We start from the raw sequence: 128743 nt of genomic DNA, 5'->3' as shown, positions 1-128743 counted from the left end.
TCTGCCATTTCTTTAGATATGTGTTCATGTGTTTTCCTGTGTTAAATAGAGAAAATCTTATCAAAAGTAACCTTCTTAGTGACACACAATATGGTTTCCGTTCTGCCAGATCTACAGCAGATGTGCTTGCAGTTATATCTCATAGGATTAGCGAATCTCTTGAGGGAGGCAAACTTTTCAGAGCAATTGATAGGGTATGGCATAAAAGTTTACTTCACAAGATCTCTAGCTATGGTATAGCTGGAAATATCTTCTCAATTATTAAATTATTTCTCTCTAATAGGTTCATAAGAGTAGTAGTTGATGGGCAGAAAACAGAAGCTCACAGTATTAATGCTGGAGTCCTTTAGAGATCCATCCTGGGCCCAACTCTCTTCCTGATCAAGACAAGCTCCTGGGCTTAACCTTTACTCCTGATCTGAAATGGAACACATACATTAAATCCGTTGCCAAGGCCCTGGAAAAATGGTGGGATCCTACTATCGATCCAGTAGATATCTCACTGCTGATGCAATTCTCTATCTATATAAGAGCCAGGTACGTCCAAGCATAGAGTACTGTTGCCACATCTGGACCGGAGCTGCTAGAAAGGACTTATCCTGCCTTGATAGAGTTCAAAATAGACTTTGTAGCCTCGTAGGAGATGTCCTTTTCTCTTCCCTGCAACCTCTTTCTCACAGAAGAGATGTTGTGAGTTTGTCTTTGCTTTATCGTTATTTTCATGGCAAGTACTCTACTGGCCTTCAATCTATAGTCCTCCCTCGCCAAACTTTCACAAGAAACACTCGTTTAGCTGTAAACACTATCAATAATTCCCCCACTCATTATCTGTACCTAAACCTAAACGTAGATTCCATAAACAAAGCTTCTCCCTTAGAACTGCACACCTGTGGAACTCTCTTCCGTTTTCCTGCTTTCCAGTTGATTACAATATGGATGTCTTCAAGTCCAACATAAACAAGTTCCTTATGAGCCGTTCCAGTTAAAAAATTTACCAAATTTCCATTACTAACGATTGCTATATTGTCTAATTGACTACTGTACACTCTTTAACTCTTATCCTCGAGTGGCCTCTGGGCCTTGATAAGTGGTAATGCCTATGTAAAAAAAAAAAAAAAAGTCTCCACCCCACCTTGATTAACAATCCTATTTTAGCTTTCTTTTGTGTGCCTTGATGAACAACTTTCTCCTCATTGTCTTTCCACCAACTCTACTTCTTCTAATCTTTGTTCTGCTGATCAACTTGTTTCTCATGATTTTTTTTTGTTTTGTTTTTTGTTTATAGTTTTTCAGTTAAAAAACAAAAAAAAAAAAAAACTTTTTAACGCTTTGGAGAGGGAGACATTGTATTTCCCTTCGTGGTGGTCCAAATCTTAAAATATCTCAAAACAAATACCATTTCCCATAAACTTTTGAGAGTCATTTTCAAAAGACTTTCTGGTGGGTAGCTGCATAAGTCCTCAGATGAAGAATAGAGTTTCTTCTCCCATGCAGGCGAAAAAGTATGTGCAGGAATTCTAAAAGATCCAGTATTTTTATGGATTGATTCCGGTTTCTGATTGGTTGCTAGCAGAGTGTGGTTCTATTTGATTGTGCAGTTTTCATCATCAATGTCTATAAGTAAAACCTTCCAATGTAGGGGTTTAATCAAACCCTCTTTAGTACATGAGAAATATTGCAACCTAAACACATTGTAAGCCTAACCCAGAAAAGTAATCATAAATAATAAAAAAATAACGATTTATTGAGTTTTAAAATCGGACAACTAAAACCCACCTGCTTTACCATAACAGCAGGGAGGCTAAATGGGATAACAACACAAACTAACAATCTGGGTATGCTAAGTTCGAATCCATCCCACAAAAACACTTTTACTTAGGAATGTTGGCAACCTTCACATGGTTCCTCTAATAAATACCCGATGTCTTTATATTATTTTTTATTGGAATCCTATGAGATGAGTAATTTGTGTATTTATTTATTTGTGGACTGTTATCCTCATCTTCGTAGTTGTTTTTTCACCATCTTTCTCCAGTTGGTTAACTGCAACGGGACAGGAATGCTGAACCTTGTAACTGTATCCCTAGTAATTATTGCCTTCCATAGTTAATGTCTCATTATGTTTTTCGCCAACTTTGGCTTGCTTCGGGATCGGGACCCGTGGCTTAGTGGATAGAGGTGTTGAGTCTTTACGGTTTCAGGTGAGCATTGTCTAAAGATAGCAGTTTCAATCCTACCCAAAGCAGTAATTACTGGGGCTACAGTTACAAGACTCAACATTCTTAAAGAGTAATGATACTATGATTGTCTTCAAACTGGAAAAATTATGAATGCAATAGTTAAACTACCACTGAAAATTTTTGCAGTTCATAAACTTACCTTGATTGTTATCCATAGTGCTTGAAAAAAAAAAATATGTTTATGACAACAAACAAAATCCTCCACTGGGACAAATACCGGCATACTGAATGTAAACAATAGACAGCTGCAATCTGGAGGTATCTGGCATCTACCCAGATACTGAGCTAATACGTACAAGGTGTCTTTGAATCAATTCCCACTTTATGTTGTTATATTCATTTATTTACGACTGAACAAATTTAGGGGTAGTCTATTCATCTGCACACATCTCCATGCACTATCCGGATTTAATGTTTCTCTGAGCTCATCAGACCTAAGCCTATTTTTAAGAGTCACATTACACATCTATTCTCGTATTTATTTACACAAAGCACGTGTCCTTAACCGTCACTGGCGAATTTAGTCCTAATTCATGCAATCACATTAGAACATGCACCAGTGGTACCATCCAGGTACCAAAGCCTTTGAACCGCCTTAATGGCTTCAACATCCACATATACTTTCTCCACATCTGAATTATCATCCGTACAACAATCGTCTTATATATAAACCTCCCAGCACAATCACGTTGACACACGAGTTCCTGTTAGATCACCGAAGTTAAGAAATGTTGAACCTGGTCAGTTCCAGATGGGTGACTAATTTTGGAATACCTTGTGCTGTATGCAAGAGTTGTAAAAACCTAACATCGTCATCTACCTTCATGAGGATATGCATGCGACTAGGGACTGCTTGTGAATATCATACTCCCATGAAACTTCTTCTTTCGGAGGAAGCCGGTTAAACCAACTTTAGAGTTACTGACGCATTTTCATTTATATCCAAGTCTTGCAAGAACGAAAAAAAAAAAAAAAAAAAAAAAAAAAAAATTCGAGTGCACCAACTCCCTTTCCACAGAGCAGAACATTTCAACATTACAACTACCGATCATCACTTTGGTCTAAAGAACTATTCAACATGCTTGAAGAGGCACAACAGGCAGCATTCATAGTAACTGAATCTCCAGAACTCCTGCCGCTGTTGAAGAGTGATGGTTGTTTTGAATTTCTCCTTCCTACCAAATTGTTTTCTTGTAGTGAAGCACTTTCATTATATGCACATTCCCAATGACATTTTAAGTCATTACATTTTGCAAGTATCTTTGTCTGCTTCATGTAGTCGATATTGCTTGTAGCAGATGGTGTGCATCATGAATTAGTCTTTAGTCACATGAGAATTCATTGATAGTGAAGGCAATTTATTTATCTCCCTTGCATAGCAGGAAGATGTGACATAAGTGTTGGAAAGTGAGATTGAAGAACGAATGCCTTAGAGCAGGGGTCTCCAAACTACGATCCACGAGCCAGACCCGGACCATTAAAGTCTTTAATCTGGCCCGTGGAGCTTTATGGAAAACGTAAATATATTCAGAAAAAATTAAAAAGTGGAAATGTGTGAAAATAGTGTGGTGTTTTTTTTGTTGGGTTCATAAAATGATTAAAAGAATGAGGTTTTGGAGAACCAGTTTCACTAAAAAACAAAGCTAATGAGCAAAAGCATATAAAACATGTTGTTGTAATCTTTTTTTTGGGGGGGGGGGGGTTGCATAGCTCTAAAAAGTCAGCAATATTCCCTCTACCTCCTTCGAACTCTTTGGAGACCCCTGCCCAAGAGAAAGGGCACTATCATCTGAAAAAAAAAAAAAAAAAAAAACCCTGAGCACCCTATAGGTTTTACCAAGTTAAGGCACCTCAAACAATTAACAATAAATTAACCCCTTCTCAAAGCCTGGGAGGGTGGACCTCCTAAATCTGCACAGGACCAGCAACATACCTCAGTCACCAAAGAAAAAGTCATCTCAACAATAGCCGAGACTGTTAAGACCGTTTGCTTTGGTGCCGAGGCCAAAATGTTTTCATCACACATGACCAAGGTCAAATAGAGAAAAATAAAAACATTCATGAAAAATAAAAAATACAAAGAGAAAGAAAGCAAAAGAAAAAGAGGCAAAAGAGGTTTTCCCCAATAATAAGGCAATGTTTTTATTGTGACAAATGACTACAACGTTGGAATGTACCAACAAAACTGCAAAATAATTACAAATTTACTGAAAAATACTCAGTTTTGACAAATTTGCTGGGAAGATGAGTGAGAAAAAGCCAGCAAAACATGGGTGAATCACGATGGACACAAATAAATGAGGATTATCAATGGAGAAAGCTGCTGTGGAAAAACCCACAAAGCTTAATTTACATGGAAGGAGGGGGTGGGTAATAAGAAATGTGGTGGTCAGTTAAGTAATAAATTATTTTTTTTTTTTTAAATCTTGGATGATTTTACTTTTTTTTCTCTTTCTGATTGAAGTTTTTTTTTTTATAAATATTTGCCACATAAAATGCTGCATCAGTCAGAAAGATCTGTCAATTTTCTGGCATATCAACCCTTTTTGGGTCTTTAAAACTTATTGTCAATGATTAATTGTATATGATCAGTTGAACACAAGTCAGTTTTACTTATGAATAAGAGGGGGGGCGGTAAATTCTAGTTTAATATCTAATAGGAATTTAACTTCATTTATTTTCTGGTCAATAATGAAATGGTAAACAAAAACAGCTAAATAGCTAGACTAAAAGCTATGGAAGATAAAAAATATTAGCAAGGCATGTGGAAATTTTGCCAATCCATAGCTTTTTAATAAAATATAGGAAAATTATAATTTACTACACCTATAATATATCGTGTGAATGTGAATTCCTCAACTATCTGTAGGCATTCATAGGCATCACTTAATCCCCACCTGTCTGCATACAGACAAACTAGATGGGTAACTGCTGCTGGACACCAAGCATGACTTTTTTTTTTTTTTTAGTTTACATACATATTAACACTGAAGATAGATAAGTATCAATATATAAAGTTTAGTGCGCATGCATATGCATATATATATATATATATATATATTAGTCCAGTGGTTAGAACTGCCGACTATTAATGCAATGGTTGCAGATTCAATCCACGGCTAGAGAAGATACTAGTCTAGCCTCACTGATGAGTTGTGATACAACAAAACAGTAGTGTATGTGGATGACTATATATTAAGCCCTCCTGTTTGAGTTGAGCACCGTCATAAATGTGTCACACCTGCTGCTTATTTTGCGATTAAGGGAGGTTCATAAAAGCGATGGACGAATGTTTATTTAATAGACATTTGATAAGACGTTTACGAGCACCAATCCATGGTCCAGTGGTTAGAACTGCTGACTATCAACACAGGAAAGGTGCTAGTCTAGCCACACTGATGCGTTGTGATACAACGAAACGATACTGTATGTGGATGACTATATAATATATACACACACACACACACACACACGCTAAAAAGCAAGATTTTTGTTTTCATTTTCCCCCTAAAGCTTAACAACATAGAATAATGATAAAGTTTTTATCTCGCTACAAAAAGTTGAGAGCAAATGAGGAATCTACAATAATCAAACCACAACTAGAATGAATCATATGTTCACAGAAGAGGAAAACAAAGTCCCCATTTCTGTAACAAAGTGGAACTGATGGCCTGACAGGACACTAGTCTCTCGCCAGTTATGTCACTAGCAAAACTAGTATCCACAAATGGTGACTCATTTAAGTATTAACCAGACACAATGTTGCTTAACTTTGGTGATCCAACTAGCATCAGTGTTTGACATGATTTAACCATAAGACAAGGAGAAAAAAAAAAAAAAGAAAAAAGGTGTTTCAATTATTTTCTTTTCATAAAAAGAAAAAAAATGTTGTCCCGTCCCTCTCAGCTCGTGTGTACTGTTCATTGATACCCCTCCCACTTTTTCGTTTTTATTATATGCCTTTTTAGGAGGGGTTGTTGTTGCTGTTAGATGTTGTTGAAGACAACATCTAGCAGAAACTGATTGTCTTTGTCAAGAGAAATATTCAGTACTTGTTCAGAATAGGATCCATGATTGTTTGATAATTTGAAGTCAGACAATAAAGAAATGCTAAAAATTTAACATACTACTCGCAGAATACAGGGATGAATTTCACAGCTATGTTGGAATCAAATGTAGAATTTTAATAAAAAAGAATAAGACTTTGTCCATAAAAGCATGCATAAAAGACGATTAGTGCCAAATTGCACGTTAATAAATGCAAAGGAAATGATAAATATGTACTTGAAGGTGTCTAACAAAAAACTGCCCAATTTCCAGGTCAGTTATCAGTTTTACCTTCAAAATCTCCCAAATTAAATTTTACTCAACTCATATGTGATCTTAAAAAAGAAAAAAAGTGTTGTAAAGAGAATAAGAGATCTCATCACATTCCTCAATTGCAAATGGCATTGAATATTTTATGAAGAATCCTGACAACATTAAGTTGAGTAAACATTAGAATAAATAAAAATATTTAATCATGATAAAAAGAAAATTTGACAAGCGGTTTGAACAGCATGAAGTTTTCAGAGTGTGTAAACCAGTTGACCAGGGGAATCGCTAATATCTCACAAAATTATGCCAATTAAATACATTGATATCAATTATTTAAAAAATTACGTTTTTCCTGTAACCACCATATTTGATTGCTGTAAATCAATTAACCGTTAAAAAAAAAAAAAAAAAATTTTTTTAATGAATAAAAATTAAAATTATTTACTTTTTCAGTGTTTGTTTTTCATGGTCGTAAATTTTGTGTAAACAATTTATAAAATTACCAAACAATGACAAATTCTATTTCATACAAGTGCCAAATATTTAAGTATAAAATCAGAAAGAGCCAGGATATATTTTGGTGGCTTTCCATAAATAGAAACGGGGAGGAGGGGATAAATACAAGAATTAAATAAAGATTTTATATATATATATATATATATATATATATATATATATATATATATATATATATATAAATAAAAGGTAAGTTTTTTTAATTGTTTTAGAATGTCAAACGCAATTAAAGATATACAATGTTTTAAGGGGAGCCAATGCACCTCAAGTACGATGACAGTCCATATATGAAATGCTTGATATATATATATATATATATATATATATATATTGATGAATTTGTGTGTATGAAAAGCTTTTTGTGGGAGTAAAATCTCCCAATCACAACCAGCTTCATAAAAAGATGCATGCAATGCAAATCAATATTAATAGAGAAAAGAAAAGGTGGCATCAAATACTTTCAAAATGATTTGAAAAGTTTCACCATTTTAGTCAAACTTTTCAGAAATAATAATTATAAAGAATGCACCACCTTCCAGAGCAAGCTATTACCACCTTTTTTAATAATAAATTTACACATGGCTGAGCCCCACAACAAAGGAACTTCCCCAACCCAGAAAATAGAAATGAAAAAAAAAAAAAAAAAAATTTTTAAAATGCAGAATCACTTGTTGTTTCTCAAAGGAAAAAGCAATTACTACAAATCATGCAAAAAAAAAACAAAAAAAAAAAAAAGTTTATGAAGATTTGCTGCTTTCTTTGAATCCTCTAATCCAAATTATCAGATTTAATTTTAAAATGGAAAAATATGTTCATAGATATCTAAACTAAAAGTGCTTCTAATGAGAGGAATAAAAAAAAAAAAAAAAAAAAATTTTAAATTAAAAAAATGCCTTTAAGACTTCTTCAGTCTTGCATTGTAGAAAAGTGATTGAGATTTGAAGTCACAAATATAGGCCTCCTTTTAAGAAACAATGGATAACTGCTGTACAAATAAAACGATACAAAAACATGACTAGAATTAATAATTACCAACATTTTTGAAAGATGAATAAAAAAACAAACACAGATGAAGGGATTTCTGTGAAGAGTTTCGTTCCCTTTTCCATTAACATACATAAATTGGAATACACCAACCATCTTCGAAAGGAAAAGAAGACTTTGCAATCATGAATTGATTAAACATGTAGTCAGAAAATTTTAAGATGAAATATAAAGAAATGGACTTCACAAAAGATAAACTTTATGTCAATTTTACAACAGTGATGTGCTCCAAAATTAACTACTTTCATAAAAAACAAAAAAAAATCCAATAATTTAAACTGCAAGATGACAGTGATAAAGTGGAAACCTTAACGTGGTCCCTACTGTAAGTACCTGATCCTATTGGGGAAACCAACACCAAGAAAACAGAATCAAGCAATTTTAAAAGAAATTTGTAACTTGATGATTTCATATTGTGTTTTTTGCCAGAAATGATGTTTGAATTAACATTTCAAATGCTTGCAAAATCACTTTCATAGTTTGCATGGCCACAAATTAATCATTGCACTGCCATTTTGTTTTATGTAAATAACAGATTAAAAAGACTATGAATGTTACATGAAAGTGATTTGGAAGCCCTTAAAATGCTTAGGTTGCAATTTCATGCTTGAATTAAAATTTAAAAATAAAATTTCATTCCCCCCACCACCAAAAAAAAAAAATTTTTTTCAAAACATTTCACGATTGAAAAATTGAACACATTTAACTTTTTGTTTTAATTATTAATGTGCAAGTACTACTGTTCAAAAAAAAAAAAAAAAAAAAAAAAAAAAAAACTATTTTTTTTTTTTTTTCGTGTATTGAATAAAAAATTGGTGAAGCATTACAAAAGGGAATAGGGGTAGGATGGAGATTTGAAGGGCGGGGGGGGGGGGGGGGTTCAGGATGGGATGTCCAGCTGGTCAACAGTAAGAAGTGTGAAAAAGAAATAAAAGTTCTAGCTGAAACACAGTATAGTATGAAGATAAATTAACCCATTTGGTCCCACTATCCTATAAATAAAACACCAAATATTTTTTTTTAAATCTATTAGATAATATATAAAAGTTATGTTTGCTGCATATTTTAAAGAAAGGATAAAATTCATCTATATCCATCAACTTTTCTCCCAAGAATCGTTGGAATCCTTTATCTTGTGAAATTTCCTAAAATTTTATTTGTTCGATGATATATGAAATATATAAGAGTCTTTCCATTAACATATCGTCAACAATGCAATGTAACTCTTTGTGTGAACTTTGCTCCTTATGATAATGTCTAAATTTTATATTGCATGTACAGGCTCTTGATTTTGAAAATATATCACATGTATCCAGTGTTCTATTTATAGGAGAGTTAATATATTGCTTTCTAAATAAAATAAACAAGGTTTTCCTCTCAATGTGTATTCTAACCCATTTTTAGTAATTAAACAAAGTTTCAACTCAATAGTCGAAAAGTTAGATACCCTGGGACTTAAAGGGTTAATCAAGACTAGACAATCAGCTAATAGGAGTGGGACATCAACATTACTCTGACAGAGCACCGGGATTTATAAAAACATTCAATTTTCTTTTTCCAGAATTCTTTTTTGTTTTTCAATTAAAGAAGCAAGAAAAAAAATATACCTTTTTTTCTTACTTCAATACTTTAAAAAAATAAAATATGATATCGTTTGTATTTTGATATATTCATATATTTTTGTTGCTTTTTTTTTTTTTTTTTTTTGTTCATGCTCTTGTCCATGAATATTTATTTACCTGGATGCAAAATAATCCAGCCTTTTTTTAGATTTTGATAGAAATTTTGTATGTAAAAAGCTGCCCCCCCCTCCCCATCTTTTATTCCTTGATGTTGATTAATTGGAGACAGGCGGTGAAAGAAGGTTCAGATGGTCACACCAAACTGTAGTCGGCAGAAAATGCCTTGTATGGTACACATTAAGTGGAGTGATTATTTAGCAGTTTATATTCAAGAAAATAGAAAGGTTTCTTTTCTTTCAAATGGCAGATGAACAAAGAGAAATCAAAGAATTACACATTAAGTTTTAAATAACATAAAAATGAAACATCATAAATACTAAGTAATTTTACAAATGTCTTCCAAGTAAAATATTTTAGGCTTCCTTAAAACAAACCATGGAGAAAAATAGAACATCCTATATATTTGAATTAGTCTAATTTTTTTGTTCATTTGATTTTAGAACTATAACAAACTTTTGTTGAAAATCAAAGAATTACCACATACAATATTTTTCTTAAAAGTTTAAGAAAATGAATTTAAAGATTAAAATTGTGAATTTTGTTGTAATACATACATTATTACGATATGAATAGACAATTTAAAGAGTTTATTACTAATGAGTACTCATGCCAAAAGCTGGATTATAAATAAAAAAAAAGGACAGGTTTTCATGGCAATAGTAAAGAAACCCCAAATCCCTTCTTTTGTTTTTAAATTGATTTAACTAGAGGTAGTTTCTGGTCAGAGCACCATATCAGCTAGAGAAGGGTAAATTACATGAAAGAATAACTATTTTCTACAAAATATTTCAGAAGTTAACAAGGAGGATAAAGAATTAAAAATGTTTTGTCAAATTTTAAAAGAAATCGGCAAGAAATATTAGAAGAGAATTTCTTTTATTTTTTTTTATTTTTTGATAAAAATTATAGCTTTGTAAAAGTAAATGTAAAATTCTAAATTGTTGGCAAATCAAATATAATTCAAGTCAGTTGGCAAAAGTTTCAGCTTGTAACTAAAAACAGGGATAAAAAAGAGCAGAAATGTCTTCTGATGCAACTAATACTTTTTTTTTTTTTTTAAATATGTGTTGGTGTTTATGGGAGAAAAAAAGTTGACAGACAACTATCTAAAAAAAAATTAATAATGAAGGGAGAGCAGATACAATAATCATTTTGTCTAAACAAACAAACAAAATAATCATTTTGTCTAAACAAACAATCATTTTGTCTAAACAAACAAACAAAATAATCATTTTGTCTAAACTAACAAATAAAATGTATCAAAGATTTCAAACTATGAGATTTTATATCTTAAAGACCACAGAATTAATTTTGTCCATATTTTTTTTCTTTGTTGGTATTTTTATTGCATGCAATTCATCTTATTTCTTTGGCCCAACAAATAGAGAAGCACACTATATCACAAACGTTTTCAATCCCTGTAGATAGTTGTCAGAATTGATCTTTTTTTTTTGTTTGTATTGTTTTTTGGAGGGGGTAGGACAATATAAAAAGGGACTTTTAATAGAAATTATTTCTTTTTCAAAATTTATTAGCTAACAAGCTGTAAGTTATTTTTTTTTGTACTTTCTAAATTTAATCCCCCCTCCCCTCGACAGTCAGTTTCATTCATAAAAGAATATTGTAGATCCACTTTGATATTGCAAGCCATTAGTATTAGTACATTTCTTCAGGTGAACCTGTTATCATAAAAACATTTCCATTTCTTTGTAAATAGATTTATTACATGTAGAAACACGTTTTGTTTTAGATTCTGAAATGTCCTTGAAGAGAGAAAGGGCTAAATAAAAATATCTTTACTAGAGAAAATATTCAATGCTGAAAAAGATCTGATTGAATAATACCATACACATAATAGCAAGTTTGAAACATTTCTTTCTTTTTTTTTTTTTTTTTTTTTAAAGAAGAAAGGGAGGTAATTAACTACACTGGATTTTTTTTTAACAAAGTTTAGCTTGTTTTTTGTTAAGAAAATCCTTATAATTAATAAATTGTTTTTTTTTTTTTTTTTTGCTGTGAAAAACTGGTCATACGAAGGTTGTCTGATACTTGAGTATTGATGGTAGGAAGAAGAAAAACAATATTATTAAATATTGTCAAAATGCAATCAGATTACAGATTGGAAAAATAGAATTTTAGACAATATTTGAACCATTTAAAGGGGGGGGGGAGAAAACAAGCATACATATGCAAAAGCCTACACATACATCAAACACTAATAGCATGAGTAAGTAGAGGTGACAATGTCTCCATAATGGGATGTGTGAACAGTGAAGTTGGGGAAGAGGGGGGGGGGATAATTTTGTGCTTTTATTCATGTGCTAAACAAAATTTAAATATGTATACATTAGACATAATTCTATACTTTGAATGGTTAAAATTTACATAGAGAAAAGAGGAAGGTTTGATTGTTTGTTCTCAATAAAAATGCATATGGTTGCACTAAATAACCTTTACAGTAATCAGATAGAGTCTTATTTTGTTACAAAAAAAATGTGGGTTTACAAATTATATAAGACCACCATTCCCTCAAAAAACACAAATTTTATTTCTGATTTTAATAAAAATTAAACCACTTAAATTCTACAACATTATGTTGATTTTGAAAATGAATAAGTTTTAATTTATTTCATTAATCCCTTACAGAGACTTAAATTTAACAAATAGGCAAATTGCAATTGTGGAAATTCTATTTTCACTCAATTTGCCTCATAATGGTAATAAGATAAAAATCATTTAAGCATTGTCCTATCCTGATGTGGCATGCACTCTAGGTAGGTTCGGCTGGTTTCCTTTGAATGAGGAAGTTTCTAGAGAATACCAAATTCATAAGCGGTTTCTTGTTCAGGCAAGATAATGTGAATATTTGGTTTTTCAAGATATTGCTGTCCACCCATATATAATGCCTGATATTCCCAAATAATCACCAATTTGGTAGTGACCATGACTAATATCACTTAAATTCAGTGATCCAATGAAGATCAGTATTAATATGACCATGATATATATATTAGTGATGGGACAACGCTAATATTTTTCTCGATTTTGATACAATTTCCGATTCAGATATATTTCATTATAAAGTTGTTATTTTTCCTGATTACCGTAAAAACACATTAAATGTGCATATATTTTCTCAGGCGTAAAAATACACTTGTGAGGATGATCTATAGGTTTTACTTTAACTGGTCGTTTAAAATCAATAAATATTTATTATTTCATTATTAGTACCAAGACAGATTTTGTTTTAAACAAAATCAAATAAAAAAAACACAAAAGAATCGTTTTTGGCATTGGTAAAAAGGTAGAAATGTTTCTGATTCTAATATTCTGAAAAGTTCCAATTTTTCCGATTCAGATTGTTTCAAAACTAATAAGCCTCAAGGGGTGTTTGAACTGCTGCATATTAAAGGATTCAAGTATTATGAACTCCCTTCATATGTAATTTTTTTTAAACCTATCCAAACAAAATAAAATGTGATAAAAATTTGTCCCAATGCCCCAGGCTTCTTTACTTGTAAATAAATAAAAATAAAAGAGACAGAAAAGAATGTGCTTACCGTCTCCATTATGTTTGATTTTTTTTTTTTTTACTTGGAGGGGGGGGTGCAGCCAACACATGCCTTGTTCAGATCAGGATTTATCACAATAGTTCTGATTGTTCAAAACATGCAAATAGAAAAATATCCAATTTTCCTTTTTATCATAGTTTTTGTTTTTGAAAGGTCACAGCGATGCAAGGTCAGTGCCTAAAAACAAAAATTACTGTATTTCCACCAACATAAGGTGCATTTACAAAAAAAAAAAAAAAAAAATCTTAAAAAAGCAGCTTGCATATCTAGACACATAGGATGTTTGCACAAAACGGTGGAAGTCCGAAAGTTTGGCTAAACTTGTGCGAATGATGAACTTATCTGTCAATCTTACTAATTTATATGGTGGAGAAATACAGTAACAGGATTTTTGTTCTTTAACTTTTTGGCAGTTAAAGAAGAAAAGACAAAATTAAAACACTGATATGTTATGATTCAAGTTGGTTGGAAAATAACCCTGGAAACTTGTATAATATTAATTCAATGAAAAAGACAGGATGTATGTAGAGAATGAATCAATAAATAGTTTTTAATTGTTTTAAAGCAATTTAAAAATAAAACAAAAAAGCCTTAAATAAAGTATAAAATAGGTTATGCCCTCCTTTAATTTATAAATAAATATATATAACAAATAAATGACAAAAGTCTACATTCCAAATTTCAAGATGTTGACCATCTTACCATTTATTACTTTAAGTAAGTTAACATGCACAATTCTTGACAGCACCTGTTTCAATACAAAAATGGCGTGATAAAATAATAAATGTAATTGCATGCCCATATGCCTTTATTTTCTTTTAAAATTGATAAGTGCTTTTTATTCTGATTAGTTAAGGGCAATTCATTGACTGATATAATAATTAAATCAATAATTTTCCGCTACAAAACAGTTGCCATCAAGAATTGTGTATTATGTCAACTTACTTAAAGGAATCCAATTTGAAATTTAGAATATAGATTTTTGTCATTTATTTGTTATATGCTCTGTCATTACATTGAGCTTCATGAATTAAAAGGATTGGTATAAATAAAAAGTGAAATATAATTGAAGAAACATATTTCCACACTATATATATATATATATATATATATATATATATATATATAAACTGAGATACAATCATTTGTAAGAAAGGAGAAAACAAAACCTCCTTACCTGCACCTCAAATATTAAAATATTGAATGACTGATAGGTTCAATTGTATAATGGTTACATGGTCAAAAATATTGTTTTTATATGGATTATGAAAAAAAAAAAAAAAAAATTGATTTTTACCATTGAACTTTAATTCAAAATTGAAATTACATTTTAAATAACATTTAAAACACTTCAAAATCACTTTCAAAACAAACATTTTATTTTTACATAAAAGTGGAGGTGCCAATGATTAATGATTCCAAAATGATTTTGAAGCCTTTAAAATGCCGATTAGAACATAATTTCTTGATAATTAAAAACATTGTTTGTTATTTTTTTAATTAAAAAAAAAAACAAAAAAAAAACAGTATTTTCCAAGTGCAGCCATATTGTAAAATTGAACCGATTGATGTCTTTAAAATGTTAAATAAAGTGAAGAGGTAAGAAGAATAAAAGTGTTGTCCAAAACAAAAATGTTTATTTCTTCCCTCTCCCTCGACCGCGGCCCCGACCACGGCTTCGATTTCGGCCTTTCGATGTTTGTTCTTTCTCCTTCTCTTCTTCTCCTTCACTCGGAGAACCAGAACTCTGCTTTTCTGACTTATCAACAATTTGCTGTTGCGGCTGCTTTTCCTCCTCCAACTGTTCTTTCTGTGGTTGATCATCCTCCCCCTCCTCTTCTTCCTCTGAGTCTTCTCGACTGACGTCATCCATTGTAGATTTCTCTATAGTAGAACTGCTATTCTTCTGCGCCAACAGCATCTCATCATCCTCATCCTTCCTTTCCTCATGATCAGACTCTTCATCAACATCATTTTGACTGTCTTCATCTTCATCAGGTACCAATGTCTTATCCAAATCCTCTTCTATATTAGCTGGCATAGTCTCGCTGGATTGCATTGCATACATCTCGTCATCATCATTGTCATCATCGTCAGCTTCACAGTTTTCTTCTTCTAAACGATTGTCTTTATTCACTTCCATGTCATCTTCCTCAAATTCTTGGGTTTCATCTTCTTTTACTTCGGATTCACTTTCACCAGCTTCAGCATTCTTCTTTGCTTCGATTTTTTCTCTGATTATTTTCTGAAAATAATAAAATATAACAATTATAATAAAATTAATTATATCCAATCTTTTGAGTTTATTTTTATTTTTTACAATTTTGTTATAATTATTATTGTAAAAAGAGAATCCAGGTAGATTGTACAAAACGTACTCAAACAAAAATACACAAAAATTTAAGCAAAATTCATCCAGTATTTTTGTTCTTATAAATCAAATTTGTACGATAAATGATTTCTAGCCAGTTTTATGAAATAAAATTTGCTTGAATTAAAATTTGAATTATGATTCTTGGCCATTGACCTTAATGCAAGCAGAAAATGGTAGATGAGAAATTTTGCCATTAAAATGCGTTTTTCTTGTGAAAAGAAAATTTGATGAATTTGTATAATTTTTGGTGTTCTGTCTTTTTAAAACCTAACACATAAATACATAAAACTTTGTGCCATTTTATTTTTTTTTACTGGCAGTTTTTAATATTGAGGTAAAATTGCTAAATTATTTTGAAAATGCAAAGATATATATTAAAATGGTTGATGTCTTACCTCAAACTTTTCAAAATGAGCTTTTGATTGGCAATGAGTATTCTTTGCAGCATTTTCATTATTATAAAATTTGTGACATAATTTACAGAAATAACCTGATACTGGAATTATATAATTCTGACCTGCAAAGAAACAAAAGGAGTTATTTCGAATTCAATAGATGAAAAGAAAAGCTATGAAGCTCTTTTAATAAATTAGAATTGCTCATTATAAACTACCAGGCTAACCCAACATTGCCAGGGGCCTAGATAAAAAAATAGTTAAAAACGTATATAACATCTTTCTTTTAAAACTTCTGCTCTATAGCTTTCCCTGCAACTGCTCCTCACCATCTTATCTCTCATTGGTAACTGGTTCAACATGAAAGAAGAAATAAAATCACCAATCATCGATAGACTACTTGACCCAATTTCAGTTAATAATTTTTTTCAGACCAGGTATTTAAACAAAAATTAATCAAAAATTATAAAATAAACAAAATATGAATATAAAGTAATTTAAATGTGTATTCAATTTTTTTCTTCCATTTTAAAATGAAAGAAAAAAAAATCCAATTTAACTTAAACTCTTCAACTTTGAGAAATCAAAAAACTTTTTTTTGGGGGGGGGGAAGATGAGATAATAAGATTTTTTTTTTTTTTTTACATTCTTAGATCTTCTAGTCGACTGAGATAATAAGCATTTAATTAAATTTATTATGAATTCAGGATTTAATAGTTGAAATGCCAGATGAGAGAAAAATTGATCTTAATAAACATTTTATTTATTAAAATGTAATCCAAATTTTTTGTTTTTCAAATAAGAAAATATTCTTCTTCAGGAAATACAATTTTTTTTCTCTTTTTTCTTAAGTGTTATGGTGGAGATAACACCTAGCACGTCCTGAAGAGTTGGAAGTTGAATGATATTTTAATGTCAAGTAAAAGTGTGAACATTTGGTCAAACGCATAGGTTGGTTGGTTGTTTTTTTTTTACTGCATATCAACCCTTTTCGGGCTATTTAATGCCGAATCCAAAGATTTTGAAGAAATTTTTTTTTAATAGAATATATTTGTTGTTTTCACGTCAGTTTCTATTTAACCCATAGTTGGGACCTTAACAGGTACTACCACTCCGGGTCAGAGTGGACCTGGGAGCAATGGTAATTAAAGGGTGGCTCCACACTCCCCAAAGCCCACAAGCTGGGGCCTCACCACTGGATATAGTTTAAGATCATATCCAGAACCCGCATTGAGGGGCTTTTACCCTCTGCAGGGGAGCAGTCGGCATATTCTAATGCCCCACCAACAGGGCCTCAAACGCATAGGTAAATAATAATAGAAAATCCACCGTTTGAGAAGCACTCGATATAAAGAATTTAAAGTTTAACGGTTGAAAGACCGGACGAGTGCAAAATTGATTTTAATAAACATTTCTATTTATTAAAATAAAATAAAATTTGTTTTTAATTTTCGAATGAATTTCTTCTTCAGGAAATAATTTTTTTTTGTTTTCTTCTTACACGTCATTTTTCGAGAAGGACGTCTTTTGAAAGAAAAAAACAAACAAGCTCAGAAGCAAACATATTTTCATTAATTTGATATGCTAAAAAAAACGTACACAACCTCAATGTCTTGACAATATTTGGCAATTAATTTCACAAAATAATTAATTATTGTGGGGGGGGGGGCGGTTTTGCCTGGTCATAAAATATGCTAAATATAATATTTTAATTAATCCAGGTTTTGTATATATTATTATAGAGTTGTGATTTCAAAAGTAAAAATTAAAGTTTTTGGGTACCATCAGCTAGAATTGAAACCAAAAACAAAACTAGCATTCAAAGTTGGTAGTGTTACCACCGTACCAACGTGGCACACATGAACTGATCAAAATAAACTAAGATGAATGTACAAAATGTATAACGATTTTTTTCAATTTTGACCTCTTAAAAACTATTTTAACAGGCTAAAAACTCATAAAAGAAAGATCCATAAAAAATCCAATCATTTGAGGCCTCTAGCGCTGCTCTGTGATTTTTTGTTTTGGTAGAGATAGAGTTTGAAAATATGGAGTCACACAGACATAGTGAGTTTTATAAATTAGACTAGCAGGGGTACCTGGTGTTGCCCGGGTGTTTGGAGGTGTAAAAGAAAAAAAAATAGTTTTGGTAGGTAGGCTCGAACACAAACCCTCGAGGTTAATACGCTGATGACTTACCACCACACTATGCTGACAGAGAACTGAAAACGTGTGAAATAAAACAATTAAAAAGTCAAAAAATTAAAATGTGATGTGACAGGGGCATGAATTAAATGAGGTCAACCATCACGCCATAGGGAATGAAACGCACTTAACTTTGGCTGCAAGCCAGTTTCTGCGTATGTTGTTTGTTTCCCCCAAGATGTTTGGGAAAACCAGCTCCCCATTTGAAGGGGTGTGTCATAATGAATAGCAATTGTCTGATATAACAAATTTTGGCCGCATCTCAACGTCCCGAGCATGAGTGCCAGGAAGGCTTATTTTGCTACGGTTCAGTTTCGTTTATATATGACAAAGCCAAAGAAACACGCGGAGACTAAAAAATATTGCGAAATTAGCTTGTAAAAGTCACCCAAATAAAAGATACACCACTACCCCCTTTCGTAAATTGTACATATTATAATCTAGGTAGCATATAAAAAGTTATAAGAATGAGCGAACAATCCAAGAACCACCCCGAAAAAGCCTTTGGCAGATATACAGAAAAAAATGCACACACACAGACACACATTTTCGCTCATATATATATATAGATTATGATGATAGATACTAATTAATGGAGATATTAATATTATTATTAAATCTAAAATTCATAACATTACTTTTATATATTACATAAACGTTTAAAATAAAATAAAATTATAATAGAAAGTCATATTGATTGAAAGCAAAATAAAACCCTGTAACAAATTGTGAAGAGTCATATTCTTATTCTTAAAAAATATTTTTGAGTAAAACTTCAAATTAAAACAAGATCATTTTTGTAATTTTTTTTGTTCCCTTTTTCATATACATTGTTTCTGTGTATTCGGTTAGACTTATGCATCGCCAAAGTTGATCTCTATCTGTTACAAAAAGTTTAAAATGTAAGTTTCAGAATAGAGGCTACATCAGGTTTTTATTTTTAAAAAGAACATTTTCTTAATTTTCATGTACGAAAAAATTGTTCATTTCACTATTCTTTCATTATGAAACGGATACTTATTTTATAGCCAGTGCAGCTGAAATCTGTAATTTAAAATATTTATGTAAAAATTATGGATTTCAGTTAAACCGACCATAAAGCGTACATTTTACATTAGGAAGATGCATGAAAATAATTTTTTTTTTTTCTTTTTTTTGATAAATGTACTTAAAACCTGATAAACTGTTTCTCACTATTTTACACTATTTCACCATTCTTTCTAGAAGAGCAAAGCCCTTTGAGATAATGTAATTCTTTTTAATATGATGTATTCCCTCATTAAGCTCATGAGGAATCTATTACGTATGTAGAATTGTATTGATGAGAGGTACACCTCCCATCTTAAAACATTTGGAATACTTATTGATGACAATTCTTGGTTTTTTTTAAATGTATTTATTTTATTTGCTAATATTTCAAGTTCTTCAGATGTGGAATTCTCTATCATGCAATCATTTTCATTGGTATTCTCATACAATTTTCATAAAGATTTGCATAGTGTATGAGAACGTTTCTTTTTATTTGAATTCTTTGTTCTTTTAGTTTCCTGAATACCAGATATCTTTTCGGGTTTTGTATCCAACTTTCTTAATGAAGCAAAATATATTTCTTGCAATGGTAAATTCTTTAAAAAAATTAAATGAATAAAATTAGTTTACCATATGCTTTGTTCTCTTCATATTCAGGAACTTCTGTATATTCTTCAGTTTTCTGTCCTTTTCTCTGAAAAAAAAAATAATTCAATAAAAAAAGTAGAAATTATTAAAAAGAATATGTATAAACTTTTTTCTAAAACAACTTGAAAGATGTTTTTTTTAAATATGCTGTTTTTTTTTATTATTATTACATTTTTACCCCAAACAAGGCACATTGCCACTTTGTTGTAGGGGAATACTATCAGGGGCAACAACTACTGGGGTACTATGTAGGGATTTGGGCAGCAAGCTGTCGGTTCACGTTACACTTGAACCTCTGCATATCAGTATACAGTTGGGGAAGCAGGGACCTGGAATGGAATTCCAAAGTCTAGCGGTTCTGGGGAAGAAACTACTGGAGTAGAAAGATCTTTTACATCTAGGGATCTCTACTGCGTGGGGGTGGGATTTAGCTGCCTATCGTGTTTGTCGAGGGTGTTTACGTCGTGGGGGGGGGGCACAAGTGCTTGCACTTCGTCAGAGCATTCACCATTAAAATACTTGTAGAACAGGCAGAGGGATACAATATTTCGTTGATGGAACAGAGGCTGAAGCTTAGATGCCAGTTCAGGGCCTGTCAGATTGGCGACTCTCCTTTGAACCTTGTCTAGGAGTGAGGGACTAGTAGCAGATGCACCAGCCCAAATATGACAGCAATACTCCATACATAGGCGAATGATGGCCTTATAGAGATACAGGATACTTTCAGGTGTTAGTAGTTTTCTAGCATGATAGAGAGAACCTACCTTTTTCGCAGCGGCCCTGGCAATGTTTTCAATGTAATTGTTCCAACTCATGTTTCCTGTGAACCAAGGAGTTTGAAAGATGTACTCTCAGATAAAGAGTTGTTCGCCATTGCTTTTGGTGGTAGAGAAGGTTTCTTGTAATTATTGAAGGAAACAAGTTCAGTCTTGGCGGCATTGAACGTGACCATCCATTTTTGTCCCCATTCCACTACAGTTTGGAGGTCATCCTCTAGTGTTTCTGCCATTTCTTTAGATACGTGTTCATTTGTTTTCCTGTCATGCCTGTTATAAAGTGTGGTGTCATCAGCATATATGCCCATCTCAGAGGCAGTTTTGTCGGGGAGGTCATTTATGAATATTAGGGACAATAGAGGGCCAAGGATAGAACCATGGGGCACTCCCGCATTTATATCATATTGTTTAGATGTACGACCATCGAGGACAATCTGGATTTTTCTCTTATCTAAGAAGGATTTAATTATGTTAAGTATTCTACCAGTGATACTGTATGATCTAATTTTCCTGAGGAGACCCTCATGCCATACCCTGTCAAAAGCCTTAGATATATCTAGAGCTACTGCTCTGCCCTCCCCCACTTTGTCCAGTGAATGGTATATACATTCAGAGATTACAGTTAGAATGTCTGCTGTGGAACGGGTTTGTCTAAATCCATATTGTTGGTCAGTCAGAAGTTTAGCATCTGTAAGGTGATGGACTAGAGCATGGTTAATTAAGGTCTCAAATATTTAGGCATAAAGTGGGAGGAGGCTAATGGGGCGATAATTTAATGGGTCAGTTCTTTCGCCAAAATTCTTGAATACTGGTACCACAGAAGCAGTTTTCCAACAACCCGGAAAGCAAGATTCATTAAAGCATTTGTTGTAGAGTTTGGAGAGAACTGAAGCTATTTCGGCTGAGCACTTTTTTAATAGCACAGCTGGGATGAGATCGGGTCTACATGTTTTTGAAGTGTCAAGGTTTTTTATGATAGCATGCACCTGAGCAGGGGTGATTTTCAGATCGTCTAGCATGGCGTCTGTCTGCCAAGGAAAGTCAGGTAGGGGGTAGTTGAAAGGGTCCAGTGTGAAGTTTGAGGCAAACCGACTGGCAAGCATGTTAGCCTTCTCGGTTGCTAAGCAAACAACCTTGTGATTGTTGGTTAGTGGGGGAATTGTTGATTGCCCATTATTTACTACACTGTTGTAGATTTTCCAGAAGTCACGATTTCCTAATTTTTGTGCTTCGATGCGTTTTTTAGTGGTTTCAGTAAATTCTCCCTTAGCTGTTGCTATTTCTTTCTTAACGTTACTTCTAGCTTCTATATACTTCTGTCTGTTTGAACTGGATTTTCTTGTTGAGAATTATGACGCAAGCCAATTTGATTTGGAGAACTCAGTGTCGACTGTTTAGCATTCCCTTCATTTTGGGAGGAATCAGAACAGACCAGATCAAATACTACACTTTGATTGGAGCAAACGTTGCTGCTGCTGTTAAGCAATATGATGTGTAAGGTTATTGATTCTGTCAAGTGTACTTTGATAAAATTTGGTAAATTTGAAGGGAGGCGCCAAAAGAGGGTAGTGATGGTTGTGATGATCAGTAAAGCCATGGATAACATACTTCACAATCTCTTTTCTAACTCTCTGCAGATTTTATCCACAACTCTCCTTTTTATTTTAATTAAAAATCTTCTTTTAAAAAAGACTAAAAAATGCAATTTAAAAAACTACATCAAATTTGATGACAATTTTGTATTGCAATTCGTACACAAAAAGAAATATATTTTGTAAAATAACAATTTCTTCTCACGTGTGCTTTATAAAAATGCATTGACAGAAGCCATTTTAAGTTTCAGCATGAAAAAAACTAAAAACCAACCTATGAAACAGCCATTTTGAATTTCAATTTCCCTGGATTATTATATTAATGGCAAATTGCACCCAAAATAAACATGGACAGCAACCATTCCAATTACCAGATTGAATGAACAAGTTAAATCTTCAATATGTTATCTTAAATTCCATATTTGCTTGTATTAAAATGATTCTTTGCTAGATATTAATATTGACATTAAGTATCAACCTTCCCATATTTGCACGTTATAATATTTGTTCATTCACCTTTCATGTAAGCGAGATGTGAATAAAATCTTTTGTGTTTGTTTATTCACAAATATATTTTTCAATTATTCCTTGGATGCAATTATTTTTGCCAATTCTCAAATTTTGTCTTATTCAATTGTAATATCACAAGTGTAAAAACGTTTTACCTTTTACATATCTGAAGAAGGTATAAATTGCACAACATAATACGAACCGAATAAAACATTTAAAATAAAATTATTTATGTAAATAAAAATATATAAATTAGATAAACATTAGTCTATGCGGATCAAGCAACATTTTCTAATGTTTATATAATTTTATTATTTATAAAACTTCTATAAAAGTTTTGAAAATATCTATAGCAATTAAGCTACACAGAATTTTAATTGCCATATATATTTTCAAAAAAAAAAAGCACTGTCCAAGTAAATACTGAAGATATTTACATAAAAATAATAGATATCAATAATTTATGCCAACATATTTTTAAATAGGCAAAATTAATTTGGCAATTTTAAAAATAAATCGTTCACAAATTGTTTCAATTTTCAATGCAAGAGGTGTTTGTAATTTGAAAGAGCAACAAGTTTGCGCATCTTTCCAATACTGAACCCACCTCTTTATGTCGAGCAGAGCTCAAATGATGGACATATTTCCGAGGGGACTTGAATATTTGGTCACATAGCGAGCATCTCGGCCAATCCTTGCGATCATTAATCTGTTGAAACCAAAATGAAAGTTAATTTAGGTAGAAAATTATTTTCTTCAAGTCCAGATTACCTTGTAACCATTGCAGCTTACACGACAAACTACATTTAAAATATCTGTCAACAAAAAAAAAAAAAAAAAAAAAAGAAGCCTTTTGTACAAGATGAACTCAAATTCTATTGCCAGCATCAATCAAACAATTACAGATTTTCAATGGTTACTTATTTATTTACAAATTTTTTTTGTTAATTATGTAAATATTAACTGTCTTTTAATAATTAAAAAAGATAAATAAAAATTTACTGCTTGTGTTGTTCGTCTGCATGACAGGTATCTTGGATTTGTATTCATTGTTCCATTTTTATGGCATACTTTGGTTTGAGAGAGGTTTACCGTTTCTGTGTTCCTCTTAGTCTCCATTTTTTAAAATTACATCATCTCCAAGACGGAAGGTCGCAGAGCGTCGGGAGGTGGGTCAAAACTTTTCATTTTTGGGAATCGCTCTTTTATAAAATAGCGAAGTCAAAATTAAAAAAAAAATTGGAACTTGGCAGGCGTGTCAACTTAAAGTGCTCTTGTACACATACATTATAGTTGGTTCATTTGTAACCTCTTATCCATCCATCTTAGAACTGTTTATATACCCCCTAAATAATAATATCTACGATTTGCGAACGCACGTCGTATCCAGATTTATTTTGATCAACTTTTATAAAATTTGTGCTATTTTGCTGTCGCGTATTTGTTTGGCTTTTTAGTATAAATAAAGTGAAACTAATATCAAAATGAACACAGCTCCTCAGCCTTCCCACCGGGGACATCCAGAAAGTAAATCAGCTTTGATCAATGCGGTGAAAACTGTCATATCAGACAATTGCTTTTCATTTGGACACCCCCATTTTTTATGGAGAGCTGATTTTCCCCTCAACCCAACATCTTGGAGAAACAAAATTAAAAAACTGCCAAACTTAACTGTAGGATTGATGTTTGACCTCATTAAATTTATGCACCTGACAATAATTCACTTTTTAATCATTAAACTCCATCAATTCTCATTCCCTACCTTTGTAGCGTCGAGATAAGTCATCACGCTTTTTTTTTCGCTTTTGTCTCAAGGATTTGGCTCCGAGCCTACCTCCCTCCCCCAAATTTTTTTTTTTTTTTTTTTTTTTCCAAACACCCAGTCAACGCCGGGCAACCCCGCTAAGAAGTTTTAGTATCGTTCGTTTTGTATCACATTTTATTTTTTTATTTTTTTTCCATCACGTTCGCTGTTTTTTGTTTTTTTTTTCCGATGTTTTTTTTAATAATATTTAAACAAGGTTATTACTTTGCTTAACCACCCCAACCCCATCCATACACCTTTAAACACCTGGGCAACCCCACTAGCATAATCTATAATATAAACCTCACCTATGTTTATATGTATGTATGTATGTATGTATGTTTATATGTCTGCCTAAAACTTCTGATAGAGGTGACGGATTTTCATGAAATTGGTATCGTTTTGAAATTCGACCCTTCGGATGACAAATATCGAAAACTAGGCTAAAAACATTAATTCCTTCACTCTCAACTGGGCACTTTTCTACAGGGAAGGGTCACTTTTTTCGCCAATATTTTTGAAAGTCATCTCCTCTTTTCGATTGACTAGCCTTAATTTAAACCTACATCACTTCTGGTTTGGTGATGGGCGCAACAGCAAAGACGTCACGTTATCTTTTCACATTCTTTTCCTCCTTTGCAGTACGGGTTCGAGCCTGCCTGCCAACAACCACTTTTTTTTTTTCTTGTTTGCGCAACACACACCTCCAAACACCCGGGCTAGTAAATACACAATTGACTCTATAGTAATAAATATGAAATTTGCATTAATTAAATCATATTTAAGCATATTTTACAATCAGGCAATGCTAGTATATAAAAATATATATTCTGGCAAAAGATTTCAAAATATTTTATGAAAAAAAATAATAAAATAAAAATAATAAAATCTCAAATTATCAAACATTACTTTGATCATGAAACCCATCACATTATCTACACGTCACTATTTATGTATATGGTGATAGTAACATATTTAAATACATGAAAAGGTTGATTTGCATTGTTCAGTATATGTATGCAAATTTACAAAACTAATTTATAATAGAATTTATTAGCAAAGCCTAAGATAGATATAAATATACAGCACAATCACGTTGACACACCGGTTCTCACCAAATCACCGAAGTTAAGCAACGATAAGCCTGGCCAGTACCAAATGAGTGACTATTTGGGAAAGCTAGGCGCTGTATGTACTGTGCCAAGTCATAGAAATTTCAAGGCCGATATCTGGGAGTGTGTTTAACACACGGTGGCAAAGATCAAGAAGCTTTCTATTCTAATAGTTTCTTTCCTTGAACAGCTAAATTTTGGAATTCCCTTCCTGCTACCCTGACTGTACTAATATACAGAAGTTTAAATGTAATGTAAACCACATCAAGACGTGATATGCCTTGTTAGGGGCGAATGTGAAAAAAAAAAAATTTTTTTAAGTAAATCAAACAAAAGTCCACTTTAACAAAACATCTGACTAAATTTCATCTTTTTTATATAACGTAGTTAAAATGTCTTTAGAACACAAAAATCAATGCAAACAGAAGAAGCCAATTATTTTCATATCTATATTTTCTTTTCATGTTCACAAGAGTTGCAATAGATATCAGTCACTTACTTGTTGGTTGGAGCTGCCTTTGTTGTTGCCATAAACTTCAAGGACACGTAACTGAAATTATTGGGTGGGGAAAAACATCAATAAGTTTTATTTTTATTTAGGCAAAGCAGTTTGAAGTTTTTTAAAATACATTTTTGTTTGGTTAAAAAACACAAGTTACAAGATTCTTTTATTAGTTTCTCAGTTTATTTAATATATATATATATATATATATATATATATATATATATATATATATATATATATATAGGTTGACCAAAAAAAAAAAAAAAGCTAAATGGAGGCCATCTAGAACATGTGCTGTAGAATGGAGAAAAAAATGCCAAAAACCCTAGTGTTTTGATGTGATGTTTTGAATATAATAAACTAGTTATGACCAAAGTTTCATTTCATTCGGACAAAACACTAAGAAAAGGGGCCTAATTAGTGTTGGGGCCCGTTTTTTTTTGGTCACCGTGTGTGTGTGTGTGTGTGTGTGTGTGTATCACATCATGTATATATATATATCTTATGTGGATTGTGTATGTGTATATATATATATATATATATATATATATGCATACACACACACTATCCACATAATAGACACTTCATGATGCAGAGGGTCATAAGTCATGTATGCTGTTTTACTGGATGGCATTACCAAATGATGATGTGATCCATTTAAAATGGATGAAAGAATCTTCCTGATTTCTTCCACGTGTTTCAGTGGATGATGTCATCTATTTGAAATGCCATTAAGCAAGGTAACAAGCCAACAAAATAATAGGTAAACAAGATAATCCACAGAATTTTATACTGGACATATCTGTAACCTATTGTGTTACAACTACTATTGCTATTTATTCTATTTGCATAAGTATAAATGTCTTTACTTCTATATCAGACTTATTATTATTATTATTATACAAGCAAAGAAATTCATTTTGTTCATCTAATTTACACAGTGATCTGAGTAGCTAATGGCAAAAGTATCTAAAATTGAGATGAATTTTCAAACCCAGTTGTCTCAACTGCTCTATATACATGTGAGAAATTTAATATAAGATGATCTCCCATCCCTCATTACTGCACCATTCTAGCTTGTTATGACAGTTAACCCAAAAAATCTTGCAAAATAAATTCTGTGCATTTTTTAGTGGCAAGTGGTCATGCTGAAGAGTAATACAGAAAAAAAAAAAAAAAAAAAAAAATAGACTACTATTAATCCTAAATTCAAATGATAAACTTCCCTATAAAAAAATACCCACCTTAACACCATGTCAGAATAATATCTATTTTATGCTACTGTAATTTTAATAAATGATTAATAGTAAATTTTTCAAAATTCAATACGTAATTATCAAATTTACATTGAGGTTAGAAACACACACACAAAACATGAACTTGTCTAAATTTTATTAATACTGTCGTTGACATTTTCTAAAAATGGTCGTTTAATTATAAAACCTTTTGGTCACCTTCTAAAACCGCAGATAAACTGTCGTGTTAAACTAAAATTAGCAATATACATGAAAAAAAATTTAAATTGCATAAAAATATCTTAATGATGGCATGAATAGAAAGAGTTTGATGATCTAAGAATCTGTACAATTTAAATCTGACTAAAATCAAGTTATTTTTGTGCTTCACGCATTTGCATATTTTTTTCCTCTTTAAGACCATATGTGTTTTGTTACATTTTTTACACCAATTTTTCAGTAAAAATGTTATATCTATGTTAAAACACAAGATTAAGCAAGGACATTTGCCATATAAGTGTATTTTTGTGCAAGGAATCCGAATATAGCACTGAAAATCTCCAAAAATAAATGGTTTCCAAATAATCTGTAGTAAATGTACATAAATATGTTGCAATATCATAAAAATTCTATGTATCCATTAAAAAAAAAAGTTGAATTGCAATGCATTTTATGTACAAGAAACTGAAATCTATTACTATGACTGTTTAAAAATGAATATATTGCAAGATTTTTTTGGTATTAGTGTAGATTAACAACTACTAAATTACTACCACCTGCCTCCACAAAATATGTGATTCTTCCTTTTTTTTTTAGGCATTTACATATGAACACACTGAAAAACTTGGCAGAAATAAAAACAAAAATATAAACTTAATATACAAATATGATTAAAATTAACCTTAAATTTTAGGGCCATTCTAATGTTTTAGAGCAGTTAACTATTTTTTCTATAAGAAATAATTTTGTGTTTTTTGTTTATTAAGACAATCGTGTGGTTTTAAGAATCTTTGTAGGAGAATGAGGCTTGCCACTCAGACTTCGAATTAGGGAAAATTTTTCCAATTTTGGAGGATGAGTTTTTGGGGTTTTTTTTAAAAGATAGTTGAGGGGTAGAGGCTTGCCATTCGGACTTAGGGTTAGTGGTAGCATTATGGAAGGGGTTTTATTTTGAAGTGGGTGCCTTTCGGACTTAGGATTAAAGGAGATTTTTTTCAGGTGGGACTTATCCCTCAGATTTAAGATTAATGATAAGACAGATTCAAGGGAGGAACTTTTAAGGGGTGGGCTTGTAACTCTAATCTAGATTTAGTGGTAGTGTGATTTTTTTTTTTATATATACTAACTTTTCAAAATGAAAAAATTTTAAAAGAATCTGGAGTACTAATTACTAGGGCTATGACAACAGCATATTCTTTTTTTTGTTTTGATTCTCAGGTATATATCCATTGATATCTAATATTTTTTTTTTGTTGCGTGATGTGGTTCTTGGTTGATTAATTGTGTCGGTATCAGAGATATACTCAAGAGTCAAAACAATGAAAAAAATATGCTGTTATTATAGCCCTACTAATTACTAAGGCAAGAATGGCCAGGAAATTGGGGATCATTATACTCTAAATTATTTTTGTTGTCATTTTATTTTTTTTTTTCCATAAGCTATTTTAGGGTATTCTCACATAATCGCCTAAAAGAGTAGGATCTTATTTAGCATTTTTTATTATTTTAATTGGAAGCTAAAAAATTATGTATTACTACAAATTCAAAATTTAAGTATATTTGAAAACCAGTATTTCTTGAAGGAACTTTTATAAAAGAATCACATATCACATTAATTTTAAACAAAGTTTGTCCTTATTCTTTGCAAAATAAATTTGTAAACATAATTTACAAAACTCATCATTTTAAAATTAAGCAACTGATAGTGACTGCTGCTGTTTCAACGGATGATTAGCTTATAATTATAGATGCTACTATTAGGTTAAGAACGTTCTTGCAAAATTTTAAATTTTGATTTCAAATGATGTATTTTCAAATAAGTTTTCGTCATAATACCTTTACTTTATATATTATTTTAAATAGCGTTTTTCACTCTATCTAATCGTTTAAATTACAATTGTTTTAAAACAATTGTCTTCTTTTCAGAACGTTGAATACAAGATGGAAAAAAAGCAAATTCATACAATTTTCTTATTTTAATTCAAGCTAGACCAAAAAGCTGCTGAAACAGCTTGCAATGTCAATGAAGCATTTGGCCCTGGAACCACTACTGAACATACAGCACAATGGTGGTTAAAGAAATTTTGTGGTGGTGGCGACGAGAGTCTTGAAGATGATGAGTGTAGTGGTTGGCCATCAGATGTTGACAACGATCAATTAAGAGCCTTAGTTGAAGCCAATCCATGCACAACTGTTAAAGAACTTACTTTTGAATTAGACGTAAAGTATACAATGATTTCCAACCACTTGAGAGAGATTGGAAAGACAAACACTTGATAAATGGGTGCCTTATAAATTGAACAACAACTAAAAGAAGTGCTGTTATGAAGTGTCATCTTCCCTTCTTTTACACAACAAGAAGGACTTGTTTCTCAACCGGGTTGTGACTTGTGTTGAAAAGTGGATTCTTTACAACAACTGGCAATGCTCAACTCAGCGGTTAGACGCTGACGAAGCTCTTATGACACTTCATAAAGCCACAGTTGCACCAAAGAAGATTATGCTGACTGTTTGGTAATCTGCGACTGGTCTCATCCATTACCATTTTGAATGCAGGTGAAACCATTACGGCAGAGAAGTACGGTCAACAAATGGATGAAATGCATCAGAAAATTCTACAACAACACCCAGTATAATCAACAGAAAAGGCCTAATTCTCTTCCACAACAATGCCCAACCGCACGTTGCTAAACCGCCCCTGCAGAAGTTGAATGAATGTGGCTACAAAACTGCCTCATCTACCACTCTCCGGATCTCTCGGTCCTGGATATGACCTTAAACTATATCCGATGGTCAGGCCCCAGCTTGCTGGTTTTGGGGAGAGTGGAGCCACCCTTTAATTGTCATTGCTCCCAGGTCCACTCTGACCCAGAGTGGTAGTACCTGTTAGGACCCCAACTATGGGTTAAATAGAAACTGACTTGAAATTAAAAAAAATATATATATATATATTGTATCAAAAATTCTTAAAAATCACTGGATTCGGCATGAAATAATCTGAAAAGGGTTGATATGCTGTAAAACAAAAACAATCAACCAACCAACTAGATCTCTCATCCACCGACTACCACTTTTTACAGCACTTTCTGCATGAAAAAACCTAAGTGATATTAAAAACGCCTTCAACGACTTCATTGCCACCAAAACGCAAGATTTTTACATCACTGGCATAAATACACTTGTTTTGCATTAGCAAAAGTGTTTATTCTGATGGTGCTTATTTTAATCAATAAATTTTTGTTTGAGCCAAGATATGTTCATCTGAATTTAAAAGTTAAAACCACAAGAACTTTGTCAACCTGATATTTAATTTCGCTGAAAAAAGTTTTAAAATTTTGGAAGGAGCCAAATTAAAAATTGTTGGTAATAAAAGAGAATTCAACATAGAATTATCATTTTAATGCATAAAAATAATAACAGCAGTATTTTACTTATTAGTTGGGGTACAAAAAATATTTAGACAAAAATGTTTGAGACACTTCATGTTGAGTTTTATTTAAAAAAAAAAAAAAAAATGGACCAGTTTATTTTATATCCTGGCAATAATTGATATTGATGTTTTTTTCTGATTATTTCCCAAATTTCATGGTGAAATTCCTCATAGGGTAGTGCTTCCAAGCGATTAAGCACAGTGAGAGTAAAATCTGATGCAAAATGACCATTTCATAGCACTAACATTCTTATCATTGCTTTCCTAAGAACTTTTCAAATATATCATGTAGATAATTATTAAAGCACATGAGAGGATATTCATTTCCAAACAAAATGGTGGTCTTTTGAGGACTTAAAGTGTTTGAGTTTTTAAAATATGAGTATTTCAGTAGAACGACCTTGAAGTCTTGAAATATTTAAACAGTTTTTATGAGAATTACTACTAAAATTGCTGTAAAAAGTCTGTTTGCATTGATGAATTCACTGCAATCTTACCTGGTGTTCTCTCGTTTGTCTGTGCTTGTTATAAGGGATGCTGAGGTTCAACTCACAAACACTACAATAATGCTTTTTCATGCTGAAAACAATAAAAAAATACATAAAAACGTTAAAAAATTTCACCTGAATGCGAAGAGTCAGCTCCAATTTAGGACATGTGAGCAGGGGCAGCTTGTAAAGTAATGGAGCCCTATATATATATATATATATATTTGAAATATGGTAAACAGCCGATGATCCCCATTTTCTAATTAAAAATTTAATTTAAGGTTTCTTTTTTTTTCCATGGTTATATAGTTGAATTGACTTGAAATGAATTTTTTTGTAGTAGGTCGCCTTACACAAGTGATAAGTCTGTGATATGTTGTACTTAATATCCCTTGGAATTTAAACTGCATTATTTTATTTTTTTATATACAAAAATTAATCAAAACTTCTTTAGACTATACACACACACACGTATCATCTACTTTGGGTTCTTTTACCATATTTGCGATTATCTCCTTTGTAAGATTCAGCCATATTGTTTTGGAATAAATGCCACACAATGATAAAACAGATTCTACATTCATAGATTTCTGAATTGTGTATTATGAGATCTGTTCATTCATGTCCTAAGAAATGTTGCATATTAAACTATGTTGTGTGCCTGTATTGGCATTGTTTTTATTTGATTTCTTTTCAAGAACTTTTCTGTTTCACGGATCTTTAATTATATGACAGTTGTGTATTTGAAATAAATATTCCAAAGCATTCATTAACAAGGAAAAAATATAGACTATTTTTAAATACTATTAAAATGCAAATATGTATACATTAAGCTTTATTTTACCATATAATAAAATATAATTTTATATTGTTCTTTGCAAGTTGATAAAATTTATTTAGATAAGTTTTCAAAAGAGTGTCATTGTTTTTAAATAATTATTTTATAAATGTATATAGATTACATATTTCAATAGTAATTTTTAGAAAATTACTGGCAACACTTATTCAAATACAGTACTGACAAAAATAATTTGATTTCCAATTGTACATAAAACCATATTACAGAGAATTGTTACAAAGATTCTAAGAACTTTCATAAAGCAAACAAAATGTCTCACCCTAAACAAGAAAAAGTTGACAGAGCAGATATAATGATAGACCAGCTTGTCTCTGTGACAGCAAATATCATTTATTATGCCACTATGGAGATCTCTTAAATTAATCAATAATCTTGTTTCAAATTTTAATTTAAAAAATAAAAAATAACATACATATTCAGACATGTATAATCTGACAGAATATACAAATGAAATTTTCTTGATTTCATCAGATTGATTTTAAAAGTGTCCTTTGTAAATTCATTCTTTTGCCATTATTTTTAAATCCATCCAGTTTGTTTTAAACATTTTGCACATTATTGCTATTTTTTATTTAAATAGGGAATTTACTCTATTAGAAAATAATCTCATATAATTTAGTTTTTTAAAATTAAGTCACACATTGTTCTCTCTAGTAGTTAAGCGTAAAGCTGAAGGGGAGGGGGGTTTCGGAATCTCAAAATAGCACAATTCCATTTTACTTACGGTTCTGCACCACGCTTTTCAATGTTGCGCAAATGTTCTTCAGCTTTCAGCCGGACAAACAACTGCGTAGCTTTTTGTTGGTGAAGATTGGCAAGGTCATCCATACGAGAACGATGTTTTGTGCCTCTCATATGATTTTTAAAATTCTGTCAAAGAAAATCATAAAAATAAATGAGTTTAACTACTAATGAGATGATTTAGATGTCTTTTTTTTGTTATAAAATCCCAACAAAACACAAAAACTCTTGGACAAATTGATGAAATTCCTTACAAAAAAAAATACAGGTTTTGTAATTGCTATTATATGCAGAAAACTAAAATTTATTAAACTAAAAAAATATGTACAAACAAATTAAAATGAAAAAATTTGAAGAAAATGAAAATGTTCAGTTGACATTGAAGAATTCCACACAATGAAAATAAACACTTGATTATTTTATATTTAATTTCAACTTGAATACATTTTCATTCTTATTAAAAGAACAGCTAACTTTTCATTGGCTAAGTAGAATTAAAAATCAAAGTGAAAATACAAGATGAAAAATCAGTTTTGATAATTATTTTACAATTAGATGTAAATACCTCCCCTTTATGCTCGCTACTTTCTGAAGACTAACCCAATCTCAAGACCATTTCTGTAAATACAGCAATCGCAAACTTCATAAATGGTTATTATCATTTATTGGAAGAAAAAAAAAAGTCACAAATGATGAAGCAAATTATAACAGAATAATCAGAGAGATGCTTTCATATAATCAGAATTTCTCTGTGATCACCACCTTTGGCATCAACAGCCATGTTCAGTCTTTTCAAGGTTTTACGAAATGAACCATATGGCCTCCTTGGAGGACAAGAAATATTAGGATGAGAAACTCATATAAAAGTTTATATATATATATATATATATATATATATATATATATATATATATCTATATATATATATATATATATATATATATATATAAATGGAGTATTTTATAAATTATAATTGTTATATAAAATAAACTTTAGGAAATTAAGGATTGCTGCATTTACGGAAATAGTCTAGGGCTTGAATTACAATTTACAAAGAAACAGAGAGGGGAGATATTTACATCTAATTGTAAAATAATTGTCAGGACTGTTTTGTCTTATACTTTCGGGGAGATGACAGTGGCTAAGTGGTTAATGACACAAACTGCCAACCTGGGTGTGCCAAGCTCGAATCCAGTTTGTTTCACAGAAACATTTTCACTTAGGATGGTAGCAATTTTTACATGGTCCCTCTTGTGAGAACCCAATGTCTTTCGAGAAAAAATTCAAACTAGAAAGATATCATAAAATAACAGTTCCATAATTATAATTTATTTTCTTTTGCACTTTCATGTTTTTATTTGTGGAGTGATTAATACACAGTTTGCTTAATATTAAAGTAACTTCCACTTCATTTCATTTTTCTTTTTTCTTTTTTATCCAAATATTAGTCTTTGATTTACAACAGAAGGTTATGTCTTCATTCCAAAGCATTATATAAACTACTTTGACAAGTGTATTAGGCTATGGCAGAGGAATTGATAGAGTGGAGGGGATAAGAACTTGAGATGACATGAAGGGGCTATAAAAATTACACATCAAGGGGCCTACAACTTTTAATAGATCACCATGTTATCTAGAAGACCTAAAGTCTCTACAAAGATGAGAACAAAAACATATCTCAACATCCAAGGCCATGAGAGATCCCAGATTGATGAGTGAAGCGACATATTACAAATATAAGTTGTACAAGCATAAGCAAGTGCAATTATAGACCAAAGGGTGCATGTCAATTTCTATAGAAATGAAAATATTGGCATTTTCATAAAAATCAACCACAGGGAAATGCTCCTACTAAATGGAGACCATTTTTTTTTTTTTTTAAATAGAAAAAAACAAAGGAAAAGAAAACAAAATCCTTGAAATCAAAGAGAAAAGTATAAGAGTTGAGACTGCATTTTGATGGCAAGATTTTAAAGCTAATTCATAGAAACAATGGTCATCAATCGCACAGATAAATTATTAATAGAGTAACATGGAAATATTCTTTTAAAAAGTTTTAGTCACCTGATCAACAAACTTCTTTTCATAAATAAAATGAAAGATAAAATGCTTTAGAGTTTCAAATTTTTTATTATTATTATTATTGAATAAAATATTTTATTGAAGCATCTTTGAAAATCTATACTATTAATATATCCTTGGTCTCTCTTTGTCCAGGGATGCAATTGAAAACAAAGCCCTATACCAAGATCAAACACATTTTTGACCAATCATTCCATGAGTAATCCAATGGTATTAATATTGTAGTATTTTACAATAATATTGTGGGTTCTAGGTTTGCTTAAAACGCGCATATATTTTACTTCAATTAATGACTAGCATTACCTATTCAGCTTTGCCTAGGAATAATCAATTTTATTTTTACTATTTATTTTTAATTCATTTATTCATTAAAAATAAATTATTTTTATATCGTTAGTAGCCAAGAGAATTAGAAAAGGTGATATATTCCAACAATATCTATTGTACAAAAATGATAGTGTCTTGGTTAATTAAAACGAAGTAAATGAAAACTTAACATGTTACTAATAAATTATGTCAAAATTAGAGATGCTAAAACCTACTGAACCAGTGTTATGATGTGTGTTTAATGCCAAATTATTTCTTGTGGATAACTATTCTCACTTGCACTCAATTTTCGTCCATCTCACTTAATATAATCTCCATAACTAGACAGAAATATCATATAGAATTTAAGTTCAAATAAGAATATGTACATCTTATCTAATTAGTACACAAATGACCAAATTGACATAATAAAAAAAAATAAATGACAGAGAATATCATACACCAAAAATCATATAAATTAATCTAGTTATTTTATTTTTAAATAAGAAAAACAAATTTTACAGCTGAACTAACATTGATGATACTATGACATCATCTTGAAAACAGGCTGAAGGACTAAAGAAAACAACTTAAAATAGTTCAAACTTGCAAGATTTTAGGAAGCCATTCTTAACATAGGGAGGGGGCATTAGAAAAACTTAAATTTGCTTAAAAAAATTATTTCTTTATAAAAATAAAACTACTTGATAAATTTACATGATTTTGGTGTACAATATTTCCTTTCCATCACGAGTACATACACCATACAAATATTTCTTTATTTGCTTTTTTGTACAGGGGAAGAATTTTGGACAAGCACTCAAAGTATTCCTTGATTGTGATTGGCCAGGTTCTCAGATGTCTATCAATACACTTACATCGCCCAGACAGAGAAGTACAGAGAATTACGTTGCGAATTCCCTCTTTGAACAAATAACTATGATCGAACCATCAAAGATCTCATTACAACAACTGCTGCAGAAACTTCAGATTGAAGTATTAGCAAAGAACAGCAGTTGAGACATGGTAGGCACGCAGGATGCAGCAGTGGAGGTAATCATTATCATAGACTTCCAACTTTCATTAATCGACCACCTAAATTTCTGGTAGGGTCGATTAAGTCGGACTGACCTGACACCCAGTTGTATTAGTCACAACTCATCTAAACGGGGGCTTAAGTGAAAGCTTCAAGAGGCATCTGAACCAGAAATTGGCCATTACTTTTAACCCTTCCATTCCTGTATCTATTGGATAATAAAGAAGTGTCACAATATGATAGAAGTGTCACCAGAAGATGTGGAAGTGTTACAATAGCATAGAAATAAGGAGTCTTTCCTCAAATAAATCCTAGAGATACTTCTTAATATGACAGACATCATATACAATTATATGAAATCCAGGTATAAATTGTATTCCATAACATTCTCCTATATATAATGTAAAATAGGATTTTCCTCTATTTCAATGATCTGTATAACTTTGTCAACAAAAGCTACATATACAATTTTGCTTTGTTTGATCTTTAGTTCAATTATTGATATAGGTTTTCAGAAATTATAGGTTTGTTTTATTTGAATACAGTGATTTTTATATTTTATCCAGTCAACCATTTTCTCATTTAATTATTGATTTCAACATGGAAGTAAGAATAATTAAACCCATATATCTTCTTTCTTAGGACCCAGAACACTATAACAGAAATCTTCTTCTATTAAATAAATCTCAAACATCTGTGTGTGTGTGTGTGTGTGTGTGTGTGTGTGTGTGTGTGTGTGTGTGTTCATATGTCTGCTAAAAATTTTCATCTGAATTGTACAGGCACGAACACGGCATCATTAGTGAGAGATCTCTTGGACAAAAAATATTTTTTTAAAATTTGAAAAAAAAAAAAAAAAAAAAAAAAAATCGTTAATTATTTTGTGTAGAAATGTTGTTTTGTTTGAAGGTGGGATCAGATAAAAACTTTGCTTTCAACACGGTTCGCAAACCCTGCATGTGCTAACCATCATTATGTTCTTCCGTTTTAAAAAGCTAAATTTGTGATGTTATAACATCTGTGTCCTCCTTGGCTGATCAATAATGCTGTCTCTTGCTAACTTGAGTTATGCAAGTTCACGCCCGGCACACATCGATTTTTTTTTTTTTTTTTGCTTACAAAATAATAATAATTAATAATTAGATGGGAGGCCATTTTTTTTTTTTTTTTTACAAAGGCATCACCTCATTATCAAGGCCCAGAGGCCACTCAAGGATAAGGGTTAAAGAGTGTACAGTAGAAATTGGTCAATATAGTAATCATTAGTAATGAAAATTTGGTAAATTTAATAACTTATATGGAACGGCTCATCAAGAACTTATTTACTTTAGACTTGAACACAACCATATTGTAGTCAGCCGGAAAGCAGGAAAACGGAAGACAATTCCACAGGCGTGCAGTTCTAAGAAAGAAGCTTTGTTCATGGAATCTACGTTTAGGTTTAGGCACAGATAAAGAGTGGGGGAAATTATTGATAGTGTTTACAGCTAGACGAGTGTTTCTTGTGAAAGTTTGGTGAGGGGGGGGACCATAGATTGAAGCTCAGTTGAACACTTTCCATGAAAATAACGATACATCAGAGACAAACTCGCAACATCTCTTCTGTGAAATAGAGGTTGCAAGGAGGAGAAAAGGACATCTCCTACGAGGCTACGAAGTCTATTTTGAACTCTATCAAGGCAGGACAAGTCCTTTCTAGCAGCTCCTGCCCAGATGTGGCAACAGTATTCCATCCTTGGACGTACCTGGCTCTTATATAGGTAGAGAATAGCATCAGCAGTGAGATATCTACTGGATCGATAGAAAGATCCCACCATTTTTCCAGCGGCCTTGGCAACAGATTTGATATACGTGTTCCATTTAAGATCAGGAGTAATGGTCAAGCCCAGAAGCTTGTCAAAACTTGAGGCCTCCTGAAGACGAGAGCCATTCATTTCAATTGATGACAAATGTGAATTAGAATGTTGATGATGTAAAGAGAGAAGCTTGGTTTTAGATGCATTAAAAGTAACCAGCCACTCCTTTCCCCATTGTACTACGTGCTCATTTAGGAATTCTAGGAGTTGTAAGCAAACTCTCCATCCAGGTGCTGGGAGTATCCTGTCATAAGAGTGTATTCATTTCTATTTAACACAATAAAACTTGGTTAAGCACTAGTCCCATGAAAGGAGCATTATTACTTTTACTTGTTATTTTCATTAGGTTGGTGCAAAATGTCATTTTTATATATATAGTTGAACATCAAAAAAATTATTTTTGCACCAACCTAATATAACAAAATTATATTCTACGTTTCTAAATTGATAGATTTAATAAAACAAATAAAATTAATAAGTATAAAGAATAAAAAAAACTACAGGCTTAATAACAAGAAAGTTAAAAATCAAATTGATCTGAAAATACAATATAATCACATTGACATGCACCAGTTCCCATTAGCTCACTGAAGTTAAGCAACATTGAGCTTGGTCAGAACAAAATGGGTGAGCATTTAAAGATACTTGATGTGGGTTTGGTTGTTTTTGTTTTACGGCATATCAACCCTTTTTGGGTTATTTAATGCCGAATCCAAAGATTTTAAAGAAAATTTTTTTTAATAGAATATATTTGTTGTTTTCATGTCAGTTTCTATTTAACCCATAGTTGGGACCCTAACAGGTACTACCACTCCGGGTCAGAGTGGACTTGGGAGCAATGGTAATTAAAGGGTGGCTCCACACTCCCAAAGCCCATGAGCTGGGGCTTCACCACTGGATATAGTTTAAGGTCATATTAAGGACCCCCATTGAGGGACTTTTACCCTCTGCAGGGGGGCAGTCGGCGTATTCTAATGCCCCACCGACAGGGCCACTTGATGTGGGAGGGCACTCTACTTATCTGCTTGTTTCTAATCATCTTAGACATTGCCTTGCCACTAGACTAGAGCAATACTAATTTAGAAGAGGTGTGATTGAGGATTGCGCAACATTTGCTTCACAATAACCTCTCCACACAGACACTCTTACAGGAGGTATCCGTTGTCTCTAAAGACTGAACGGAGATGTAATAATTAAAAAATGGAGCTATCATTTAAAGAATTTTTAAAATTCATTTTCATGTACTAGAGTCACCACTTATCAAGACCTATAGGCCACTTGAGTATAAGGCTTAATTACAGGAGTTTTCATTTAGATATACTTTCAGTCCTGAACCTTAAATCAAGATTGTGAAAATCCTGCAATATTTATGAACAAGCTTTGGAAATTGCTAAAATAAATACATTTTATGTATTAATAACAGCTTGATGTGATATTTGATAAGTTTAGTAATAAATAAAAATAAAAATATTTGTGTACAAATACATAAAGAAAATTATCTCCCTTGCTCTACAATGGCAAAGTGAAGGTTCAGTGTTTAGATTAAAAATTAATCAATGCTAAAATAGGAAAGTGTATTAGCAGGGTAAATCTGAGTTCAAAGAAATCAGATTTATAATAAAGCTAAGAATCAGATTTTGATCTTCATAGAATCAACAATCTTTAAAATAAGTCAGAATCAGAGGTTTGGGAATCTTAGGAGTCAGAGTAGCATTAAAAGTCAATACTGTCTTTTCATGGACATCAACAAGATATCTTTCCTAGCAGTTTTTAAAATAATTGTATGGAAAGAGAATAAAATTCCAATGAGGTTAATTTATGTTTTTATATTCAAAGTTAGACATGAAAAAAAGCTCAAAACTGCAAAACCAGAAGTGAAAAATGATTCTTTTGAAAAATTATTTTAATATTTTATATCTTACATTCCAATTAAAATCAACAGGATTGATTGAATCTTCTTGAGATTTCATAGGATATTTAAAACTAGATGACTAGTTCTAGTAGCTGGAAATTTTAATACCACAAGAACCAGAGATACAACCGATTAAAGTTAACTAAGAATATTTTGAAATTGATAAGGTATATTGACATACATCATTCAGAATTATTTTCATGTAAAATAAATATTTGATAATCTTTAATGGTTTTGTAATTTCTTTAAGACCTTATGTTTCTTTTTAATTCAAGAAGTTGTTTGTGGAATAATGAACATTAACTTAATTTTGCTATAGCAGCATAACGAAGTTGTATTCTCTTCATAAACCACTTTCATATTAATAATTATGGTTTTTGTTTTCATTAGACTACTTTTACTTTGATAATTTGAAAAATAATTTTTGTTCAACTTCAAAGTTTGTGAAAAAAATTAATGGACTTTTTTTCTTTTCTTTTTTAAAAAAAAAAGCTATCTTTATAGACAGAAGCAATTTAAACTTCTGTTCCATTCCAGAGAGCGCCCCTTTTTTAGGGAGCTGGATTTTTACCACATTAAAATTAACTTTTGTTTAAGTCTAAAGAAACAAGAATTGTAAATGAGGTACCAAATTGTATTTTAAGTCGATAGTTGTGTTCCATGTAAATGAACTTGTTAGGGATATGCGGACACAAAAAAAGATGGCCGAATATTAAAAATATGTATACTCTTGTCTGATGCATCAAACAGCCATTGAGTATCGGAAAATACAAAAGTCAGAAAAGGAAAAGAGTTGAATGGATGAGCAAGTTTCAAATGATGCAGGTTTCAATAAGGGGAGAGATAAATGCTGCATATGTTAAAAAGACACATTTTAGAGACAGCCGAAAGGATTGTGTTAATGTCCTTTATTGAAAGACATTTACTACTTTATAAATGCACACACACATACGCAAAGGAAAAGCACTTAATACTTACATAAAAAAACAAAAACAAATGATGACCGAACGTCAAACGCAATAAAAGTAATGAACAAATATTTCAATTTATATTCATAAAATAATTAATGATTTATATTTATCAATTATAAAAGTATATACAAATAAAAAACATGACAAAAAATGGTCTAAATATTTTCCATGCCCTCCCAACAAGAACAAAAAAAAAAAAAAAAAAAGTATTTATGAATTAATGATAAACTGTATCCTCAAAACAGATTCAATGTTTCATAATTGAACATATAAAAATGGTTACTTCAGGTGAAAAGCTGAAAGAATGAAACATTTGATAAAGATGAAGCAGATTTGTATAATTTTTAGATAGAAAATGAAAATATCGGAAGCGGGTATGGACAATTCGGAATATTATAAAAGTTGAGAAAAATAGATGAAATGAGAAATCATTGAAAGATGAGCAGATGCAGATAGACTGTCTTTACTGAAAGTAGATGGGAGAGAGAAAAAAAAATAAATTAAAAAAAATGTTTTTTCTTTGTTTGATCTCTACCCTCTTTCATAAAACAAAGAAATGTTGCAAAAATTACCCGCACTCAGCCAAAGGGTTAAAAAGTGAAACACATTAGAAACAATATTGTTTGTGTATATGTATATATATATATATATATATATATATATATATATATATATATATATAAGTCTAAACAATGAAGTGGTGAAATAATTTTATATAGCAAAAGATAAAAATGTAAAAAATAGGTTTAATTTTATACATTTATGGTTAGTAAAACAAGGACTCTATAAACAGATTGGATAACTTAAAGAGAGTCCTGTTGTCCAAAGATATGTAATATTTAAAAACATAATAAAATAGAAACAATTAAATTCAACATTGTTCAAAACCAAAAATAAAAAGAGATAATTAGTAAAGCATGAACTAAGTGAATGCACCTTTGTCAATTAACAGAGAATGTTTTCTGGAAATATGTAAACAAAATAAATTAACAGCTTTCAGATTCAAACTGAATTAGCGTTTCTTTTTACTCAAAGCGACATATTTTTTTTTTTTTCAAAACACAACCATTTTGTAAGTGTACCCGTTTTCAAAACACAGAACCATCAAAATGATTTTGAGAGTAAAACAGTTCATTATGATTTCAACTAAACGCTTTGCATCTCTAAAAGAGTGTTTTATACAAAAAAACAAAACAAAAAAAAAACGACAAGTTTAGGACTTTTGCTATTTTTTAGACTCTGCTAGGCATCGCTTACATAGTCATTAATTGGTCTTGCTCTTCGTGTGTATAAAAAATTTGTTTTTATTTAGACAATGAAAAGTTTTATTTTTATCTCAAGATCAAATTCTGAAAAGAACAAAACATGTTAGGCTCTTAAAGTTGTTTTATACACACACACACAATTTATAATATTAAACTGAAGTGGAAAAAATAAAACAAAGAAAATAAATATTAATGCAACAAAATTAAATTAGATTTTAATTTTGTAATCATTCAGGAAACTTTATAATTTATATATAATTTTCAACTGAAAAAATAGAATCAAATTTTAAAAGGTGAACATTATTCATCACAAAACACAAAAAACAACTGTCTGCCTTCATAGATTCTTAGATATCAATTTGAAGACAGGCAAAAATCATTAGGTCAATTTTGAACATTACAACCATTTTCTCAATTTCACTATAAAAACATGTTCCATTGGTTATGTGCGACAGATATCATATATTGTTTTACCATGTTTTAATGTTATAACACTAGTTGCAATTTCATAGGAAAATGTCTTGTTACCTTATTATTATAACACTCCACCATACAAGCATGACAGAAATATTGTGACTTTCTTTCAGAGCTATCAGTCTTCTCACTATCACTTCCAGAGTCCTAAAAAAGAAAGCATCCCCTCAAAAAATTAAAGATAAAGAAAACACTTTACATATTAAAAAATATTATTAGATATCAATCAGTTCAACCTAAAAAAATTAATATTAAACTGTTGATTCTATCAGATCAAAGAAATTGTAACATGAAATATTTTCTTAGTTAATCTTTTATGTGAACATACACAAACGTGAAAGTCCAAACTTGTTGGGTTTCTTAAAATGAGAACTTTTATTATAGTATTTTCTTCATATGAAGTGTATATATATATATATATATATAATTTCATGTATCCATAAAATTTTATGAAGAGGAATAATTTATTTATCAATTTTCAGTTTTTTCTTTCGACAGTCCTCAATATGCGAGTACAGCTAAATAGTAAGTCATAAAATAAATGTGGCAATTAAACTACACAGAATTTTCTGTTTCATCCTCGTAAGGAATCATCAGCCTTATGAAGATGAAACATGAAAAATTCTGTGTAGCTTAATTGCTATATATATTTTCATAACTTATATATACGTTTTATTTTTTATTACCGTATCTTTCTGTTAAGTTACATTAATAATGTAACCTAACAGAAAGATACGGTAATAAAAAATAAAACGCATATTTGCTCTACAACAGTATTGAGCACTTTCTTCAGTTTTTATTAATTACCATCTCAACTAAATATATATATATATATATATATATATAAGATTTACTAAATTCATGTTTAATCATGGGTTTCAAAGCAGAAAATCAAAATAACTTGCTCATCTTCAAGACAAACATGAACATATATAAAATTACTTAAGTGAATTATCACATTTACATATGACTGTCTAATAGGTCAATGGAATGAAATGTACTTAAAACAGGAGGTAGATTTATCTTGTCAGGTAATACTGGCAGTTTTTTTGTTTGTATTCATGTGGTATGCTCGATAATGAGTAGGTTGTTTTGCTACCTTGAAAATACTATCAACAAAACTAGGCATAATTGCATAGTAAATTTAATAAATTTAGCTCTTACACCTGTGATTATGCTCTTTAAATTTCTTCACAACAGAATAGTCTTACTATAGATATAGGTACATGTATAGGAAAAAATAAAATGAAAAAGTTAACAAAGCACAAAATATAACAAAATCATTATCAAATAGATAAATATTTTGTTTCCTCAGAGTAAAATAGCAATGGTATATTTGATATATTTTATACAAATGAATATATGAAAGACAATTTAAAAAAAAAAAGATGAGAGTGGCAGAGGAAAGAGGGTTAGGTAAAATATATCAATATAGCAGCTCAGTTGAACTAGAGGTAGCTCCATTATAAAAGAGGGAAGGATGAAGTCAGTGGAGCGTCACAGAATAGATAAAAATATGTATGAGATCACTTACAGTTATTTTCAGTCACAAAATGAAATAAAAGTTACCAGTCAAACATTTGCAAGGTATAAATGTAAAATATCAGTGTTACATAGTCTGGATAACCAGGTACATAAATCTGATGCTGTCATATAGTCTCCTTTCTTGGAGAAGTAGAGAGTAATCCTTTACATAGAGACAAATGGATGGTCAGATGTCTGCAGCAACTGATCTTTGTTCTTTTTTGTCTGCTCGCAAACACAAGGTGTCCACATTTATTAAATCAGAGTTGGTTCATAACTCCAAGTCCTTTTGTAAGAAAGGATACATTTGAGGTTGCAACAAAATCTTATCATAAAGACACAATATAAGCCTTGTAGTTCATTGATTTATTGACATTATATCTCTATAAGCAGAATCACATAAAATCGCATTTGTTAAGCAACAGACATTAAGACTCTCTTCCAAAGCTGACTTTTGAGAGAGAGGGGGAAAAGCAACAGGATTCTTAATACATGCCTGCTTCTGATGGTTGTTGCTAGTAAAAGGGCTGACTTATTTAACTTTTGTCATAATGTTGTCACACAAGATTCCTCTCTCTCATAATTATACAACACTGTTGGAGTATACAACCATCGATTACTTTAAGGAATATGAGGATTTTTTGTTGTTTATTTTACTGTTAAATTGATAAAAATCTGAGGTTATTTTTTTTTTAACTAAATATTTAAAATTAAAAAAAAATAGAAAAATAATTTTATATAAGAAAACACTGTAGTATACATTCTTAATGACTTATAGGGTTACTCTGAACTTAGTTCCATTGAATTACCAAATCTTTTAAAACCTGTATGTTTTATTCAGTCATTCAGAATTAAAAGGTTATAAATAGGAAACTGCATATTTGTAACAAAATGTGTTAGCAGATTTGAAGCTTACAGGATAAAAAGTTCAGATACTTTTTTGTATTTGTGTAAAATTATAGAAAAAGAAATAAGTACCATTAAAACCTATTAAAAAAAAATAATTAAAAAAGGAAGAGTTTCCAACGTTTATATGAAATTTCCTCTTTGCATTTTGATTTATTACAATTGACAATGGAAGAAGAAAAACGAAAATAACAAAACTGATTTTGTAATAAATACATTTAGTTTGCAAACACACAATCGTTGCAAGCATCCATAGTAAGTATACGCAGATATAACTGATGTCCTTAGGTTACATGGTACTTTGCAGTAGGATTCTTACAGTATAAAAGAAATGAAACTTAATAACTAATTTCAATACACACCTCAAAATGTTCTTTAATAACACTACTGGTAAATAGTCCTATAAATTGCACGTCACAGCTCTTCATATGAGATTATAAGAAATAGAAAACAAGAAAGTTGACAAAGAGAGGGTAAGAAAAGGGAATCAAAGGTGAAATTAATAGTAAAGAAAGTTAGTAAGTTTTGTTAGTAAGCTAAGTCAAAAATTAAGTCAGAAGAGAGGGAAGAGAGCTCAAAAGTTAGATGGATACAAGGATAGTTCCAAAAGTAAAACCTATATTTTTTTTAACTAAAAAAGTTGAAGAGCTATGAAGGTGGGAGTGGTACCATTAAAGTCTTTTTTGTCCTCCAGAATTTATTTTTCTACATGGTCACCACCATTCTTAACGCACTTTCGATGGACATTTAATAACGCATCTCTGCTTCTAACACACATCCGTGACAATGGTTACTTTCTTAGTCTCATACTGTCAATATTGGTAACAGAGAGATGAAACTTTCAGGTTATGAATGCGTAAATTCAGTCATCATAACAATGCAATTTGAAATCCTCTGATCCATTTGAGCGGAATAAAAAAATAGGAGGCATTACTTTTGGAAAACCCCTTTGTAAGGGAAAGACAAGTTCAAAACACACAAGAAAAAAGCAAAAGAAAATTTGAACTACATTGTTTAAGGTTTCTTACAATTTCTTTTTATGGCTTCGACAGTCAACATCACTAAAAGATATGGTATTGATACTTTTGACATTCTATTTAGCAGTATTAGGTGTTTAAAGTGGTGATGTGCAAGCTGTCAATTATGTGGTACACAAAATAGAAGATGAATCGTAGTACTTACCCGCATGCCGTCCTCAGTAACGGAACGTTTATTACCATCAATTGTAACTGTTAGGCCACCATTACTATGTTCAGTTGATTGAATCTGAAAGTTTGAATGAAAAATATGATACTAAATAATAAACATTTCTAGATTTCAAAATGAAGAAGATATGCAACTTGTAAAGTTGTAATTTGTAACTTGTTAATAGAAAAAAAATCAATTTCTATTTTTGAAGACAAAATTGATTTTTACAACATCAGGATTACTATTAATATGAATATGACTGCAAAATTATACATTCAAAAAAATTGTGTAGCCAGAGTGGAAATAATTGTATTTTGAAGATCAGCACAATTCAAAAATTTAGACTGAATAAAAAAAAAATGTTTAAAAATCTTATAACTATTTGAAGTTGAATAATATATCTAGAAAATATACTTACAATTTTAAAGTAACATACAAAATTGATTTTTAAACATTAATGACATTCTATAAATGTAAACAAACTTGCATTGGTTTTATTAAATGTATATACATAAACATCTGAAATACACCCCCACGCACCCCCATCATTGGAACAAAACTTATTCCCAAACAATAAAAATGCTATGTATAAAAATCCTAAGACCCCCCCCAAAAAAAAAAAAAGAACATCAGATACATAAATTTTTTAATATGTTGTTGTAAACTTGGGATAAAATATTCCCAAAAGTTAGATATCTAGTAATTTTAAAATATTAGACTCATATTTGCCAAAGAGTTTGAAAATTTCTAATGAAATCCAACATAATTGACTATAATACAGCTAAATTTCAAGAAAAAATAGCAATTTTCCACAAAATATTGGAGTTTTTTTTTTTTTATTAAATGAAAAAATAAATAAATAAATAAATAACATTTCTAATTAGTACCCAAGTATTCTTAGACTATAATTTTTGGTAGAGTTTTGGTCAAAACAAATATTGCAAAGGGAGGGGGGGGGGTATGAAAAGAATAAATATAATATATTCTATGTTTTAATCGCCTTTTGTTTAAAACATCTTTCACAGCAATGAGAAATGAATTTCAAGATGGCTGTGTGATCACATGTGGAGGATAAAGATTACAGTGTCACCAGATATTCAAGAAGGAGGGTGTGCCTGTATATATAACATTGAGGTTGCTATTAAAATCACATAATTTGCATATAATTAGCATAAAATTAGGATCTGACAAAACAGCTGTGCACACTGCCATTATGAATTTCAAAAACAAATCAATTAGGAGGAGCTTTAAAGACATAGAAAAAAGGAAAGAAAAAAATGCTAGAAGAAATGGACACTTGACAAAACAGATTACGACAAATTGTCCGACAAGTTTTTACAAGAAAGTACATGCAACCGGGCTTCAGGAAGTCAGTAAAGTAATTTACATAATCGAGGGAGGCAAGTATCTACAAAATATACATATCAATCAAATACGTTCAAGAAAGCTTGGAGTCAAGGAATCAGCTATCACAGACATTACTCTATGATCCTTTTTTAATATGAGCAGCAGCAAGGTTTTGTCAGCTAGTGACATTCACCCTAGGCAGGTTGAACTGACTTTCTCTGAAGGAGGAAGTGTCAAGATATTATAAACTTTACAAGTGGCCCCCAGTTGCATATATATCCTGGTCAGGGGAGATGACGACATTAGGTTTGAGTAGTTCTTGCAGGCAAGTGTCAACGTTCTTCCAGATACAGTGCATGATATTCCCAAATAGTCACCCATCTGGTACTGATCAAGTCAATGTTGCTTAACTTTGGTGATTTAAGGGGAACCAGTGTGCCAATGTAATTATGTCATATTCCTCAGAGAATTATGCAAAATGCCAGAATTATACAAAATGCAAATATAGAAAAAACTGGCTTAATGATATTCAGATATGAAATGAGAATGAAGGAATAGGATAATGTGGCAAATAGTAATTAAAAATAGAAGGGTAAATCAGAAGTGTAGTATGTGGGGGTGGGTGGGGGTGTTTCTTAATTTTCCTCAAAACTTTTCCTTATTGTTCTGATGCTATAATTAAGTTATGTCTAACTTTTGTTCCTCATTTTCATTTAATATTGTTTGCTTCTCTTAATAGTGTTGAGCTTTTCTAAATGTTCCAATATTCATTTATATTTCAAAATAGATATTAATTTTGAGACACTCTATAATATATCTATAGAAGAGTCAAAGTGAGTACAAACCAATCCAAAGAAAATAGAAGAGCCAATCTAGTAACCAAACGGTAACAAAGGGCCCTTAGAGCCAACCAACCGCAACCACTCCCACAATACAATGTTACCAATGCACCCAACTATTCAGAGCCCAAATTGTTTTTTCCAGCCATAAAAGGACTTGCCATACTGATAATAACTAAAATTCTTACAACATTCATAAAGTTTTCTCTTCTGCTTCTTTTCTGTATTGGACTTGGAAACTATGATATTCGGACACAAATGCATGCCAACAACGATATATATAATTCTATGAATCTTATTTATCTTGTATACATGTACACAGAGTGGTTTCGCAAAGAGATGACGTCACTTCTTAAAACATGTGGAAAACATACTTTATTAGTTTCACTGCCTTTGCCACGAAACTTTATTCCATGCTCATTTTTAAGTCTCGCTTTAGTTTCAAATAACAATTTTATTGCTATAATACAAGCCTCTCTATAAGAATCTGTCCATTATCCTGTCACACCTCACTTTCATCAAAGTATCATTATTTTTGTCATGTTTCAGTTTGAAGCAGGATTTCCTCTATCCACCTTCAAATTTAAGTTGCATTTCTTCACTTTGTCATGCTTCAAATACCAGCAATGTTTTTTCTGTCTGTTACACTTCAGTTTTAAGCAAATTTTTTTAAAGGTCTCTACTGAAGATGGGTAAGCCTCTTAATACTTCTGTAGTTTACAGATGGTGCTAGTTTGGATTTTTATGTTAGATTTTACACTCTTGTGTATTAAATTGTTAACCTCTCTCTCCACGTGTTAAAAATATGTTTCTAAATAATATTATTTCAGAACAATTTATAAATTGAACAAACATCTTAAAAAGAGGGGGGGGGGGGTAGATCAGCTTCACTCATGTTTGAAAATAGCAAATTGATTACTCAATACGTAGATTGAAACGACCACATCTTAATAGATAAGTTTGATTTTTAGGTTTAATCAACTAGCATGAAGACCCGATGTTGCCCAAGATTGAATGAGGATCAACAAATGTTCAATAATTTTAATGGCATCGAAATCTGTAAAATCGTTCATTTTGCAATCAAATTGATTGAAACTGCCGCAATGCACAAGGAGAAAGGTTCATATGCCTACCCACAATGGCAGTCCATAGTACATTGTAGTCTACATTGCACTGTAGATAACCTACTGTTTATTTTATAAAATTATTTTATTGAATTAAAGTTTAAAATGCAAAAATATGGTATCATGGTTCAACTGTGCTCTAAACAGAAACATTCATTTCGAATGCGCTGCTGTCTTATCAAAAACCTACCGTTGATTTCATATGCTGGGTCTTTCTGACTGTGTAGTGATAAAACTTCTCAAATGCACTTGTAATGTTAAGCTGTATAAGGGTGTTAACTTTGGTCAAAATCAGATTATTCCTTCTTTAATCAGATTTTACTTATCGGAGGCATTCAGATACAGAACCGATCTCATCACAACATACATTTCTATGAAATTTTAAATAAATTGGCGCAATTATTTCAGAGTCTATAGGGAACAAACTCGCACCCACTCACCACACAAAGTGCCTTCTATAATATAAATCTCACCTGTCTGTTTAAATGTATGTATGAATGTATGTACATCTCACAAAATCTTTCGACAGAGACGATGGATTTTCATGAGATCAGTATCATTTTGAAACTCATTTTAGGCGACAAATATCGAAAAATTAGCCGGAAACATTAATTCCTTCACCCTTAACTGGGCACTTTTCTACAGGGAAGGGGTCGCTTTTTTCGTCAATATTTTCAAAAGTCATACCCTCTTTTCGATTGACTAGCCTTAATTTAAACCTACGTCACTTCCAGTTTGGCGATGGGCACAACAGCTAACGCATCACAACTTTTTTTTTTTTTTCATTTTCTTTTCCTTCTTCGCGGTACGAGTTCGAGCCTGCTTGCCTACTACCACTTTTGTTTTCTTTGCGTTTGCAATTTTCATTTTTTGTTTTTTGCTCAACCAACACCCTTATACACACCTCCACTTTCTTTTCCGCCTTCGTGTCACAAATTCAAGCCTGCCTGCCTACTATAATTTTTTTTTTTTGCACAACACACACCTACAAACACCTGGGCAACACCGGGCACCCAGACTAGTTTATATATAAGTAGAGATATTAAAATGATCACATCCTCTTACCTCATCATCTGTCGGTTCAGCAGGATCATACATTTCATCATCATCCTCCTCCTCATCATCATTATCGTCCAACTTTTTCTTAGCTGCAAATGTCAATTATGACAATTGATCAAATAATAGTTATAAATATGAAGTTATGGCGGGAAAAAAACTTTTTCAGTGAATAAGATCATCTTTACATAACGATTCTTTAAATAAAGATTCCATAAATAGTATATTAGGAATTTTATAAATTTCTTTTGAAAAATGATCTTTCTTTCTTTTTTTAAATAATTTCGTTTTTATTATGTTTTTTTTTTCTTAACTAAACACCAATAGTCAGTTGCCACATTGAGATTAGAAAGATGAAGAATGAGATGACCATTTTTAAAGTTAGCAACAATAAAGAGCCCAACAGCAATGAACAGTCAAAAAGAGAAAGAAAGGAAAAAAGGAAAGAGAAAGAGAGAGAGAGAGAGAGAATAGAGAAGGAATAAATATAGAGAACATCATATGGACATTTAATGGAAAAATGAAGGCATTTTGTTCCAATCTCTCAAACGAAAAAAGTAAAAATGAAAAAGTAAATGAAAAAAAAAAAATGACCATGTTACCCTCATACCTTTTTGGGTCGATAGTAATTAAGGGTCACGTGAGAACTACAGGTAAGTTGGCAAGGTATAACACTAAATATTTTTATATGAGAACACGTTTGTGCATGAAGAAGGCACTGATTGTTCAGAATTATGGGTGTTTCTTCAACCTTATTAAAGAAATGACAGTCTTTCATAGAAATGTGGACAGCATTAATTGAAAGAGGAGAAAAGAAATGAAAAGGAAAAAGGGAATTTATAAACAATATTTTTTTAAATAACTGTTTAACCCCAGATTATGGAATCTTGCTTAACATTTTTAAAGTATGTCACAAAATGAATGAAAATGAATTCATAGATATGTTTCTCAATGAATATCTAAGACACAATAATTAAGTTACCCCCTCCACTCACACAAATTTTGTGGTGTAATAATTAAATTCCATTGAGACAATCAGAATGTGAAGGGAAAGTATTTTGTCCAGCATTTTTAAGCAAAAAAAAAAAAATAAAAAAAAATAAAAAAAAATGCGTTTGCAAATATTATAAGATTATCAATATGCCACCCACACACACACACACACACAATACTTCTGCAGTTAAAGAACCATGCTATTTTTTTTAGATAGGATTTTCAAGTTAAACTCAATTTTTACAGTATCCTTTGTTTATTAAATTGTTAGGTGAAAGTACACAACAGTTAAAGCCTGTTAAGAATGGGTTTCTAAACAATATCATTTTAACATGGTCTGTAAACTGTAGAAGTACTATATATGCACACACACACGCACATAAATAAGAAGAAATCATTTAAAGATAGAAAGAGTGATTTGTTATCCAGTCACAGAAAATAATGAGGATGAATTTCTTCTAAACTTAGTAGAAAGGGATAAACTGGCCAGGAACATATGCAAGAGGAATGGGGAGGGAGGGGGAAAAAAAAAAGAAAAGAAATAGATAAAAAGAAAGAGAGAAAGAAAGACTAATAGTAGGAGAAGGGTGATACAGAGAGGAGGAGGAGGAGGAGGAAAAGAAGAGAAGCAGCGGAAATAACATGCTTTTTGTGACATTTCATCTGCAGCTGAATACTTGTTGGTCAGCAACCAACAAAGCAGATGTCAGCAGGAAAAACCAGTTATTATTACTTTACCTGAAGTATCACGCTGTCTTCTATTGGAGGGTTGGTCTTTACGACCCTGAGAGTACTGTGGATCCCGTTTTTTAGTAGTAGTAGTAGTAGTAGTAGTAGTAGTAGGGTTACCTCCCTGTGGCCTTCTCCTGTCATTTGGGCGGATGATCCGTTCTTTGCCTCTGGAGGAGCGCTGAAACCATGACAAGGGGCCAACGTCTTAAGAAAAGGTTGCATAAATCGGCCACAGATAAGCCGTCAGATAAAAAGATAGAAAGGGAACAAGGTGGAGAGATTAAACATAATTGTGCGAAAATACACTCAACAGCGAATGAATTCACTATAGAACACATGGCCTATTCGTAAAGGGAATGAGATGATGTGCTAGAATGAGAAGAAATGGACTAAATGAAGAAGTTGAGCATTTCAAGCAACAAGGTTTAATGGATCCCCCAAAAATAAGAACAGGGTTACAGTGCTGTGCTCTATACCAGAACATGAAGTAGTTTCACAGTAATGTCAACTTAGAAGAATAAACACATTAAAAATCATAAGTAAAACCCCTTCTGATTTGCTAGTCATAAGAAAAAAATAGTCAACAGTAGCCCCGGAGGTAGATTCTTTGGCTGTAGTTTTGTGTTTATTTTCTTTATTTAAAATATAAAGACTTTTTTCGTTCCCCCCCCCCCTTGAGAAAGATGAGTTGAGGTAATGAGAAAGATTTTCTATCTAAATCAACATATATTGACATCCTGCCAAGCAACGTGGCAAGCTATCAAAAGAAAACATCCGAAACAATGACAAATGTCAAATTTAAGAAGGAGAAAAATATCAGGGCAGACTGGAACAAGTTGGAAATGTTCCTGCTTTTCCAGGTTAGCTTTTGTTTTATTTTTTTATTTTTTTTTGATTTATAATACAAAAATAGCAAATGGACTTTTGAAAAATGGAGTTTGATAGAATGAAAACCTGTGATCGGAATGCTGAAAAACTCAATGTGCATGACAAGTGGCTAACATCACATCCATTGGAAGATTAGTTTTCTTCATCAATTCAGTCAATGGTAAATTATAAATTTTATTTTCACAATGAATCTTATATGTTAAAAAATATAAATCACAAGATATAGTCTACTGAAAATTGTCTGCAAATGCAATTATATATATATATATATATATATATATATATATATATATACATACATACACACACATACACACACATATACTTGATACTTACCTTTAAATAACTTTTACAATCTTTAAAAAAAACCATGAAAGGTTTTTTTTTTTAAACATTTAGAAAGATAAAAAGAAAAAAAAAATGATATCAAAGCAACAATGAAAATAGTGAAAGTTTTTAAGCATTTTAAAATTTGTTGCCAATCATCTTACCCAAAAATAATAGCTCCTCCTACCAGCAAAAAAAAAAAACAAAAACAAAAAAAACAACAATAAACAACAAATAAAAAAAAAAAGGTGTAAAAGGCATAAAGAATGAATGCAAAAATATGCATAATATTTGTATAATGTTTCACCTTCAATGCAAAATGTTGTTTGACAAAGAATAAATCTTGGTTAAAATAAAAATGTTAGTGCTTGATGGACATTCAGAAAACCTAGTCAGTTTCAAGTTTGATTACAGCAAAGTCACCAAATTAACCTTTTGCAGCCAAATAAAAACATACAAAAGCTAGTTGAAACTTGTGTCTATGTAGAGAGTATTTTACAAAAGAGCAGAAATTGTAAAATTAAGATAGAAAACTGAAAACTATTCTAAAAAAGCAAGAATAGATATTCTTAAGAAATTTCCAATTAATGCAGCAATGAAAATGTAATTTAAAATTGAAGCATGACCTAGTGTTTGTAGAGATGCAAGAACGCATTTAAAAACATACCATTAGAAAAACAAAAAAATATTCATATTTTTGGAAAAGCACTGGATATCTTGAAGAGTAGAATGAATCAAATAAATGACAGGATCCACAAAAGAAAAAATATTAATTGAAAAATTATGGAAAATAATGAAATGTTGTGCAAGATCGAACAATGTTAGAACAATAAGCATTCGAATTAACAAATGGAATGAGATACAATGACATAAACTCTCAAATTCATGATGCGTTTTATTTTCTCTAAAGAAAAGAAAAGCATTAAAACAAGAAGGAACAATATCAGAACTAAATATAAGATTGTAATCCCATTCATCCAGAAGTAAAAATTAAATAAAACTGTCAATTACAAAGAAGATATTTTCTAATTGCAAAAAAAAAAAAAAAAAAAAAAAAATTTTGCAGAATTTTAACAATCATTATTATTGATAATTCTTAAATAAAAGTTTATTTTGCTGGTTTCTTAATGTTTTTACAAAATAAATAATAAATGGATCAACCTTAGTCGAGGGTGACCCAAAGGTTCTATTTTCATTGACTACTACATCAAGATGTAGAGGAAGGTACTACTCTTTTCCCTGGAATTCTCCACTTATACTTGATTTTCACCTTATAATGCAGAGTATTTAAAAAAAAAGATCCATTGACATTAGGAAAATCTTTTTCAATGGCAATAATATGAAAAACCTTTTCAAAAACACCAACCCAGAAAACTGTCATTTTAAAAAGACTACTTCCTGAAGAATCAACAATAACTTCTATAATGCAAGGTGTTCTACAAGTTGTGAACACATTTGGACATTAAATATTTCAAAAACTATTAAGGATATAAAAAGCATGCTGATATATATATATATAATCATCTATATATATATAAAAGGCAAAATGTGTGTGACCATTTCGTGTATGTCTTCAAAAGGCTTTTCTCGCACACGGTTCCGATGTCGTTACGATCGCTTACAACTGTTTATATGGGTCCTAAATAATAATATGTACAATTTGGGAAAGTGCGTCGCATATAGATTTATTTACGTCGACTTTTACAAAATTATTGCTATTTTGGCTCCTCGTGTGTTGATGAGGCTTTTTCGTATAAAAAGCGAAACTAATTCAAAGTTAACAACGAACAACGTTCTCGGCATTGCACCGGGAAATGTCCAGAAGCAATCAGCTTTGATCAATGTTGTACATCAGACAATTGTTATTCAATCTGGACAATTGGGAGCTGGTTCCCCTCCCCCAACATCTGTTGGGGGAAAAAAACAAAAACAGTTAAACTTGGGTAAACAACTGCATGATTTCTATTTGACCTTCTTAATTAGGTCAAATGGAAGCAGCAGAGTTAACTTTTATTGCGCACGCCTGTTTTTATAGGTCAATAAATAACTTCAAATGTATGTCGCGGTGACCTAATGGGTAACGTCACCCGGTTTTTTTTTCACACATTAATTTCCAACTCAAGGGTACGGGTTCGATTCTCATACTTACCTACCAAAACATTTTTTTTTATTTACCCCCCCCCCCCCCAAGTTTGGATTTACCTCAAGACACCCGGGCATCGCCGGGTACCCCCCGCTAGTTAATAATAAAGTTAAGCTTGATAAATTTATTATTTTGATTAATCGGACAATTATTCTCATCTTGGTTATTATTGGTACAACGTTTCGGTTGCTGCATCCCGCGACCTTCTTCAGATATCAAATACATAGTTACCTTTTCTCTACTAAGGGAAGGAGGGGTTAGCTCTGCATTGCAAGAATTTAAAACATGGGTTTGAGGGTGGTTCCATAGATCATAAAGAAAGTTCAATCTTCAAGGGTCACTAAAATATTTTTTTTAAGGCTTTCCTATGACTCAATTTTTCAGGATATCTATGCTAATTGTTAATATTGAAAATGTTTTGTTTTACGAAACAGAGAATATATAACGTTGTGCTAATAACACCCAAGATGAGAATAATTGTTTGATTAATCAAAATAATACAAACATTCACATCTCATCTCAAAAATTCAGAATTGATAAATTTAGTTTCATTTAACATATATAGTTCAGTAGATATAAAATCTTGAAATTTGTCCCAAACTTCTGGAACACCCTGTATTACCATTTCCCAATTATCCAAAACGGGTGTTATTCGCATAACATTTCAGCTGATGTAACCTCTGACTCCTTTAAGGTGTGTATCTTGTCAAATTCTGGAATCTGCATGGAATTTCGAATGGAACCCTTTATATAATCCACAGGGGTAACATAATTTCTTTCCATCAACCATGACCGGGTAGAAGTTTTAAGTAATTTACAATTGTATTCTTGGTATCAATTGCACCAAAGACAGAACCTTCAACCTCCAGAAGAAGAATGTTAATTACAACTGACTTTTTTCTCATATTTTATTTGTTAGGCTACGGGTCCTTGTAGCACAAGAGCATGCTACTGCTGTGGATTAAATAAAGTGTTTCATTCGACATTCCAGACAGATTCCTGAGTTTGATAAGATACACCTGAAGAGGGTTAGAGATTACATCGGCTGAAATGTGAATAACATGCAGGATGAGAACAGTAGTTCAAATAATAAAAATTACCAATCCTCATCTCAAAAATGCGGAAACAAAACAGGTTAAAACATTTTATAATGATATAGAATTAACAAAAACGGATCCAGTCTTAAGAAGCACCTATTCTATCTGGGCTTTTAGCAACATTGTTATAAACTATGGCCTCTTATAAAGATGAATGAATGCATTGAAAAATGATACCTCACATTTAAAGATGAGAAACCAACAAAAATTTAAAATATAATGTTGGCTAAGTGACAGACATAGCCTCTCTTAGAGATGCTGGGACGCATAAAAAAAAAAGAACAAAAAAAAAAATTAAAAAAGATGAATTTGCCTCCAAAATGTGAAAGCATCATCAACTAAATAGCCAGATGAAGAATGATTATATTTTGAACAAAAAGATGAGGATGATGATAATAAAATAGTTTTGTTTAGCAAATTTTTCAAATGAAAGCTACAAAGATTCTTTTCATAAACAGAGTAAAAGTGTTAATGGATTTATATAATTGTAAACATGTTAGGTTAGTCAAAAGCCAACATTTATGACTCAATGATAAAAAATACAAATCAGATAAAAAGAAAATGTGAAGAAAAATAGCAAAAATAAATAATGGCAGGTGTAACCCTTTGGCAAGAGTAATTTTTGCAACATTTTTTTGTAAGGATTTTTATTTATAAAAATAAAGACCCCTTCCCAAAAAAGATTTCCCCCATAAAATATGGAATAATATATTTTGCTTTGAGTTGACTTATCAACTTTTCCCATGTAAGAATATGAAGAAGTAAACGGCACTCAGCCAATAAAATGAAATTTTAGTCTGAATTGACAAAATTTATAAAAAGTGGAGAAAATGTTTGTTTGATGTTCAATACTGAAATCAAGATTGGGAAAATGCGCATTTATTTGGTGAATGCGACAAAATACCAACATTCTAGTTGACACATTAATAAGGCATAGAAATTGACATGCATAACACAAGAGAGGGTGGGTGGGATGAGAGTAAAAATAGTTAAAAAATAAGCGCAGAAGGAAAAAAAAAAAAAAACAAACAAAAAATAAAAAATCTCCAATAATCATTACAAGAACTTATGCAAATTATAAGCGTTCAAACTTGTCTCAACTCACAGACCTCGTTAAAAATAAGTTTTAATTTATCAACATATTTATATATTAATTCAGCTTCTATCTTGGATGATTAAAGTCTTTTGGAGATATACACTTCTTGAATTTTTTGATGGAGTATGTATAGGCTCAAAGCAAGTATCGAAATAATGCATACATTTTTAATTCTGATTTTGTTTTTTCTGGCGAGTCTGGAAACGATGGCTGGTTTTCTAAACTAACAACCTTTTTGTTTTCAACAGATGAATCAGCCGTATAATTATTAAAAATTCTTTATTAATAACCTTGGGATTTAACTTCTCCAAGTTTGTGTTTGAATATATATATACACGCACACACACACACACATATATATATATACATACATACATATATATATATATATATATATATATATATATATATATATATATACATACATCCACACACACACACCCCAACAAATACACATTAATATATATCATTGATGATGACATATTAATTAATATAAATTTAATGCATTTTCATTAGAAAGATTATTTTTTTTTTAAATAAATGATTATCAGAAAAGAAATTTAAAGCAATTTTCCTACAAATCAGTGTCTAAATGATTTTTTAGTAGTTCCAGGATTTGAAATAAATGTTTCATTGCTATAAAAGTATTTCATCAAGATTTAAATGAATTCAGCTTCTAAATGGATGAAATCATACTTAAATACAATTGAATAAATGGTATTAAATTTACAATTACAAACCAGTTTAAAATTATCCTTATTTTATCATATCAATATTGCATTAACCAATTATGTACTATAATAGAATAGACATTTTATTTCTTGGGCGTTTTTTTTTCTTTTGAATTTAAGTTTTATTATTGTTATTGCATTCAAACTGGTCGGGTTGAGCTCATTCTTCCCTGGCATGCATTAAAAATCATGGCAACTCATTTATAGCAGTCCTGAGCATCATCAAACAAGATGGCTAACAAATTATCATTCCACCATTGAAGGTCAACCAACTGCGAACCAAATACTCAGGCCAAGTTCTTGATGCTTGTTGCCCAGGTCTTCAGCTGTTCATCGACACACTTGCGCCACCCAGACAGACAGGTAGGAAAGAGCATTTTTATTCATCAGAATAGTCAAGGTAACAGTTACGATACAAAATAAATATTGTTCTTACACAGTTGGGCTTCTATAGATAAACTGGTTTCAATTAAAATTTTCATGGAAAAAAAAATGTAAAATTAGATATTTTTGTATGCATATTTTTCCAAGAAATTTGATTTTGTAATTTGTGTTAGTAAATACTGTCATTTTATTTAAGTTGTCCATATTTTTGAGTTAACTTGCATTATTTTTTCCTCTAAAACCTAATTATGTAAATGAAATTTCTAGTCAAACAAGAAAAAAAAAAAATAATACTATGATTAAAAAAGAAAAAAAAAGGTGAAAGGCTTACCTCTGTGTTGTCTTTCTTCATCTTTTTCACGCCACTAGACATGCTTTCTGATCCAGCCCGTCTCTTTAAGCCGGATGTCTTGATATCCAACAATGAAGGTAGTTGGCCATGAGATCCCAACATCCCAAAACCCATACCAGCGGCAGCAGCAGCTGCTGCAGCAGCAGCACTACCACCACCTTGGGGATTCCTATTACGCCCTCCAGAACTCATCATTGACCCTTTCAGTAAAGTATTAACAAGAGCAAGTTGTGTTTCCCTCATAGCTTGTTGCTGTTGAACTCCCAGGTTTTGACGCTGCTGCTGCTGATGGTGCTGCTGTTGTTGGTGCTGTTGCATCATCATTCCTGACCCCATCCCTACCATACCCCCCATACCCATATTTGTAGCTTGTTGAGGCATCATACCCCCAAAATTACCCATGTTATTCATATTGGCCATGTTATTATTCATACCACCCACTCTACCACCACCCATATTGTTCATGCCACCACCACCCCCTCCTCCTCCCATATTGTTCATGCCTCCTCCGCCCATATTGTTCATGCCTCCTCCGCCCATACCTGTTGGCATGGAAGGTGCATGGCCAAGGATGCCAAAACCCCCACCTTGTCCCGCATTAATCATAGGGCCAATATCATTCCCCAAAGGTCTTCTCCCATTTTTATTTCGGATATTATTGAGAGCACTGCTATTTCGATTATTAGAATTTCGGAAATTCATCATGGCCTTATCTGGAAAAAAAAAAAAAAAAAAGATATAAAATAGTAAAAGAGAAAAAAAGAAAAAAAAAGAAAAAGCAATCGAAAACCTTTAGTACAAAAAAAGCAAAGCTGGAAATAATATTGGTTTGTATTAAATGAATTTGAAGAACTCGTTATAAGTACAAAAACATTTTTGATTGGTCTTACTTATAAGGAGTTCTCAGAACTCGTACACTTGAACATATAAAAGGAAAAGTTTTCTCCGCTTGTAAAAAACCTCATCAGAAAAAGACAAATTCAGTCACAATCCAGGTGTTCTGACACACAAGATTTCAAGCCTCTAACCACTTACAAATCTGGAACTCATGTTGACTCCCAACATCTACAGCCTTCACTAGTACAATCTACACTAGTAAAATTACAAATGGATTGTACTGGAGGCCACAGAAGCACAATACAGTGATAAATTGATGGGAACTGTTCAATTCCCTCTAAATGAAGTCAAGGGTAATATTTCAACTGTAAGATTACTTGTTGGAGTTGGCACATCCTTTACATACATTTTAGCTTTGTGCTGCATGAAGCTGAACACAGATGCACGTTGCTTTGAGAAAATCAAGTCACTATATTTAGACATGTTGAATGGAATTACAAGAATTTATCAAAGTAATTTTTCTTCTTTATTGTTTCTTATTCAAAAATGCTAGCATTTACTCAAGTGATAGAAATAAATGGTCAACATTTTGTCTGAATAAAATATGGTTTGGTTCTTGGAGGCCATCTTCCAGGTATTTTGTGAAGAGAAAGGAGGGAGTTTATTGCAATCATCTTTTTCCTGAGTTAAACAGTCTAACCAGAACCTAATGGATTATCAAACTGCAACATTTTTTTTCATGTGTGATTATAGGTATACAAATTAAATAATTCAAACTCACAACAATTCATCTGTGTATATAGAAATTTTTATTCCAACTTGCAAATAGAAGTGCAATATCATCTATAAATAGAAAAGCGAAAATGTATGTGTGTTTGCTTTTTCTGTGTGTCTACAAAAGGCTTCTTTCAGAGAAGCGGTCGGTCAGTTCACAACTTTTTAAAACTTTTTATATCACATATAAATCATAATATCTCACAGTTAACAACGCAGCTCGCCTGTCTATTTAATTTGCTCGATTTCGGGAAGATAAATATTCAATATTTGTCGCTCGCCGCATGTGGGTTAGTCTTTTTCCTATAACATCTTGGGGGGAAAAAAAGCGTTCAGCAGTAAATGAAATCCTGCAGTCAAACTTGGCCTAATTAACTCATTAAAACGAGCACCTGCTAAATCCAAGTAATTAAATAAATTCAAGCGTGTTTCCGTAAGCATGTCGCTGGGGCAATGGTTAACGTCGCATGTTTTTTTTTTCACAACTTTCCCCCAACGGTTCTGGTTCGATCCTCATACTTACTTTTTTTTTAACCCCCCCCCCCCCCACACACACACCTCCAAACACCCGGGCAACGCCGGGTACCCCTCACTAGTTATTTAATAAGATAGAACTATTGTAGTAATTGTTTATGGATTTAAAAAGCACTTAAATCAAATTTCATAAAAGAAGATTCACGTAAGCAATAGTTACACTCATTTCAAAACATTCGTTGGCACAAAGCTAAGAATGAATCTGTTTTTTCCTTTATTCATCCAAGCATACATGCTTCTCATCAGATTAGAGAAGTGAACACATACCCATCTATAGGTAACAATTAGTCAAGCAAAAAACAAGAGAAAACAAGTTATTTACTTGTTTTCTGCTTGACTAAATATTACCTATATGTGGCTAAGTATTCATTTCTTTTTATAATCTTCTGAAGTACATATACTTCTGGATGGATAGAGAGGAGAGAAATAAAATAGATGTATATATATATATATATATATATATATATATATATATATATATATATATATATATATATATATATATACACACACTAGCAGTATTGCCCAGCCTTGCTCGGAGGTTGCTTTTATGCCATTTTATGCTTATTTTGATCTATATCTTTGGTAATTCCAATATTTTTTTTTTTTTTTTTTGTGATGCGAAAATTATTTTAGTAAATTTCAGTTATATTGAAACCTTACTGATCAACGTAGTCCCCACACACTGGATACATGCCAGCAACAATCCAATTTCTCTGATTTGTCCCCTTAGCAGCTATTCTTTCAGCTCAAAACCAACTATTTTGGCGAGGTTTTAGAAACCATGATTTCTTGAACCATATGTGAAAGAAACCACAGGATCAATATTAACTATCTATTCATTGTAAGAATTTATGTGGTTGTTGCTGTATAGTTCTATAATTAGTCAACTATGTCGCAAAATTCCTCATCTTATGTTGACGGGTATACTATTTGTGCTTGGTTGTTGGGGCCTATGTTTTGTTAAACCGACATATAAGAAACCTCTGAATCACGTTTTTACTAAATATGTGTGCAGACTGTTTTGCAATTTCTTCAGGATCAGTTGCTTGTTCAATGGGCGTTCAAAAATAGAAACATAATTTACTTTTGCACTGCTAAAAAACACGTAAATTTTCAAGTCTTATAAAATTCTTTGCCATTAATGAAAAAAAACAAATTAAGAAATTTATGTGCAGAGTTTGAACCTACAGACCACGTCAGGCAAAATAACAAAAAAAAAAAAAAAAAAAAGCTATCAACTTACCCACAGTAGAATTTTCACAGCCTATCATTGTTGCTAAGGGACATGAAAAAAAATAGTTTTACCAATGATAGATAAGTTAAAATAACGGTTTTGATTATTGATTATCGGTAATTATCAATTTTCTGAGACAAAACTTAACTAAGATCATTCCCAACTTATACACTAAAGTTCTGTAAATTTTAAAGAAAATCTGTTCAGCCATTTTGGAATCTATAAGGAATGAACTCTCTCACACACACACAAAGTTGCATTTATATAATTGTAGAGATCTATTCCTACTCTTACAATTGCAGTTTGTAAGTTTTCAACTTTTATACTATCCACAAAATTATAAAATGGATTTCCCATTGGATTTAATTTTTTCATCGTGGATTCTACTTTCTTTCCAATTTGTACAACTAGATTCCAAAACATCAATTTTTAAGGTTTCATTTTTTATACTGCTCCAGGAGGTTTTTTTTTTGTTTTTTTTAAATAACTGGATTATTTAAGTGTTAAGTGCTGAGTGATTCTGTAGAACAAAGATGGTGGTAGGAGATCTAGTTGTGGAATAATGGAATAATCAATGCAGTTACGATCTCGAGTGTTGAGTGATTCTGTAGAACAAAGACGGTGGCAGTAGATCAATGAATCAATGCAGTGGTTGGTTTTCTGAATTCATCAATATAACTTTCTGGTGTACTTTTCAACAAGTAATAGTAATCTACTGCGTAGTCTTGTAAATTTTCAATTTTTAGGAAATCTGTTTATTCTTTTTGTCCCTTATCAGGTATCAACGTGTCGAGTGAATATTTACGTCAGTAGTTTTACTGCAATTGTTGTCAGTATTAATTGCGATTGACGAAAATATTTGGTAATATTTTCTCGTGTTTTTCGTCCACTGATTCATTATTTTTTTAAATTAAATGCGTCATTGAATTTTACACATCTAACTTGTTTTGGCCGGGAAAATAAATTAAACAAGCTGGGCTGCTTTTATCGTAACCTATGAAAATATCTTTTTCACTTTTAATATTTAGTTTATGGATACTTACGTCGAATGCAGAGTAATTTGAACCAAATGTATGTATTCAGTTCAACACCGCAAAGCACTTAATATAGGGTTCTGCCTAATCTTTTATTGAACGATCTGTTTCTGATGTATGCCACCACCGCGATTAAAGCATACGTCCATAAACTTTGGGCTAATTTCGATTTGATAAGTAGACATCTTGCCATTTCAAAAAGGGTTCACCATGTTCTTTCAGTGGTGCCATTTTGAAATGAGGAATAAGGGGCAGATTTCTCATTTAATTAATAGAAGTTCAAAGTCTTTACTAGTAAATTCAATTCCACTGTTTGAACGAATACATTTTAATAAGCCGTATAGGGCGATGTCAGCTAAATATTTCTTAGCGGCTAGGATAGTGTCAGATTTGCTTTTTAAGAAATAAACTATAATTAAACCTGAATAGTCGTCAACAAAATTTAATGCATACCTGAAGTTATCTCTTCCCATTGGTCTTATTGGACCTGCCAAGTCACAGTGCACAAGTGAGAAAATTTTGGTGGCCTTTTTGCCTGGTGGTTTGCTCATGTATTTCACCATTTTTCCCTGTGCACAAAGATCACAATTTGGGAGATTGAAGGTATTATTTTCATGCCTTCGACTACATTTGGTAACTTTAATATTAGCAGTATTGCAGTGTCTGAGAATTTTATGCCAGGTTTCCAAGTTCTGACAGGTGGTTTTTGAGATAACCATACTTTTTAAATAATATAGTCGGGCATTTTCTTAAATGTCAAATACGTTTCCATTTGAGTATATCAATTTTGACTTGTTATGGCCAAACTTTATATTCGCGCCTTGTTTGATGGTTACCTGTCTTGCTTAAATGTAGGTATGAAAAGAGCATCTTTAAAAATAGTTACAAATTTCATCTTTATTATGTTTTAGTGATATTTAAACATCGCCTCTTTTCAAGACTATATCATTTATTTGACTACTGTCGGCCAGTTTGACAAAATGACTGGAATAAAAGTTCAAATCAAAATTAATAAAATCAAATTCCTTGGTGATAACGCGTGCTGTGCAAAGATTTTTACCATTTGTGGTATTGCCAAATATACATGTGAATAGAAATGTATGTTCTTGATGAAAGTTAACGTCTTTGATGAAGTCCACTTTTGAGCTTTTATATCGACATTGGAAACTTTTGTGATTGGGTCATCCACAATTATAACAGATAATTTTATTCTTTTTCTTGGGAAAACATTGCGGTGAGATGTGTAATTTGGTTGTGTTGGTTTTTGAGAAGCATTTTTGAACTTCATGATATTGCTAGAATTATTATTGTCCACGAGCATCTGATTTGTCTCTTCATAACTACGCAATGCCACTTTAAATTCACTGAAAGTTATGGGCTTGTCTTTTTGTGTTAGAACATTTGTAAATCGTTTAAAATCGGCTATAAGTTCCTTGAGTGTCATTGAGATTACAAGGCTATCACGAGAGTTTTAATGCATTTGTTGTTGTTTCTGCAGTTATAACAGTAATCATCTCACCTTCGATACATTCTAAAGACATTAGAGATATAACTTTAGGTTTCCCTTTTGATAAATAATGTTCTCTTAATATGTTTAACGCTTTACGTCCATCATCCAAGGCATCTCTTATAATCAGAAACAAACTTCTGTCATCTAAGCATTGAATCAGTTTTGCAAAAACAGTTGCAGTCTTTTTGATAAATTTGGGGTCGTTAGGATTCTCTGGTGGAGATTGAATAAGTTTATGTCATTTTTGAATCCTTAAATATCCCAGAAATTTCACCTGCCACAATTTGAATTTAGATTCCGATCCGTCAAAGGGAAGTCAATGGCTGGGTCCATAACCTGTTAAGTGTTGAGTCGTTCTGTAGAACAAAGATGGTGACAGTAGATGAAGTCGGCGAAGAATCAATGCAGTTAAGATCAGCAGTGGTTCAGTCGTGTAAAGACGGAGACTGATAACAAACTGACTGGAATCCAAAATTCAATATTTTTATAATGAAGCCTGAGGCTTCTCATTGGTTATTTGTCCTAACGCCTAGTTATAAATAAGATTGTCCAAATTCTGGAAGTCATACCCTCTAATTGTAGCAAAAACATTTTAACACTTCCTTTGAGGAGAAAGGTGTAAGTTTTTTGGAATCCCATGGAATAAACAATAACCTCTCTTTTGTCCCCCCCCTTTTTTAACATTTAATGATATAAAAAATAGTATAAACTTTTTATGTTAGCAGTTAATTTTCTTTTATATATATATATATATATATATATATATATATATGAAATCACAATCTATTTTGATTTTGTAAAGAAATTAATTAAAAGTTAGGAAATGACATTTAATCATTCGTATGCATAAATACCAACCCAACGGGTCACTAATACACCATAAATATACAGCTGTTAAGAAATTTTAGTTTAGGCCTCTTGATTCCTTGGGGAACATAGGGCTGCACTGTTAAGAGTAGTACTTAGTTTTATGAAAAAATGAAGTTTAAAAACAAGCAGTAAAAAAAAAAAAGAAAGAAAAAAAATATCTCCTTTTCAAGTCCAACTGTTTTGAAATATGAGTAAACATTTATTGATATTCTCAATCAAATTGCAACACTTTTTGTTTATATTACTAGAAACAAATTCAGAAAATTAAGACAATCAATAGTTGATGGATAGTTTAATCATTTCATGATTCCACTTCTAAAGGGAAATCAATATTTGATGATATTCACAATTACTAGGTTCTTGTTTTGATGTGCAATAGATTTTACACAGCTGTGAGAAGGTCATCTTGTTTCAGAATGTATAGTTATGGGAGTCTACTTTGAAAACCTGAGGCGTTTGAACAGTCTGACAAGCACTGCAACTAATAGCATGACTGCCCGGCTTACCCAGAATTAACAAAATAGAATTTAAAAAATGTATCTACCTCTCTCAATTCGTCTATTTTTCTCCTTTCCCCCGTTTTTCCACATCCCTCTTCCCCAAGCCTATTCCTCCCTCTCTTGTTGTAATGCATTGAAAATAATGTAAGTCATTCACCTCTATTTTATATAATAGACAACATTTGAAATGGCTGAAAAATGAACTCTTCCCCCTGATGAAATCTGGCTCAGTTGACCCTATAGAATGAATTTTTTTTTTTTTTTTTTTTAAACACAGAATATTATTCATCCAGGACATATTTGATCAAGAAAATCTCAACTTTGAGTGTTTGTTTTATAGCTTTTTTACTTTTATCTGGACATACAAACATAGAAGCACACAGAAAACTGCTCTTTATATAATAAAAAAGTATCCTTATGTATTGTTGTCTCAACTTTATTACATTTTTTTTTAATTGTTTTAAACAAATTTTGTTTTTAAATAGGATTTTGAAAAGTTAATTTTATTTATTAACTAAACCAAATTATAATGAGACAATATTTTTGTTTTTGTTAAGGTAATGCTGTTTAAAGTTAAAATGAAATGAAAACTTGTTAAAATTTTATAACAATTTGGCTCAAATAATTTTGGGATCAAATGATAACCTAATTATTAAACATAAATTTCAGAATCATATATTATAGAAGTCTCTACATCGTCAAATTTCATTACTTTATTTTGAATATTTTTTCATGGAATTTTATCAAGAACAAAAATGTTCACTCAATATTTTTCAGAAAATGTGTGTGGAAGGTATTTTTCAACTTCAAATACTAATATTTCATCAACATTGTTTTTTTTTGGATAAACTTTGATAATTTAAAAACCAAGTCTTTGATCAATTTATATTTTATAAATACAATTTTTTTTATAGCAAAATCTAAAATATAATTTTTTGAGCATTGTTATATTAAGAAACTGAAGTCAAAGAAAGAATGAACCAACGAATATAAAATATTGTCATCCACAGATGTATTTTATAAAAGTATAGCTAGACCTAAGTGTAAACTCAGATACCAAATCACTTCTAACCATGACCAGGTACATATTAACATCATAGATATTGATATATAAGATTTATTTACAGTAATTCACACCAAGAAATTAACCATATATATAAAAGGCAAAACGCGTGCGAGAGTTTTTGTATTTCCAAGAAAGGCTTTTTTCGCCAGGGTTCGGGGGGGGGGGGGGGTTTACTATCGCTTAGAGGTGTTTATATACCCCCTAGATAATAATATCTACGATTTGCAAACACGCGTCACATCTAGATTTATTTACAGTGACTTTTACACAATTCTTGCTATTTCGGCCACTCTTGTGTTGATTCGTTTTTTTTTCGTATAAAAGCGAAACTGATGTGAAACTAAGGTGTGGTTTCCAGCCTACGGGCAGGGAGAGTCCAGAAAGCAAATTGGGGAAACAAAACCAGACAAAGTTGGGTAAAAAACAAACCCAAAAGAACTATCCCGCAGTTAAAATTAAGTGCGGAATTTCATTACCTTTGACCTAATTAGATTCACCGCGCACCTGCCATTTATAAACATTAAATTGAAATTGTTTTCAGTTACTTTCCTTTTGTGGGTGAGTAGGTAACTTACCAAGTTTTTCGCCTCAACGTTCCGGGTTTGATTCTACCTACCTACCTACCAAAACTTTTTATTTTATTTTACTTTTTCTTCTTTTTACATCAAGTTCGCTGTTTTTTTGTTTTTGTTTTTTTTTCGATTTTTTAAATGAGGTTTAACGTAGGGTTTGGATCTACCCCCCCCCACACACACACACCTACAAAAAACTTTTTTTGCTGTTTTTTTTTTGTTTGTTTTTGTTCGTTTTTTAATATTTGTTTTCAAGCCTACCTTCCTACCAAAACTTTTTTTTTTTTTTTATATACCACCCTCCCAACACACACACATACAAACACTCGGGCAACGCCGGGTACCCCCCCCCCCCCCGCTAGTAAATAAAGAAAGCAAAGAGAAAGTGTTCTTTAATAAAACAGATTGTACCCCATACCCTGTCTAATACTTCTTAGGAAAATATTGAAATATATTTTACTGATATCATTAAATTGAATTATTCAGTTACAAAGAATAAAGTGGCTTGTAGGTATCAGCTGCATTCAAAATTAGCTTAAAATGATTGGAAAAGAATTTTTAAAAATAAATAAAAACATCTTCTATCTATACATATAAAAGCGAAAATATATGTATGTATGTATGTATGTATGTATGTATGTATGTGTGTTCGCTTTTTGTGTATGTCTACAAAAGGCTTTTTTCGCTGTGATTCTCGGTTGGCTCGCTCCTTAAAACTTTATATGCTGTCTAAATAGTAATATCTACGACTAAGGAACTCTGGTCGCGGCTATCTTTAATTCACCCGACTTTTACAAGCTATTTTCGAGATATATTTTGATCGTCGCGTAGCGGGGAAAACAGAAACTGGCTTCCAGCGCAAAACTAGGCCAAACATCACGTGACTTAATGTTTTCACACCTGTTAATTTCGCTTTATAAATGTCAACTTAACACTTATCAATTCATCTATTCACGTGGTCGAGATGGTTAGGTCGCAGGGTTTTTTTTCCATTTCCTTTCCACCTCCATGTCAAAGGTTCGGGGTTCAAGCCTACCTTTCTACTAAAACTTTTTTTTTTTTATTTTACACCTCCAAACACCTGGCCAACGTTTTTTTTTGTTTTTTTTTAAAACAGGGTTGTTTTGATCTAACCCCCACACACACACACACACCTCCAAACACCCGGGCAACGCCGGATACTCCCCACTAGTAAAAAATAAAGACAAAAAAATGTAAAGAAAATTACCTTTAAAAAATTTTAAAAAGCTATTATGGTGATCAGCAGAGAAAGCATACCCCTGATGGATTTTCTGTGTGAATTGCAATTTATTATTCTTTTATGGAAAAATCGACAAGTGTCACTGAGATTTATTATGTCTTTTTATATTTTTATACATCTTTTAGGAGTAGGTATACCTATCAGCATCTCTGCAATACACACACACACACACACACACAGTATATGAGAGATTAATTGATTCAAGTCTAGAAATTTAACATAATTTCCAATATAGAAGGTAGTTCCAAAAGTAAAGCCGTCTAGGTCCTGATTTTATTTTAACTTAAAAAGTTGAAGAGTTACAAACACTAAAGTGATAGCATTAAAATGAGCAACCTTTTATGTTCTAGAATTTATTTTTCTACATAGTCACCACCATTCTCAATGCACTTTTGCCAGGAATTCAATGACGCATTTCTGCTTCTGACGCATGCCCATGACAGGTGTTGCTTTCTTACACTGTCAATATCTGCAACAGAGAGCTGAAACTTTCAGGTCATGAATGCATAAGTTCAGTCATCATGGCAATGCAATTTGCAATCTCCTTTGATCGATTCAAGCAGAATTAAAAAATAGGATACATTACTTTTGGAACGCCCCTTGTTTATTTCAGATTTTTATAAACAAAAATTAAGTTTTTTTCTTTATTGTTTCTTTTTTTAAAATGCTAGCATTTACTCAAGTGATAGAATTAAATGGTCAACATTTTGTCTGAATTAAATATGGTCTGGTTCTCGGAGGTCATCTTCCAGATTGCAATCATCTTTTTACTGATTTAAACAGTCTAACCAGAGGTCAATGGATGACCAAACTATGACGTTTGTTTTTCTATGTGTATGCAGGTTATATAAATAATTCAAACTCACTTAGAACAATTCACTAGTAGCTACATATAGAAATTTTTATTCCAACTTGCAAATATAAGTGTAATAACATTTAATAAGATATAGCTATTATAATAATTATTTATGGCTTTATAGTACATTTAAATCAAGTTTTAGTAAAGAGGATTCATGTAAGCAATTTGTAAAACATTTATTCAACGTTGGCACAAAGCTGAAAATGAATAGATTATTTTTTCTTCATCCATCCAAGCATATATGAAAGTAGACATATATATATATATATATATATATATACATACTAGCAGGAAGACCCAATATTGGCTGGAATTGAATTAGAATTAAGAACTGTTTCACACTTGCAATACTTTTATTGTCATTAAAATCGGTCAAATTGACTATTTTTAAATCAAATTGATTGATTGATGATTCTAGTGAGGGACCCACCACAATGCACAGGGAAGAAGCTTCACATACCTCCCCGCAGTGACTTAGTCCATAATACATTGTAGTGTACATTGCACTGTAGAGAACCTATTGTTGATTTTATATAAAAAAATTTATATAATGGCTTGAAAATAAGTTTAAAATCCCGAAGTCAACATTAATTTTGAATGTACGCTTGTCTTATCAAAGACCCTATTGTTGATTTTATGTCAGACCCTTCTGCTTGTGCGGTCATAAAACTTCAAATGTACTTGTGATGATAACTTGAATCAAAATCAGGCTGTTCCTTATCGGATTTTTTCTATTAACCATTTTTGATACATATCGGAGGGATACCAATACAAAACCTATTTAAGAACACAAAGTACACACATGTGAAATTTACAAAAAAAAAAAAAAAATTGGCCAAGCCATTTCGGAGCCCATAGGGAACAAACTTACACAGAGAAACCAAGTATCTTTTATAACTAAGAGATATACAAGAGAGATTGATTGATACCAGTCTAAAAATTTTAAATAACAATTTTCAAAAGAGTGGAAGTTTGATGAAATTTTTGTTTGAGCTAGATTACTGTTCGGTAACAATTTCAGTTTTTTTAACATGTTTTTATTGTTAAAACAGACTATGACATATTTTCAGCAACATTTTAAGAGGTATAATAAAATAAAGATCTCAAGAGCAATGCTGAAACAATCCTTTCTGGAAACCCCACCACCCCCAGTAGTTTGCCTCACCTCAGTCAGAGAGTTTGGAAGTAAGTAGCATAATAGCATCATTTTTATCTGCATTTAATTGAACATGCCAGGTAATAACCAACCTGGCAGCTTAACAATTTGTTTCAAAACCAACAAAAAACAATTGTACTCAAAGGCTTATATTTAAACTATTTTACAGCCATTTTCTGAGAAGGTTCAAAAAGCATAAAATTAATAGGAAAAAGAAAAATTTGAGTAATGTTAACCTTTTTCGATTATTATTAAATAAATCTGATTTGATATACATGTCAACTTGCTTCAAATATTTTTATTTATCCCTGTTATGATATACTGGGAGTCATTAACAATTTTACAAATGTTTTACTTCAAGTTCTATGGAAGAACATTGGTATATAAAGAGATGGGAATTTCATGCAACGTCAATGCTTATTTTCAGAGATTTCACCATTCAACTTTCAAGAGATAAATTATTTGGAAGAATGAAATCTAAGTTTTTATTTTTTGTTAATTTTCATGAATTATCATTTTCTTTCAAATCTGATAATTTTAAACAGAAAAAGAAAACTTAGTACAAAATGCATTTTTATTTGTATTTATAGATTCTGATGGTAAATCTATGCTGAAAACATTGGTTCCTATCAGACCATTAATGTTAAATAGTAATACACCTGCTTAATATTTAGATATGTAATCACATAACTATAATAAGTACTCTAACAAACCCATGCTATTGTGTAAGCAAGATTTATAGTAAATTGATTCAATATAATTTGTTGAACAAAAAAATTATCCTGTCATAAAATCTTTTAAAGTTTTGACTTAACATACAAATTCAACATTGCACTCACATGACTACAGGAACATTCTGGATGATTGACGGCAGGGGACATGGCCAATTGAGATGTCACTGTATGATGAAATTTCTCATGGAAGCCATTACAATGAGACTCGCAATTGTAGCCAAGATGTCATTTTGACATTTCATTGTTGACATCTTTCAGGCAAAAGTACAGATTGAATTTATGTGTTATATATTGCCTCTCTTGCAAATGATGGTATGCCCGTGTTTGATAAAATTGTTGAAAACTGCAGACTGCCCGTAATGGTGGCTATACAGCATAACGTGGTTTTGTATTTATTTAAGTATACATAATTTTTTTTCTGACATGTAATGATTTTTTTGTTGTTTATGCTAATTTTTGTGTGGCAGTATAATTAAACAAATGATTTATTTAGTTTGCCAAGATGAGAATAAACAAAGAATACCAAAAAATGCAAAATGAAACTTATACAGATATTTATTTAAAAAAAGAAAAAAAAAGCAACATAAATAGTTATAAATTGATTTTCAATCTTAAGTAGGTTTGACAAATGTTGCACTCCATACTTAATGGACATGTCACCTGTATCATTTATTTACCTTACTGTGTGTTACAAAAGCAACATTATGTATGTATTTGCAATATAGACTATAAAAAAAAAAAAAAAAAAATTAATCTATGTTAGTTTAAAAAAAAATTTTTTGTCTAAAACAAATAAGTAGAATCTGAGACAACTGTTTAAATGGTAATGGGAGAATAAATATATTTGTTTCCATTCAGTCTCAAAAGACAATGAATATCCCCTCTAAGGGTGCCTGCACAAGGGGAGGGGGCAAATCAATTATGAAGCAAAGGTTGTACAATCTCCAACCACATCTCTCTTAAATGGGCACTGTTTGTTTGATTTCTGTGGTAAAGAGATGTTCAGCACAGCTGGAAACAATATTGACATAAGTAAAAACTTCTCTCACATACAGTACCTGGTATACCCAAATGGTCACCCATTTTAGTACTGACCAGGTTGAACAAAACTTAACTTTGATGATTTAATAGTAATTGGTGCATCAATGTGATTATGCTGTGTGTGTATGTGTATAGTTAAGCAATGATGTGCTTGGCCAGTATCAGACAAGTAACTACTTGAGAATACTATGCACTGTATGTGCTCTCCAGTTATCTTGGCATTGTTTCCAGTCATCCCAAACTTATATATACTTGCAAATGGAATTAAATCAGTACAAACTCAGAAGTGTAGTTGGAGATTGTGCAACTTTTGCCACAAAAATTTCACATGCAGGCACCCATCAGTGGGTATCCATAGTATGTCAAGCCTGAATGGAGCCATTATATATATATATATATATATATATATATATATATATAGATAGATAGATAGATAGATAGATAGATAGAGAGAGAGAAATATTGTTGATGTAACAGTGAAAGCAAGCAAATACTAAAATCAATACAATTCAATAAGTTTAACCAATATATAAAAATGAAGAAAATGCCATAACACTAATAAAAGGTGTACCAGTTAGAATGTTGAAAATTTCACTTATAAAAATATATAATAGAAATGAACTGACAATTCTTATATTATGTCAACTATTGTCCACATTAAGGACATTTCTATTAAATGTGTTTGTATAGAAACTATTACTTATGGTGATTTCAGGTATGAAGAAAAATCTGATGGAAATTTCCAAGTTCAAATAAAAATGGAGTCTAAATTTTATTTAGTTTTAAGTCTGTTAAAATGAGAATTCTAACCTTTGTAGTCAACATTAATTTAAATGGAAAACTTCAGTAAGCGGATAATTGAAGTAGGTTTTATTTTTTTTAAGAATTGTTAAAAGTACCTTCAAGTTTAGATGAAAAACTGGTGCTGGTAAAATACAACATAAATTGATAGTTGCAAGTTCATAGAAGATATGCTCAGCTCTTTCGCACCCATCACCAATGCTGTCGTTTTCAATTAGAAGTTACAATTTTAAGATGAATCATTTTGTATGGTGTGTTAACATTTCCCTTTGATTTGTTTTGTTTTTTTTTTCGCTTATTTAGATGCATTTTGCATCTGTACATGAGACTTTCTCCATCAGTCGGGTGATCACTTTTCAGTATGAAACAATATTTCTGCTAATAAATGTGCAGATTGAATAGACTTATCTTATTTTAGATGTGTCAACTCATTTCGATCACCACCCAACTCTCATATACACACACACCCTAATCTTATTATATAAAAGACAAACGTCTATATCCAGTTAAAACTTGAGAAATACACAGCACCCACAATGTTTTTTATCAGTGTAACCCCGGATGTATAATACCTTTAAACAAAAATTTTTTTTAAATCATTATTTGGGGATGAAATGGGCATTAAAATGTTCCTAAAACGTACACACATCTTTTAATGTTAGTGTGTAAAAAGAAGTAACCGATTTTTTTTTTTTTCACATCTATTTCTCTTATACCAACTTGAGTTATGTATGTGCTTATGTCCAGAAAGAGAAATAGTTTGAGCAAAGAAGGGGTTGGGAAGGGGAAGAGGGAAAAAGGTTTTGTGACACTTACCTCCCCCCCCCCCAACAATGCCGGGTAGCTGTGTGTGTGTGTGTGTGTGTGTGTGCATATTAATATGAGTGATAAAAAGTCTACTGTATAAAAACACTCTTGATATAGAATGCAAAATTAAAAGTTTTATGGTTTATCACTTAACAATACATGTTAGACCAGCGTTTTCTACTATATCAGACATTTGAACATTACTCTTCACCAACACCAGAAGGAAAACATGCCAAGCATCATCTCCACCACCATCATGGTACGTAAAAAGAAAAAAAACTTATATTTCCTGATAAAGATTCTGTTATGAATTGAAATAGCGATTTTAATTTTAATGAATAGATATGTTTGTTTATCAAAAAAAAAAAAAAGTTGCACTTATTTTGGTCTTCAAACCATTAAATTTTGAAATTTGCATATGTATATATCTCTCCAGCATTATTTGTTACTATCTGAGCTAAGTCCACGTGTGTATAAAAACTTAAAAACAACATTGTTAAAAGGTATAAATGTATATTTGCACATGCATAGAAGTAATTCATTTAGTCAACTTACACTTTCCCCTTTTGCAGCTATTTTTACCGGCTTTACACTATTTCGAATTTGTTCCACAGGTTTGAATTCACTATATATATATATATATATATATATATATATATATATATATATATATATATATATATATAAAAAGTGTGTAGACCAAACATTGACACAGTAGCTTGATAGAAACCGTTCTGTACACAGACAAGGTCACACACACACACACACTATATATATATCTCATACATACATACACACAAAACAAGTGACTTGTCAGGTCACTCATTAAACTTGAGTGAGATTTAAATGTTTAAAAGCAAGTTTAAAAAGCCAGTTTAATTTTTTTTTAATCTCTTTCTACTTGCTGTTTCTCTGCCGCTTACATAGTAAAATAAAACAGGCATATTTTAATATTTTGTATAATTAAAAATGTATAGTTTAATTACACAAAATACATGTTAAAATATTCCTTAGTTTTGAGGTAGTTATTTATATTTGTTTGGCTCACCACTCTTATATGCTATCACCATCACTTCTGTCACCCCATTTTTCTCTCTCTGTTTACTAAGTCAAAGATAATAAAACTAATATATATATATATATATATATATATACACATACATATATATATATATACACATATATATATATACACACACACACACACACATACTAGCAAGCCACCCAGCATTGCCCGGTTGTAAAATACGCTTAAATACGATATTTTGATTAATGCCAATTTTTTATTTATTATATTGGATCCAATATATAATAATGATTTAAAAAATTAAAAGAAAAAAAAAATGACTCGTGCGCCACTACTGAGAATCAAAACCAAAATATTTAGCTTGCAATTTAGTTTTTTCTTTGACATTAATACCTGAGCTATAAAGACATGCTTGCTGCAAGGCTAAAAATTAAAACATGAACCAATAGCTATTACATTACGCATGCATATTTGTAATGTCATTGTTCAACCTTCACCTAGCAAATTCCATTTCTTTAATTTTCACACTTTTGCATCGATTTTCCCCAGCTAAAACCCAAATATAAAGTTTTGCATGGGTTTGAATACCCTATATATGAAGTTTCATGTCTGTAGACCAAAAACTGACAGAAGTTTGGTATGCAACATTTTTAAACAAATATATATATATATGCATACATAAATATATATATAGAAAGAGGTTTGTGTATACTATAACCTTTTTACGCAAATATTATGCCGATGTAAAAAAAAAAAAAAAAAAAAAAAAGTATAAATCATGTAGTATATCTGCATGAATTATACGTAATAGCTACAGATGATCATCCCATAAGAAAACCAAAAAACTCATAGGGAATTAATTAAAATGAATGTTTAAAAGAATATGCAAATTAGCTAGATCTTTTGCAGATGAATGCAATTCCACAACCCATATATACCAAAGATGTATTTAAATAGAAAGGAAAAGTCTGCATGATGTACATACCAGTAACAAAACAAAAATATCATATTCCAAAAATTATGTAAATTGATCAAGTAGTTTTATTTTTATAAAGAAAATCATTTTTAAATGATTAATAGAAAATTCACAGACATGATAACATAAATCTTGTAAGTTTGAATTATTGAGTTATCTTCCTTTGCGTTTTGTTTTATATTTTAATTTAGATAGTTTTCAAAACGGCAGACAAGACAGTTGGTCATCTGTTACTCATAAAATTTGAATTTTTATTTAAAAATAGAAACTACTTGGTCAATCTACATGATTTTTTTGATATAGGATATTTTCATTTTGTCACGGGTACATACAAAGATTTTTCTGTATTTTTGTTTTTTTAATATAGAGGGAAGTCTAGATGAAACCCAAAAATGGTTTATTATGATTTTAATTATGAAACAAATCACGTGGATATTTTGCCACTATTTTTACATTTTAATCTCCTGGGTGGTGGTGGTGAATAAACAGAGTTGAATTGAAAAGTTGTAGAAAATAAATGGCTGCTTATAGAAAGGAATTCTAAGGTCAAATATTGCCCAAAGGGAAAAAAACATTTGAATATTCTCAACAGAGAACATATTCATTGTTAATTACATTCTTCTCAATTAAAAAAAAAAAAAAATCCCTTGAAATCTGATATTTATAAATTCCTTTCCATAAAGAAATGAAAGGGAAATAAATTATTTGGAATGTGCTCAGACAGTTAAATATTCATGTATAATCGATCAGAAAAATGCAATTGGGACACCACCCCACTCTGAACCCAAATCAAAATATATTCATTTAGAAATGTTTTAATGAATTCCTAAAAAGTGCAAATTTTAGCATTTGTTACCTCTGCAAAGGAAGTTATGTTTTTGGTTGAGTTTGTGTACAGTCTAGTATCCACATCATCTGACCAATCATCATCAAACTGTGAAATTTAAAACTTACTTTATTCTGGGATGTCAAGACCAGGAAAAGGTGAAGGTCACACCGTTGGTACTAACTCCAATTGTATTCATCATAGACACTTGCTACTGGTCCCTATTATAACCAATGAAGTCGTGCATCTCATGTGACCTTGACTTCTGACCTTGAAAAGTCATGTTCAAAATTTTGATGGAAGTTTAACTTTCTAAGTTTGATGCATGGATCTGACGTACTTTGATAACAGTATAACCACTATGGAAAATTTTAACCTAATCAGATAATTTCAGAGTTATAAACACTGCCATGATATAACTTTGGGAATACTTCATAGAAGTAAAGCCCAGATAAGATTTTGGATCATCTTCAAGTTGTCAGTTGGAGGCAGCATGCACTCTTAGAACTGACTTATATTCTTAGTATTATATATAAAATTCAAACTTAATATTTATAATACTTCAAAACAAGTAAAAATCTGCGTTAATGAAAACTCTGAAAACAGAGCTGACATGATTAGTGAGGAAAATATTAAATCTTATTGATGGGATCAAACACTGATTCAAGTTTTTCCAAATTTTGGCATCTATAATTTTATACCTTCTGCCAGAAGTTTAACATTTTCTTTAAACTAGAAGTAAAAAGAAAAAGAGTTTCTCTCATAAATATCTTTTTTTTTTTTTTATTTTTATTTTTTTTTTTTTTACACAGGCATCACCACATTATCAAGGCTAAGAGGCCACTCGACGATAAGGGTTAAAGAGTGTACAGTAGAAATTGGACAATATAGTAATCATTAGTAATGACAATTCGGTAAATTTGTTAACTTCTTTGGAACGGCTCATCAAAAACTTATTTACGTTAGACTTGAAGACAACCATATTGTAGTCAGCCGGAAAGCAGGAAAACGGAAGAGAGTTCCACAGGCACGCAGTTCTAAGAAAGAAGCTTTGTTCATGGAATCTACGTTTAGGTTTAGGCACAGATAAAGAGTGGGGGGAATTATTGATAGTGTTTTCAGCTAAACGAGTGTTTCGTGTGAAAGTTTGGGGAGGGGGGACCATAGACTGAAGCTCAGTCGAACACTTTCCATGAAAATAACGATACATCAGAGACAAACTCGCAACATCTCTTCTGTGAAATAGAGGTTGCATGCAGGGAAGAGAAAAGGACATCTCCTACGAGGCTACGAAGTCTATTTTGAACTCTATCGAGGCAGGACAAGTCCTTTCTAGCAGCTCCTGCCCAGATGTTGCAACAGTATTCCATCCTTGGACGTACCTGGCTCTTATATAGATAGAGAATTGCATCAGCAGTGAGATATCTACTAGATCGATAGAAAGATCCCACCATTTTTCCAGCGGTCTTGGCAACAGATTTGATGTACGTGTTCCATTTAAGATCAGGAGTAACGGTCAAGCCCAGAAGCTTGTCAAAACTTGAGGCCTCCTGAAGACGAGAGCCATTCATTTCAATTGGTGCCAGATGTGGATCAGAATGTTGATGATGTATATGTATATTCATTTAAATAAAAAAATTTTTTTAAAAAGGTGAAAAAATGAAATTTGATGTGTTTTATGAGAAATAAGAAATAATTTGTTTTTAAATTACTTTTTAAATAAAAATGAATAAAACTAATCTTAAGACATTGTAAAAATATTGTAAGGAGGAGAATGGGATGAGTCCGTTAGACTCTAACAAAAACATGTACGATGGAGGTTGCATGTGTAGCCGTTACACATATCAACTATCTTCTTTTGTATTTGCATAGTGATTTGTACATGGTTCAGTTGGATAACACGGACATGTTTAGACTAATGTATTGATATGTTGGGTGATGAGAACACTTTGCAAATGCATATCTTTTCGCATTTCTGCTGAAATTAAACAAAGAGGGGAGAACTTTAATGCCTATTAGATATTATCCTCAAGTGTCTAACAGTCTCTCTGCATAGAGGTTTGTCAGGACAACCTAGCATGAAGATACTTTCCCTGAAAGTAAACGCTGATTAAATATTCAAAATAACACGGTATTCAAAGCACAAATAAAATCTCACTATGGCCAACTGGCTTTTGCTTGGGTGCACTTTCTCTAATATAGCACTTGAGGTAACATGAAGCTGGCTACTCCACCAGACTAGATGAATTCTTGTCCTGAAATCCAATAAGACCAAAAGAAATACATACTATTATATATTTAAAATAGTCAATTGGGGAGAGGAAAATTATATTCTCAAATTCTTTACTAATTCAGTGTTTGAGATGTAAAGGGTACTTGTGCATTTAACGAACCAGACGTGACTCAGCATTTGTCCGGCGCATGACATCAACAGCCGGATAAAACCGAGTGTTGCCGATAAAATAAAAACAACGCTACAAAATAACTGTAAATTGAAATTGTAAATGTAAAAACATTCAAAAATAAATAAAAAGCAAAAACCTATGGTTCATTTATGCTTTTTTTTTTATTATTATTATTATTATTGTTTGAAATTGTTTTCTGTTTGCAAAATAAATACATATAAAACATTTTTTGTAAACAAATAATAGTTAGTAATTATTTTTTTAATGAAACTTTTTTTTTTTCAACTATTTACATAAAATAACCAACAGAAATGATATTTGTAGGATAATTTTTTGTTTTGTTTAAACAAATAATAGTAATTGTGTTTATTATGAAACTTTTTTTTCAACTATTTACGCAAAAAAAAGAAAAAATCATAAGAAAAAGGAAAGGAACAAATTTTTTTTTTTAACCAGGATTTTGTGGGGTTTTTTGCCAGGAACATATTTTCTCAGGAGGATGTATTTTCCTCAGACTTTTGGAGGGCATCAGACGACAAAGTGAATGGAGATGAGATCGAGAATGTGATAGGAAGCTCCTTACCAACCGGGTAGCTTTCGGCGATGTGGGTTAACATGGCTGCCTACCAAACTTTTGTCTCCCCATTAACTCTAAAAGATATGTGTCCAAAAGCTCTCGGTTGGTTCCACATTCTCGGTTATTGCACTGTTTGCTTCCCTCCATGCTCTACATGATTTGTTGTTGCCTGTGTTACGGGATCTACAAAGTTAAGGCTGTGGTGGTGGTTCACCGTTAAATGGTGATACCCCTCCTCTCCTCCCACTTTGCTGTAAGCCCTCCAACAGTCTGATACGACTGTGATCCCCGGCAGAATTTTTTTATTAGTGGAAGAAAGGTTTCGGCATTCTTATTTGGTACGTTAACCAAAAAACCCTCCTTTTCGGCGTGGTCAGCATATCCAACGAAGACCCAGAGACCGGTGTTAGACGTCTACTGACGTCAGGCTTCTGGCGATTGATGAAGACAGACTCATCGATTTCGACCATATGGGTGGCCTGGGCCACCTATCTGCTGGGAATTCCTGAGAAAGTAATCTCGGCATATATCTCACAGGAAATTTTTCCAATCCACAATTGTGTGGCATGACTGCAACCCACATTCGCACTGGAGAGTCCTAGTCGGCGCTGTCTCGAACGCTCATATTGAAATTTTTGTCTGCTACTCGACGTGTGTCGAGTTGAAACTAAGCGCGCAGCGCCGGACAAAGCCAAGCAAATGCTGAGTTACGTCTGGTTTGTTAAATGCACAAGTACCGAGAACTTTAATAGAATATTCAAATATCTATGTATCTCATAGAGAGATCAAATGTTAGCTGAAGAAAAGGGGCCTCTTGATTTTTGAGAATTTCAACTAAAGTAAAATGAAACACTAAAATCGTTTTGTGCCTAAATATGAACAGTTAGAGTTGAGATATGCCAACTTCATCAGATGTTATATTATTTGCCTCGTCTCTAGCAACTACTTGACTAGACGAAATGAATCCCTATAACTCAATTCTCTAGTACATGTCCACTGACCAGACTAACCTGTCTTATATTCCTGATTTTCTGTGTTGATGGAACTTAAATAAAGTTAATATAAATGGTAAAGATGTTTGTTTTTAACTAAGACCTGGTGATCCCCTTTCTTTTTCATCTAAAAGAATCAAATGAATACAGACGCAGCATCATTATTTCAAAATGGCTATACTTAACAAGCATCTAATCATCCCAATCTCTACACTTAGAATGAAAACTTTTACAATTGACGAAGTAAACAATAGTTTATTTTGAATTTATGTAGAAAATTATTTTAAATGAAATTGAGCAACCTTTTGCTTAAATCAACAAAATTTGTGTTATAAACATTTCTTAAACGAATGCAAGTTAAAATAAGTATAGATATCCCTGTTTTAAGTGATTAAGATTTCTACTTGTTACCAATAAAACAAATTATAAATTTTATATAGAGAACATTGATCTTTATAATCTACTAGACCCCCCCCCCTATGACTCGAGTATTTGTTATATCAAAAAATATATAAAAATTAAAAAGCTACCATTCATTCTTTATGACATCATTTATTTTCAAGTCTATTTTTTCCTGATAATAATCATTCATACTATACCCCCCTCCTGTCTTATTTACATCATTCACCTTAAAATACTTAAGTGAACAAATTAAATTAAAATGAAAGCTCCAAGTGAAATTAACAATAAAAATAGCACTGCTGCCCTTCACTATCAGTGATATCAAACTGTAACTCAAGTACATGTCAGAACGTTTCAGCAAGCTAGGAAACCTACCAGACATGTTACTAGTTTATTTTGTAAAAGTTTTTTTGTTTTTCTTTTTTCATTATCTGGCACCTTTCTCTGCAAAAAGAAAAATATATATAAACAAATATATTTTTTTAATTATAAGATATCTTGGGGAATATCCAGCAAGGGATTAATCTCTATATTAATAAAACTTCCAAATAATACATCATGTGTGTTTTCTTGCTTATACATTACTTTGATAAATACACATTACATTTTTTAATTTATTTTATATCAATCAAGTACTTATTTAAAATCAAAATAAAATCACATAAAAATAGAAGGAACTTTTAGAAATTCTTACAAAAAAAAAATAAAATAAAATAAAAGGTGCTATTCTATTTTATATTAAGATTTTTTTTTTTTTTTTTTACAATATCATGAGATTTGTGTTCACAATGGACAGAAAAGACAATGTTTTACTTGAAAATCAGGAGGGGGGGTGAAAATACACACACACACTATATATATATATTAGTAATTTATAAAATATATATGGCGATTAAGCTACACTGAATATTCCGCGTTTCATCCACTCTAGGACTCCTCAGGCTATATATTATATGGATTCAGGGTTGAGAGCAGGTGAAACCAAGTTTCACTGTTCATTTCCAGGCAATAATAGGTATGACTCCAAGTTCATAATTTAGAAATGTCACACAATAATGAGTACATGCACTTAACACATACTGAACATCTACATTTTACAGAATACAAGACCACCATGAATGCATTGGATCAATATTTGTTATACATTATTAAATTTTAGAATATTTATACAATCTTGTGATGTCATCACTTTCCCTTCTCTCTAAACATAGTCAATCCATTGCAATAAAAAAAAGACAAGTCTTTATATAATTCTATTATTGTAATATTCTTCTTCTTTTTTTTTGAATTGGTTGCAATATTTCACCCCACCTCTATGTTTACCGAGTGCATCAAGTTCCGTCCGGGAAATAAAATAAAGTCGTCTTAACCGAGAATTCCTCTATTTTGAGTCATACTGCACACATTTTTATCAGATTCTTCATCTATATCCAACTCCCTTTTCCTCATCATCTGCCACCTCTATTCCCTTGACATAATTGCATGGCCTGTAGAAATGCAAGTTGAATGCATGGTACAATTAAAAAGCATTGAATAAAACATGAAATTCAAAGATCGATCAATTTGTTATTTTATTGTTTACAGATGATCGAAGAAGCAAAGAATGATCCAGATTTCAAATATTTTATATATATATATATATATATATATATATATATATATATATTTAATTATTTTTTTACTATAATAATTAAATTCCACAATAACCAAGACAACCATATATCACAGGATATGTTTTATTACACAATGTATTTCTTTTGTTCCGTGAGAATTTGTCAGGCTTATGCATAAGCCTGACAAATTCTTACGAGAATGAAACGCGGAATATTCTGCGTAGCTTAATTTCCATATATACTTTCATAACTTACTACCTAACTCTACGTATGTATCAAGCAGTGTTGAAGTAAATACTGAAAATTTACGCACAAAATTATATCTTTGTATATTAATTAATGTGATCAAATGAAATAGTTATCTATAATATAAATCTCACCTGTCTGTTTAAATGTATGTATGTTTGTATATTTGCCTAAAACTTTTGACAGATTCGACGGATTTTCACGAGATCAGTATCATTTTGAAGCTTGACTCTTCGGCCGACAAATATCGAAAAATTGACCAAAAACATTAATTCCTTCAACCTCAACTGGGCACTTTTCTACAGGGATGGTTGTTTTTTTTCTACTGACATTTTTTGCAAGTCATTCAGCCCTTGGTCACATGACGTTGCAGAAAAGGCGCTATTTCGACCACCCGTGACGTCACAACCATGGTAGACACATCGTAAGATAGTTTTTTTTCACTTCTTTTTCCTCTGGCACGTTGCATGTTTTTTTAAAATTTTATTTGCGCTTGCAATTTTCCTCTTTTTTTGCTCAACCAACACCCTTACACACACCTCCACTTTCTTTTCCGCCTTCATGTCACAGGTTCGAGCCTGCCTGTCTGCCTACTATAACTTTTTTTTTGCTCACCATACACCTCCAAACACACACACACACTACTAAAACTAATGTTGTTATTTTGTTTGCTTGTTATTGTACACACAAAAAATGAATGAGTAGTGGTAAGATGGATGGAATAATGTATAAATAATTAAAATAAGGAAGAAAGGAGAGATGGAAAGAGGGGTAAAAGAAAGAGAGGATAATTTCTTTAAAAAAAAAAACAAAAAAAAAAAACAGACATTATGTATTTTAGTGAACCGTCCTCTAAAATAATTATTTCCTACCTAATTTCCACCACCATCAATTTCACCTGATTAAGTTACTTCCGGGTCTTGATAAGTGATTGACTCTATAGTAAAAAAAAAAAAAAGTTTGAACATCTCTGACATCAGAATAGTGCCAGGGACATCAACTACATAGACAGCCTTTTTCTCAATTTAACATATTTGACTAGTATCTGTTCTGATACTACACTTCACCATTTCTGTCCTCGATCATTAGAGGAGAAATCCTTCTAAACTGAGGCAATTTTTATTTTTCTTCTGATTGGGGAGCTGGATTTTCCCCACATTAAAAACTGACCTTGTGTGAGAGGAAGAGACACATCGGTCCGGGCAAGGAGCCCGTCATGATGATGATGATGATGATTGTGTCTAACTCTGCCCTCGTGGGGAGGCAAGTAAATAGGAACCTATTTGACAGCAAAAAAAAAAAACACACTGCTCGTCTATAAATATAAAAGCGAAAATGTATGTTTGTGTGTTCGCTTTTTCTGTATGTCTACAAAAGGCTTTTTTCAGAGAAGCGATCGCTCGCTTCACAACTTTCTAAGACTTTTTATATCACATATAAATCGTAATATCTCACAGTTAACAACGAAGCTCGCCTGTCTATTTAATTTGCTCGATTTCGGGAAGATAAATATTCAACATTTGTCGCTCGCTGCATGTGGGTTAGTCTTTTTCCTATAACATCTTGGGAAAATAAAAATCCCACAGTGAAACTTGACCTCATTAACTCATTAAAACGGGCACCTGCCACATCCAAGTAATTAAATAAATTCAAACGTGTTTCCGTTAGCATCTCGCGGTGGGGCAATCGTTAACGTCGCACTTCTTTTTTTCACACTTTAATTTACAACTTTGCCTCAACGGTTCGGGTTCGATCCTCATATTTACCTATCAAAACATTTTTTTAACCCCCCCCCAACCCCGGAGTTTCCACACACACCTCCAAACACCCGGGCAACGCCGGGTATCCCTCGCTAGTCATATATAAAACCAAAATGGTAAAAGTCAATTTCTCAATTTGAATTTTATATTAAAGCAGTTTTGCAGAAATGTTGATATGCAAAAAATGTAAAAAGAGGTTTGATGAATCAAGTTTTGTTCTTGAAATTAGACAATGAAAACCTTGGCAGTTTTAGCATTAGTTTTATTTGTTCTTATTTTTCAAGAAAAAGTTTATGAAAAGCTATTGAAAGAAAATATTGATATTGTATCTACCATAAAAATATTTTTTTCTAACAAAAGGTATTTTTTAATATATTCTAATAAAATCTTAAGCACCCAAATATTCTTCTGTTATGAGTGGACGCTCTTTGTTAGTAAAATCTCCATTAAAAAGTGAAGAAAAAAATGCTTCATCAGTGTTTGCATTAATATTCATATAAAATAATGTCACAATTGAGGTGGGGGTGGACACAAAAAAAAAAAAATGTCTCAAACTGGAAAGTAAAAAACAAAAAAAACATCAATTGGTATAGAAAGGGAAAAAGTTTCATTATGTAAAGGATTTTGGTCTGAATTAATTTCAATGAGGGAGTTGAGTGTCTGACTTGCTATTTGTTTTTCCTTTTTCTTAAATACTTAAAAAATAGTTTACCGGCAATTCTTTTACTCGATAAATTTTGAGTGATTAGATGGATATTGGTATAGATACGATAGTGTAAACATCTCCACTGGTTCATGTGTAAAATGTTGAATATTGAATGAAGCAGCAAGTCCTATGAACATATGTCGGAAAGAACTGTTGGAAATAAATCATACACAATCTACTATGACTCCCTACAGGTACGTATGTAAAAAACCTGACATAGTGATATGGGGAAAAAAGGATAAAGAAGCAACCCTAGGAGAAGTTAGTGCCCCCAATGATGCTGGGTTAAACAGAGCTAAAAGGAGAAAAGATAATGAAATACCAAGGTTTTATGTACGACATGAAAAGAAACTGGAATTTTAGGAAGATCTCCATCATTCCAGTAATTATAGGAGTCACTGGACTCATGAAAAAGAATTTCAAAAACTACCTGGCAGATATACAAGTGCAAGAGAAATTTAAACAATTGCACTTAAAATGAAAGTCAGAATCTTAAAAAGATCTCTCGGTTGGAATATCTGAGTTAGCAAGTGAATGTTTGGCATACAGTAGGATGCCCTATCCCCAGCTTGAACAAACTGATAAGAAAAAAAAAACAAAAAAAAAACAACACATGTATATAAATATTCATACAGATCTTAATAATAAAGACCAATATGTATTTATATAGAGTGAAGGATTACAAAAGAAAAAGTTACCAATGAATATTTAAAAATGAGATTAAACAACAGAATTTTCGATTTTTATTTCAAACTTCTTTTGAGATTAATTAACATTTTTTTTTTTTTTTTTTTCTTTTTTAGAAAATAATCGGATCATCGAGACAACGAGACAGTTATCTTTGGAAAGTTTGGATAGAATCTGCAGCAAGGAGCAAATGAGAAAAATATTTAACTTGAAACTCTTAAACACTGTCCAAGTGTGGGGGGGGGGATACTCAACTTTGTGTTTCACATTGGGAGAGCAGGTGCAATAACAATGTAAACCTGACAACACAGGTGTATTAAAAGGTACAAGAAAGAGAGAAAGTGTGGTGTTGTAACGAAAATAGTTGAGAAAACAGAGATCATTTATCTTAGTAATTCCTTGAAATTGGATCCAGTCCAAGATAACAGTGATTGAAGAGCAGGAATTTAGTTAGTTTTTGGTAGTCCCCCCCCCACACACACACAAATAAACATTTGGATTGATTAATAGAGAAAGTCAAGTAGTTAGTTATATTAAAGTCAGGAAAACTGTAGGAATATTAACAATCATTTACAAAAATGAGGTCAATCCTCATTTTGTATTTAATACCTGTATATAACTTGTGATATACTAATAATCATTTTCATCACTTTAGAATGAAAACTACTAATAAAAAAATTTAACAGATGAGTGAAGGGATGGTTGTATTCATGCCTTTTTCGAAATTACAATTATAAACCTAATATTCATACAGATACAACATATTTTATACTATTTTATTTCAATAATGCTCAACTCCAAGTTCAGATACTAAAAACCTTATACCCAAATGATATGCAAATGTTCTATATATTTTTCTAACCAAAAACACAGCAGTTAGCCTTTATGGATTATTTAAAAGTTGCTTATATATTATAAATAGAAATTGTATATATTTTTATATCGATTGACTGTCATTTATTTGATTATTGTGCATCCCTCTCTAAAATCTCTCTCAACGTTTGTTTTTATAATCTTAAAAAATAATAATCAATGGATTTCTAAAGGCTTAAAGCAATTGACAAGTTTATGCTATTAAATATATTTTTTAATAGCACTGTCTGTATATATTTAAAAATAACATGTAATATCAAAATTAAAATTGAAGAATTAATTTGTGTATCTATTTTGGTGCCTTATAAATGTAAACTCTAGTAGAAAAAAAAAAACTGATCTTTCTTAAGAGTTGTGAAGTTTCAATGATTCAGTCATACAACTGGTGACCAATTTCCAGAAGGCATCATTAAGCAATTGTTCCTCTATTTAAATACGTCAGACTTCGGTCAAAAGTCAGGTTGTCAATTTAAGATGACAATTGCATTTGTAACTCAATCACACTTCACTTAATAAGTGGATGTAACAAGGGAAAGAAAGCCAGATCACTAATGCGGACATCAATCGTTTTCCATTGTGAACATACCTAAAAGTTAAATGACTGGGAAGGGGAGGGGGTAAACATAGTACTAGACAAAAAATGAAATAGATACAGCTAATGTAAAAAAAAAAAAATAAATAAAAAAAATACATTAAAAAAATTATTTTTCCATTTAATGCATCAAATTTAAAACCATTAATTAAAATGTCAGGTTCATTAACTTATGAAAATTTAAAAAAAAAAAAAAAAAAAAAAAGCAAATTGCTTGACTATTTGCTTGTCATAAAATCACAGTAAAGCCTTAAAATATTTAAACAATATCTGAGAAAGTGAGAAAGGCTTTGAACAAAACCAACTCAACTAAGCAGCTGCCACATTAACCCCAAAAGAAAAGCAAATCTACATCATTTGATAACAACAGTTGCCGCAGATGTTGTATCAAGAGTTTTCGTTATCAGGGATAGCTGCCTACCTCTCTCTGTTTTTACTTAACTCTCAGACACAAACCTATCACTTTTACATTCTGATACAATAAACACACACACACACACACACACACACACACACACACACACACACACACACACAGAATATGAGGTTAGATTAAATCCTTTTAAATATTGTATTAGGTAAACCCTGAGAATTCTTATTTTTAATTCATTCAGTGGATTCTTAATATTATACACTACTGCTTTATTTAATTAAATTACGTCATTTGTTCCAAATATTTATTATTCTAATTGTGTAGTCAATTTAGTTTGCCAAATCTTTGCCAAGTTTTCAATTAAGTCATCCTCTCGGATTTCTCTCAAGTAGTTAAACCTACGAATTCCGACTTATTTTTAAAATTGAAATCCTCAATTTTTTGATGGATTAAGAAGGGTTGATATACTACAGACACAAACGTTAAGATTCAGACTGTAGAAAACAAAAGAAAAGGAAAAAAGAAAAAGCCCCCCCACCCCCACCCACTCACCCCAAAAAAGGTAAAAAGAAAATGTTGACATGTATTAATTGCTTGGAGAAGTTATAAAAGAAAGGAGATTAATAAAAAATATTTTGTTTTTTTTTTTCAAAGAAAACCTTTTAATTATTTTCTGGACAATAAAACTGAATTAATTTGATAATAAAGTAACTTTTCCAAGGATATGTGAAATTAACATTTTTCACATTGAGGGTGGCCTACCAGAGAATCATGTCCAGACAAAAACATTAGGCACCTAACTGGTATCAGTCATAAGGGTAACCAATAGCATGTTCATTATTTTAATTGGATGAGTATTATTTATATTAATTTATTTATTGCGGACTATTATTCTCATCTTTATTAGTTGTTGTTTCACGACGTTTCGGCCAACTATTCCTTCGTCAGGTGGTAACTGCGACGGATAGGAACTTCGAATCTCCTAACTGCATTCTCAGCAATCACTGCCATCCGTAGTTGTTGTCGTCTTACAACAACTAATAAAAGATGAGAATAATAGTCCGCAATAAATAAATATAAATAATACTCATCTCAACAATGAATTCCAATTAAAATAATATATATATACCATTCGGTATGGACCCGACCAGGGAAGATCAGATAATAAATAAACGCGGATTTATAAGATAAAAAAATCCAACTTTGATCGCCCTTCGAGGACCGTGGCGCAGTTGATAGAGACGTTGAATCTCTACGGTTCCAGATGAGCATTGTCTGAAGATAGTGGTTTCAATCCTACTCAAAGCTGGCCAGAGGTTTACTTGGCCAAAAAACGTGGTGAGACGACAACAACTACGGATGGCAGTGATTGCTGAGAATGCAGTTAGGAGATTTAAAGTTCCTATCAGTTGCGGTTACCACCTGACGAAGGCCAGAGAAATAGTTAGCCGAAACATCGTGAAACAACAACTAATAAAGATGAGAATAATAGTCCGCAATAAATAAATTAATACAATAGCATCTAAATACCAATATAGACAAAAATCATACCTATTGGTGCCATTAATGCTGCTAACCGAGTTTTCTGAATTATGTTAAGTGTTTAAAGAATTGCTTATTAAAAACTGAAAAGGTCATAGACATTCACTGCAATGATTGTTAATTAAAATTACCGTGATTGAGATTGGTAACGGGTTGAACAGAGGTGAATTGTAATTGTCACAAATCTGGAGGCCGTCTTTACAAATTTGGGTCCCCACCCTTTGTCAGAGTAACAATGATAGATCGATTCCTATGAAGAAGAAGAAAAAAAAAGGAAGGGTGTGTTGTAAATCCATTGACCATTCCAGTGTCAGAAAGGCAGATCCTTGCATATTAGAACCAGTAAATGTGGCAAAAAGTTAGAACGATAATGTATTATTGAGAATTAGGAGTTGAATTCTACTAGTAGGAGAGACAAAGTCATCCCCCAGCGAATTCTCCATCTATCTCCCAAGTTCCTTTATGCATTGCATCAGGAACTTGGGAGATAGATGCTGGACTGGACAGACTCCACTCTGCTTGCTCTCGATTCTATGTTGTTGAGAAACTGACCCTTGAATTTAGGGTTGAAATTATTAAATTTGAAAATTGACCAGACTTTAACAAAGAGTGCCACTCAGACAAATATTAAGAGCCTAAGCAAGACTCATAAAGAATCAGACTGTATAATTTTTTAACAAATAATAATTATTATTATTTTATCCACAAAGACCAGTCATCAAACTGTTATTCTTTAATTTTTGGGCTTAAATGACCTTTGCTCCCCAGTTACCTGACAACCAGTGTAGGACAAGTAGCCTTTTTTTATCTTTTTGCAATGTGTCGGAATGGTGATTTGCCAGACAGGATCTTTCAACACCTGAGGATTTTGCCAGAGGGACTGCCAAGCAGCTAAAGACCGACTGGGACCTAGAACAGCCAGATTCAATGACATCACTCACTGGACATTGTTGGTTAGGAAAAGGGATACACTACTAGCATCCAGAATGCCTGTACAAAATTGGAGATGAGGTTTGATTAGAGCCTTAAATATTCTTACAATAACATTTGTTTCCCATCCCAACCAAAACACTTTCGTGTGTTTCAAATCTAATAAAGAGAAGCATCTCTACAAGACAGAGGTTTTCTTGTTTTCTTTTAATCAAATTACGTTACAAAGGAAATCTTTTTTATAAAGAAATAAATAGCAGCTGAAAATAATTTGCTGGATTTCATTTGAAAAACTGCCCAAGGTTTATGCTATTATTCAAAAAAGAAATTTGTTTTTTTATGTGCTTTAATTGTATAAGAATATAAAAATTCTTGTTAAAAAAAGAAGAAAAAGAGGTCAAATATTGGAACTGATATACTTTTTGTTTTACAGTTTGTTTCAAGATTTAAAAAGACAGCTACTTATTCTGATTTGCTTTCATAATAAAAATATCTCTCACTCTGACATACATACAACAGTACCTATCCAGCATAGTTAAATACTTTGATCAATTTGTATATGCAACAAAATCGTGTTTCAAATAATGAATTGAATAGCTAATTAACATATTGATTAAAACAAAAAAACAAAAAGAAAGTTATTTTAACCATTAATTATTGATTTTAAATTCTTGGATTTCATTTGTGTGTGATATATATATGTGTGTGTGTGTGTGTGTGTATAAGGAGAGGGGAGGGGGAATCACTGTTTATCAAGACCTGAAGGACACTCGAGGATAAAGGTTAATGAGGGTCAGGTGGCCAGTAAGGTAACATCTTGATTATCAGTAATGGTGAAACATGAGTAGTGTTTATTTAAAAGGACAACTCAATATATAAAAATTAACTAAGTTTAGAACTTTTAAAAAGAAAGCACTTAAAAAAAAAAAAAAAGAAATAATTCATTTAATTAAGTATATTTAGAAATTGATTGATCATTAAGCATTTAAAAATATTAGCCCAAGTCTATGGCATGTTTTATGAGCCATTTAATTTAATAGCAAAACACACAATCCGTCAACTTCCATGTAGATAAATGCATTCAACGTTTAAAGTAAACTTTTATTAGCTTCGAAAGAAAGGTTTCAAATTGAATTTGCGGAAATAAAAGGAAAAAAAGTATTATAGAGAAATATTTGCTAATGTACTTTTTTTTTTAAATATCTTCCATCTGATTTTTGGGAAGAAGTTGGATGGGTGTATTCGGCTCTTACAGGGAAAGTAGATTTTCCTCAGTACAGATTTCTATGTTTTTCTTTTTTTCTTTCTTGGGTTCACAAAAAGCTGGGTTTTTATATTCATCTATAGGCTTGAAAAAATTAACTGTCCATATTATTATTTTGGGTGTGGAAACTTTATTAGCTAGAAATTTATTTGATAACTCTTTTTTCTTTTTGACCAGAAGACTGTGCGGAGCCTGGCTGCACACCAATGTTTTTAAACATTTTGTGTTTGACGGTCAACAATTAACATCCAGTTGGGAATCCCCTCAAGTCTAACATATTTTCTTGTTTTAGGTAAGTTTAGGCTAATTTGCTTCAGATAAATTTACATATTTTATTAATACTAGCAAACATATGTTCCCTTGTCACATATTTCTGCTAGTACATATGACAAAACAAACATGCTGTGCTTCTGACTCCAAGAGAAGGATGTAAGGTCTGGGAGAATGGAGTCATGGCAAAAAGCAAATACTACATTACCATTCTTCAGGTAATCCCTGGAAGATTGTATCATGATGAACAACCATATTACATAGCTCCCTCGTCCTAAAAAGGAAGTCATTCTTGGGAGGATGATATCATATAAACAAAAAAAAAAGATACTATACGACCACTTTCTCAACTTGCATATTAAAAGATAGTACATTAGTCTGAAATAGTATTGTAAACTGAATTAAGCATTAAAAGGGAGTAATAGTATAGTTTTGACTTCAGACAGATATTAAATCTCCAGTAGTAATAGATATAGTCTTTTACAACTTTCTTCTTATATGTGTATTGTTAATAACAGTAATAGTAACCATAGCAACGTCATGGTTAAAGCCTTCACACTAGGTCGGTTGGGCCGGCTCTTTCCAACAAGTTTACCATGCTCCAAACATTAACTGACAGACCAGACATAGTGATCCAAGGTTGCTTCTGTTATGAGTGCAAGCCATTTACAGTTCTAGCAACAGACTATGTAATGGTGAGGGCCCAGAATCAGTTCAACATCTTGCTTCATTATCCTGAGCTAGGTTTTGAGTTGGTCACCCAAACGTTTCTTCCATTTTTCCAGCCTAGTGGTGGTGCTGTATCGATGACTTCATGGATGAAGTCACCTGCGTCATTAAAGAGCGTAGCAAAACCAACAAAGGCAGGGAGAGATTTTTGGAGGGATTGAATCCTGTGTAGTTTAAAAGTGTAGACAAGAGAACACATCCTTGTCGGACCCCAGAGTGAATGTCAAAGAAGTATGACTCTTTACCATATACACGGACTTTAGTGTGGATAGTAGACTTTGATTAGGTTGAACAATTTGGGGGCACGTCATCAGCATGCATGACCTTCCAAAGGGTTCCACAGTCAACAGAGCGACGTAAACCAAACTATTAAACCTTTTTCAAAATAAAATTAAATGTTAATTTTTTTTTTTTTATTGCATTACTTAAAAGTAACATTATAAAAAAACATTAGGTTGGTTGGTTGGTTGTTTTTGTTTTACGGCATATCAACTCCTTTCCGGATTATTTAATGCCGAATCCAAAGATTTTGAAGAAAAATTTTTTTAATAGAATATATTTGTTGTTTTCACGTCGGTTTCTATTTAACCCATAGTTGGGACCTTAACAGGTACCACCACTCCGGGTCAGAGTGGACCTGGGAGCAATGGTAATTAAGGGGTGGCTCCACACTCCCCAAAGCCTGCAAGCTGGGGCCTCACCACTGGATATAGTTTAAGGTCATATCCAGGACCAAAACATTATAGGAAATACATATGTAAACAATAATATTGACGTGGTGGAAGGCAACAAAATGAGATGTGAACTGCAGTTAAATTACAAGATTACGTTGATTCTGAAAAATGTTAACATATTTCAATTATTTAAGGTAAACAGTTCAGCAAGTTCAGAAATGTTCACTAAAATTGATCTATAGTATTTAAGGATTTTAAATTTGTATTTATTAAAGGGTTCAAAGAGTGTTCCAATATTATGAACCCTAATCCTAGTTAGAAAGTTTATAAATAAAACATTACCATAAAAATTGGTCAAAGTTTATACAAATAGTTATAGTTTTATAAAAATTTGGTTCAAGTGATAATTTAATAGTCAAGTGATACCATAAAATTAATTCTAACTTTGAAAATTCTATTTAGAACAAATGAATTAAATAGAAAAAATAAAGAACAGCAAAAAGACTCGACAATGCTTGCTAGGTAGTTAATATTCTTTTATGAATTTCAAAATTGTACAAGATTTTAAAGAACCTAATTTATTATGTACTTGTAGTATAATAATAATCAGGAGACACAAATTTAAACAATGTGAGTATTATATACCTGGCAATACTGGGTCAATCTATTGGTGTAAAATATAATCTACATTGCAAGAAAAAATAAATTTTGCATCTAATATATTAATTGATTGCTATATGCGACTGTAATTACATCAAGTTGTCAGTTAAACAAAAAGGAAAGCCAACCATTTATAAATTAGAGTTAATATTTAATAAGCCATCTTCCCTTTTTAAAACTATCAATAGCAAATGGCTATGGGATGGGGTCATCATTTATAATAGGCTTACTTTTAAGCAATGTTTTATAAACCTAATCTGCAATATAATCTTAAAATAATAAAGACAAAAATGGCTACACGTTTTTTAATCTATAGAAATAAAACAGTAATATGCATGTATATGTGTGTATCTGTGTATAAATATTTAACGAATAAACTCGGTCACATAACACTGAAATTAACAAGAAATAGTAATCAAGCACCAAGAATTGTTTATAATGAGTAAAATCTTTCTTTGTATACATTATTCATCCATCCTACATATCAGCAAGTTAAAATGAAAACTGTTCATTTCAACTTTCCAACCCTTTTTACTTCTGCACATGTCCAAATTTAGTTCATTTCTTCAAGTTGTTTAATATTAAACCTTTCTTATCTATCTCTTAATAGCTACATCAGTAGGAGATGCGGCTGAAGCACTAAATGTTTTGGTTTTGATTCTAGCTGATGGCACCAAGTCATTTTTATGTCAAACTTCTGAAATCACTAGTATGTATTAAGGTATAATATAATATTCAATAGAGATTTGGCGCTGTAATATTAAATACAAAATCTGCACAAATTAAAATATAGTTAAGCATATTTTATGACCTGGCAAGGTCGGGCACCACCTGCTGATCTATAATATAAATGTGATGTCTGCGAATGCAATTGAAAACAAATCCTATACTAAGATCAATTTTCACAAGGAATCCAATAGTGGTATCATTCTGTATTTAATAAGGATTCTGCAATAATATTGTTATCTGTTTGCATCCATTTTTATCTAATTTGATTATTTATGAAGACAGTTTTACAAGTATTTGTTTACATTGGATTTAAAGATGATTATGTCATAACCCACATGAAAGCAATCCAACAAATAGGAGATTTGTAAAGAAAAATAATTCAGAGAAATTCCGTTTGCTGTTAGGCATATAGCAGAAGAAAAGTTCTTTGCAGTCGTAGCAGAAAGGCAAGTTCATGCTGTGAATATTTGACAAGGAAAAACCAGGGACTGAAACCCAATCAAGCATCATGAAATTAACAATAGAACAAAGAAAAACTAGCAATATCTTCTGCAAGAAAACAGTTGTAGAGCATAGAATAGATCATTATAATGATTTCATTGAATATGCATTTGAGTGGTGCTTTTCTATGAATAAAGATCTTTGGAGACAATTTACTTAAAACTTAAGCTGCTGGGTTAATGATGAAAATGCATAACCAACTGACAAAGTCTTATAGAGATGCATGGATGCATTTAAAAATGCTACTTAAAACTTATGCATGGCAGATCAAAATAAAATTAACTTAAGCATGACTGACAGACATAATTGGACACAATTGCGATTTATAATACGCTCATAGATTGGTAAATAGTTCTTTATCTCTTCAAAGATCATATGAACTGACGAAAAGGTAACCTAATCACTGCACCCTTAGGCGGTCACATGAACCAGCTTATATGAACCCAAACACCTTAGGCTCTGGTCCCTATTCTGGATATCAGTTTACTACATTGCAACAGAAAACAATGAACCCTCTTTTTCCTCTCCTTTCTCTGATAAACCTTGCCCAAGAAGGTAGGGTCACTGAATCATAATAAAGCTGACAGAAGACAGTCATTTCTCTCTTTCCAGTTTTCTTTTTTTTTTATTTTGGCTAAAGTAGGCTTGACTACATTTTGACCGTCCCTAGAAACAAAAGCCATTTTATCCCTGACGAAAAGAGCCAGAATTTACAGACCAAAGCATGCAAACAATCTTCATTAAATTTTCACGAAAACACACTCAAGCTTCACATTCTGTATATTCACTATTTTCTGTTGTATATCATTCTTTATTATCTGCTCAACTAAGCTAATGGTGAAATTAATATACACTATTGTTTTTCCTTTGCTTCAAAAGTTGTTGCTCCTAATTTAACTTTCAGTGCTTATCTTGCAAGAATTGGGCTTTCTGTCCATGATAACTTCCCATACCACATTAGAAAATTTCACGGGAATTTAATACTCATTCAAATCACCATTTTGTATGGCACAATCACATTGACACACCGGTTCTCACCAGATCACCGAAGTTAAGCAATGTTGAGCATGGCCAGTACCAGATGGGTGACCATTTGGGAAGGCTAGGCACTGTATGTACCTTCTGGGAAGGTTGGGTGTGGGGCCAGCACCCTCACCCTGTAAAAAGAACTCCTCGCTACAAAAACATCTACAAAAAGTTGAAGATAACCTATGCCCCTCCAGGGGCTCAAGGGCTATGGATGGATGGAAATTAGCATTTTCAATTGATTTACTGCAAACAAACATGTGACAAATTATGAGTTCATTACAAAATAAATAATATAATTCTGAGAACAGATTTCAGAACAATATTTTTTTGAGGGGAAATGATGAATTTTACATATTTTCATGATGGCCAACACATAAAATAAAAAGCATTAATTTTGCATTAATAAATTATTAACGTGTAGATATATTGTCTTTCTTATTTTAAAATAGGATTTTGAATTTTGAAAGTTAAATTTAATAACAGTACTGCTTGGTCATTGAATTAGTAATATTGTTATTGAATATAAATAGCTTCCAAAACCTTTAATATATAAAGATTTGCTAAGAATCTTAAAGCCCAAAATGGCTTTCTATTTGACAGTTTTAATGCTTTTAAATTCTTTTCCAATTTGGAAGGTCATGAAAGTATTCATACTTTTGTTTGTCTTTTGTTTTTTTTTTGGGGGGGGGGGGCAATTATTAACCAAAGATTAAAATGACTTGTTCATGAAAAAAAAAAAAAAATGAAATGCATTCTCATGGATTTAATACTGTAATTATATAATTTTTTTTAATAGGAATGCAAAAGTTTTATTTCGCACTACTGCAGTTTTTATTTAAAAAATATTCTATTAAAAGTAATTTTCTTATGTAATTCAATTCTCATAGCTGCAAGTAAAAACATACAAACACCAATTAAATGGTCTGATAATTCTATTATTATCCTGTACTTATTAGATTGGAACAAATGAATGGTCAGTTTGAATTGTATTAGTGTAATACTTTTCTTTTGTTCTATTGTACCGTTTTATTCAGGAGTACATCTACAATAATGTTATTTTAAAACTCTTCTCAGTCACATGTCAATCTAGAATATTATTCTCAATTCAACAATGGATTAAGTTTGCAAAAAAAAACAAAAAAAAAATAAACATTGATAGATGAATTTGGAAAATCATGAGTGCCATAGGCCTGGCACTTAATTACCTATAAAATAGAATACAGAGCTGTAGAGTTGGTAGGCCACTTCCACTAGTAATAATATATAATATATATAGCATTTTAATTTTCATTAACAAAATATAAAGAATTCAAGAGTCGGTAACACATGAGAAGAACCTAATTTATCTTCAAAACAAACAGGATTTATTTCTGTTGATTCAATTTTTCAGGTGAGTTTGGTTGTTATTTCAGATCATTACTAGAATAACTCTAGCCTGCATTTAAAAACTTTTCATAACTCGGATCTTCTTAAGTTTTGCAAGCTAAATTCATAAACATTCTCTGGTCATGTTTGATTTTTAAGATATGTTAGATTTTTATTTGGGCAGATATTTTTGTTCAGAAATAGCATTTTCATCAAATGTTTCTGAGATCTGTTCTTACCACATCTGAAGTCATGGGTAATTAAAAAAAAAATTTTCTATTCATCTTTAGACTTGTATTGTAATGAATGGCAAGTGGAAGAACCATTCCATTCTTTTACATTCGCACGCATGCAATCTTTACAGACTGTCATACAAAAATAACAGATTTTGTAAAAAAAAAATAAAAAGGCAGACCATACTTAGTTTGAGTTATTGTATATCAGTTTTCTCATCTATATAATAAACAGTAGATGTATGTGTGTGCGTATGTGCAAGTATTTAACCGATAAACTTTTAAATTACTAACATAACACATACCACTGAAATTAACAGGAAATAGTAATCCTACACGAAGGATGGTTTATGCCAAGTAAAACCTTTGAATGGATTAATAACGTGTACAAAAATATGTCGACAAATTGAAATGCAAAATGTTCATTTCAACTTGCCGACATATTTCTATTACTTTTGTGCATGCGCAAATTCATTCATAGCTTGAATTGGTTTAATTTTAAATCTTTCTTATCAGTCTGTTGATAGCTCAAACAGTAGGGAATGTGACTGAAGTAGTAAATATTTTGGTTTCAATTTTAGCGGACGGCCCCCAAGTAATTTTTTTTTACTTTAAAAATCAGTACCATATATTAGGTACAATATAATATTCAATAGAAAATTAGCTCTAACAATAAATATGAAATCAGCATGGATTAAAATATATTTCGGTGTATTTTACAACCTGGCAAGGCCGGACCACCACTAGTATTCATTAAAAGTATAGAAATCAGAATAAATCTCTCAAAAACCTCATATTATGAGTTTTATTCAACTACAAATTAATACGAATATAGGAATTACTAGTAAGTACTTATATTTACATAATCTTTGGTTTTCAGCAAAGAAAACTGGTTTAAAAGAAGGTTAAAAAATGCAATTGAAGAAGGTCAGAGGTTACATCAGCCAAAACCTTATGACTATAACAACCAAGATGAAAATAGAAGACCAACCAAATCATCAAACCTCATCCAAAAAATTTCAAAACATGAGTTTTAGTTGTATGGTCCTTTAACCATGTATTGATTACATACATGTTTTTATTGTGTTTCATTTTTGTCTAAGTGATTTTTTAGTATGTGCAATACTTTTTTATATTATTCAAGATGTGCAAGTGATTTTATTTGATTTTAGTTTCTTTTAGAAAATGTTAAGATATTATTTGAGCTAGTCTTTTGAAAAAAAGGTCTTTCATATAGTTTGATATTTAATGTTTTAACTGAATTTGGTTATGGTTGTTACAATTAATAAAAATGTGCTTTCTTGTAAGAGAGACTCAACATTTTCTGCAAATCAGAGGTGTTTCAATTTTAAGTAAATAGGTGTGAATAACATAGGTATTAGTCATGTTCGATAGAAAGTCTGAACTGGATTTCTTTTTTTTGGGGGGGGGGGTCAATTTATTTAAGTTGAAATTTAGAAAACAAAAGATATTGAATCAGAAAAGAAAAATCAAATAATCTGATGGTGATCTAATAGAATAAGCCACATCTTTCTTATAAGATGGACAGAAATTGGATACAACTGCATCAAAAGATTGCAAATATTTGGGTTAATGATTTAACAGAACAGAAAAGAACCTTTTTAAAACAATAATGATGCCTCTCCAAGCAATTGTAGACTTCAAGAAAGCTGATAAAAATGAGAGCAGTCCAAAAGTTGTGTTACCAAAGCTTCAAAATCTGTTCTCAATAAGGAGACTTTATTAGTTTGGCCATGTTGTACAGTGCAACACAGAAGAGTCCATCCACAAAACAATAGCTCCAGAACCATTCCAAGATTGGCCAAGACTTCCGAAAGTCAGCTAAAGATGTAGTTACACACCATCAAAGTGAATGTTGAACATACCTCTGGTCTACAGGTCTATGGTGTTCACCACTGGTCCTGGGACTAGCTGCCCATAACTACCTTGGCTGTTGCAGACCGTCATATGTGGTCTGCGTTCATCCAGGATGCTGTTCTATAGGAGGAACCAGCTCAACTGGGTGAATGCTGCCAATGTCAAAATTAAGTCTCATCAATTATGCAACCCATGGTGTTATATAGTCAGGTTATCAGCAGAAAATAACACATTTAACACAGCCTTATAAAATATATAATAATTTCTTGATTCAATAACTGACAAGTGTCAAAATAAAACGTTTTCTCTGAATTTCAATGAAAAGGATTCATAATAACATCGAATAGAGTTGGTTGGTTGGCAGCTTGATTAGCTTAAGAGAAGTTTTGTTGTACGTCCATCTGTTGATATCAGTGTTTGCTCTGATCCAGTAGTCATGAATTTGAATTAAACTGCCCTTCCCCACACATGTAAATATATATCTGTCATTAACCATTTGCCTGATACTACACACTGACATGCATAACCTCAGACTTGCTATGGCCATGAATTCTTTTGGCTTGTCCTTGAACAATGACAATATATTACAAAAGTGAAAATAAAAATTATTCAAAACTAATTGACATCTCCGACAATAAATATATTGTCGGAGATGTCAATTAGTGCCAATGATTGGATGGAGGACAAATAAACTTGAATCTTTTCCAAGGATACTAGTGAAAGCTATGCTATACCTGAAACATAACTTGAATATATTTACAGGGTTTATTTTGTCTAATGTATGTTTCGTTGAAGAGCAAAGACAATTCCTGTTTGTTTTCTTGTAATCCAATTTTTCTTTTTGGCGGATCAATGTTCGAACATTCTGTTCGAGTGTAAAACGAAATTTGCTGTAGTCATGAACGTTTTCGATTTCCATGAGTCGTCTTAAGGCAGGTGATGAATTAAAAATTGCGTTGAACGAAACATGCATTAGAGAAAGAATGCTGCCCAAGTATATTAATTTCAGGGTTCATTTTGATATAATAAATATTGCTTCTGGTTCCAATCTTATAGTATATACGTGCATCAGATAGACTGGTTTCACTATGTCATGATAAAAATACATTTAAACAGTTGTTAAAACAAAAATATGCTTGTACGAATAAAACGACTTCTTCAAATGTTTCCTTTATCTAAAATAAGGCTCGCCAGCTACATCTGTTCATATCATGTTAGTATGGAAAGAGTTAATGGAAAGGGGGGAAAAAAACATCTGAATAAATGTTTGAATATATTCTTCATTCCTATGAATAAATTTAAATGGTTCAAACTAAAATACTGACATTAAAACATAAGGTTTTATAAATTTGAACATCTAAAACGATTGATTTGCCAAAATGATCTTGTGTGATTGTACAGCATATCAACCCTTTTTAAGTCATTTTGGTAAAAGATATATAACAAGTTTTAATATCATCAACTATTCATCTTTCAACTAGTTTACTCATTATGTAAATTAATGTATATACTACTGTCTGCAGTTGTTTTAAAAAAAAGAAAAAAAAGAGAGAATCGCATATTTGGGGAAGGTGGGAGGTGGAGTGTGATTTAGCAAGTATTAATCTACAATAATACCAAATAAACCTTGCAATGTATTCATTTTTAAAAAGTTGTAAGTACTAGATTCCAGATTTTGTACAGAAAATGCATTATAATTCAACTTTCTGAAAAGTATTCTAGCTTTTTTTTTTAAGATATTGCAGCATATTTATGTGCATTTACTGCAGATTGTATGCTAACCATTAGATTCTTGGGATTTTTAATGGCACATTTCAATTCCCTGTACAAAAGTACATATATATGGCAAATTTCATAGCTCTATCTTGTGTTTGAACAAAGATTTAACGTCTTTACTAAAAAAGTAGTATAGAAAATGTGACAAAACACATCTGGTCTTAAAATATCCAACAGTGCGTAGCACAAAATTAATCACAACTTCCTTATTTTTTAGTCAGATTTAAAGATTTTTTAAATCATCAAACTATGTATGCCAATATTGAGATATTTTAAGCCATTTCAATTTTTTTATGAGTATTGCTTAAAAAAATGACCAAATAGAAAAAAAGAAAATTTCCTACCATTTGGTCATTACATTAAATAAAATTGTTTAAAATTATAACATACTTTCAAAAAGTTAATTAAGAAAGTGAGTACAAGATCACTGTAAAACAAAAGTTTATCCTATGAACTCTTTGTAGCAGTGACTAAGAGTAGAGTCAAAATAAGTACAAGATAGTGATTGAAAATACTGCTAGCTTACTATGAAAATATGTAAGCAAAGAGAAAATTTGAACAAGACTAAATATTAAAAATCAAAGTGAATAAAGCTAAAATTGTATTTTCTAACAACATAGACCAATATGTGACTGAAATCACTAACAGAAAAGTTAGTTTTTTTTGTTACTAAAACAATTAACCACCAATGTAGAAAGAGAAGGGGGAGAACTGACTTTACTTTAAAAATATATAGATAATCATTCGGAAAAATATATCTATTACTAATGGAGATTTGGTATCTGCCTGAAGCTAAAAGTATATTATTACTATTTTTTAAAGCTTAATTAGAGGGAGGTTGTCATGAGACCATTCCCCCAAATACTACCTCCTCCTTTGAAGGAGCAGGGTAGTTTAGTATGCGTTCTTTCGCCATATACAAAAATATGCTCCCTCTTGTCACATATTGTTGCTAATATAGATACGTGAATACCTTTATTGGAAGACATCCTAAGAGTAAGAGATTTTTTTCAACGATATTTACGAACTTGCTAAAACGCAATTCAAAATAGTCGTAACTATTCTTGGAGTGAAAACAATTTTGCTTTGACTATTTTTACACTATATAAGAACTTTATGCTAATTTTGTAGCACAATATCTATTAGCAAAAATTCATTACATACAATTAATTTAACACAAGTTGCTATATTACTTGCAATCTTCTCCCAGCTATAGCTGAGAGGAGATGGTGGCTTATTGTTCTCTACAAGTATTAATGTGTAAAATTACCACACTAGATCTAAAGATTTTTATTCAGTATAGTCATTTCTTTAAACCATGATAGTATCCTTCAGGTCAATCATGAGAAAAAACATTTAATTAAGGTATTACTTTTTATGATACATACAAAAACAATCTGAAAATAAGCAAAGCATATGCAAAGATTTGTATTTTCTATTCAAGGTTATTCTGGTCAATATCTGGTTTAAGAGGAGGGGGGGCAGATCTTAACTGCTTGTTCTATACAAAGTCATCATTCAATAACATTGCCTAATTGCAAAGTCATTAATTTCTTCTGCTGCAACCACTTCCTTCCTGGATCCTCATCCAATCATGGCATTTGGCCATCATCGAGAAGAGTTCCATTGCACTAGTTTGATGCACACTTTCCTGTTTTGTTATCAGGATTTGAGTTTTCATACTGCTTCATTTCCATGGCAATTAACCTGATGATTTCTCCTGAGAATGAAGCAAACGTTTCTGTGCAACTTATTTGCCAGAAGTATCTTTTCATACTAATACATGCACAAAAACTGAATTAATCAACATTTGTTTCCTCCATAAGGCTATTTTTTTTTTACTATGTCTGAAAACAAATTTAATTGTTCTAATTAAATGTAATTTGCAATTAAGTCATCTGATAGTAAATTTCTGTCTATCACACTCACAAGTTGTTTGATCCCACCCATCTAAGTTTTTCTTTTATATAATGCTTATCACTACTGCTTCTATCATTATCATTTTGTATACTGACAGTCAAAAGGTAAAATTATAAAATTCAATCTAAATAGTCCATTGTAAACAAAAGAAAATACCACAGTAATAATACTATTCGACCTATAGCAGAAGAGGGGATGAGAAAATAAAGAGGAGGGGACATAATGAGCATTAGAAACTAATTATGGATTTTGTCCTTTTCTTTTTTTTTTTTTAAACTGGCTTTGCACCTCACCCACACAAGCTGCAGTTCATGACTGTTCAAAACTCCTCCTAGAGTTTTGCAAATTTAGAAACTTACCCCCTCCCCTTCCTAATCAAACATATTCTGAAATTTGGAGCACGGGCACATAGGTGTCCTAATTGGTCTTGCAAGGTTTAAAGACTCTAAATTTACTAAAATTTATTTCAATTTTCCCTTTCATTTAATCAATGCTGAATACATCCTACCCAAAACATAAATATAAAAAATAAATGTAATATGGTGTTATAGGCTAGAACAGTAAGATATAGGGTTACTTATTCAATACCAGGTAATACCGGGTCTTCTTGCTAGTATGCACATATAAAAAAGAAAAAAAAAAGAAAAATCAAAAAGGTAATGTAACAGCAAGTAATGCCGACTTGGAGATGTACACCAATCTATTAATATAGATAATCCAAGCAACAATATATCAAATTTGTATTTTTAGGAAACTTAATATTGAAGAGCCTTAATTTTTCTTTTCAATTTTGCATCCCTGTTGCTTTTATTGTGACACACATCCATTCCCATCATCTTCAACAACACATGGCACAGACCAGTGTTGTTATAAAATACAACAGAACAAGAGGTCAATTCTTTATTAAAAATTCTGGTCAGGAAAAGCATCTTCATGAACCGTGATATGAAATTACTTTTGGCATGTAACCCAACTTCCACCTCACAAGTCTTTGGCAAGTGGTGGGATTACATGTCCTCTCTTTCGTTAAATTCTAGCTGGAGGGGAAAAAAGGCATACAATTTCTCACAGCCACAGAAGATTTGACTTTCCCACTCTTCTTTTTTGTTTATAATAGATATACTACCTTTCAAGATTTATAGCAAGAAACACGAGAAAAAAAAAAAAAGAAGAGCGGCAAAAATAGGTGGGTATTCTTCTGCATTGTAAATGTTTATTAACTCAGAAGAGAATAGTGTACGACCTCGTCATGTAATTGAATACCTGTTAGTTTCCTTCCTGTTTAAAGAATTACCAAAATATTTGGAATGGATTTTTCAAAATTTGAAATTCACTTTTTATTTTCAACTTTCAATGTAAGTCATAGAAGATAATGTATATGAAAGCGATCAAGATTAAATGCCTTTGCATATTTTAAGTTAAATTCATACTTCTTAGGGAAAATAAGTTATTTTGGGGAAAGAAAATAAAAAGATATGAGAAAATACTCTAAAACAATTTTTTTTTCTTTTAGATATTTTTCATCATGTATTATATTGAATTTCATAGATCCTTAAAAACATCAGTTCTCTTTAAAATGATCTCTCTCTCTCTCTCCCTCTCATTTTTATCCTGGACCCCCAAAATCAACAGAGATTAGACAATTCCTGTAATGACCTGGTCACTGTTGATTTTGTGGTGGGAGTTTAGTTCTGTGCAGTTCTAGAAGGTCCACCATCCCAGGCTTCTCTTTGAGAAGGGGTTATTTTATTACTGATCACTTGAGGCGCTTATCGAGGAATGCTGATGAGGCTACCCAGGCACTTTTTGCAGGTCAGAGTGCCCCTCCTTAGGAAGCGCTGACTTCTCAATCCTACTTTCCGACCCTGGTGTCGGAGTTCTTACAGGGGGAGAGAACTTATATATATATATATATATATATTATGCCAGTTTGGTTTTTTGTTTTAACTATTGTTTGCTTTTTGTATGTAGAGCAGTATCTTCAGTTCATTATCATGCATTACAACAAATAAAATTACACAGGGCTCCCTTCTTTGCAGTCCATAAACAACTTTACATTTATCAAATTTAAAATCTGTTCAACATGGCTGGGGCTCTCTAAGATGATAAAATGTTCAAAGAAATCAGTTTTATCTAGGACATTAAAGCTTTTGAAGAGCTTATTTTTTAGCTAGTATGTTTGGAGTCCAAGGGATTGAACACTGGTGGTGGGATCTCTTTCATGCTTGGTTTATCTTGAAGTAATTCTACCTTTTTTTTTTAATTATTACGTAAGTAGATTTTAATACAATCAGCTGATCAGAATACGATGACAAAGCAAAGATCGATATTGAGTACTATTGTACTATTGTGGGGAAAAAGAAGCTTACTGTATATACAGAAATTAGTGTGGGAGCAAGATAATGTCGACATGCATCAGTAATAAAAGTAAGAAATTTAAAATCATTTTTGCTTTACATCTTTATTTGCAATCAAATCTGTGTAAGAAAATATTTCTCAAAATGCTAACTGCAGAAAACGGATGCTGATATCCAGTTTTATATAACACTTATCTCTCCTCTTTCTTTCCCTCTACCTTGGTCCTTCCCTTTTTCAGGTTCCAACTTTCTTCTCCACCTAGCCCTCTCTCTGGACATACACACAGACAATTCACATTTTATAGAGTCCTCAAAGAATGAGTTACCATAAGAGAATTAATTCCTAGATAAAAAAAAATCAGTTACTTTCCTTTAGCTAGTACATAATCTGGATGAAAAATTGCCTTCTCCTAATGAAATCTGCACCAGTTTATGGTAAAAGAATTAATATTTTTTCTAAATTTTATATTATTCATCTAAGGGAATGCCAATCAAGAAAATACCAGTTTTTTTTCAACTTTTAGCCAGACATACAAACATACACAACTGATCTCTATATTATAGAAGATGGTATTTTCAAAGGAAATAACGGTTTTGCGACACATAACCATTTAAGAAACATTACAGATTTTTATATCTGATGCTCATAAACAACATGGGAGGGTTAGAATGTTACACAAAGTCTATCTTTATGAAAACGGTCACTATATTTGAAAAGATAAATTATTATACACACAAAATCAAATATATATGTTTGGCATTTCAAACAAGAGCTTTACATAATATGCAGTCTTCACATTCAATGAATAATTAAACTATAAATTATGCTTTGAGAAATACAAGATAACTTTTTATTTATACAAATAAGATGAATTGCTTTTAAGTAAAAATTTTTTTATAATGTATTTGTAAGATGTCAGCTAAAAAGATTTTACCATCTCTAAAAATGTGAAGCTATTTTCAAACACTAATGTTCTCAACAGTATAGCTAAATTGTATGTTGCAATTCAGGACAACTAATTAAGGCAATAAACTATCAATTAAAAGTTTTAAAGCAATTAACAATCTCGTAAAACAACTGCAATTCAAAAGCAGTAAAAAAAAAAAAAATTGACTTCATGAGAAACTAATTTGTTTGACATAAAATGGGATTATGCAGATAAAAAACAAATTAAACTAAAAATAGAAAGTAAGGATTTTTACATTTTTAATGTTTAGAATGATTTAGATCACTAATGACCCATTCGATCAGTATTTGTTATATTATTGAATATATAATTTCTTAGCTTTGACATTGATAATAGTTTGTTTTTTGTTTTTTTGGGGTTTTTTTACAAGGAGGTTAGCACTTATCAAGGCCCGGAAGCCACTCAGGGATAAGGGTTATTGTAAGTTTTATAAGGACTGCGAAAATCAAAAGGATTGTATTATGATACATTAATCCTACAAGTTATTTAGTGCAAAGGATTTCATTTAAAGCACATTGAGATGCCTGTTAAACCTGACGCATTCAAAACAGGGTCTGATTTTACTTAAAGTGAAACTTCAATGTAGTAGAACGATTTAAAAAGTGAAAAGTAAACAAAAATACAGCTAGTAAAAATAAATAGATCGGTTAAAAATTAAACTTTTGCCGATTGGTGATGTCTAATTTTTTGTGTGATTTTCAATTTTTTAGTTGTTCATGTTCCACATTTAGGTGCTATCTTGAATAAGTCAGGTTTATAAGACTCGGAAGGCATTGATAAAAATGTAAATAAAAGCACAAAAAAAGATAGGCAGATAAGTCTTACTACCTTTGGTCACAGTTATTTATTGACTATTTGATTTTGTTTTTTCGCTCCTTTTGTTTAATAATCGCCCAAAATTAAATCCTTCTTAGATAAGAGAAAAATCCAGGTTGTCCTCGACGGTCGTACATCTAAACAATATGATATAAATGCAGGAGTGGCCCAAGGGTCTATCCTTGAACCTCTGTTGTTCCTAATATTCATAAATGACCTCCCGACAAAATTGCCTCTGAGATGGGTATATATGCTGATGACACCACACTCTATAACAGGCATGACAGGAAAACAAATGAACATATATCTAAAGAAATGGCAGAAACACTAGAGGATGACCTCCGATCTGTAGTGGAATGGGGACAAAAATGGATGGTCACGTTCAATGCCAACAAGACTGAACTAGTTTCATTCAATAAATATAAGAAACCTTCTCTACCAACAATAGCAATGGCCAACGACACTATCTGAGAGTACATCTTTCAAACTCCTTGGCCTAACGTTCATAGGAAACAGGAGTTGGAACAATTACATTGAAAGCATTGCCAGGGCTGCTGCAAAAAAGGTAGGCTCTCTCTCTACCGTGCTAGAAAACTACTAACACCCGAAAGTATCCTGAACCTTTATAAGGTCACCATTCGCCCATGAATGGAATATTGCTGTCATATTTGGGCTGATGCATCTGCTACTAGTCTCTCGCTCCTAGACAAGGTTCCAAAGAGAGTCACTAATCTGATAGGCCCTGAATTGGCCTCTAAGCTTCAGCCTCTGTCCCATCGATGAAATGTTGTATCTCTCTGCCTGTTCTACAAGTATTTTAATGGAGAATGCTCTGAAGAACTGCAAGCACTTGTGCCCCCACGACATAAACATCCTCGACAAACCCGACAGGAAGCTAAATCTCACCCCCACACAGTAGAGATCCCTAGATGTAAAAGATCTTTCTATTCCAGTAGTTTCTTCCCCAGAACCGCTAGACTTTGGAATTCCATTCCGGGTCCCTGCTTCCCCAATGTGCAGAAGTTCAAGTGTAACGTGAACAGACACCCTGCTGCCCAAATCCCTACATAGTACCCCAGTAGATGTTACCCCTGATAGTAGCTCCCTACAAGTGGCAATGTGCCTTGTTTGGGGTGAAAATGTAATAAAAAGAAAAAAATAAATAAATTTTTTTTAAATTAACAAAAAAAATCAAAAAGAAACATAGGTCCTTATTTGGAATTGCACTTACTAAAAAAAAAAAGAAAAAAAAAAGAAAATGATGTCATATTCCAAAAATTACATAAATTGATGGCAATTTTGATAATCGTACGTTGAATGTTGAAACATTGATAAGCTAAAAATACATAACATAATTAAATCCTTCCTAAGTAAGAGAAGAATCCAGGTTGTCCTCGACGGTCATACATCTAAACAATACGATATAAATGTGGGAGTACCGCAAGAATCCTGGGACCTTTTCTATTCTTAATATTCATAAATGAACTCCCTGATAAAATTGTCTCTGAGATGGATATATTTGCTGATGACATTACGCTCTATAACAGGCACGAGGGGAAACTCATCAACACAAATCTAAGGAAATCGCAGAAACACTAGAGGAAGACCTCTAATCCATAGTGGAATGCGGACATAAATGGATGGTCACATTCAATGTTGCCAAGAATATAATGGCAAGAAACCTTCTTTACCACCAATAGCAATGGTCAAAAAGACATTACCTGAAACTACTTCCTTTAAACTCCTCGGCCTAACGTTCACAGAGAACATGAATTGGAACAGATACATTGAGAGCATATCCAAATACCCTGTACCTCTGTAAGGCCACCATTCGCCCATGTATGGAGTATTGTTGTCACATTTGGGCTGGTGCATCTGCTACTAGTCTCACACCTGTACAAGGTTCAAAAGAGCTTCACCAACCTCATAAGTCTTGAACTGTCATCTAAGTTCAGCCTCTGTCCCATCGCCGAAATGTTACATCCCTCTGCCTGTTCTACAAGTATTTTAATGGTGAATGCTCTGACAAACTATAAGCACTTGTGCCCCTTCGACATAGATACCCCCAACAAACCTGACAAGCAGCTAAATCCCACCCCTTCACAGTAAAGATCCCTAGTAGTAAAAAAGCACTCTACTCTAATAGTTTCTTCTCCAGAACTGCTAGACTTTAAAAATCCCTTCCGGGATTCTACTTTCCCAACTGTACTGACATGCAGAAGTTCAAGTTAATGTGAACAGACATCTTGCTACTCATCTCCCTTCATAATACCCCTGCAACTTATGTCCCCAACAGTAGCCCCCAACTTCAAAGTGGCACTGTGCCTTGTTTGGGGTGAAAATTAAAAAAAAAAAAAGTTTCAACAATTTTTTTTTTTTTTTTTTTAAGCTGGCAGCCAAAAGGTGACGTCATTTGGAAAATGCAAAATGTTACATCCGGATACATGAAATACGTTTTATTAGTTTGACGGTTTTCGTATTTCACAATTAATTTCAAAATTACATTGAAACAAATCAACTTAAAATCCAAATTTGAGTTGAATAAAATTACACTTAAATGTTGAATAATTATTTCACAAGAATTTTAATTTAAATTGGCACCTGATATATATTAGAGAGGCATAGTTCCATACAAATGCTTTTTAAGATACGAGTGTTTTTTTTTTGTTTGTTTTTTACGTTACACGCATTTTTTTTAATGGTTTCATTAAAAGAGATCATCCGTTCATTTGTTTAATACAAATATTTTTTACAATATTTTACAAAATAGGGGAATAACTTCATTAGAGATCCATAAGAGATTTTATTTTAAAATAAATTTTAATCTTAAAAAACACTACAAAAGCAAAGGAAGTTGCGACTATTTTTTTTCAATGTAACAATGTTTATAAAACTATTAAAACGTATTTCGTTTCATGTATCAAGATGTCGCATTTTGCATTTCCCAAGTGACGTCACATTTAGCGGCCAATGTTATTAATGTTTCGACATTCAACCTAAGATTATCAAGATCGCCTGAAGTTTTTTATCCAAGAAAGTCAAATTTTATGACGAAGCGAAAATATATTTGATCGAGCATGTTAAATAAGAGGGAGACAACTCAATTCGAACTATCAAGATCAAAATCAGCCTTATAATGAATACAATTAATATTATAATCACTAAAAATCATAATTTTTAATTTTATTTAGTAAAAAATAATAATTAATTTACGTAATTTTTCGAATATATCTTCGTTTCGTGAGGAGTGCGAGTGCGCCTGCACACATATAAAAGATTTTTCGGTATATAAAAAAAAAACTTAAGTTTAATTCTAAATAAGTTCCGCATTTTAATTTAAAGATTTTTTTCAATCGTAGAATGTCGCGAAAAACATTACAGAATAATAAAAGGTACTTATACAGATCAACCCCATGGTTATCCAATATTGGTCCAGTCCAAAGACGATAACGCAAAAATTAAACTCGCGTTCCTAAACGAAAACAAACTGATTTATTTAAATTAAATTGTATTAAGTATTAAATTGTTGCGTTTTTACAAAATACAAATAAACTATCCTCGTAACATAAAATAAACACCATAAAACAATTAGAAAACAAAATTGAAAAAATTTACAAAATGCAACAATATAAATAAATCAGAAAACGTTTTTCCGTTTCAAGAACTCAAATTTAGTTGTATGGTCACCTTTCACCTGTTGTAACTACCGAGTCAGTCAATATTATAGGCAACCATGGAGGTTGATCTGTGTCAGCACCAAAAAATGTCATCGAGACATTCTAATAAATAATGAAAATCGGTGCTTCTACAGAATATGAACCGAACCAAGCCTAAAATCTTTACTTTCAGGTTATTGTAGGATTAAAAACAAACAAAACAATAAACAGCTCGATCCAAATTCTGTAGAATTTGGAAGATTCTTCATAATTTTACTAATAAAATCTTTTTAATCATCAAAAAAAAAAAATAGTTTATAATAATGCATTTCCGTTTCTTTATAAGCAAGTTAGTCTTTTGTTAATAGTTGAAAAAAAAAAATTAGGGTTTGTCTTACTATACACATAGATTGGAAAAAGTTGTCAAAAAAACAAATATATAACAAATGAATGTTATCAAACCTAACTTACCTGGCTCATTTTTTTGTGTTTTTATTTAATGTAACGTGTTTATTCGGCTTGAAATAGTGTTTACCGATGTATGTATTTGAAACATGCAAATGGCAGCGGACGGACTGTGTTGAATACGTAAGTTTGCGAAAATGAGTTAAAACTAAAAACCATACAAAATACTGTTAGAAACCCACCGAATATATGTCAGCCTATGTAATAGTAACATATATTGAGTGAATTTCTAACAGTATTTCGTATAATTTTTTACTTTTGACTCATTTCCCCAAACTTGCGTATAAAAATTACTTCGTGTACCTTCGAAATTTGAAAGTTTTTAAAAGTTGAAATACAAAGTCAGATAAACTGGTTTTAAAATTTATAGCAAATCCTCGTGGATTGAAACAGAAAATATGAATTACTTATAAAAAGAAAAATAATTTTGTTCAGGTAAACTTGCTTCAACCTCTAGTTGTAAAAAAGAAAAAAATTAAAAACAGTAATTTTATTTTTCCAATTCAATAATTTTGTAATTGTAAAATTTAGCCACTGAAATTGAGTTCCGGTTACTAGTTTTCAAACAGGAACTTGCTTTCAGTAACTAAATTTCCTAATTACCAATTAATTTAACAACACAAATTACATTTAACTCTTAGAAACTTAGAATAGTTAAAAAGGCGGACGTTTTAATTAAAAACTGATCCCCGATGATAAAAGTCATAAAAAGATTTTTTTTTCAAAAAAGAATATATATATATATATATATATATATATATATATATAGCTTAATCGCCATATATATTTTATAACTTACTATATATATATATATATATATATATATATATATATATTGTTGCTAATGCAGAGTGATCCGCGCTATTTTTTAAAATCGTATTTCCAAGTTTAATTAAAGTTCTAAGTTTTTTTATTCAATTGTAAGATTGAAGTATAGAATAGGTACAAAACACCCTCCGCGGCGCTCCACATGTTAAGAATGGCTTTTTAAATAATAATGATCACTCTCTGCACTGTGCACTAGTACCTTTTTTTTTTTTTTTTTTAAATATATATATATATATATATCTGAAAGTTAAATCTATAATCGGTGAGATTAACCGGAAAAAATTTTTAGGTGTTAATGCAGAGAGTGCCTGCCGCGGCGCCGCCGCGCCGCGCTATTTTTTAAATCGTATTTCCACGTTTAATTAAAGTTTTATTATGTTTTTTTTTTTTAATTGTAAGGTTAAAGTACAGAATAGGTACAAAACACCCTCCTCTCCCCATGTTAAGAATGGCTTTTTAAATAACGTTATTTCAGCACTGATCACTCTCTGCATGAGTACCAAATTTTAGAAAGTGAAAATTGTCGAATTTAGTAAAAAAAAAACAAACAATTTCATAATAATTTCAGCACGGTAACAAAAGTGCATCAGTACCAATAACCTTATTATTTCAGCATGGTGTATTTATTATGCAGGAATATTCAAAAAGCGAAAAAAAAAAAAAAATTAAAAAGACTCCCGGACAACGCTGAAAAAGTTTCATTCTTTTCAAAACTGTGGTCATGTTTCACTTAGTTTCTTTTAAAGAAGGGGATGACTATTCAATGTTATCGGCGTTACCCGGGTGTCTTTTTGCTTTATTTCGTGTCCGTTTTTTTTTTCTTTCTTTCTTTTTAACCAAATTATTTTTAAATATTTTTAGATTTTAATTTAATAGTATTATTGTACATTAACACCCTTCACTTAATCACTTCCTCTAAAATGAAATTCTACATTTTTAAGCGATTGCATGTAAACAGCCTGAAAAAAAAAAAAACAGAAGTTAGAGAGGGGGATCAATTTCGCATATCGCTAAATTATCTATAATATTTTTATAGTTTTAGGATAGTGGACAAATCTTTTCTTTTTGTTATAAGGAAAACGGTTCTAGTTGTGTTTTTTTTTTTTTTTTTAAGTTGCTGCTCGGATCTAGAGTTAGTAGTAAAAAAAAAGGGGGGGGGAGGTAATTTCCCAAAAAGGCTAGAATGGCCCTGACATACGAAACTGACCCCCGCCTCACGTTAAATTCTAAAAAAAAAAAAATAGGGGTCAATTTTTATGACGTACCCCACCCAGCTTATTATAAACACCCTTAAACTCCCCATGTTAAAAACGGCTTTCGAGATTGGGTGGGTGTTTATTCCGAAAGCCGTTCTTAACATTGGGTGCTTATAATACGCTGAGGCGAGGCACGTCCTAAAAATTGACCAAATTAGGCCTATTGCTTTTTTTTTTTTTTTACTCTGCGCCAACTTTTTAAGAGTGTACACACGTAATCAACTAAAAAAAGTAGAATTTCATTTTTTATGGATGCGGGGTGGAGGCCTGACGATGTTAATTTACCAATTATTATGGTATTGTTTGATTATTAAATTATTAATTGAACAGAATGTCGTTTTAATATATATTGATAAATTATGGGATCTAAATAGGATTCAAAAAAATTTCAATCTTTTAATAGACAAGGATTTAGTAAGAATTTAAGGCATTTTTTTTTCAACTGTTAAAATATTAAATGGTTGACTTGTTAATGAAGAAACAGAAATGCATTATGGTGGATTTAATTTTGTAATTATGTTTTGTAAATAGGATTTTTAAATTGTATTATTTTACACTATTACAGTTTGTCATAATTAATCGAATTATACTCAATAAAAACAATGTACAAGTCACGTAGAGACGAGAAACACTGACAAGAAGTCGCCAGACAATTATTTTATTTTTTTAATCGATCAAAAAAAAAAAAAAAACGTAACAGAAAGATTGATAGATGCTTTAAAACAAATAAAACCGATAACAAAATTAAAATATTTAAATTTTTTAAAAATAAATAAATAATGATGAACGAAAAAAAAAAAAATTAAACTAATCAAACTATTTACCTGGGTTTAACTTAATACTTTCAAGGAAGGCATGGCGGATTTACAAAACAAGACATTTGCGGACATAAAATCGGGGTCCGTTTTTTTGTTATACATTAATTATTAAATGATCCCCCTTTTTTGACCATTTCCTATATAATTCAGGCCGGCTCGACAGAGAAGATCAATTTTAAGAACGATTAGAATAAAACAGATGGGTGTTTTGTGATTTTTTTTTTTTTTTTTTTTAAATTTTGGGTATTGAATTTAGAAAAGATCAGACTAAAAATTTCAGTTTACCTTATTTGTGGTTTTGTTTAAATAGTCAAGTGTGCCGACCAAAGGTTTACGAACGAGAAGAAGGCACACATAAACCTCCTCACAGGAAGAAAGATGGCGGAACTATAATCATCATCATAATCACCATCGTCGTCGTTGTTGCAACTATTTCTTCTTTTACTACTATTTCTTCTTCTATTTTTCTCCACCCCCTCCCCCGGTTATTTATTTATTAATAACAATTCGTTTCCTTCTAATTAATTGATATGATTAATATACCGGAACATTTTTCTTTTCTTGCTTACCTGGAAAAAAAAAAATCTGTTGCAAAATTAAATCGAACGCTCGCCCTATATTTTACTTCGTATTTTATTCTTTCAATAAACCTGCTTTCCTGTTCTTGTTTATTTTGAAAATATCTTGAAATTATTCCCCCCCCTCCTAGAAAAGAAAAAATAATTATAAAAAATTTTCTACCAAAACAAGCTCAATCTTTAACTCAATCCTTTTATAACTTAAATATTTGCAATTAATTCAGCTACATATTATAGTAGATTTATTTATAAAGAAAAATTTATTGGCTACATATGTGCATACATGTTTCCGCTGCCTGCAAACTCCTTTAAGGAATCAGCGTTTTCGGGCCTAATCTCCTTTCAAGCTTAAAAGAAGAAAGAAAATTTGGTCTGAAGACGCTGCTTCTCTATAGAGTTGCAGTAGAAACATGTACGCACATATTTAGCTGATATATCCCTGGCAGAATATAATCAGTATAAAATAATGGCACTCAACACACAGAGTAAGTTGTAACAAGTTTATTGCACACCGGTACGATGTAAGAAATAGATCATGACACTCGACCCTACCTGATTACCGCTCTTTAACGCCTTTTATAGACTAATCCATTCTCAGGAGTGTTAGAATCTTCCACTATATCAATAGCTAATAATCTATCTATATCTATAAAAGTGAAAGTGTCTGTGTACATTTCCCTACGCAATAACTCTGTCAATTTTTAGTCTACAGACTCGAAATTTGATATACAGGGTACTGAGATTTGGGAAAATCTATGTGATAGGTTTTCGGTAAGAAATTTGGCTGGTAAGGGGTCAAAGTTCAACGATTTGACCTTTGAGAACTCTACCGGTATAGGTTCCTTGGGCATGGATCTAACTTAATAACTTGATTTGAGCCCAAAACAATAAATGTTAAGGGGTCATAATAGGGGTCAAAGTTAAAAAAATTGACCGCTTTTTTTTTTTGCTCGGTATACACCTTCAAACACCCGGGCAACGCCGGGCTGAAATGCTAGTATATCTATGAAAGTGAACGTGTGTGTGTGTGTGTGTGTGTGTGTGTGTGTGTGTGTGCATTTCTCTACGAAATAACTGTCAATTTTTAGTCTACAGACTCGAAATTTGATATACAGGGTACTGAGATTTGGGAAAATCTATGTGATAGGTTTTCGGTAAGAAATTTGACTGGTAAGGGGTCAAAGTTCAACGATTTGACCTTTGAGAACTCTACCAAACTCCTCCGACAATTTTGGGTCTACAGACTTGAAATTTTAGATATAGGTTCCTTGGACATGGATCTAACTTAATAACTTGATTTGAGCCCAAAACAATAAATTTTAAGGGGTCATAATAGGGGTCAAAGTTTTTAAAAAACTTACCTCTGCAGTCTCTTCCAAATTACTCAGACAATTTCTGGTCTAAATATTTGAAATTTCACATAAAGGTTATTCAGAGACAGGGCAAGCTTTTTCATCAGTTTGGGTCGAAAATTTTTAGTTACCAATATATAGATGTATGTATGTATGTATGTCTGTTTGCATGCCTGCCTTAAACTTTCAATAGAGGCGACGGATTTTACCAAGGTCAGTATCGTTTTAAAGTTTGACCTTTCATACGACAAATATCGAAAAATTGGCTAAAAACATTAATATCTTCCTCTTCAACGAGGCACTTTTCTACGGGGGGGGGGGTCACTTTTTTCGCCGATATTTTTGAAAGTTATCCTCTCCTTTAGATTGTCTAGCCTTAATTTTAAAAAATATCGCTTCCAGTTTGGCGATGGTCGTAACAGCATTGTAAATAATTGCTGTTATCTCATATGAATAAGACACAACACAAATACTAACTTGGATGATTATTTTATTTTTAAGTTAACACTGCGAAACATTGGTAAGATACATTATGTAGCAGTTTTTATAAACGCGTGCGTACTGGACTGAGTCGCATGAACTCTCTGACTGTAGTCGTTAAAAAGGACACCCACACCTACCCTCGTCTCTCTGGACGATAGCAGGCGGTGGGGGACGAGTCAGCAAGCAGGACCACCCGGTGAGAGGAAGGCCAAAGAATCAGAATTGTCTCTTTTTCACTGTAGGGAAAGGAAGGTTTAATATAATGCAAAAGGGAATGGTAGTATTAATTTTGCTTTTGTGGCCTAAATCTTTGGTCAGTGCAGCATAAACGTTAGGTTTTACCCCATTCTTTTCATCCTTTGCGGTATGGGTTCGAGCCTGCCTTCCTACTACCACTTTTTTTTTTTTTTTTTTGCTCAACATACACATCCAAACACTCGGGCAACGCCGGGCTGAAATGCTAGTATCTATAAAAGTGAGAATGAGGGGAGGGGGAGACTTCTCAACCTACATGCTCAACGAATTTTTGATCTACAGAGTTGAAATTTGGTATATAGGGTATTCAGACACGTGGAAAACTTTTTAATCAGTTTTTGTCTGGGGAAAAAGGCTGCTAAGGGGTCAAAATTGCTACTTAGAGGGGGGGGATCATCGGATTTTTATTTGTTTGTCGACTGTTTGACAAATGCGCATGCGCGAATTGTTCACATGACAGCTTCTTTAAGTTAAGAATAAGTAGATTTGTAAACACCTTTTGAAGCTCATGACAAGCTGGCTTAATGGTTATCATACTTGACTCGCTGTCGTTAGGTTTTTAGTTTCGATCTCAGTTCAAGTACTTTTTTTTTTTAACTTACAAGAAGTGAACTGAACTGTTTAGAAAAAGATAATGCATGTACGTCTCGGTTTCTTTCTGTTGTCTTTTTTTTTTTTTTTTTTTACTCCATTTTTAAAAGGAATTTAACGTTACGTTTTAATACCTACGGTATTTCTGTTTATAATAAATAATAATTCCGCAGTAATTGAAATATAATAATATTAGGTTGGTGCAAAAATAATGTCGTTTTTTTATGCTCAACTTCAAGTCAAAAAACAACATTATTTTTTGCATCAACCTAATATTTATGTATTTTATGACCAGGCAATGCGAGGCGAGCTACTAGTATTTGTATAAATGTATATACTAAAATTACGCTCTGCTTGTCATTGAAGCGTTGATAAACACTGAAATTTCAATGGATTTACAGTTAACGAAACTACAACGATTTCAATCGTTATTATAGACAACTATTTCGTCATTTCCAACTTGATATTCTGACTAGACATTGCCAGCATATCAACACCTAGATTTAAAACAACAACTCTGATCACTGCAGTAAATTATTTTACCTTTGCGCCAACAACCCAATCACTGATAGTAGAATCTATTATATCAGTTATCACAACAGCCGCTTACCATTGATTTCTCATCGGCAGTGACCATTGGTCATCACTGAAATTTGGGTGACAATAAGCCTCCCCAAGCTTCCAGTCTTCTTTGCACTTATCCAGTAGAGGTCTGGCTAGTGCTTTCTCTCCTTGGTCTTTCCATCCTCCTTGATCTTCCTTATTTATTTGGTGTGGCACCAGTCTATGGTGATATACACAAAAAGAGAATAGGGTTTCATTAAAATCCGTGAAATTGCCCGGGAGGAAGCTTCACATACCTTCATACAGTAACTTAAATACATCCACTCTAGGATTCTTCAGGCTTATGCGCAAATTTTGTGGTTGTCTGTCGTTTTTATATACGCACCTTCTATTGAGATGAACAAGATAAATGCAACTGTAGATACCGCACACTTTGCCCACTTCAAAATAAATGTCTAACCAGAAGCATAGTTTACCAGGTCACAATATTTACAAAAGAAAACCCGAATAACAAGAAATATTGCGTAGGTATGACTTCCTTAGATTTCAAAACTCGATATTATGACCACAAAAGTACATTCAACAATAAAAAACACTGTATGAAAACAACGCTAGCAAATAAATACTGGGAACTCAAGGAAAGCGGCCGTTCACCGGTAGTCAAATGGAAAATAATAAGACAAGCAAACACCTGTAGAGACCTAGACGACCCATGTAGATTATGCCTTCATGAAAAATTTGCTATCCTGTACTTTAAAGAACCCCAACATCTATTAAACTTTAGGAGAGAAATAGCGAACAACTGTGTTCATAGGATAAAATTTACTCTAGGATAGAGATACAAAATAATTTTAAAACTAACAAAAACAATAGAAAATAAACAAATAAATAAATTAAATAAATAAACATGCATATACAAAAACTATCATGCATATATATGCATGTGTGTATATGTATATATATATATATATATATATATATATATATATATATAAAACTAACATAAAAAAAATAATCTAGATTTAAAACAGATCAAGACACTAGATATCCAGGCTAAATAGAACACACACAAAGAATCAGTTCAACCAGAGGTCAAATGGGCCTTTGTCCTCTAAGTGCATGTCTATTGGCTGATAGGAAGGGCGCGGTGGATACTAGAATGCTGATTGGCTAACTAAAAATCTCAATAGAAGGTGCTTATATAAAAACGGCAGACAACCACAAAATTCGCGCATAAGCCTGAAGAATCCTAGAATGGATGAAACGCAGAATATTCAGTGTAGCTTAATCACCATATATATTTGATAAATTACTATATATATATATATATATATATATATATATATATATAGATAGATAGATAGATAGATAGATATAGATGTTATTTATTTGTTTTTGTTTTTGCGATACATTTTGAATGAATTCAGTTATTTATACAAAAATGCATTTTTACCTAAATCTACAACTCATCAGAGTGGCTGAATCTAGCAAGATTCAAAATCGGACCCCATGGTAAGAAGCCTAAACTCCTACCACTGGATCATCTCGCATGACTGTTTGGATACATCGCAATTTACGTAGATGTTATTTATTTGTTTTTGTTTTTGCAATATGTTTTGTGTCAATTCAATTATTTATACAAAAATACATTTTTACCTAAATCCAAGTTGGGAATAATTTTCCCTTTTACCAATTTGGTACCCCCAACCCTAACCCTAATCCCCAACTGTGGAGCAGCATATATATTGTTTTCAAAATAAAATTATCCACTGACACGTGTTTCATCGTCTACGACTCATCAGAGTGGCTGAATCTAGCAAGATTCTAAATCGGGACCCCATGGTAAGAAGCCTAAACTCCTACCACTGGACCATCTCGTACGACTGTTTGGATATATAGTGATTTATGTAGATGTTATTTTATTTGTTTTTGTTTATGCGATACGTTTTGAATGAATTCAATTATTTATACGAAAGTGCACTTTTACCTAAATGCGAGTTACGTTTTGAATTTTTTAAAACAATATATATATATGTAAATAAATTAAAGAAATGATCATTTACATACACTCTGAAAATTCAACATAAGCATCGATTTTGTGTACCGTCGTTTCTGATATGGTATGGTTTTTATTCACCTCAGGTCTCATCACATCAGTTGCAACCCAAGAATAATTACAACTTAATGAAAATCAGTTATGAATATAATATCTGATGCTGGGGCAATACCGGATGGTCTTGCTGTTAAAGAAAAAAAGAAATCTACAAATTTTTTGAATATAGCAGGAAGTGAAAGTATAATTACTCTCAGGAGTGGAGATGCTTGAATGGCAGGTGTGACCTGTGACCTTGCAGAAAGAAAAACTTATTAATTTATAATTTTGGTATGCAAAGAGGAGGACGAAATGCAGAGATTATCAATATAAGCAAAGGAAAAACACAAGTTAGCGATTCGTTTCTGCTCGCCTGAGGAGTCTATATCGTTTTGAGATAATCCTCAGATTCGGGGTTGCTGTTGTCAACTAAAATCATCCAGAATTTGAAAACTTAAGAACCAAAAAGCCAATCCAACAACACTAAGATAGAAAGTACAATTGCACATTTTTTTTTCTTCCCCCAACTCAATATTACTAGGGATGCACTGATAAAGCAAATTGGCCGATTACTGATTACCAGTTAATCGGCCTTCGATAATCGGCCAATTACAGATTAATTGTTCAATTAACAGGTTTTCTAATGCTGATTTATTAGCAAATTTTGTTGTCATAAATAATAGCAATATTAAAAGAAGTAGAAGAAGGCTTCCTTCAGTCTTGACAGACTATGGATACCCACTGTACAGGTGCCTGCACATGGAATTTTTGTGGCAAGAGATTCGCAATCACCAACCACACCTCTCCTCAGTCATTGTTAAATACTAGTGACAAGTGGAGGTTCAGGATGACTGGAAACAAATGCAGAGATAAGCGGAAAGCACATACAGCACCTAGAATTCCCAAATGGTCACCCATCTGGTACTAGCCAGGCTCAACATTGCTTAACTTTCTGCTTATCTAGTAATATTAATTTAATTATTATTGTAAACGAAGACAAGGTAACTTGTTTTTTGCTTACTCATGAAAATGAATGAGTCTGCAAGCTGAAAGGAATGACGGAATAAGAATTGAACCCTCTAATAGAAAAAAAACCAGACTGGATTCTTGGCGACATTCTCCGCTCTAACACGTTCAGTCCGGTTTTCGAGAGCTCCACTGGACTCAACTCGTTTCTGACCTCTTTACTGCCAGCTTTATATTGTCTCATTCATATAAATTAAGACACAATTGAACCTGATGATTTTTCGCCTTTCTGTGTCCCATCGGTCGGGTTTCGAGTTCACACATGCCACCCTTAGCAGTCCGCCTCCATGACTGCAGTCACACCAAAATTTTCTCTACAAACCCACATCTCATGGCCTTAAAGGAGCACTGAGATACAGCTAAGTGTTACGGATGCGCTGCTATTACTAGGAATAATGAACTATTCCATGACGTCACTTCCAGGGATGAGAAGCGGTTTATGAATTGGTGACAGACCCGCGAAGCGAATGGTCGTTCACAACTAGTCCTGCCATGAGCAAGATATTGTTCGATTCCCACTTTTATGTATTTTATTAATATATATTTATTTAATTGTTCCTGTGTCTTTTTCATCATTTATTCAACCATTAACACCACAACAATAAGATTTACAAATTTTTTTAATTTTGTACAAATCATCATGATACAGGTTACTCCATTTCAATATTTAATTTTCCAATTGTCCATGATCTCCAGCTTTCAAAGTCACTAATAAGACAAAGGAACAGCTATCCGTTGAACTTTCCTGCCATTAAATAATTTAATGGTTTCTAAAATAAAAGAATATTAAAAAATTATGAAATTTATCTTGAACACCCTGTATTTCAACTTGGACAAAGAGTTCAAAAGTCTGGCTATCTTGCCTAAAGCCAGATATCATGGGGAGGGGGGTATTTTGTAACTATTCTCTACTTTCACCAAACAATTTAATAAAAAAAAATAAACCCGATAAAGTAAAACTTGAAAATACTATTTTTAAAAATAGCACGGTAACATAAGTGTGCAAACTCTTTTCTCCTTTAACGGGACTGTCTAACCTTTTCGTCGCCGTCCAATATTCAACTCATACTAACGAAGATAATCAATAAAGTTGCTTGTGTTATGTTGATTAATCGGACTATTATTCTCATCTTGAGTGTTATTAGCACAACGTTTCGGTCGCTGCAACCTGCAACCTTCTTCAGGTGTTGAATACATGCTTTTTTTTTCCTCTACTAAGGAAAGGAGGGTTGGCTCTGCATTACAAGAATTCGAACCGTGGGTTTGAAGGTGGGTCTACAGATTATAAAGGTTCAATCTTCAGGGGGCAGGAAGATATGTTTTAAAGGCTTTCCTATCACTCAATTAAAAAAAAAATACAAATACACATGGGTATTGATCCTCTGTTTCGTAAAACATTTTTTCACTAATATTAACAATTAGTATAGATATCCCGAAAAACTGAGTTATAGAAAAGCTTTTAAAAAATATCTTAGTGCCCTCTGAAGATTGAATCTTCTTTTTATGATCTATGGACCCCCTCCAACCCACGGTTCGAATTCTTGTAATGCAGAGCCAACCCTCTTTTCCTTAGTAGAGAAAAGGAAGCATATTTTCAACACCCCGAAGAAGGTCGCAGGTTGTAGTGACCAAAACGTTGTGTTAATAACACCCAAGATGAGAATAATAGTCTGATTAATCAACATAACACAAGCATTCACATCTCATCTCAAAAATTCAGAATTGCATCAATAAAGTTGTTATAAATGTTAGAATGAACGTTCATCGTCACTTACCCAAGTTGAAACAAAATCATAAAAAGAAAACACAAGAATAGGAGCAAATAAAGTAAAGGGGTCCCAATTGCAATTCAATTCGGTATATTAATAGTAAAATAACAAAAATATAGCTAGTTGCTTACAATTTTATGAGCTAGTATCAACTGTAATAATTCCTGTGAAAAAAAATTTTTTTTTAAATCATAAAAGCAATTTCATTAAAATGATATTGTTGGCGAGAACAATAAACAATGCATTAAAAACATGTTCATCACAACAAATCCTCATTATTATTGGATTATTCAGACTACTGTCTAACAGAGCGCGTATAGGCGCATGTAAGAAAATTAGCAGCAGCAGCCGTTAGAACATATATACCAATAAGCAAGTGTGCACGAGCTTGTGTCACAAGAAAAGAAAGAAAGAAAAAAAAGAACAGCACAGTCGAAAGAAGAAGCAAGTTGCATGTCGGGGAAGGTGGGCGTGTGAAAACCAGGGCGAGAAAGTACTGGCTGGGCTGATAGAGACTCTTAAAAAAGCACATGTATGTGTAAAAAAAACTTTGGAAATATAATGAAATGCGTTGTTTTGGAAGAACCATGAATAAAGCCATTTCATTTGCACTAAGAAAAGGTGCCGAGTCAGATTTTTATTTTTTTTTTCCTATTTATTTTTGTTTGCTTGTTCCTTTGTGACGGTACCAGACGGCGTGGGGGTTCGAAAGAGGTTTGAACTGTAGTGACACAGTTAAAAAAATAACGGCTACATTACAACTGTTCTCACAATATTTCGGCCGATGTATCCTCCGACTTTCTTCAGGTGCATATTGCCGGACTCGGGAATCTTTATACCTTTATACCAAACTTGGCAAGCTGTACAGAATTCTGAATGGAACCCTTTATGTAATTCATGGTAGGAGGCGGTGTTGCCATGTTTTAGATGGTAGTAGGAAGGGTGAATAACGTATATAAAGGGCCAATGATATGAGTAGTAGTGGAAACAGATGAATGATGTAAATAATTAAGAGAAAGGGAGGTGGAGAAAAAGAGTTGAAGGAAGAGGTGGAAAGAGAGAGAGGGAAAGAGATGGAAAAGGAGCTCGAAAGTGGGAGAGAGAGAGGAGCGAAAGAGAGAGGAGAGAGAACACAATAAAGGTGAAGGAAGAGAGAAATAGAGGGGTCTATAATCACAACTTTATGGGCATTAATAAAATCCAGCTTTTTGATTACTGATAAAAGGTTTAGCAGCAGCAGTGACACTTAACAATTTGAAATTTTGAATATCCTTGGTTTATAAGCTCAGTGCTGATTGGTGCTAGCAGTCAACTTGTCTCTTAGTTTGCCCAATCAGATGCCATATTTCAGGTGAGCTGAGCACGTGAGGAAGTACATAAAAAGGTTAAACCACAATAAAACTCTATATTTTTCCTTTCCGTCTCCTGATGCTGTTGTCAACAAAATTCTCTCTTGGACCGCAATAGAACCTGCCTAAACCTTTGGTCTGGAAATTGATTAAGACGAGGAGACAAAAGAATACATCATGACTCCCACCAGATCCTAACTCCAACACACTTACATGAACTCCTTTCTCTTCTAGCAGAACTATCTAACCTTTGTGTCTCGACCTAGTATACATGGGTTCATGTTCCCACAATTAACCCTTCTCTCGGTACTTATGCATTTATGTTACCGTGCTGAAATAATAACGCTATTATTTAGAAAGCCATTCTTAACATAGGGAGGGGAGGGTGTGTTTTTTTTTTTAACTATTCTCTACTTTCACATAACAATTTAATAAAAAACGATATGGTAAAACTTGAATTTAACTTGAAAATACTATAATGAAAAAATATATGGAAAAAAAATAAAGAAAATAAAAAAAAAAGAAAAACAAGATAAAAGCAATTTCATTAAAATAATATTGTTGGACAGAACAATAAACAATGCATTTGAAAAAATGTTACACTGGAAGAACTGAACAAAAAAAATGGGTTTGTCCAATGAGTAAGAATAAAGTAAAGGGTGTTTTTACTCATAAATCAAAGAAAAACTTTCGTACAAAATGACATACAATTAACCCATTTAAAAATCTTTTCAAAGACTGGTTTCACAAAACCCTTTCTTGCAGCCGACTGTCTTCGTTTTTTTTCTCTTTTTTTTCTTTTTTTTTTTTTTTTTTTTTTTTCAGGCGTCCTGACTTCTATTCTTTTTTTTAAAGAACCTTTCTGAACCCTCATCTTTTTCTTTAAAACTTCAGGTTTTAAGTCTATTTTTTTATTTTTTTTTTAAGCTCTCCCTAGACTGCTATTATTTTCAAACGGAGGAAACAATTACATTATTTTCTACATTTTTTTACTTCAAGGACTACCTATCTGAGGCTAGTGGTTAACTTTCTGTTGGCTAAATTTGGCGTCAGCAAGAGCGCGACACAAACTCTCATCCAATGGGAGCAACTTCTTCCTTTTCTTACAGACTACTATCACACACACACACACACACACACACACACACACGTAAAATGTAAATTTCTAAACTATTATGGCATCACAAGAGAGTTTCAAAAATATTTATATATGTTTGTTTGAAACCAGCAGCAGCCATAACTACTAGCGTTGCTCAATCATATAAAGCTAACAGTCTGTGAACGTGAATTTTTGTTTGGAAGCAGCAGCAGTCATGAGATAAAATTTTTAAATATTGATGAAAAATTTGAAATTTTCATATATAAAAAATGAAAATTACAATTGAATTTACCAAAATGATCCAAGATGGTAAAATTAAAGTAAATTATAAATATTAAAGAATTAACATTTATAAAATTATCTCAGCCAGATAAAAAAGCTTGATAAAACCAAATAGGAAATAGAGCTTATAATATGAGCAAACAGTTTTTTTAACATATTTTATTAACTGTTTGCTCTATATATATATATATATATATATATATATATATATATATATATATATATATATATATATATATATATATACACTAACAGTTCAACCCAGTTTTGCTCGGGCCCTATATACTGTTCATAACTTTATGTGCATATGTATATATATATATTAAAAAGTTTGACTCATGTCCAGGTAACTTACATCTAAAATTTCAAGTGTTTAGATCCAAATTGGTAGAGGAGTTTAGTAGGGTCTACAAAGGTCAATTCTTTTAACTTTGACCTCTTGGCAGCCAAATTTTCACCCCAAAACTGATTAAAAAGCTTGCTGCATGTCTGAATACCCTTTATGTAAAATTTCAAATGTTTAGACCCAAAATTTGCTGAATAGTTTGCTAGAGAGTGCAAAGGTCAAATCTTTTGAACATTTACTCCTTGGCAGCCAAATTTTCGGTCAAAAACCAATTAAAAAGCTTGCCTTATGTCTGAATACCCTTTATGTAAAATTTCAAATGTTTAGACCAATAATTGGCTGAGTAATATTATAGAGACCGCAGAGGTAAAACTTTTTAACACTTTGACCCCAATTTTTACCCCTTAACATTTATTGTTTTGGGCTCATATCAAATTAAAAAGTTTGATCCATGTCCAAGTAATCTACATCTAAAATTTCAAGTGTTTAGACCCAAAATTGGTGGAGGAGTTTGGTAGAGTTTTCAAAGGTCAACTCGTTGAACTTTGACAGCCAAATTTCTAGCTGAAAACCAATTAAAAAGATTTTCCCAAATCTCAATACCCCTTATGTCAAATCTTGAGTCGGTAGACTGAAAATTGATAGAGTAGTCCAGTCTTCATT

The 128743-nt window shown here is 31.8% G+C and overlaps 1 protein-coding gene and 1 long non-coding RNA gene across 6 annotated transcripts; one reads left to right on the top strand and one right to left on the bottom strand.

Moving 5' to 3' along the window:
- Positions 1-15040: 15040 nt before the first annotated feature.
- Positions 15041-116717, bottom strand: LOC145241375 (uncharacterized). 5 transcript variants are annotated; one of them, XM_080104252.1, is made up of 13 exons: positions 116580-116717; positions 59962-60695; positions 52971-53142; positions 51249-51331; positions 46868-46951; positions 43310-43402; positions 33337-33482; positions 31763-31844; positions 26376-26426; positions 23568-23669; positions 20065-20128; positions 16201-16322; positions 15041-15676 (listed from the first exon to the last, which is right to left on the bottom strand). In XM_080104252.1, the coding sequence occupies exons 2-13, from the start codon at positions 60685-60687 to the stop codon at positions 15068-15070; spliced, it is 2334 nt and encodes a 777-aa protein (XP_079960378.1). In that variant the 5' UTR covers positions 60688-60695; positions 116580-116717; the 3' UTR covers positions 15041-15067. The 5 variants fall into 5 exon arrangements, with proteins under 5 accessions (XP_079960378.1, XP_079960379.1, XP_079960380.1 ...); XM_080104253.1 differs by lacking the exon at positions 116580-116717 and adding an exon at positions 116301-116424; XM_080104254.1 differs by lacking the exon at positions 23568-23669.
- LOC145241374 (uncharacterized) lies at positions 75719-90169 on the top strand. Its single transcript, XR_013862542.1, has 3 exons — positions 75719-75834; positions 84826-85063; positions 87909-90169. It is a non-coding gene; the product is annotated as an uncharacterized LOC145241374 (long non-coding RNA).
- Positions 116718-128743: the final 12026 nt, after the last annotated feature.

This window comes from Euprymna scolopes, chromosome 20 (assembly GCF_053919585.1).
Source record: "Euprymna scolopes isolate OS-2025 chromosome 20, ASM5391958v1, whole genome shotgun sequence".
NCBI lineage: Eukaryota > Metazoa > Mollusca > Cephalopoda > Sepiida > Sepiolidae > Euprymna > Euprymna scolopes.
The sequence above is the reverse complement of the archived record's forward strand: the minus strand, read 5'-3'. Positions and strand labels throughout refer to the sequence as shown.

Coding starts and splice junctions, on each gene's coding strand:
- LOC145241375 (XM_080104252.1), bottom strand. CDS start 60,687: ATGATGAATTTCCGAAATTCTAATAATCGAAATAGCAGTGCTCTCAAT. Junction 46,952..51,248: donor CTGAACCGACAGATGATGAG/GTAAGAGGATGT, acceptor TCAAACTTTCAG/ATTCAATCAACTGAACATAG. Junction 43,403..46,867: donor TTACTGAGGACGGCATGCGG/GTAAGTACTACG, acceptor TTTCTTTTTTAG/GACTCTGGAAGTGATAGTGA.